Here is a 144,179-nt window from a genome sequence, read left to right as displayed (position 1 = left end):
TAGTTATTAATTAAATTTTTTTTTGGAAGTGATGCATTTTTAATGAACTACCAAGCAGTGAATTCACACAAATTGGTACTAAATATAAAAAAAAAAAACAAATATTTGTAATTGTTTTTCTTTAAAAAAAATGAAGGCAAATTTTTTTAATGATTGACTTAAGGCAAAACGTTTTAAATAATGATGAATTACTTTGATCAAGGCTATTTGATGCCATACCGCGACTATTTTAAATAAAAATGATGAAAATGTATTAAAAAATTTGGTACTGACAAAAAAAATGAAAAGATTTTAGTAACTGTTTTTAAAGGCAGGAAAGCAAGATAAACAGAAAGATTTTTTTAAGAGGCAAATTAAGATTAAAATATTCAAAAATTTTATACAATTTTTTATAAAAATTTTATAATGATTGCGATCAAATTTTAGTTCATAGCTAAGGGGTGCAAAAAGAAAAATACTAAAAATATTTGTAATAAATTTTTGTAAATGAAGAATTAATTGATGTTTTGAAGTTTTCATTTTCAGATTTTTTTTCCCCGATTTTTTTTTTTCTTGCCTCACTTAATTGTCCAATGTTATTTTAAAATCATCCCAATTAATGGATAATATAATTATGATTTGAGATAAAAAATAAATTGGGAACAAATTTTTATTTTTAATCGTTGCTTAACGGTAAATTTAATTTTTATTTTATTTTTTTTCAAATAGTTTCTTATTAAGAAGCACTTACTTTTCGTTTCAAAAGCATTTAATTTCGTAAAATTTTGGACATTTCATAAATTTCTTATTAGTTTTTGATTAAAATAATTATTTGTTGCCTAAATAGTTTCTTACAACATATTTGTCAATTGATCAATTTGATAGGATTTTGAATTCCGAAAAAAATCTTCAATTATACCATTGAAAACGTTGAAGTTTTCATAATACCAAAAATTGTTGTCATAAATACCATAGATTTTTTTTTGTATTACAGTGGTGACTCCTGTTCCAATATATATTAATAATCTTGTTATTTTTCAAGAAAAATTCTGTAAAAAATATTTTGAGGAAAATAAGTTGGTACAGATTGGATTTTGTTGATGAAAATTGATTGGTATACATTGGATTGATACCACAAATTTCAAACTGGTTGATTACTAAAATTTAGAATAATGACAGAATGTAGTACTTCTCAATAAAGAGTATTTATTGCAATGATTGAATCAAAGAGAACATATGCATTCTAAACAATTTAACCTGTTTGAACCAACAACTATACTTTTCAAAAAAAAATTTCACACACAAAATACAAATATTGATTGGATAATCTTCAATAAATCATAAGAAATAAAAATTTTTTACACATTAATTGTGTTGCTTTTAAGCGGGTCGCACTGTAAAACCGAACAAAATGAGATCACATATGCTGCTTTAAATGACTATTTCTCTTGCGTAATAAAAGCTTTTATAAATCTCATTTATTAGAATAAAATGTCTTAGTTTTAATTCTAAATTTATTTACGTCGAATTTTCTTATAAATTTAGATTTACGTCGTATTAAGCTCTTAAAACAATTGAAATTTAACAGACTTCCTTTTTAATTTTCAACTCAAAATTCGTCTTATATAACCTAAAATTAAATATAAATTTTAAATAGCCAACCAAAATTGTACACAATATAAAAATCAATTTTTGAATATTTAAATAAAAATTCTGTTTTAAATTTTAATTGTTTTTAATTCACTATTTTCTTAATTAATATGCAATCAACTTAACAATTACCATATACAAACCGGCCTATTTTAATAATTAATATTTTAAAGAGTAACTACTCAAATATACTTAAGAGACTAGCCAATTTCAAATTCAGTTTTAAAGAAAACGAATCTAATATGAGCATAAGCAAGTGTAAATAAGTAAATTAATAAAAAATAAAAAATTCAATTAATTATTTTAATTTATTTACTGCGAGATAACTCTGAATAAATTTTGTATTTTTTAACAGCCTGTGTGTGTGTGTGTGTGTGTTGAATAAAATCGTGTTAAAAATTTACAATGCGTCATTGAATTAAATAATACCTACATTTTTTATTTTTTTGCTTGCTTGCTTGCCTGCAAAATATGCTGACTGACTTAAAAATTTTTTTGATTAATAAGCGAAATTGTCGCGAAAACTTACATTGTTTCGCTTTTTTTCCATTAAGCATTTGTAAGTATGTATATGGTATTCTTTGCTTTTATACACATGCTTCGCAGGTAAATATTTTGTATTTTTAAGGTGATTAATTAGTATTCAAAACAAAAATTCAATTTTCATTCAAAATGAAAAAAAAAGAGAGAGAGAAAAAGCAAAAATAATTTTTATCGCATTTTTTTGTTTCACATTATTATTGTTGTTGTTTCTGTACAATAAAGTCTCCTTTTATGTAAAGCGAATATATGTACATATGTGTGTGTATCATCATGTAGATGTAGATATAATGTGTCAGTTAAATAAGGCAACTGAAAAAATTCCAATGAAATGATTCAATTCAAGAAAACAATCCTAAAATTGGAACTTAAAAGAATAATTTTTCAATATTTTTTAATATTGTTATGAGTTAAGTGGGAGATGATAATTACTAAAGGTGACAATTAAAAATGATCAAATCAAATCAAGTAAATATACAAACAAGCACTCATCACAATTCCATATTTAAAGCATCAGTCATAAAAATTCTTAAAAAAATAATAAAATGTTCTTAATTTTTTTTTGTACTTTGAATGTTTTGATTCTCTTTTCTTGTTTATAGGTGAGTGATAAAGTCACTTGTAAAATGAAACGCAAATTTTCGACACCTGAGAACAATATACTCAATTGTTTTCTCAATTTGAGCAGAAAATATTTATAATTAGAAGTTTTTAATAAATTCTTAAATAAATAATGTAAAATATTTTAAATATTTAATTGAATAAGTGTTTGCAAGTAAAATTTTCAATTTTTGATTTTAAATATTAAAGTACAATTTTATTTTTTATAGTTAAGTGTTCCTCATAAATAATAAGACAAATCAGTGTGAATCTTTGCATATATAAATAGTTTTACAAGAAATTATTGGAACTATGTAAGTACTTTAGAGCATAAATTCCTAAGAATTAATTTAAAAATAGTACACCTACATATATTCTATGATACAGTCAGTGTATTACAAATGTTAACATTCGGATTCCAATTTGGACAAATACAGTTAATTAATCGGAAATATTTCGTCTCAACTTTTTTTTTAAATACTTAAAAGAGCCCTAAGAAGTTGGTACTAATCGCACTTTAGTATGCTTCAGTAATAAGAGAAATCAAATTTTACGTTAAAAATCCTTTCAACTAACTTGTGAGCAGTAAGTTGTAAACATATGTATGTATGTGTATAGAATTAAATAGCCTGTAACAAGGTTAATGTCTTATTTGAAAAACTTTTTTCCTTTCGCCTGTCTCTCAAATTTATTCCAGTGAATGTAAATGGAAATGCCTCAGTTTTGAGACATTTGTCAGCAATTTTTACAAAGAAGTTCGAGCTGTTCGTTATTTTATTAAAGCGTATAGCATGAAATCCAATAAATTAAGAAAAATTTTACAATTTCTGACCAAATATACCAATAATTTTGTATATTTTATGTATTGTGCGAGTACTCTTTGTTAACAAAGAAATTATCTGTTGAAATAATCAAAACTATTTTGCAAACAGTTCAAAATTTTCTCTTATCAGCACCATTTTTACGCTGTACTTATTTAACGTTGCCGTCGTTGTAGATATCACGATTCTATGAAATGACGAAGTTTTTTTTTTTGCTTTTTAGTGTTTTTTTTTTGTCTACTTGTATTTTTTTTTCTCTTTTCTTGTTATTTTAGTTTTCTTTGACAGCAAGCTAGTACGTATTGTATTTCAAGCCTTAAAAATTTTTATTTTATCTTCTTTTTTTCTTACAATTCAACAGTTTTTTAATATATGTATATACTCACATAATTATGATGTATGTATATATAAGTATTATAATATAAGTATACACTTACATATATAATAAATATTGTCCATACCTTAGTTATTTTTAATTTTATTATTTTATGCTGTCAATAACTATTAGGAATCCAGCTTAAAATTTTGTTCACGTTTTAAAAAAAATTGACATTTTTATTTTTCTTTAAAATTTAAAAAAAATAAAAAGAAAACTATGAAAATGCGCGCAAAAATTTGAATTTGTTGATTTGCTGAATTCCTAATATTGTTAACAATAACAATAATGGTTGAATTGTGTACTTGGTTATAAAAGCCGAAACCAACTATGAAGGAAAACATTATAAGTATGTAATGGCTGCTATCTTTCATAACTTTGCATATAATGTTTGACGCTATTCGGTTTCTTAAAAAAGAAAATGTCTATTTATTTCAATATTTTGTTATTGAATAATTTTTAAGTCAAAATAGTGTTATACATATATCGTTTTACTTGGATCTGCTTTGATCATATTTAATATTAAATTATTGAAATAAATCTAAAATTACATATTGCCGATAAATTTAATATCAAAGACAATAAATTGTCTTCTTCATATTTAAGACTGAAGTAATGAATATTTTCGAAGAGACACAACCGAATGCTCTCTCAGACTAGTACGCACAAATTAGTAAGTAGGTGATTTGAAATTTAGTAAGTTCACTTCAATCCTCTAGGCCTACTTATTAGTTTTGTAATTTACAATCCAATGGAATATTTGAAGGAAAGGTTATGTAATTAGTAAATTTTAAGTAATTCTTGGTACACAATAGTACCAAAGTAGTAGTATAATTAGAAATGCGATTTACATATGAAAATATTGAAAATGAATATCAAAATATAATTGGTTGAACGGAACTATCAAAGAAAAACTAACATTTTTAGGATTCTAAAGCGACACAGTGTCACAGGAATGACGAAATTGATCAAAATTTTATTATTTATCTTTAAAATATTCGTTCTCTGTCGAAATACTTGTGCAAATAAAATTCAAACTTTTTGTTTTTGACTTTCATAAGCAGATGCATACGAACCGAAGTTTTGACACATTGACATTGATATAGCACATTTTTTCAATTTTTTTTTTCTTTTTCATTTTGAAAATGTGCTGAAAACACATTTTTTTCGTTAAAAACCTAGTAAATTCAATAAAAACCCAAGAAAAAATAAAAACCAATTTAAATGTAAGTAAATCGATATCTTCACATTAATTCAATGAAAAAAGATCTTTAAATTACAGATTGAATTTTAAAATGGAATAATGGACACAGCTACGTACATGTAACAGTAACTAAGAAGTGAAATTTTCTATTATAGTTACTAAACATAATATAAAAAAAAATATTAAGGTTTTCAACCTTAAATAAAAAAAATGAAACTCAATTCATACGAAAAGTAAAGTTGATGAGAAAAACTACCAAATAAAAAAAAAAATTAATAATAAACTTTTAAGAGTCCATCAAAAATTATTGAAATTCTCATTATAGTAAGCAAGTATTATAAACACAATAACTAATTTCACATTCAGAGGTTATAGTGTTTGTCTTCTCCTCCATTAATACATACTTCATAATTACATACGTGTACACACATTGTAATGTTGCTATAATTATTTCAATATTTTGCATACAAGTTTGTACAAAAAAACAAAATTCAAAATTCCCATGACCTTTTCAATGTTAAATATTTCAATCGTGAGCTATCATAATAATTTCCTTTATTATTTTAGCCATAATAAAAATGGCGTAGGTTTTACTTTGTAATTATGGCAACGCACCAAAATAATAAAATAATAAGTTTTACGTTACATTATATGAAAAATTTCGTATGGCAAACAGAACTGGCATAAAAAAAAATTTAAGTTTAATTCATTGAATTTTTGTGACTATTTTATTGATTATTTTATTGATATATGAAGTAATATAAACAATTACAAAATTTTTAAGGATTTACAATATGAATTCGATAAATTGCAGAAGAAGGATTAACAGAAAATGTTGATGAAGAAATATTTATAGATTTACAGGCTTTCTTTTCTTAAAATTTCTCTAATAATTGTTTTTACGCTAATTTACATTTCTGCGCTAATATTTAGTTTTAAGCTTGATCTATTAATCTATGTATTTAATATTTAGCTTAATATTAATCTATTGATAATAAACGAACTTTCTGAAATATCCTCCTTACCCATGGTTTACTTCAAATTAAGAATTTCTACTTAGTTAACTTAAGATTTTGATTTAAATCATACAAATATACCTTAATTATAATTTCTAAAATATTATGCTTGACCAACTTGCATGACCAACTGGCATGATCAACATGCATGTCAACATGTGTGACAAATATGCTTGATCCACGTGCATGACAAAAATGCATGACCAACATGTGTAACCAACATGCATGACCAGGGACTTCATTTTTCAAAAGAAGAGTTTAAGAGCTTTCCAAGACCACAATATGTACAATATGTCGCTTTCTTAGGACTTATTTTGGGTTCTGGACCCAAAATAAGCAGGATCGGTTTTCAGAGAGGATTTTTCCCTAAAATTTAGAGCAGAACGAGACCTTTTCGACAATACCCCACCTGACTATATTTAAGAATTTTCAATTATGGCCTTTTTATAGGACTTTTAGGTTTTAGAAAAATTTATACCATGCCGAAACTGTTTCACCAGCATGTATGATCATCATGCATGGCAACTTAAATGCCCAACATTTTTGACTAACATGAATGACCTGTGCACTTATCAAGGTAAGATTTTAATTATATATACGACAATTACATTAAACATTAAATAAAGTAACGTGCCTCAAAATTTTGCAATTTTAATTTCATTTCATTGTAAAAGTAGAATGGTAAGGAAAATGGCCAATCTTTAAATCAAATTATGAAATACATTCATTTATGTTACAGTTATTATTATCTTCAATTATTATCATCTTATTTAATTGTTATGCCATCGAAAAATTTGATTCGTTTTATTTAATGATTTAATTTTCATTAAATCATTAATAAATAGGTTTGTCTTTTGCACAAATTAAACTATGGTAAATGCCAAGAGCTATTTTCACCTTTTGTTTTGTAAATTTGCACTTGGAAAGCAAATCAAAAATATTGAATTTAAAATACAATTTCATATTACGTACCAGTAAATAAATATGTATGTAAACATAAAAAAAGTTTTTATAAATCACAATCAAATTAAAATTAAATTTCATATCATATTTGTACATACAAATGTGTCTTTATGTTTTATTTTGGAATATAAGTAACTGTATTATATTTCCCGCGGATAGTATTGCAATCATTCAACCAACCATCTGGTTTTAATTTGCGGATATTTTGGTTTCTCTATGTGGTTTTATATTAAATATCTGAATTTTTAATAAATGCACTCGAATTTGTAGCAAATACATGCACATATGTATATATACACTCGATAGTATTTGTATGTGAACTTTTAATTAAATACAATATGATTGTATAACATAAAATTTTAAACCGAAATAATTGGTGCAGCTACTAAAATAAATTGAAAATACAATATGAAAGAAAAAAATGCTTGAATGAAACCACAAAAATTTCATCTTCAGGTTCATTCAAGTGTGATAAGTAATATGCGAAATAAATCTGAATATATTTTGGTATGTTAATTGACACTGTTACTTGTTGACTATATATGTAAGTGCAATAAAAGATTAACTTGTAATTGGTAGAATAATCACAGATAATAATTATGATTGTACATAAATCTCTACTTAAAATTTAAACATTTGTATTTAAAAATTTTAGTTTAATTTAATTTATTTTCCTTAATAATAAAAATATCCTTGAACTTTTCGAGCATTATCTAAATTTTAATCACAATTAAAGCACAATTTTATTCATAAAGTACTCAATAATAACAATAAATACGCACAATATTTTCCAATTAATATCAAAATACATTATTTAAACACTAGATGTCGCTATTGTTATAGCTGTTAGTGTCATTCAAAAAAGAGAAATAGCCTATCGGAGCTCTTAACAAACTCTCAAAAATAGAAAATTCAGTACTTACACGTGACACTAATTTAAAAACAGAAAACAAAAGAAAGCCATTGAATAGAAATTCATTTGAATAGCAAATTTTTAATACGAGGAGAGAAAACTTATCAAGTTACGAGTTAAGCAAAAGAACAATAAAACCAACAACTAAACTCTTAATACACAAAAACAAATTCAAAAAGTAAAAACAAAAAGCAATTTATTGTCAACAAAAATTCTTGTGTTCTACGCAACAAAATCAAATTATCAAGGACTCCGTTTTTTAAAAGGAACGCAAAAATTTGAACATCAAAAATAAATGACAGAATAGGTAAATGTAAAAATATGTGATGATAAATTAGTTATATAGTTTCACAAACAAGCCTGAAGAAGAAAAGTTCAATGATTCAAAGGTAGCTATAAGGAAAATAAAAAAATTCAAATTAAATTAAAATTTGAACCGAACCACACCACACCTTAAAATTTTTTAATAATTTTTAAAATATTTTCAAACCGAAACGTTTATAAATTCATCGCACACAACCACATTTATTTGATTATAATAACTTAACATTAAATCTTATACAAAAAAAAAAATTAGATAGTCGGCAATATAGTCAGTCTATTTTGAAGGTAATGTAAAAATTTTCAGCATAAAAAACAATGAAGAGAACAAGGACCTAAACGACAAAGGATTAAAAATTGATTTTATTTTATAAACTAGAAGACGAACCTCTAAATTCATACTGGTAAATTCAAGTATGGGACGAAGTTTTTAGTTCTATTATACTCAATTAAAAAACTAGAATTTTTGACTGTGTTAATCAATTGAATCGTAATCAAAAAAGAAATGAAAATCTATTCAAAAATAAAATAATAATTTTGAAACGAATCAAACCCGTAATTTATAAAACAGCACATTTCCTCTTCCAACTGGAAATTTTATTTTTTTTTGTATGTATAACAAAAAAAAATTCTGCGCAGCCGTTTCTTCACACATTATTTCTTTTCTGCTGACGGCTGCTATTTCAATAAAAATATTAATATAAAATTTTTTTAAATTTTTGTTTCCATGTATCAGGTCAGATATACCCAAGAAGTTTATGTGAAATTGCTTAACAGCTTCACATAGGAAGGAAAGTGTCAAATTATAGTTTATGCGCCCCTAAAATTGTGTTCAACTAGGACACAGATTTTATAATCGAATTACCGTTGTTTAGTTGGAATATAATTATGTTGATTAACAAAGACTTAAAAATTTCTACTTGTTTAATATCAAATACATCTTCCTATTGCATACTCTTAGGAGAAAACAAGAATTAATGCAAGCATTCATATGGTTGCCGAATGAGAACGACTGTTTTTAACGCTCATAATCATAAATGTTAAAACTTTTAGAAGAGAGGAGGGAATTAAAAATTTTCTCCTCTCTCTTGAAATAGATTTCTCACAAAACTACAACTTCTCACCTTAAATGATATAAAAGACGCACTCAAAAATAGACGAACAAATGAAAACCACCATTTTTAAAATTTTGTTGGAACGTGCATTAAAAACAAACTTAAACATTAAAACAAATATTTTTGAAAATTAATCACATTATAAGCAAAATTAAAAGAAAAATATTTACAACCCAATGAAAACTAAAATAAATAACTGAATTTATAACATACCACAAAAAAAAACTAATGATCTACTTTTCTTTTAAAAGGCTTTTTCTTTTAATTTACCAACTATTCTTTAAAACTGAAAGCACGCAATAAAAATTGAATACATATGTAAGGCGGGTATATGCGAATAAAAACTATTCAAGAAAAGGTGATTTAAAAAAATGAACTAGAAAGTAAAGAAAAAAAAAGGCAAAAAAAGGGGTAAACAAAAATCCGAAATTTCTTTAAAGGTCATACGATCTCGCAAACATGCATGTATAACAGCATATAATATGTACGTATGGGTACGTGTACAAATTGTGTTAAATTATCTTATGTACTATGAAATTTATGCATGAAAATTCAACAAATTCAGACGACATGCGTCGAACAAATTGAAATGAAAGCCATCTGAAGTTTAAAAACAGAATCAAAACAGCGGATGACAACGGCAGACGATTGGCGTTGTTAACACCATAACAACAGCGCAACGACAAGATCAACTGTTCAGTATTTTGCATATAATGTCACAAGCAATTGGAAACAAATGATGTCAAAAAAAACTGCCAGCGGTAAAATGGGATTTTGGCTATTTTGCCGTTGTCGGTTAAATTCGCAACAGTAATTTCGCTTCATTCTGAGAAATCTACTTTCGCGTCATTCTGAGAGGTTGAAGAAAGGGAATGCTTTTCAATTTATTCGAACCAATCTACAAAAACCATTTATGGCAAACAAGAATTATAAAGCATTTATCCACGAGCAGCATTAAGCGAGACTTCAACATTTTTTATTACAATTAATTAGTTCAGACTATTTTAGACAAATGAATTTTGTTCTATTTTCATTACTTCTATATGAACTTAATTATTAAGTATAACAAATTATTCACAATAGAAATGAAAAGTTTCAATTGTAAATAATTAAAAAAAAAAGAAAAATTTAATTAGTTTTTCTTCACATTTGAATTTCATTTGAAAAAGTATGTTATACTTACATTATGTATGTACAATAAGAACACACATATGAAAACATAATTATACGTATAACAATTTATTTGGATTAAGAGTAATGAGATTAAAGCAGGCTTAAAGAGAAAAAATCGTGCAAAATGCGAACATTAAAGAGAAAGAACGTTCGTTTATATGAAAAGAAATTGGGTAACACTGAAAAAGAAACTGGAAAATTAGACAAAAAAAAATTTAAAACTTTCTTTTAAAATAACTGTAAACAGGCATTATGTTAGTAAGTAAATTTATCAGCAAAGGCAACTTACGAAATTGATTGAATCACAGTTGATTTTAATACCAAGAATAGGAAGCAATTATGGAAACAATTTTAGGATTTACCTGAAAAAGATAAAAACAAAAATAAATTTATTGGTTTTCAATTCGGTTTTTTAACAAAAAATTTAGAATTAAACAATAATTAAATTAATTGTAAGTTTTTAAAAATAAAGAGCACTTGAAATGTGACGTGATTTTCGTTTTGTGAAAAATGTTTAATAAAATTCAGAACTGGACACCTCATTAGTCTTATGATTTAAGAGAAAATATCAAGAATTTGAGTGGAAATCAAAAAGTAAGTATATTCGTATTTTACTAGCATTGCTGTGTTCAGCATATTAAATACAAAAACTGATTTCTATAAAATTTTACAGAGACGCCGTAAAATAGACGTGTATATACATAAACAAGTTTTAGAGTATTCATTCATATTATAAGCCGATTCATTCAAAAGTGCTTCAAAATTTAATAAAATTAATATTTGAATCCGTGTTTAAAACTTGCGTTACAAATATTTATATAACTATAAGTTTATATTCTATAACTTAAGAGTTCTTTAAAATAACAATTTAAGTAGCTTTGAAACACAATACAAATACGTTTCAAATAAATTATAAAACTGGACTTAAAATTCTTAGTATTAGATACAAACTACTTTACAGAAATCAAGATTACTTATATAAAAATTAACTTAATGCATATATTCGAATTACATTAGAGAGATTTTAATTAGATATCATGGATTCATCCATATTTCCTGTTTCCATACTAAAACTTATCTCCCTTTAATTTAATCTCTTTACTTATGTTTGTGTAAATTTAAAGTACATCTAGACTTCTAACTTAAATTTAAAAGTAGAGGTCAATTAACAATTTTTTTTCTTCTACTTCTATTACAAAATTAATAAAGATAGGAAACAATAATAAATAAAGAAGAAAATTCGAATAGAAAATCATTAAAAAATAACGATTAATATACTTGTTTTCCCTTTCTCATAATTTATATTTGAAATTCATGGAATTTCTGTTCATTTTTAATGTTATTCAAGTGTTTTATTTTTTGCTGTTTTCTTTTTTAATTTTACACATAATTAGGTAACTTGAGATTTTTCCAACGTGGTACACCTGAGTTTGAAAGTGATTTAGAGAAACGATTTTTTTTTTGTGTTTTGTTTTTCTTTTTACTTATCTATCTACTTACAAGCTCATTTTGAACTTTAAATGTTCCATTCTATGATTTTGTAATATTATTTTTTTTTAATAGAAATGTGACCCTTTTTTAAAACAGGAATGAGAACTATTTTAGACTCGTACACACTTACATACATGTAGAATAGTTGAAGAGGATGTACAGTCTACAAAAAACGTTTTGATATTATTTAATTTCCAAAAAGTAAAATTAAAGTCGAATGGGTAAAAAAAAAAATAACGATAATTTTTGTTATTTATAAGGTATACGGCTAACCTTCATAGTAATTTAAGACACGCAACAACAAAATATATTGTACATAGGTACTTCAGTTGAAAATTTGAAATTTTTTTCTAGTTACAAGTATTTGAATACTCACCTAATTATCTTATTATTCTTATTATTATATAGATGCTTTTATTACACGGAAATTACACAAAAAAAAATTTTAATAATCTTCGAATTTCAGTTAATTTCAGTTGAATTATTTGGATTTCAAAATAATTCGATACGATAATCAAAAATTTTAAAGTTGACGCCTAATTTTTGAAAACATTTTAATCATTAAAATTTTAAAAAGATTTATTCAACTCGTTATAATTGTAGATTTCAGATTACTGAAGAGAGATATGGGCAAAGGAACACCTTCCATACGACCAATGCAGCCAGTCATGACTTATTATAGTGGCCCCTTACTTATTACATACCAATTTTATATATTTATTATATAACAATTTTAGTATCCCGCTCCCAAATAAATATTCTCAGTGAAATGGACGCGAGCCTCCTAATACTGACAAACCACATCCAAGCCATTGGAGATTTCTAACGATTAGAGCAAGAGAGTTGCAAAAAATATGTATGGCCAACTTCTAAAAACATTTATAAAATTACACAACTTCCTTCGAAATTGAGATCTAAGAAAAAAAAAATATCTAACCAAATCTAAAAATGACGTTAAATTAAACTCTCAAACTAACTTCAGCGGAATTTTGGTTCCAATTTGGGTTTTCAAGGACTTTGAAAAGCTAATTAATTATACAATTATAGTTATAGGAACTACTTAGTGAATTGACGCTAATCTAACGAATTTGATATAATATTGTCTGAGAAATCTGGCCCCATCTCTTGTTTTAATTTTAATTTCTTCGGGTATGCAGAAGTCAGCAACATATTCTGATCACAATATTATACAATAAAAAACAATTGTAATTATTGAATTCTGTTAAATTTTTCTTACTTTAACCCTCAAATACTGTTCGTAATTATTATAGAATAACCCATTCTTTGTACAATTTAAAATAATTTAAAAAATTTTTATTGTTATTAGGCGCATATACGAGCAGAGTACATTAAGTGTAGAAGAAAACACGTTATCTAGCCCTTATAACTCGACTATCATAAGCTGTTCTATTGTCTTTTTTTCACATGTTATATTTTAGGTAAGATTCATACATACTCCATCGCACGGATATTTTAATGAACACACCATATCATAATATTAATTATAACTTCCATTCACCATATATGTACATTTATGTATGTACGTATATATATAAAAATATAACCGTCCTATCATTAAAATTATATTAATAATAAAAAAAATTCAAACATTAATGAAACACAAAAAAAAAGGAACAGAAAATGTAGAATGGGTAGATAAGTATGAGAGGATTGAGGATTGAGGAATATAAAATAAAATTTTCGATTTTCTGAATTTTTAATTTATTTTTTCTTCTCCCTTTACTACTTACACACTTAATACTAACAGAACAGAATTCTAATTGGAATGGTCAGTTTAATCATGCCACAACAACATTCTTTGTAAGAATTTCCAAAGTAACTATAACAAACATGAAAAAAGTATAACTTGGATGACGACGCCTTGTGTCATTTCCTATTAGAAATGCTACACCTTAAAATCCAAAAAAAATAACAAAATAAATAAATTAGAATGTTATAAATCATAAGAGATAATTAAGAATATTTTGAAAAATAAAGTAGAAGAAGAAAAACCTGATACAAGAAACATAAAAAAAATACAAAAAAATTATACGAGTAATAAAGAAAACAAAAGAAGGATTTGTGATTGTGACGCATTTTTTTTTCTTCCATTCCTGTTGAAGCGGTTCGAGTGTCACACACACGTTTCTTTTGTTATATTTTTAAAAATGAGAGCCTTCAAACTGTTACTTATTTTTTTGAGGGGGAACAATTAAAAATTTTTGTTGTATTTATATAGTGAAAAGTAAAAAAATTTTTTATAGGTTTTTGTCCGATAAAAATTTTCAACGGTTGAAAAGGCACCCTTGCGTTTTAAGTACGTATACTTGTACGAAAGACAGGAAGTTATCCTTTTCAAGATCGTAGGTTAGAAGATATTTGAAATTTTATTCAAATTTTTGAATTTTTCCAAATGTAATTTATTAGTTTTGTTTTTCATGTCTTCTCAAAATCGGATGATGGAAGAATGTTAAAATTATATTTGATTATTTCTTTAAAATCTTATGCTACTATCATTGTCCGTATCATTAAATTTGAATAGTCTGCCTGTAAATTTTTAGCACTTTTCCAAAAAATTTTTGAAAAAAAAGTGCTTATTAGTTTCACTCTGTCCGTCCGTCCGTCCGTCCGTCCGTCCGTCCGTCCGTCCGTCTGTCCGTGTGTCTGTTTACAAAACTTCTACACCCTTGAAGATAGAAAGCTGAAATTTTGTACGTACATAGATTTTTACTAGAAACTTATTTTCGTGGAACAAAATTTTTACCTATCTCCCCCCCTTTAGAAGTTATACCCCCCCAAAACCCTAAAAATGCCATTCTTTAATTATTTAGTGCAATGAAACCATAAGGATTTTTCAAATTTTGCAAACGCAGAAAGGCAGTGGCTTACTTCCCCTAGCGGGGTATACTAAAGGTTAACTTTAGAAAAACAAAATGGCCGCTCAAATTTACCGTTATCTAAAGTCCGTTTTTTCCAAATTTTTGATGTCGTTTATTTTCTAGACCCCAGCCTGTAGAAGCTTGAAATTTTATGGGCTTTTAGACATTAACAAATAGTTCATTTCGTTAGAAGAAAATTTTTTTCCATCTCCTTCCCCTCTCAAGTTATGGCCTCTTGAAATTTGTAAAATTTGAATTTTTGACACCTTATATTTCCGAAACCGCAAGCTTTTTCAAATTTCTATAAACATAAAAAGCTAACGGTAAATTCCATGAAATTAAAAAATATAATTATTTTTCTTAACTCACATAATTAAACCTTAAAATCGAGCATTATGTTAACCCCTTTTTATATTAATTTTTGCTTTATTTCAAACACTGCATATATGCGTCATCCTAAATATATGCAATTCTAGAAATAGTTTTGTATATGAATGAAAATAATTTTAATAGTTTGATAGGTATACATAGACTGTATTTAAAAGCAGAATTTTCACTTGCTGAAGGGAAAAGTGCTACAATACAAACCATTGGTTTGACCCAACTTTATTTATATACAAATTAATTTTATAGTTAGATTGAGTTTTAAGCTCCTACTGTTCTGAAATCTAAATTATTAATTAAATGTGTTTTTTTTTTGTTTAAAATTATTGTGGGTTTATTTTGTTAATTTGTGGAATGTTAAATTAGAAGAGAGTTCCAAGTTTAAATCGTAATACATTCGAAATATTTGAAGTTGTTTTGAAAAATTTTTAAATTTTTTGCTCGTATTTTCGATATATATAGAGTGATGCAGAAAGGTGTGACCTAACAGTATACACCATTGGAATTGGAGGTTAAAAAATTAATAAAGCTTTTTATTCCGGAGATTCCGAGGTACCGTAGTTTTATCGATTTTTCACAAAATTTCTAATTACCCAATTTGTTTTCGTTATAACTCACATTTCGAAAAGGATAAAAGCTTCAAACAAAAAATTTTTTAAAAGGTCTAATTTTTTGAAAATATTTGGCGAGAAGCATTTAGTAAAACTTAAATACAATTATGACATAGAATAAGTTACGGAACTTTTTAAATAATTGAATACTAATAAGTGTTTAATAGTTACACTAACATGTTTAATAACTAAAATAACATGCGTTTAAAATTCGCCAATTAACATGTGTCAATTGAGTTCGCATAATTATTTTCTACTAAACAAGACATGTAAAAATTTCCTGAAAACATACACGTATACGTGCTTAGTAACTATAGTATCGTTTCCATTCCTTACCACGAATTTCTTTAAAAAACAATTTAAAATGCGAAACAAGAGAAACAAATTTGTTATACTTACTTAATGTAAGAAATTAAGTACGCAAGTACAAGAAATTTTTTAATGCTTCAGCATTCTATCTCTTGTTCCCAAAGTATCAAACCAACCATAAAAATTTACAAAATATACTAAATAGGTACATGGGCTTCCTATCAAATTAAAATATCATAAAATCATAACTATTCCTTTTGCTTTTGCATATACATAGACTTACTACTGTGCAATTACACAATTTTTATTATATAAAAATTTAGTAAAAATATAACAATAAAATTATGAGTAAAAACACGTAGTGAATTTTCGTTTTCTAGTGATTTTCTAATTTTCTAGTGATCTTTTAATTATTTTTAAATATTTTCGCGAAAATACACAATTTAATATACACACAATGCTATACATACGTTTTATTGTGGTATGTATATAATAAAATCGGAAAACCCTCGTAAATTGTTTGCTCTATTAACGTTCACCTTGGACTCACATGGTTATTTTATAATTTTATATTATGAAAATATTCAACTTATTTAATTTATATACGTATAGTTATACTACGTATGTATTTACGTATACTTAAGTTAACATTGTGTAGATGGCCTTATATACAAGATACATACATTAAATATAACTAAAAAAACAGGTAAATTTTTGATTATATTATAAAAGTATATTGTGTCTATGGATATGTTCGAGTAAATAACGAATATATCATTCGAACAATAGTTTATACTAAAAACAAAACAAAAAAAAATACCATAAATAGCTTTAACTAAATTAGAGTAAAAGTGTATTCGAATGAATTTTATAATATCAGGTTGGGTGAATATTTTGAGCATGTGTGCTTTAAATATAGCAAATTTTCTCTACATTATTTTTAGTGTCACTAACCTATAAACTAAATGAGTTTTATATCTTATTCTTCGTTTCCCGTGCTCTTACTTTTTTATAATTATAATTTTACTTTTGAATTTTGTTACCAAACAGGTGTTGTATATGTGATTGTTTTTATTTACTGATCATTTTTCCCACAGAGAAAAAAATTTAATTGAACATACTGAATTCGACATAAGTGTGACATAGCGTGTATTTTAATAAATCGGATTTTGAGGGTCTATATAAAACGTAATATGCTATTATACTTATGTATTATTATTTTATAACAAAATTTTAATTTTATTACAGTTATCAAAATATGTTTATATATTAGTTAAAGTGAACATTATAAAAGTGTTAAGAATTTGCTATATTAAAATACATACACATATGTATAACACAAAGTATTTTCAAATAAGTAATAACATTTTTAGTTAGGGCTATAAATGCACCACCAACTAAAAGAACAAAGAGTGCATATGGGAAAATTATAAAAAAAATGATTGGGAATTAAATGAGAATTATTGGTGGGAAATTTTTAGTTCAAATACAAAAATCAAATATATACAGTCGGACCTCCACAATACAAACTTCTGAAAAATATAAAAAATACAAAAGGATCTTTCAATTCCCAAAATAGTATTTTTACAAATTTTGTAGCAAGAACAAAAATTTCGGCCTAAAAATAATTCGGAGTTACTTATTCCGTACTATAAAACCGATTTAAATACGAACACGTCATGTTCATGTTAAAAAGAATCTCGTCATACAGGAATTCTTGTCGCAGGAGTTTGACTGTATAACAGATAGGGTTGTCTTGAATGACTAATTTAATAGATAAGTAGTTGAATTTACCTTTATTTTACAAATAAATGATTCAGTTTTACATAAGTAGTACATGTTTTCATTGATAACGTTGCTATCATAGTTCGAAGTGAATAATAATTGGTGTGTGTGTTTTATTGTATGATACTTTTCTATTTACTAATATTGAACTATAAATAATTGACCCAATTATGATAAAATATGAATTTTTTACTCGGTTAATAGTAAAATACATACTCGGTTAATAGTAAAAAAATAATGATTCAAAATTTTTTCCCCTTGCATTTTACAATTCAATATACTTATAGATAAGTATAAAATGTTTGACTTATGATTAAATCAATAATTCATAGCAAAATAATGCCTCATACTTATATGTTCCTAGACATAATTTTTACCTTATTAAGATAATAAAAACTAAAAACAATAATAATGAAAAGAAAGAGGGTCTATAAAAAAAAGCTGCGCGAAATATTTATGTACATATTTAAAATTAATTTTTTGATGAATCATGCCTGGAGTATGCCGTTTCCCAAAACAGTTGTGTGTTATTTTGGTATTTTTATGTTTTTCAAATGTTTTCTTTTTTAATTCTTTGAATTATGATTTGAAACAGGATGTTGTGGTTTAAGCATAATATGTAATAAAAGATTTAATTACTCTACTATTGGGATCGTATTTGAATTTATATTACATTACAGAATAATCAAAATCTGTTCTCAACATTTAATACAAATTTGACCTGTCAAAATTTGGCAGATTTGCTTAATTGCCGCATTTAATTTCTACAGATTATTCTCAATTTTATTTAATTTCGCTCTTGCTGATTCTATTTCTATTAACCGCATTTCAACAATAAGATCGAGTAAGAGTATTGTGATCGTATCAAATTTTATTAATTGAGTTTTGAGTAAAAATTAAATTCTTAATGTTAGAGAAACGTAAACAATTGTTTTTAATAAGAGGCTGGTTTTTTTTGTAGTTATGAACTTTTAATTTCTAAATTTCGACAGTACACAATTCAAATAATATTTTTTGTACGCAAGTTTCTTTCCTACTTTATAAATTTTTAAGGCATATTTGGGAGAATCTTATATTTTCACTGTAATCCATTAAACGAACAACGTATAACGAATTTGGTTATGAAAATATTTTCATCAATTTTAGAATTACTCATTCAATTACTCTATTTAATTGATTATATGAACAGTAATTGCTGTAAACCCTATATTAACAAGACATACTCGTAGCACACAATTATCAAATATTTTTCTAAATTTTCTCCAAAATTTGCTTTTTTGGAAAAATTAAATTAATTAAATATATACGTACTTAAAATACTTATGACATTATAAAATATAAAAATAGAAAGCAATTTTAAACTTAGCAATAAACTATCAATAAAAAAAAAAAACTTGTATAAATTAATCAAAATTAATTGTATTTTCACGACTTTCAATTTAAAATGTTTCAGAATTGAATTAGTAATTTATAATTTGCCTCATTAAAAAAAACACATTCCAATTCGAAAACTTAAATATTTGAAAATAGTGTTATACAAAAACAACATAGATACTTGCATGAAATAAAGTTGGGTCAAACCAATGGTTTGTATTGTAGCACTTTTCCCTTCAACAAGTGAAAATTCTGCTTTTAAATACAGTCTATGTATACCTATCACACTATAAAAGTTATTTTCATTCATATACAAAACTATTACTAGGATTGCATATATTTAGGATGACGCATATATGCAGTCCTTGAAATAAAGCAAAAATTAACATAAAAAGGGGTTAACATAATGCTCGATTTTAAGGGTTAATTGTGTGAGTTAAGAAAAATAATTATATTTTTTAGTGTCATGGAATTTACCGTTAGCTTTTTGAGTTTATAAAAATTTGGAAAAGCTTGCGGTTTCGGAAATATAGGGTGTCAAAAATTCAAATTTTACGATTTTCAAGAGGTGATAACTTGAGAGGGGGTGGAGATGGAAAAAAAATTTCTTCTAACGAAATGAACTACTTGTTAATGTCTAAAAGCCCCTAAAATTTCAAAGTTCTAGAATATAGGATCTAGAAGAAAAACGACATCAAAAATTTGGAAAAAAAGGACTTTAGATAACGGTAAATTTCAACGGCCATTTTGTTTTTCTAAAGTTTAACTATAGTATACTGCGCTAGGGGAAGCAAGCCGCTGCCTTTCTGTGTTTGCGAAATTTCAAAAATGCTTATGGTTTCATTGCAACAAATATTTAAAAAAGGCCACTTTTAGGGTTTTGGGGGGGTATAACTTCTAGAGGGGGGGAGATAGGTAAAAATTTTGTTCTACGAAAATAAGTTTCTAGTAAAGATCTATGTATATATAAAATTTCAGCTTTCTATCTTCAAGGGTGTAGAAGTTTTGTAAACAGACACACGGACAGACGGACGGACGGACGGACGGACGGACGGACGGGCGGACGGACGGACGGACGGACGGACGGACGGACAGAGTGAAACTAATAAGCACTTTTTTCAAAAAATTTTTTGGAAATGTGCTAAAAATTCTAAAACTAAAAAGAGTTTAAAAGAATTTAATTGTGGAGGCGTTTTTTTTCTATTTTCATTCCTACTTCATTTAGTTATTGGTGTTCCAATTCTATACACTACTTATTATGCAACATAACTTAAACGGTTTGAACAAAAAACGAATTTAGAAAAAAATCATTAATTAATTCTAATCTTATATAATAATGGTGTGCATAACTAGCTACGTATATCACATAAGATTATATTTAAAATATAAAAGATATAAAAAATATTATTGAAGAAAAAACTATAAAAATATTAATAATATACTGAAAAAAGTCATACCACCTATATGCGTGTGTGTTTTTTTTGTAGCTAGCTCTGCATTTATTCATAGACATATTTGTTCTCACCATTTTCAGTTTTCTAGATTACCATGATAAGCAAGGCAAGTTTCAGTAATTTTTTTTATTTATTTACTTCCTAAAAGCGAAACTACAATTTTTACTTAAATTATTTAATGGCAACAAATAAAACTGAGAGTTTTCAAGTAGAATTTGAATCAACTCTTCCCTACACATAATAAGATAGTAACTTAAAATTTTTATAAAAATAACTTATAAGTCTTTCATAAAATTCAATATTTTAATTAATTATATTCGATAATTATCTTTAAAAAAAAAAAGAGCTGTATTAAAATCTCTAATTTACATCTTATAAAGTAAAAGCAAAAAATCAGTTGAGGTTAAAGTTACCACCAAAGGTAGAACGCATACTTGGTGTTCATTATAGCCTACGTTCATAATCAAGTATTTAAGTATATATGAATAAATTCAAGGTGAGTCAAAGAAAAAATATGATTTAATAGATTTATGATGAAGAAAAACAAATAAGTATAAGAAATCGGATCATATTCATAAATTTTTTTTTTATGTTTATTAATTGCAGTGTCATAACCGACAGCAACAACGTTGTAACCGGTATTTATTTAAATAAAAAAAAAATTATTTAAATAAAAAAATTAAAATTTCAATAAAAAATCAGAATGATCCCTCATGATTACAAAATATTTTTCTTTTTTTTTTTTTAATTGTGTACCTTAATTAATGCTTCGTTCTACCAAATTTGGATAACAATTGGTGTATGCTCATATAGCAACATTTATACAGCTACATACGCTTACATTTCAGGTGAGATCAGGTGAAGATCAGCTACATAAACATGTTTTATGCTTCTTATGAATTTTTTGATTGAAAACTTTATGTTTTTTTTTTGTTTTCATTAAGTGTTGTCAATTTTTCAATGGAATAACAATCGGTTTTTTTCAAAAAGAAAACAAACGCTAATTACAATGACAAAATATTTATATACAGGTTTAAGGTCATTGGTCTTAGGTAAGTATATACTTAATTATTAACTGAAATTAAAAAGTTCACCATTTCATATTGTTATTTTCGTTTTTGTTACAGTGTGTATTTCGTAGGATTTTTTCCTTTAATCTGTTTTTTAATAAAAAATTAATTTAAATTGAGTATTTAAAATGATTAATGAATGAAATTTAAAAATTCAAAACGAAATAATTAAATAGTTCTTAATAACTATTGTTCAAGACTTCTCTCAGAAATCGAGCTGGCATAGGATGGATTTTTAAACACGTTGCTGAACCAAAGTTCTAGGATTTTTCTCAATATACGGCATAATCAGATATGATAATTATAATGATCATTTGTATGCTATGGCAATTATTCTGGAAAATTGCATTTAGTTTCTATGTTAACTTTGTACCTATACATTCAGTTTTATAGTATCTTCACAGCTGTTTTTTTTTTAAAAACTTTGTTATCTCAATTATGAATAATTTAAATGACAGTTGCAAAAAAAAAACCTGGTAAAAAATTAAAAATTACTGAATATATTCATACGGAAAGCAAAAAAATTAGAGGCCGCCATGTCAATCACAGACACATCAAAATTATCATATACGAACCATATTAAATAAGATGATAAATTGATTATAAAGATATATTGGAAACTGTACTAAATTTATATCAGCGGAAGTAGGAAGCAAATATTTTAAATATGGTTTTTATTCAATATATAGGTTTAGTTCAAAATATTTATTAAATTTTTTGAAATTAATGCAATTTCAGATAGCCAAATGTATTTTAAGAAAGACACTAATTTTGAATGAATAATGACGAATAATCAACAAAATATTTTACTAATAAGAATATTTTTCTGCTTTAAACAATAATAAATAAAATTCATAATGCATAAGATACTTGTAGACTGCATTAATAATAATAAAGCTTAAAATATAAACAAACACATATATACACACACAGGCAATTAATATACGATCTATATTACATAAAAAATTTTCGATATAAATAAAATCGTTTAAAAGTGACACCACCCAGAAAAATATTAAATTTTTTCATTATTTTTTTATTTATTTATTTATTTATTTATTTTGCAAATAAGTAAGTATGTTATTGTGATTCCACACCCGTTGTATATTAGTCATAAGTGCTGAGCTTAAATTTTAAGAATTGTAAAAACAAAAACACATCATTTCCAATTCTTATAAAATCTTATGATCAGAGAAATCTAAAAATATACACGTTTTTAATATTAAGGAATTCTCTACAAAAATGGTTGTTAAAGTTGTTTATTTTTTTTTGCACGTTTTTTATTTACTTTATACTGCTTTTTTTATAGTTTTGTTGGATGACATTGAAAATCATTTAATAACTTGTGACTTGTGTTAAAAATAATCAAAAATTGTAGTTTAAAAGTGTATGGAAAAAAAAGTAAACTTCACTCACACACATACACAAGCACATTGATAAAAAAATTTAAAATTCTTGTACTTACATAATAAAATTAAATATTTCTATCGCAATTAAATTATACAGGGTAAATAATATTTTTTTATTTACTATAAGTTTTACAAAGTGTTCTAATCATAAAAGAAGTCGTGAAAAAAATGATAAAAAAAATAATAAGTTGCCAAACTTCTATACAAAAACTGATTTAGTCTGCGTGTTTTCTAATCAGACCGTGCCCAGTTATAACCCCTTTCACAATTACGATAACACCCCAAGGGAGGTATATCGGATCCGCCATATGATGCAGACCTACCTTAGGTCAAAATTGTGTGAACTCACTGTTGCATGTCGCTTCATTTTCTCAGCCGCTGTTGGTTTCTTCTATTGTCGCATTTCGTAGCAACAAGTTGCACATACTCAGAGCCATTACCAAGTCCTGCTTTTCAGTATTACTTATTTGTCTACAGATTCCATTGTATCTTAAAAAAAAAATCACACCCTTGAGTCCGGCGTTTTTAAATCTTATTTTTAAAACAACTAGACTGAATTTCAAATTATTGATTATATTTCATTTGAAATTATAAGTATAGGACATTATGAATTATAAGAAAAAAATGTGATAGGGTACGTTCAATACGATAAAAGTGGTCGAAAAATAAACCGGATTTAGTATTGTATTATGAATTTGCTTCCACTTCTAAGTGGAATGAGTTGACACCCTGTAAAACAATTTGTATTAATTTTTTAAAAAATTAAATTTATATATCCTATAATTGTAATAAGTAAGTTATTTAATAAACTAACTTGTAATAATTTCTAATTTATTATTATTTAGACTAAAGTACTTTATACTTTCATACTCGTACTAATGCAAAAACTATTATTTAAACGTAAATTTTGATAAGCACTTTAAAGTGCTAACTCATAATTTGATTACGACATTTAGCATGTAATTTAAATATAGAAATAATTTTCTTTAATAACAAAGTGAGTACTTATTTTAAAAATTAACAATAGCTTTATAAATGAAAAAAAAATTTTAAAAATAGTTTTAACCCTAATCAATTTAAGGCTATTAGAACCTGGTTTATAAGTAAATGCTTTGTATATGTACTCGTATGTAGTTGTAAAATGATAAAATAACAAAAAATTACAAAAGAAATATTTTAGTTTACGCAATTAGAATTATTTAAGCGATTAAGTATAACATTCAAGAATAACTTGTCAATCTTTATGTAGTGAACTTTAAAATTTTTAACCTATTATTTTTTAAGAAAATATGGAGGAAATTTTGTGAGCTCTCATATGAGCTGATCGGTATTTAAATGCCTTACAAATGTTGACTTTAAAAAAAAGCCAAGTATGTAATAAAAATTTCAAATTTCATTCTAAATAACAATCTTTAATAAAAAAATTCACAAAATCCTCTTGATGAACTTTTGATTTTTAGGTTAAATATTTTTTTTAGTAAACAAGTTTATTGTATTCATAATTAAGTTGCATCGAACCAATTATTTAGAAAGTAAAATTAAAGACAATTTTAATGAAAGTTTTAACTAACACAAGTACTCCTTATTTTCTTTACAGTTTTACCAACCAAGTATGAGAAATTGAGATTGAGCACAGTTAATCGCTTCACTTTTATTGTCTCCCTTATAAATATTTTTTCATTATTTTTTTTTTCTTTTAAAAACTTGAAATTAGTCGCAAAAAAAACAAATTACTTTTTTATATTAACTTTAAACAACTAGTAATTAATTTTGGAAAAATAACAAGAAAATAAATGAGAGAATTTAATTTTTAATTTGATTAAGTTAGACTCAAGAACAAGGTTGCCAAATAGAAAATGAAAAACTACCCGGAAAAAGATCGAAATTACCCGATTTCTGTATTACTATAACTTGGTCACTTAGTCCTTTTGAGCACGTTGAGTCGTTAATAAGCTGGTTGGACCAATCGTTTGAAATTTAAAACTTAAATCAAGTTCAAGTTTAAATAAACTTTAAATGTTAGTGGCTAGATTGATCAACATGTTTTCAACATTTTGAAGGTCCAAGATACTAAATAAGGGATCGGCAGCATAAGTCAATATTAAATTAAAATTACCTGAGATTTACTCTCAAAGTCTCAACCAAAAATATCCCAGTTTTGGGTAATTATTATAAATTACCCAGTTTGGAAACCCTGCTAGAGGATTATTCAGCAAGTTTTTTTTTTGTATTTTCTCTCAAATTCGTTATTTGTAGTATGGTGATCTCTTTATTGAGGTGACCTTTTGTTCATATTCATTGTATATTATTTATGTTCGTTTAAAATACAAATTTAAGCGTAACCAAGAATGTATTGTGCGAACGTGAACAACAAAATAGCTGACTTTTTTTTTGCTTTTTTAATAAAAGAACTTCCTATTACGGTATAAGTAGTGTTTGGTTGGCATGATGTCAAGATCATGTTTTTCTAGTTTTTTATTTAATTTTTTTTCTTCTCTTGTTTTTTGTTCATTCATTAATTTCTTTTCGCTTTATTTGTGATTTTAAACTTTTTCTAAGTTTATTCTTTTTCATAACCTTTGGCGACAGTTTTCTCTCATTTTAATGCTTCTTTTCTAGTATAATTTAAACAATGAGTAAATTTTAATTAAAATATTAGAAAAAAAGCTTACCATGAGCTTGACATTACACAAAAATTATTAAAAAACAAAAAACTTGTGTCATTGAACTTTTAAGTTCTTCGTTAGAGTCTTTCGTTTTTTTTTTTTGTTGTATTTACAAAATTTTCTTGCATTCCATTGTTAAAAAGTGGATTTTTCTTGTTATTGTTATTTTTTTTAAGTATTCTTAGTATTGTAAAATATTAAATTTTATTGTTCATGTTTTGGACAAAATAGTAATCTGAGTACTTCAAATTTTTAATTATTTGTTAGAAAAAGGATTTTGAATCTTCATTTCATATTCTCTTTTCAGTACAGTGAGCCAACTGAAAGCTCCTTGAACTGCACTTTGTGTCTACATTTAAAACCAAAATTATTTCCATTGATTCTCTCTTCAAATTTAAAATGAAAGAGAAATATGAAATAAAGAGTAAAATATTATTCCTTAAATTATAGAGTAAATTTGCTGAAACCACAACAATCGTTAAATAGGGAACTTCGTTATATGGCGTGTTCATTGTATGGAAGCTTCACTGTATATAAATAAAAATTAAGTTTAAGAGTGCAATACGCTCTTAAATCCAAGTGCAATACACTCTTAACATTAACAAACATTTTTCAAGTTTAAGTTTAGTACTTAGAAACTGAAGCGTGAAATTTGGTTTATAAATTCCTTTAAATACTTACTTAAAATAGTCTTAAGCATAAACTAATCTCAAATACGAAAACGTAACATTATAAATAACAAAAGTATTCTAGAATTCTAGAATTTCCGGATTGAAAAAAATACTATTAAAAATTATATTTTTGTCGGTAAAATAAAAGTCATTAAATTCAGTTTCGCAAAATGATCAATAAAAATTTCAACTTAAAAAATAAAACCAAATATAACCTAAATTTTAAAATCATAAAATACACGCAAAAATAATTTTAAATGAGTCATAAAAAGAAACTAAGGAAATATAAAAAAAAAACTATAAAATAATTTTGCAGTGAACAAGTCACTTGTATAAATATACCGTATACCGTATTGCATACCGTATACATATTCGTATATAAGTATGTAACATTTATTTACATGCAAGTAAACATACGCAGATATAAACTTATACCGGTTATAAACTTTAATATGAGTACAGAAAATTTGACTCTTTTTTGATATTGCTTAGTTCAAATTACAAACACCGAAAACGACACTTCATTTTTATTTTACATTTTTACTGCTTTGTTTTTAAAAGTCAGTTTTTAGAAATTTTGCAAAAAAAAAATTTAAAAAAAATGCTTATTAGTTTCAGTCTGTCCCTCCGTCGGTCCTTGTATCTGTTTATAAAACTTCAACACCGTGTGAGATAGAAAATCTAAAAATTTTACCAATCTCCCCCTCTCTAAAAGTTATAAGCCGTCATGTCCTAAAAATGCCAGTTTTTGTTATTTTGACTACTTATTGTAACGAAATCGCAAGCATTTTTCAAATTTCGCAAAAGCAGAAAGACAGTGGCATGCTTTCTATATCGCGGCACAGCACAATTGAATTTTAAATTTTTGATATCTTCTTCTTCTTCTAGACGGCAAGTTATAGGAATCTGAAATTTTAGTAGTTTTAAATAGTAATAAATACTTAATTCATTTCGTTATAAGAAAATACTTTTCCATCTTTGCTCTCTCCCATAAGTTATCGTCTCAAGAAAAAATTGCTACTTTACAAACCCTTGGTTTGATCTAACTTCATTAATAATCAATTCTATATGGGCTTTTCAAACCATATTGTTTTTATACATACATATACATATAAGTACATAATGTAGATATATTTTCAATTATTTTCTGATAAACCATACTTACAAATAATTATAGTTGTGTGTACATGTGAACATAATTGACATTAAATATGTTAAAAAAAAATTGTAATTGAAATAAATATTTTGCAAAATAATACTTAAGTACTTATTGAATACCACAAAGGTGTATGCAATAAAGTTGTAGTGGTAATTTTACACTATACCAACCAAAGTTATCGCTTTTAATTTGAGACATGCTGTGTTTTTTTATTTTTTTTTTGTAAATCAACAATACCCTATAATAACGAATTAAAAAAAATGTAGGTACAACCGGAAAACGCGAACTTTGTTTTTTTTATTGTTTAAATAATTTGTTATGTTTGTTTTATAGTAAAATTATTTTTCGATGAAAAATTTACAATGATTAATTTTATAATTACGTTATAAAAAGCTTCGAAAGCTACTTGATAAAAAAAAAAGTTGTTTAACTCAGGAATTTTTTTTTTTGGAATGTTATAGAATTTTAAATTTTAATTACTTACTTCTGTTGCATTAAAAATATTTTATTTGAAATTAATGGTTTAATTATTAATTATTTGAAACGGTTCATTTAGTAAGCATAGTAAATTATACATGTAGGCAAGTTACAAATAATCGCATAAGTTCCTATACGTGAATAAAATTAAAGGTAATTTTAAAAAATGTTCAAGTACGGTTACCTATACGCTCTTAACTATTTACAATGAAAACCTATTGAACTTATTCATTTAGTTCATTTAGTTTTATTTCATTCATATTATAAGTGTTTGAATTTTAAATTCAGATCATTACGCAAAAAAGGCAATACACTATTTTTACTTTGCAATTAGAAATATATTTGTATAAGTACTTGCTCGTAATTCATTTTATAATTTTTTATGTTTTAGAAGGGTGGCGCCTATTTTTGACAAAGGAAAAAGACAATTATAAAAACCTGAAGCGTAAGTAATGTCAATTTCAGGTAAAGATTACAGAATTCGACTTGCCCAATTTTGATACTTGGTTTAACGTAAACATGATTAGACCAGCTACTAAATCAAGCATTTCTTGTTTAATAATGGAAACACAATATGAAATGAGAAAAGTAAGAAATATTAAATGTAGGCACTTTAAGAATCACGAGTGCAATATAGGACCAGAAGTAGAACTAACACAAAAAAATATGATGAAAATAATACTTCAGAACAAGGATAAGTAGAATGTGTATTAAAACACATGCAAACTTAAAAAAATAGGCAAATAAAAAAAAATTACAGAAAACTATCGTGAAAAAATTAAAATATCACGATTTCACCCGAAGTAGTCCGACTGCAAAATTTGTTTCACGATGATGTAGTGAATGGTTCAAGGGAATCTATATACACTAAAAAAAAAGGAAAATCGCATTGAGGCTCCTTTAGAAATCTAGTCACCTCCTTATTGCACCTACTTAATGCAAAAAAACCAAATTAATGTTAGATCATATGATTCTTGTCTGGCATCAATTTGTTAATGTTGACTCATTTAAATACTTAATTCAATTAAATATAAATAAATGTAGTTCAGTAAATATTTACAAAAGGACACTCATTTTAAATCATATTATATACAAATTCAATTGATCCAAATAAATCAATTGAAAATTCACAAGTGATTCTTTATTCAAGTGCACGTAAACATAAACTTGTTAATAAAAAAACCAATCTAAAAATATACGTAAATTTTAATTTTAAATGAATAATCGGTAATAATAAAGTAATAAGTATGTAGGAATAATTGTAAATATGTTAGCGCACATATAACAACGTATAGTACATATTGTATATGTTAAATTATTTGAGAATTCATATCAAGACGTCTGGTTGAATCACACTTACAACATGGAAAATATTATTTTCTGTTTGTATTTCTAAATTTTGTGTAATTTTGTGTTTTGTTAAACGCATGTTTTTATCAAAATGAATAAAACAAATTGTAATTTACAAAGTACTTACTTACACTTGTAAGAATTTTGTTTTTGTTTCTGGTTGTTCCAACACAAACACCTGTTGTTCGTTCGTTCATTGTTAAAAAAAAGAAAATTTTTCTTTATTTAGTTTTATGACTTCTGTGTATAAATTTAGACGGTTCATCGAGTTTTTTTTTGTTTTTTTTACGTGGGTAAACTTTATAAAATGTAATAAATTTTATTCTCAATAAAAACAAAATATTATATATTATATAGGTATGCCTGCTCTCCAAATACGAATTCAAGCGTTATATATGGAGGGATTACACAAAATGTTGTATGAATGAAATTTGAGATTAGATGGAAGGAGTTTATGTTTGTTAACATAACGTGTCAAATTTTTTTTCTTTCTTAAGCATAATAATCATAATAACTGTAATTCTAAATTTGAATGGAAAATAAAAAAAATGGGTTTAATACTCAAGTACCTTTTTGGTACATATAATTATATAAATTTAGTACAATTTTATAAGTGATTTTGTTGAAGTTCTTAAAATGCTTTACAAATTTTGTTTGCTAATTACAAGTAGCTTTAATTAATTGAGGAATATAACGCTTACAATTATGCAATACAATGAGCACTGAATGAACATGTTGTATAGGATGTTATGAGCACTATACCAAACAAATTGAAATAAAGTGTTTTTAGATAATGAAGCTAAAAGTATGTTTGCTTATTAAGGTTTTCGCATGTCTAACAAGACAACGCAACAAAAAATTTGGATCGCGTTCTCTTAAAATATTCGTTCTGTGACAGGAAAGATGAATTGCATGCTGGACGATTTTTTTTTTTTTTTTGATATTCTTGAGGAACTGTCGGGTGATTGCTAGGCGATGTAGGCTGATTTTAATAAGCTCAAATTTAGTATGCAAACATTAATGTTACATTTACTACTGAACTACTGAACATTTAAAGTATTTAACAAATCAAATAAATCAAAATTTAAAAAAAAACGAATCGAAAATTAAAATAAAATTTAGATTAATTAAATAATTAAATTAAATCAGACAGAAAAAAACGGCCTCATTTACTAATTATATTGATTTGTAATATTTAAACTTAAAAAATTCTCCCACGTTCAAAATATTTTAATTAATTATTATTAAATACGAATATTCAGCGCTGAAAACATTAACGTTTTCGGGCTGCAAACGTAATTTTTTCAAAACATTCACAAAATTTCTCATAAAATTGCATTGTAAAAGCTAATAAAACGTGCCTTACATCATTGAACAACAGAGAGACTGATGTCTGAAGGATTTGAACCTTTTGTGTTCGCCGAGATCGTGAAGTCTGACATGGCTAGATAATTTCTTTTTAGGTCACATGAAATATTTTTTTCATATCCATTATCCGTCATCGAATGCTGATTATTATAATAATATTAAACGTGTATTCCGGAGGTTGAATTTCGAAAAGATATGATTCTGAATTAGACTTTTAAAATAGATTGTCTAAAACCTACTAGATCCCCTAATAATTTAATGAAATTATGTTTAAAAGTTAAGTGATTACATTATGAATTCAAATGAAAGTTGTTTGAAAATTTGGCGTTTAGTTATTTTACGTTTTGGCGCTAAGTATGCAAAAATATTTTACTAAAACCAAAGATTGCTTACTACTATTCAACAAACAGGCTCTTTGGTACCGAAAGAACTTGTGTTAATGTTTAGCTTTATTTTTTTTTCTTCAATTGCAGAGTTCACTATTATTTTGTTTTTCTCTCTTATTGTTTTTAACTGTGAGTTGTATAAAGCAATCAAGTTTATTTTGCGTTCATGTTATTCAACCTTGAAGTGAGTGTGTATGGAAGTATAAATATATATACTAAGTATTATGATTTTTTAAAATTTTTTTTTATTATTCCATTAATGGTTTTACTTTAATGTTGTTTTAAGCGATCATTTCATTAAATTACTTATACTAATAAATTCTATTTGAGAGAAAGAGATGATAATATAATATATGTAAGTATACACATGGGTATGCTTATCATATGCGTAAAACCATAATCAAGGCGATAATATATCAAACGTCAGTATAATCATAACAATACCATAATAATAAATAAATACACCCCCAATATTTATTATTACTTATTAATTTGATGAATTCATTAAGTTTACCCAATTTTTGTTTTTTATATTGTATAAAAATACTAAATAAAGACAAAATAAAGAAAGTTAATATTGTATAAATAAATCGAGCAGATGAGTCTCTTGGGTAATGATTGGTGAAATTAGTCATATCGCTACGTTATTATACAAAAGTATATATATACAAATGATCACACAATATCTGATTTACTGCTTTACTATTGCGCTTAAACATTTATATTTATTCTTATATTTAATTTAATTATACATTTCTTATATTAAATTTAGAATCTAAACCGTTTACTTAGTTTACAAATAAGTAATTAAATAATCTAAATTATTAGAGAAAAGATTTCCATATCTAAATCTTGCTAACTATACAATATATAAATAGGGTTTTGTTCCGTAGGATTTTGATATTTTAATACTTACAAACCAATACTTAATATAGTAAATTTTTAGTAAGTATAAACACATTATGTAATCAACTGCTTATGATCTAATGTTCATCTATAGTTTCAATTTATGGTTTTAAGTATGTATATTAAGTATGTAAATGCAAACATATTTTGCTTGAAAAAAGCTACTTATAAAATTTAAGAAAATATTAATTTCATCTATGTATTAAAACCACAAAATTAATTGAATGATTATAAGTAAACGCGAAATTATAAAATATGTTTTTATTTTTTAATTAAATTTTATAATTTGTAATCAAACCCCTTACTAAATTGTAATTTCGCCATTTACTTAAGTCCACACAAAAACAATCTCGATAAAACGAGATGTAGATGACACGAATAAATACAATTAATTAAGTAAGTCATCATATCTCCGAAAATATTTATGAAGTAGATGTTCTAATTTAATAAAAAACCAGCTTATGTACAAAATATATAAAATAAATTATCAAATTCCCAAACTATTCATTTCAAACAGCTGTCGGCTCAGTTTGTTTGAATTTTAAAGATTTTTAAAATATTACGCATTGAAATAAGTAAAATGCTTCTACGCATTGTCATAATTCAATAATATAGTTTTACAGTATCATTCATTACATACAAGTAATATTTATTCTTAAAATTTGCTTCCAACATCTAAATTACATTTGAGCACTTTAATACTTAATTAATAAATTATGTTGACAGTACGTACTGACTAACATTTCGCTCCTTTACTCAAATTTGATAACATTACAAGAAAATCAAAACAATTAACACTTAATTTCAAAACTTTGGTTAGAACTTTGAATCAAAAAAAATAAATAAAAATCGTGTTTAAAAATTGTCACGATTCTAAAATCAAAATAATATTTACTTAAAATCAGAACAATGGTTTGTTTTAATTCTAACAAATTTATGTGTGTTTTAAATTTAAAAACAAAAAAAAGTCAACTGAGTCTAAGTACATAATTATTTTATTTATTACAGATATTGTAAAATGATATCGCGGAATATACTCAATTACTTTGTGTTACCTTAACTACCAATATTTTAAACAGTATATAAATGTTAACTTACTTACATACTTAGGTAATGTAACATATAAGCATTTGTATGCAATTAACATGCCAATTGCGACCGACGTGAGGTTACATAGAAATAAAAATTATTATCAAAAGTTATTAGTCATGAATTTTTTGTTATTTACATACTGACTTTAATATGTACGTATATACATGTATATGTATATTAATTTTGTATGTAAACAAAGAATTTTTAAAATTTATATAAAATATTAGTTTTACTTATAAGAGCTAAGCGTGTTAAAATTTTCGTTAGTTGAAAAAGCATAAACACAACCTAAAATACCTATGTACACGTACATATATATACATAAATTATGGCTTAAATATTATAGGTACATACTTAAAATATATTAAGTATTTACACAATAGAATTATATTTATTATGTAGTACTTATGTTAAAATGTGTACCTTTATTCTAAGTATATTTAAGTAAATAACTTAAAATATTTGAGACGAAGATGTCAATTTTTTAATATTTTTAATAAACAATGACGTCACAATTTTCAACTTGTTCCATTTGAACTTGCCTTATAATACGTAAAGCAAATTATTTTATACTTAATTATTTACTATCCTAAAACTTAATTAAAAGTGAATGTTCTTGTAATAATTCAAATTTTCGTCACTAGTTTAATATTTGTGTGTTATTGAATAGCGTAACAATAAAATTAAGCAATTGATAGCAACTTGTAATCATATTATGCCTATCCACCTAAATAGAACCTTGAATTTAATATCAAATTATTAATTTCCGTAATTCAATTATTTTGAATTTTCATAAAATTTGTAATTAAAATTAAATTCAAAATTTCCTAATTAATTTGTTTATATAGATTCATTGAACAATAAATGTATCTATCACCAAATACTGATATTATACCAAGTACAATTACTTAACTCAAACAATTACAAAAGCATAAACAAAAGAAATTCTTCATTTATTCGTCATCGTCATTATTTTATAATGGTTATGTATAAAAATGATTTCTTTTTCATGTTTTTCTCCAATATATTTTTTTAATTTTCTTATTATAAGTATAGATTAACAAGTAATAGATGCTATATCTAGATGGAAGTTCCTTTGTTTTCAAAAAATTAAAATACGTAAACAACTGGCAATACAAGTAAGTTATTTTGCAAAATGGTATAAGCGACAAGTATAACGCACGCCAATAAAATTTCAACATGACTGTATAAAGGTAATATTTTTAAAGAAAATATAATGCTGGTACTAGGTATAAGTAAAATTGTTATAAATAATGTGCAAATTCTTATTTGAATAGTAAATACTTATATGGAGCCTGGAATTTATTTCGTTATTATTTAGTGAAAATTCTTCCAAAAATGGAGAAATCAACTGCATTTTGTGGCATGATGCATTTTTTTTTTTACTTTTTCATTTAATTCAAAAAAAGGAAAGAAAAAACGGTTGATAAAAATTATGTGATATGCTCATATTAAGTATATGAATGCACTACATGAGTATAACAATATATATAAGTGCATATATACATATACATAAATATATTTCATGGTTCTATGGTTAACTTTCACGCTTATTTTTTTTTTGATTTTATTATTAATGTTAAATATCACTTTTTCTCACTTAATTTAACTTTAATTTCAAATGACAAAGCGTTCATTGCATTTTTATTTTAAAAAATTTTTTTTTCAAAAGATATAGAAAAATTCAAGAAATAAATTGAAAATTAAATTGTAAAATAGACCATAAGTTACCCATTTTTAATGGTTACCTCGATGTATATATTATACATGTGTGTATATACATAAATAAATTTAAGTTTTCATGGAAAATCTATTGTTATATTAAATTTACCCATAAAACACTTTATACTTATTTTATATCATATTCAGATAATGAAAACTATATACTTATACCTACATACATACGTATATATGCTATATGTATAATTATATAATGGAAACTTTGATAAAAAACAATAAAATAAAGTTTAAATGTTATTGTTACTCACGATTATTTTGTCCCTCATGGTGGAATTAAAAATACAAAATTTACATTTTCTTAATTTAATTAATAAAAATTAAATATGTATTTATTGTATATTGAAAATTGAACTATTAAACAATTTAAAAAATAGAAAATATTCACAATTTTTAATCGAATACATAGTTACATATACATACATATACTCGTACTGATATACTTTAGATATTTTTATATGTTGGAGAAAACAAAGAAATTACACGAAGCAAGTAAATATACTTAGTGAATGCATTTGATCATTAATTTTTTGTGTCATGAAATTTGTATCATGCATATAAAGTACCTCAGTACAAATATTCACTCCATTTACTATATTATATAAGTACCTACTCATAAATAATAAAAATTGTAAAACAAAGTAATGTGAATTGTTCTCTTAACAAAAGCAACGCTTCTTTTATCTATTAGTTATTGGAATTTTGTATTTTTTTCTATAAAGGCATTATAGACACGAGTCTTCCAATATTTTTCAAATTGAATTATAGAATAATTCAAATTCATTAAATGATCAATTTCAATTCTAAAGAAGCCAAAATTTATTTTAAAGTTCAAGAGTAAGTCTAAAAATTAAAATAATTGAATTAGACCTTAAATATGAATAAATTAAAGCAAATCTTCTTCCAAACTGTTGTATAAAACTTTACACTTATGTAAAAGTAACATTTGGAAATAGAATTTCTTCTTTGTTTCTGAAAACAAGATAGCAAATCAAATTTAACCGCACAAATCTAAATATTAACAAAATTTACACCATGACACTAAAAAGTATGAAGCCATTCAAATTCAAGTTAAAATTTATAGGCAATAAAATAAAATAAGTAGCAACACTCAGTTACATTTATTTTATACCGATAGCATTGCATACAATGAAAGAGGAATTGTAATGGCACCAAATTTTATACTTATGTCGTGCTTTCAACAAAAATTGATTAAGCGCTCTTACGTATATAAGCAAAACCTAATTAAACAATATTTATTCAAATGCCGAGCTTGTTGTTTTCAACATTTTAGTAATGTCACGTCAAACAAACTTGATCTTTATTATAGGCTGATTTTACATTATGAAGACTTAAAATCTAAGCAAAACTTAACATGATATTTGTAAATTTAAATCTTTGATTAAAGAAATTGACTGCTTAATAAATTTTCCTTCAATAACAGTCTCCAGAATAAAACAGTTCTGCAAAAACAGTCTCCATCTTGTCCTTTCTAAGAATTAATTTTAAATATTTAAAGGTATTTCAACCAGAACGTTACTAGCATTCATAGAATTTAAAATATTTAAGTAGAAGTGTTTAAAAGGTCATTTACAATAATCTTATTCAACATTTTCATTAAGCCAATAAAATGAAGTTTACCAGAATTTGTGTTATTTAGAGCATGAGTGGGTACCTACGCAGTGCACTCAGTTAATGATAATATCAGATTCTTTTATTTATCATATTTATCCATATATGTTAATGCTTACACCTACTTATACAGTGTACAATTACTTTTTTGAATAGCAATGTAAACACTGAATTTAGAGTAAGTGGACATATACATTTCAATGCACATAAATATCAATTCTTTTTGAAAAACAAGTGTAAAGGTGAAATAAATTCAATTTAAATGTAAGTAACCCGCAAATGGGTAGGTATTCAAAAAATTATTAAAATACCAACATAATATTAGTAACGAAAACTCACCTTTCCTGCTGCCTTCTTATATCTTCTGGTAGCTTCATTTATAAGATCCTTTACTAATATATCACCATTTCCACATGGAACCACGATACGAATTGTACCAAAACAAACTGTTACTTTCATTTTTTTTTTTATTAAATAAGTGCAATTATATATATATACAATTTTTGAAGAACTATTTTGGTAATTTTTTTTTTTTGCAATTCATAAATTAATTTACATAAATTAAGTAAAAATACAAAAATTACAAAAAAAAATAAATATATGTATACTTTTTTTTCATTACACAATCATAATTTTAATAATAGCCTAAGAAATTTTATGGCATACTTAATTTAATATTTATTTATTTATTTAGATATTTTGTTAACACTTAATAAGTTCTCCGGATTTAACATGTAATAGCGATTTTAAATCAAAAACATGTAGGTTATGTATTTAATCTATTATATAAAAATATTTTACAATTATTGCACATATTTATATAAGAATTAATTGGTGATATATGTAAGTCAATTTTAATATTACACTTTTCAATAAATATTTCTTTCTTATTTTCTGCTTAAAAATTATATTCTTATAATACCTCACCTGTGGTTTTAATGCAATAACTATTTACATGTACCTATGTACTTTTACTATTTTACAATTAATTATCGCATGCCATTAAACACAAACACTACCAAATATATTATTCTTGTACACATTTACATAAACAATTTTTTTTTCTCAATACCCGAGCTATGTAAGTATTTTAAGCACTTATTTATAAGAATACAAAATAAAATAAAAAACAACCGACAAATAAATTTAGTGCACCAAAAAATTGTTAACATATTTTATTTTGGAGGGTCCTTTAAAATTATATTCCTTTATAAGTTTGTATGTAACACCATTTATATATTTACAGAAAATAAACCAGCTGCTCATATAAGCGTAGCGTATATTCTTATGTACCATAAGTAGAAAAATCGTTGAAATTTAAAAAATTAGACACCGATAATATGTATAATAAGTACATAAGGACAATTGGGTATTATAACAAAAAAAAATATTAAAGTAGATAGCGCAAGGATATTAAACAATGATGCAAATTCAGTTGTTTCTTACCGGGCACAAGTTTTATTAAATTCCATTTAACGTGCATGTTATAAAAATATTCGTAATATTCCACTATTATTTAATTTTTTTCTACTATTATTTATGTAGTTAAAATGTCAAAAGTTATTTTTTCTTTGTTTACATCAAAAAAACATTCGTATTATTGTTATGGCAACGTAGCAAATTCTATACTTTTTATATGGTGCCTGAAATACACAGGTAAAGGTAAATAAATATAGGTAAATAAAAAAACAAAATACACGTTTGCAATGCAAAAATTAGAAATAAAAACGTGAATTTTTTTTTTGTTTTAAAATAATTTTTAAATAATTTGTAATTTAATTTTTAAATTAATTAATTGAATAGAAAAATATTTTAATTATTACAATCATTTATACATCATCATTAAATTAAAGAAACAAAAACTGGTTACTGGTTTTATTGAACATTACCATACCTACATACTTATATAGCTATTCTAAAATTGAAATTGTTAAAAATGATTGATTTTTTTTTTATTCGATTTTTTCTTGTTCGTTGTTTTCGTTACATTTATAAAATAGAAAATTTTATTTTATTTAAAATTGAATATAAAATTATTAATTACAGTTTATATAAATCCAAATCAAGATTTATTTTTTTTTTTCAAATGTTTCGCGACGCGACTCACATTTCTTAAAATTTAACTTCAACCGATCACATCTTCTCTCAAACATAAACTAAATTTTTAAAAAATTATCATTCTCTCTCTTTAGCAAATTTTTTTAGCAGTTTTAATAATTGAAGAATTGCCATATATATTTATGAAAATATAAAAACTTTACTAGGAAGTTGCCACCGTATTTATAAAATAAATATCGAAAAATCAAGATCACATTTTTAATTATAAAATTATAGTTAAAGAAATTTTTATATATAAGTGTTTCATTATAAGAGTAACTATTAAACAACAAAACAAAAAAAACTTATTAGAAGTTTAATTTTTGTTTTGACGATTCGAGACAACGGTTTTTAAATGATATTGAAAAATGCAAATATTAGGTTGCTTCAAGAGCATATTAAATTTTAACTCTTATTAAAAAGAATAGATTATTTTTTTCCCACACTTACATATTATTTCATTTTTTGACAAGTTGTGTGAATTTCAAACTAATAATATCATTTTATGTGTAGGTATTTTCAAAAATTTTGGTAGGAAATCTCAACGTATTTTCAATGACTTGATGAAAGATTTCGATGACTTTGACAACATTTTCATTATCGCTTTTTCATTACAATATTGCTTGAATATATCAATATTAAAGTTTCGAATAGATGTGTTTTTTGATGCTATTCCAAAAACTTTACCTGACCTTTGTTTAAGCAAAAATATCTGTCAAAATAATGAATTTCAATTTTTTTTTACTATTTTTGTTTTTACGTAAGTTTTTGTACATAATTAAAGCTTTTATATGGAATTTTTTAGTTTGTAGTTTTGTGTATGTAAATGTAATATATTATAGGAATTCGATATGAGGAATTTTTGAAATTATTTCGGAATGCTCAAAACTAATTTAGATATTTTTAAATAGTTATAAAACAGAACGTGTTCTAAATAAACTTAAGAGTAATTTCTAATATTATGGGTCAAATTATCCCAATTTTTTGCGTAGTTCCAATGGCAATTATTAATGAAATTTTCATTGATTCAAACGTAATTAGTTTTTTGCCTAATAATCCAATATTTTTAGTAGCAAAATAACTCTTCAAAAATCTCCGAGGTTTTTTTTGTGTATTCTCCTTGTTCATATATCCTTTTTTTTTCGCTCTGCTTTTATTTAAACAATATCTTATAATCGAGTAGATAATTTTTAAATATAAATTTCAAAAAAGTACCCTAAAAGAGGCGAACTTTATGTCATGCGAAAAATATAACAATAATATTAAAAACATAAATATTTCATTTCAATCGAAATGCCTTAATTATTAAAAGGTTTTCTTTTTATTATATAAAAAATTATTTAAATGTAAGGAAAGTGTAGAAAATTAATCTTTTGTATAAACGTTAAAATTCGTTGTTCCCAATTTTATATTTTCATAATAAAAATAAGAGCACGCTATCGTAACACACATAAAAATAAAACTGAGCTGGCATCGCTTATATTTGTATGGCTTTTCTTTTTCTTTATTTTTTTAGGTTAAATCGCATTTTAAAGAAACGTCAAATGTGGCAAGGCAATGTTCAATTAATAATAAGCAAATTATTTGAATTTTGCAAATTGTAACTTAAATAATCAGAAATTCTGAAATGAAAAAAAGAAAATCAAATATTTCACTGGAGTGGATAGAAGAGGAGGTAGAGCCAGATGAAAATTTAAATAATAGTTGTAAGAAGAAAAAAAATTCATTGGATGGCAACAATAGTTTCAAAACAAATAATTTAAAAGAAGGCAAGGAGGCAATTCCGATAGATAAAATTTCAGCAAATAATTTAAATAATAGTACTAAGAAGAAAAGGCATTCATTGAATATCAGTAAGTGTTCTGATACAAACACTTTGAAGGATGATAACCAAAGAGAAATCCAAGAAAATAGTGGAACTCCGGTAAATAACTTAAATGGTAGTTATAAGAAAAAAAAGCATTCATTAAGTAACAGCAAATGTTCCGATGTGAATAATTTGAAAAGCGAAGATGTATGTGAAGTTAAAGAAAATGACAAAATAGGAACGAATAATTTGAATAACAGCTCTAAAAAGAAGAAACATTCTTTGAATAACAGTAAGAGCTTTGATAAAAATAATTTGAACGAGGAACAAAATGAAATCCAGGAAGAGAGCAACATAGTCAGAAATAATTTAAATAACAGTTCCAAAAAGAAAAAACATTCACTGAATAACAGCAAATTTTCCAGCAAAAATAATTTAGAAAATGAAGATCTAGATGAATTCGAGATGGATAATAACACCTCGGAAATTAATTTAAGCAAAAGTTCAAAGAAAAAGTTTTCTTTAAATAGCAGCAGTTATTCCGAAATAAATAATTCAAAAAATGAAGACCAAGATGAATTCCAGGGAGAAAACAATGTTTTTACAAATGGCTTAAAGAACAGTTCTAAGAAGAAAAAACCTTCATTGGAAAGCAGCAATTTTTCCGACATAAATAATTTGAAGAATAAAAATGATGATGAAATTGAGGAGGAAGGAAATAAAAAAGAAAACGAATATAATGACCAAAAGCATGAAACTGATTCTGATACTTCAAGTAAAATCTCTTCAAAAGAAAAAACCGTGGGTTTGAATGAAGATTTGGATGAAAATAAAAAACAAGTGAAGAAAAGAAAAAAAGGATTAATATATGTTTCAAATTTACCAAAACACATGAATGTGACGTTAATAAGAGAGTATCTTGGCCAATATGGTGATATAGGCAGAGTGTATTTGCAGCCCGATAAGACAGCCATGTGTATGATAAACTAGACTTTAATATATATATGTTTTTTACCTTTTATTAATTGTAGGTCGGTCCAAGAAGCGAAAAAATATGGCTAGACATTTTTCAGAAGGTTGGGTAGAGTTTTTAAAAAAAAGAGTAGCTAAAGAAGTTGCAGCAAAATTAAATAACACTCAAATTGGTACAAGAAAAAAATCTAAATTTTATGGTAAGATTTAAAGTTACATTTAATTTATTGAAAATTATTTGAACATATTTTTTGTTTTAAGATTCTTTATGGTGTATTAAATATTTACCTAGTTTCAAATGGGTTCATCTAAGCGAACGTTTAGCATATGAACAGGCTGTATATAAGAAACGATTAATGGCCGAAATTTCACAAGCTCGTAAAGAAGCTGATTTCTTCCAACAAAATCTAGATAAAAGCGAAATTGTGAAAAATATGGAGAAAAAACAAAAGAAAAAAAGTAAAACATAAATCAAATTATTGTTTCAAATAGCTAATTCATTTCCAAATAAAGTTACGTTTGTACATTGAATTTTTTAAAGAAAGAATAAATTTGAATTTGATAAAGTTTATTATGTAGATATTATGTAGTTTATTATCATCTTTTCATTTTATTAACCTTAAACTGTACGCAATCTATATTTGTCATATTTTAATCGCACATATTCTGTTAGTCAAATCATTTGACGTGATTGGTCGTATAATTTCCATAATTTCCTCACAAAATTTCAAAAATGTTATGGTTCTGTTAAGGTTATTAAAATGAAGCGATTTGATTTTTAGTCAAAGGTGAAAATTCAATATTGTTTGCTTCTTAGTATGACCAAAAAATATTCTACTTGTGGATTTTTTTAAGCCATTGATTTTAAATGGTCCTGAAATAAACACATAAATTAATTTTAAAAATGATAAATAATTTTAATGAAAAATTTATTTTTGAACTTTACTGTAGTGTGGTTAAAAAGTCAGTTGTAAATTTCTTTTGCTCTTTTAAAGAGAAATGTAATTCAATTGTTCATTTACGTTTGGTCGTTTGGATAACCGAAATTCTCTCTAAAGCATAACTGTAAAAGATTTCGAAAAAAGAAAAATGGAGTTTTGATCTGTTAGCATAAAGTTACTCCATGCAGCTAAAAATGAGTACCCTACAGCCTATCTCTCATATATAGTAAGATTTATTCCATATTGTGAACTCATTTCAGTACCAATGCCTGCAAGTAAGAAGGCATTTAAATTTAAAGAAACTTCTAGAAATATATTATACGCACAAAAAGAGAGGAAACTATAAAAACTTTAAATCAAATTGGTTTATTAAAAACGTAATGAAAGAAACGAACTTTGGAAAACATTAATTTTTTAAGCTGTCACATGGAAATAAAGGATAATTTAATTTCTTATTTTGAATATATTAAATTTGATGAAATAATTCACAAAAGAACAGAAAATTTTTTAAAACAATTTCCAAAAAAGAAATTTTCATTGTTAAAATTTGATATTGAAATTTTGTACGAGGATTTAGAACACTTTCCCGTTATTTTAAATTTTTCGATACAAGAACCATTAACATTTTTGAAATTTTGTGAGGAAATTATATTTTTTATAATTCAAAATACAATTAAATGTGTAAATATTGCTAAAAATCAAATATACTTGCAAATAAAATTTTTAAATCTACCCAGAGTTAAATATAATTTCTATAATAAATTTTTATCAAATGAATTCGGCTTGAGAGTTTTAAATGGTGTATTAATTGGTTATACTCTTCCAAAAGGACACAAGTAAGTTAGCTTTATTAATTATTTCAATTCAAATCATTTATTTTTTTTTTTATGTTTCATTGACATAAAGGATTCTTTCGGTTTGGAATTGTAACAAATGTGAAAATTGTACATTTATACATAGAGGACATGAAACAAATGGTAACTAAAATACTTACTCTTAATAGTTTAAACTAATTCTTAATATATTCAGCTCCATTATGTATATCGTGCAGTGCTATTATGTTAGAAGTTCCAAAATTTTGTGTTTCGGAAAATTCAATTGAAATAAAAATAGTACCAATGGAATATTTTGAAACAAATATACAAATTGAAAAGTTCTTCAAGAGTCATTTTGTTATCATTAAAGGTTTGGGAAATTAAGCTACAAAATACCTAGCTTCTAATATATTTTATTTAATAAAAAATTTTTTATTTTAGAATATCTGTTAAGTTTTGAACCTATTCTCGGTTTATCATATTTAATTACATTATTTTATAACAATTTTCAAAATAGATTTGAGGCATGGAACATTATTCCTCACTATTCAATTTAAAATCTATTGAAAATGTTTCAGAAAATATGCTAGATAGAATATTAGAAATTAATGTAAAATCCGAAACATTTTCTGAAACAAATGTATGTGAACAAAATAACCAAAATAATTTATCATTGGATTTTTTGAAAGATTTTTCATTGAGTTCCTCAAAATCAATATCCGGTACAGTTCCATTTAATAATAAGTTGCCCGTTTTTTCAAATACCATATCATTTGGGAGTACTTCAAGTTCACAACAACAACAAGATGCTGATAATGGAATTTCTCCTAATATACAAATATCACCATCTTATAACTGCTTACAAGAAAGTGAAAATAATTATGTTTTAAATAGTTCTGAAGAAGCATATAATGAACATTTTAGAAATATATTTGCAGAAAATGGTCAACAACTTAATTTGACATCAACACCAAATCTACATTCATCTAATAATTTAAATCAACTTTATGGAGTACATACTTGCTTACCATCGAATAATACCGGGATTCCTAATTCTATAGTAAATCTTTACAAATCAATTAAATATTTATATTCAGATTTTTCATTTGTTTACGCTTTATCTGCTCAAATGTGTCAAGATATTGTTCCAATGAACTCCTTTATTATTCTTAAAATTGCTCTCATTCTTAGTTTAGCTTCTACCAATGATATTATTGAAGATAGTTCAATGCCTATTCCAATAATTGCAATTGGAAAAGAAACTTCGATTATTAATGAAATTATGATAAAATTTAGAAATGTAAGCAAACGTTTTATTAATGGTTTTCAAGCCAATACTTCATTCGTGGGAATTGAATTTCTTAAAAATAATAATATGATAGAAGGTGGTTTAATGTTTTTAGCACGAGGTGGTGTATTATATTTTGGAAATTGGTCTGGTGTAAAAAGTTTTAATGAAGGGAAAGTATCTAAAATAATTGAATATGGTAAAACGAATTTAGAATTTTCGAATAAACAACACAGAATTCATTGCGCTGTATGGTCCTATTGGATTGGAGAACCAAAGAAATGCAAAGAAAATATGAAATTAATTAAATTTTTAGAGTAAGTCTATTGTCGTAATCATGTATTCTTAACAATTATCTAAAATGTAATTTCTTTTAGGATATTTGGAATACCAATAATTGTAGATGATAATGAATCATCGATTTTATGCAATTTTATACTTGAAAAAGCTCTTGGCAAAGTACAAAATAAATATGAGGATGAATTATCTTTATCCGAAAATGATATTAAATTATTTTTAACAATAGTATCTAGACGATCGGTTATAATGTCGAGTGAAGCTAGTAACTTACTACAAAAATATTTCGTTATTTGTAGAAAAGAAAGACCAGGTCTATTTTTTCAATAGACAAATTATTTACTAATATATATTTGATATACTAATATAATTTCCAATATTTAATTCTCAGGATATCTAACTCAACGAGCTTTTACAACTTTATATCAATTTTCAGAATCTTTTGCAAAATTAAGTTTACGATACGAAGTTTTGAAAATAGATGTAATCGGAGCAATATTTATTGCAGAAAATTCATTGAATAGAATTATTGGACCAGGATTTCGAAAATTTTTTCCACCTGAATTTCAACCAGCGAATAATATCATTGAAAATACAGAAATATATATTCGAAATTTTGAATTGTGGTTAGATAATTACATTCAACGTATTTTATGAAACAATTTCAAAGAAAATCTTTGTCTTAAAATTTATTATTAATTTTGTTACCGAAAAATACTTAAGTTTAAAATAATTTAAAATAAATAATGAATTTCAACTAATATTTGTTAAAAAAAAAAAATTAAATATAATCTAAAATTGATTTTATAATTAGAAAAGCGTCTTTTGAAGTTGATTCAATATTTGATCCGGGTAATAAATATCCATGAACTCCATTATCACTTAAATGAATTGTATAACTGAATGGTATTGAAGCTTCATGCATAGCAAAACTGTTAGAGGACCCTAGAAATTAATCATATAGTCGTATATGTATTCATATTGGTATTAATTATTTTAAATACCTGAAATTGAGCTCAATAAATCATTACTGGAATCTACTTTATAACGGTTTTCACTTCCAGATTTTCTTAATCCATCATTACCTACCATAGCCACGTCTAAAAGTTCATCAAGTTTTTGAGATTTTAAAGCTGTATTAAATTTATTTGGGTATGAAATTATTTGTCCATAAGCTTTAAACGAAATGAAAAGCTAAAAAATAAAATTAATACATTATTCGTGGTAAATTCTGTAATATAATTTACAAGTGAATCGTGAAGAAAAGTTCAATTATTTTCAAGTTACATATGTAATTAAATTGTGCATTAAAAGTTTGTACATATACATATGGATATTTTATTTAAATACTTTGATTTGTTTTCTATGATCCATAATAAATTTTGATAGTGCTCTCGTTTCTGGTTCCGAAAATGCAATAGGTCCATTGTAAAATTCATTACAAGGTGAGTTCGACGCTTCATTTTGACCCCAATCATAATCCCAATTTTGATCTAAATCAACTCCATAACAAATTTTATTTGATTTTGTATCGCGAAACCATTCCATCGCTGTACTTATAATACCATTAGGTTTTACAATTTGTTTCGATCTAGATTTACGCCACATTCTATCATATTTATGACTGTAGTCATAACCATCGGGATTTATTACTGGTGCAATATACCAAGTCATTTTTTTAATAATTTCATTTTGTTTTTCAGTTTCTAAAAATAATAATTAAATATTAAATAAAATATTTTAATTGATTGATCAATTAAATTTACCATTATTTTTCATAATTTTTACTAATTCATTAATAATCCATGTTGCAGTTGCTGGTGTAATCCATTCTCTTCCATATATTCCTGATTCTATAAAAATAGCAGAATTTCGATTCTTTTTCTTCTCTTTTAATTTCATTTTCTTCTTTAATTGGTTTTCTTTCAAAGAAATTTTAACAATAATTAACGGTCGTCCCTCGTATGATCGTCCAATATGAAATAGTTCAACAATTTCGTTATTTTGTACCTGTAGATTTTCGATAAATCTAACAATTTCATCATAATTATGATATTTTGTCCAAGAGAAACGATTAGAAAATGCATGTAATTTTTTTTTTGAGTTACTGGTACTAGTTAAATTTTGTTTTTCTTTTTCATAAGCAATAGCTTTCCCAAGATCATAAATTAAAACTTCATGAGAGATTTGTTCATAATTTAAAGTCCCTTGGAAATTTGTAAGTAAATGATGTGGTATTAGTACATCGGTTAAACCTCTGAAAATGTGTGCCAATTAAAACTATAAAAATATATTTAACTTTTGCATACCTTAGAGTAGGACCTTGTAACCATTGCATTTCAATACCATCATTTGATTTTTTAAAACGTTCAAGAGCTTTTAATTGAGATTCTTGATTTGGTTTTAAACGCCATATTTGATATTTATCATAATGTCGTTCTTTTAATTCTTCTTCATCATTAACTACAGGTACAGCTGATGTTGAACTAGTTGAATCAACAATATGTTGTGCTAAAATACCAATCCATTTTTGAGGATTTTTCATTGGATTTTCTATTGTCAGAATTGGTACTGATGTTGATGTTGTAGTAGTTATAGGTAAGCTTTGTACTTTTTCATTAGGTGAACTATCAAACCAATTTGTAAACCAATCTTATAGGAAGAAATTATGAAATAAATATATGATTTTAATAAATGGAGAACAACTTACTACTATATTCATAATCATCTGCATCAATATTAGTTGATTGTGTTGCTCTTATTTCATCGTAATCACCAAATAAATAATCAAGCCAACTGCCAGATCCAGTATTCGATTCATCATTTGAAACAAGAACTTTATCATTATTCCAGTAATTGAACCATGAACTGAACCAACTTGTACCTGAGCCATCATCATCATTTTTATTATAACTATTATAAAACGTATATGGTGGATGTTTCGGTTTCCTGTTATCATTTAATGTTTCACTGTCATAATTAACATTTTTTTCTTTAATTAAATTCTTGTAACCGGCAAAATTTGCAATTTTTTCAAAAAATTTTTTAAAAACAAAACGAAATGGATATGTGAAAGCATCAATTAATTCAACCATCCCGATTCCATCATCCAATTCCTCTCGATTCTCATTATCATCATCTGGATCGTCCAAGTCCGTTTTACTTTTATATTTTATTTTTTTTCTTTTTTTATGTTTTTCAATAGTTTTTCTTTTGCGATTAATTAAATTATTATTTTTATGATTTGAAAACGGTTCTTCCGTATTATCTTCATCACTGTTCATTTGATTGGAGATATTTTCATTTTGATCTATATAAGAATAATCACTGTCATTTCCTTTCTCATTACTGTTATTATATTCTTCATCCTCTTCATCGTTATCATCCTCCTCAAGACCGAGTAAACTATCGAAATCATAATAATCTTCATCATCATTGTCATCATCATTATTTTCTTTATTGTCAATGATCTTGTTAGAATCTGCACATGGTTTATTTTGAGTTGATGAGAGATGAGATGATAAAACTTTTAAATTTGAAGTGGATCTTATTTTTTGAGGATTTGTTAGAGTCTTTTCTGATTGTTTGATTGAATTGCTTTGTGTTGATGAAGTTCTGTTATATATTGTGGTGTCCGATAAATTAGTTTTTTTAAAATCTGATTTTAAAACCTCCCAGGAAAATTTGGTTTCATTAAAATTTTTTTCAGATAAATTATTTTTACCCAGGTTATTTGAAAAATTTAATTTTGGCAATGAGTTTATTGTTAAATTTCTGTCAATATTATTTTTTAAGGATCTCTTACTCAGTTTCCTCCTTCTATCATGAATATTTGAATTGACATGCATTTCATTAGATAGTCCAATAAAAATGTCGCTAGGAGTTCTTTCATTATTTTTTACTTCATTTAATTGTAGTGTTGATAAAGTAGATGGCGCATCGAATGGACTTAAGGATCCAAGTGTTGATAATGTGAAATTTTCATTATTTAAATGAAATTTTGGATATTTTGTTGTATTATTTTCATAATATGAGTTGCCGCCATTGTTATACCGTTGATAATTTGATAATAATGATGAATCATTGCGTTTTAGTACTAAAATTCCGGCTTTATTTAAATAATTGTCATCATATAATGAAGCTGAATATTCTAGTATTTCGGGTTCTTCAAAAAATATTTGACTATTGATATTAGTTGTAGTGTTAATATTTTTAATGGCATTCAAACTGGTATTCGTCTTTACAGAATTATAATCGAAATTTTTGTGCAATGATCCTCCGCCGGAATTTGTTTTAATCTTTTTAAAATTATTATTATGTCGTGAAAAAATTGTACTACTATATTTATTAATTGGTTTAGTAATTGTAAAAGTATGATTGTGCCTTTTATATTTATTTGGCTTTTTATTTGGTAAATTTATATATGAGGATAATGTTGTTGTTACTAAAGGAATCGGTCTAAAATTTTCTGATAAAATATCCAAATTATTTAAATGAAATTGATCATGATGAGAATGTTGGTAATCATTGTATGGTAATTTATTATATAATTTATTTGGTATATTATTAGAATTTATTATAGGTTGAACAATAATCTTATCCTTAATTAAATCAATATTATTTGGATTAAATATTGTTTCATCAGACTCCTCACTCGATGATTCTTCGTTATTACCGACAGTATTATAAACATCAGTAATAATATTACCTATAGTTTCGGCTGGATTTGGTAATGATGAACCATCTTCATCATCATCATCATCTTCTTCTTCAGAACTTTCTGGTAATGTATTAACAATTGGTGGTTTTATATTACTTATATTTAATACTTGAAATGTTGGTATTGTAAATTGTGTTGGTATTACATCCTGATGAGTTCCTTGATGAATTTTATTAAATTCTTCAAGTGTTAAAGCATTTGATATTTTTGTTCTATTTGGATTTACTTTAATATTATTATTATTTATACTATTATTTAAATTATTTTGAAAATAAAATGTTGACTTTGTTTTATTATTTGTATCTGTGGAAAGTTTTTGAGGCGGTGGTACAGCTGTTATTAAACGTTTACATTGATTTTTTAATTTTAATTTTAATTTTTTAATATCATTATCATATTGTTCTTTTGGTATATAAATTGGTACTTTTAAATTTTCATTAATATTATTAAAATTATTATTATGAATTGAATTAATTATTGAAAAATTATAACCAACTTCATTGATAGCATAAACAATACCAGTTGTTGGATTTGTAAAATAAATTGGAAATTTTGGTATTGCATGTGTTTCATTTATAAATGTACTTTGTATACTTACAACTGAATTTGAATTATTTTGTACTTCAATTCTATTTAATTCACTTAATTTTGGTAAATCAAATTTTGAATCAATTATTTTCGTATCATCAAAAATAAATTTATCATATGAATTTTTATTATTTATTTTATTATTTTTATCATTTTTTGTATTAATATTATTTTCACTATTTAAATTTATTTTATTATTATAATCTAAATTATATTTTGGTAAATATCTTGGAATATAATCAGAACGTCGTTCTGCGAAATTTTTTCTATTAGAAATTGATTTATACATTAGGTTTTTATCGAATTCAGATGATTCTGGTACGTACCGATATTCATAAGATGTAGTTATATAAAATTTAAAAATTGTTAAAATTATTAAAGATTTAATATTCATTTTGTACAACTTAAGATATTTAATCCAAATATTACTTGTATTTTCTTTAACCGTTTCTTGTGTATTAATCGACCAATTGACAATGATTGAATAATTTTCATTTCTGAATATTTAAAAGAAATTAAAATTTTTCTGTACAAAAAAAAAAGAGGAAAACTTATAAAATTAGAGTAGGTAGGTACATTTTACATATATAGAAAGAAAATGTTATGTTTTGGTTGGTGGATTTTGTCTTCTTAAGATTCTTTTACTACTTTGATCTTTAACTAAAAAATTATTTGCGTGATGATCTGATAACAAGTGAACCATTAAAATTTTAAAGAGACATTGTAATTTTCGTTTAAAATAATTCTTTTCCTCATGTGTAATGGTTTGATGATGAAAACATTTATTTGTTTATTAATATATTGGATCCAGTAAGAACAGTAAAAATAATATTTATGTAGATTAGTTTGAAAAATCTTTTTTTTAATAAAATTGCCATGAATGCCGCATATTTATTTGGAAATATATAAATTTCATTTAATATCCTTTTAGAATATTGTAAGGAATTTTTAAAATTAAAAATATTTGGTTATATTTCTTTTGGCCATAAAGGGTCATACGCGTAATGTGCTGTATGTTTCTCATATTTATTTGAGAAAACCATTTATAGACTTTGAAATTGTTATATTAATATAAACCTAAATTGAAAGATACAATATAATGCAAAATAGAGTAGAAAATTCAACGATATTTAAGCTTTACAATTGAGTTTATAAATGTATGTATTAACATTAATAATATCACAACGTACTAATTTATTAATTTATCGGACCGTGCAATCGACATTGAAACTATATTTATTCTTTTTTTTTTTATAAATTTACTAAGGGTTTTTTAATTAAAAAATATTTTAAAACTAGAAATAGATTTCTTTAAAAGTTATACACCAAATAGAGAACAGGAGAAATTTTTAATTACTTTTTTGGGGAAATATTAAAGTTAAATACTGAAAAGTTTACAAAAAGAAAGTAAAATTTTTTTCTGGAACTTAAAAATTTAACATATTTATGTATATTCATAATATAAAACACAATTATTATTGTATACAATAGGACCAGATTATAATTAAAAACATTTATTAAAAAATTTTCAATTTTTATGAGTGTTCTAAATGATCCCATTTGCAACATATTTTACAATAATTCAGACAATTTTTTATTTTTGCAATTAATTTTATTTTTAAATAACAAATTTAATCAATACTGCTATAATGAATTCAATCACATACAACTCTGATATATCATTAAAGATCTGATTATATAATTTAATATAAATTTATGTTTATTGTTATTTTTAATTGAAATATTTGTAAATTATTTATTTTATTCATTATTTTCAGCTGCCATTAATTGAAATTTTTCATAAAAAATCTCTTTAGCTTTTGTATTTGTCATTGATGTAACATATTTTTTAACGTCTTTTACTAGTTCATCTTCAATCGGTTCAACTTTTTGAAATACGTCTAACAGAATTGAATAAAAATTCATAAAAATTTCTCCATATATGGCAGCTGGTGATGAATCAATAATATTTAATATTTTGAAACCTAAATCTCTTACTTGAATATGCGAGTCATTTGTTAATTTTGGTAATAAAAATTTTTTAACAATATTAATATAATTTAAAATGCAAAAACGATAATGTGCAAATACACCATCTTCTCCCATTTCTGTAACAATACCATTTAATAATAAAATAACATCTGATATATGGTTGAGAAGTCGTTCATTTTTTGCTAACCATTCAGTTTCTTTTGTTGTACATCTTACATATGTCTAAAATATTAAAAAATAATGATAACTTACATAATATCTATTAAAATCAGAATAATATCTTACACTTATTAAAAATTTTTCAATTTCTGTACTGGTTTCAAATTTTTCAGGATGCAAAAATCTATCAAAATACTTGGGATTTTCACCGGCATTTAAAGTAAATTTTTGAAAATAATATTGTGTTAAAGGTCTGTATGATTTACGAATAGTTTTATTGATCCATTGTTTATCTAAAAAATATATTTCATATTTAGAGCTTTACTATTTTTTACGAAATTTTTATATGTACCTTTGTCGGTTGCGACTGGTAAAAACTTTTTAGAAACAATTGTAATGAATTCTATACATGTTCTAACAATTTCTTCTTTAATATCGGAATAACTTATCAAATCCCAACGGCATTTTTCCATTATTTGAGCAGCCATAATAAGAACTGGTGCAGTTACTTCTCCAAATATTAAAGTATTCTGACCTAATTCTTTAACATTTTTGCTAGCTATAATATTCAAAGCTTTTAAAATTGGTATTAAATCTATAAAATTTTCTGAGCTTAAAATATCTGTGCAGTTCTTATTTATAAATTCTTTAAAGAATTCCCATTTTCTTTCGAAGTATATTTGGAAGTAAGCTTCTGCTACTAAATTTGGATAAAATTTTTCATCAGACTTATTAGAATTGAACGAAGACTTGAATAAGCTTTCAAAATAAGTTTTTGAGTATTTCAAAGTTCTTTTAACTGTTAAGCAAAAGTTTCCTACTTGTTTATCAGAATTGCATGCTACCTCAAAAAATTTCCTCCAAACATACCTTGGATTTTCAAAACAAAATTGTAAGAATAATTGTGTGTCGAAACTCTCATTATACTTATTAAAAAATTCTGTACATCTTTCATCTAAGTTTTCCTGCTCAAAAAAACTATGATCAGAACCGAATTTCTCTTTTGCGTAGGAACATATTTGCAGTAATTGTTCTGCATTAAAGTTATCCAAAGATTTAACAAGAATTTTTAGTAAGTCTTGGTTAACATTATTTTCGCAAGTTTCAATTTCATTTTCGGGAGACAATTTTGTTTGCATTTCCAAATGTAAAAAATCAATCATTTGAATTATGTTCTCTACGTTTATAAGTTTTGAATTGGCACGAATAGTTTCTAGACATTCGTCGTTTCCAAACGATATCGAACGTGAAAGAAGCTCATCAAACCTAAAATGAAAATTATACGCTATTAAATACTCATACAATTTAAGTATTTTATTTTACCAAGCCTTTTTTTCATTGTATTCAAGAAGTTCATCGAGTTTACATAATATTTCTCCAATTGTAGACTCCTTTATAATTTCGTTGAGAGTTTTTGGTCTTATTGCGATGAACTGCAACTGTTCTTGTACATCATGACCAAAACTTTTATTACTTTGCATTCGTTCCAAAACACAATAAGCTTTTTCTCCTATTACAGATTGCAAAGTTATGCTCTCCGTCAAATCAATTTCAACCCAATACATAAAAACATCTATTGTTACTAACATAACATTGTATTGTAAAGTACTCAAAAGGGAGGTAATAATTTGTGATTGTATTTCAGCAACTGGTTTTGAATAGCTTACACATTTATTTTCAATTATTGGACAAGACTCCTTGCATATATCAAAAATTTCATATATATCTTCAGATTTTTCGAATTTGATTTCGAATCCATCAAATGCAAAAATTATAATATCTAGCAAATGCCTTAATGCGAAACCCGAATATTTGAAAAATTGTTTTTTTGTAAAATGAGTAAATTTTTCAGCATCAGGGGTATAAAATTGTCTCAATAAATCCATTGTAAAATCATAGAATTTATTAAAAATTATTTTTTTTTCTACAGAATCAATTTGACGATAATCAGATCGACATATATTACCATATATAGCTTTAACGAGATTCTCAACTTTTACGAGCACTTCGTAGGGTTCATTTATATACTTTAAAGAATGAATAGAATGCTCTAAAAATTGCAGAGCAAACCAAGAAGGCGAGTATTGTATAATTTCACAGAAATATTTGTCTAATTTTAAGCCCCATACAACATTCGATAATAGACATTTTGATAATTGCGGTGTTACTTCTAATAAATGTGCCAAGTTTATATCATCTTTTAAACTGTATTTGAAATTTGAATCGGTATTTAAAATAAGGAAGAAGCAAATTTTACGAAGGATTAAGTCACTTTCGGCTTTCGGCAAATGATGAACGTCAGTGTAAGACTTTTCGGCAAAATGTCGTTGAACACGTGTGACTATTTCGTCGATAATCTTTTCATTACCTGGAAAATTTGATTATATAAAAAGCAAATTCAATCATTTTACGCAATTTTATTTTTTAAGTGAATCTTACCTCCCCGAAATTGCACCTTTTCGAATTTTTTAACATGCTGGTCACAATATTCGAGGATACCTTTAATAACATCGAAATCCTCACAATAATCCATGATGTATTCTTTAGCAAATAATTTCAAAATTGCATTTATATCACGCATTTGTTTTAATTTTTTTTATTCAAAAATATATTTAAAAATTTATTTGTTTATGTTTTAGTTCTTAAACCTCGCAAAATGAAAGCGTTTAGAAAATAAAAATTAACAGCGCATTACACGGTCTTTATTTAATTACTTAAATGTGCAAAATATTGATAACTTGATTCAAGCCAATAAAATTTTGCTTTCTTAGCTTGAAATATTAATAATGACTTCATATGTAATAGCTTAGCCTCACTTTCGGCCTTTCAAGCTGACATAGTAAAAATGTAGCTTAGTTTCCAGATGATTTCAAATCAAGTTCTTAAGCTGCTATGTAACTTATCTAGTCAAAATCCAAGATGTCCAAGACTTTTAAGCTTCTATGAGTTGACTTATCCCTTAAGTTCTTACTCAAAATATTGTAAGAAGTAAATTGCAATGGTGTGTGGATATCTAAACTATGTTCCACTAATGCTTTTGGAATATTTATTCTACACCAAAATGGTCAGATTATTGTTTCACATTAATTTCACAACATATTATATTAGTACATACAAATTAAAATTTCATAGAATGCTTGTTATAAAGGCGTTGCATAAGATCAGGACAACCCTGAAATTCTCGCAGCTTAAAAACGCACCCAAATAGTCATGTCACATTAAATATTTGTCAAAAACCGTCATGATTACAGCATCATTACCAGGTTAAAAATATTCATGTAAAGTCAAAACTAGAATATAACACTTGGAAAACTCAGAAATAAATAAAAATACTATTACATATATTTATGAATTTATATATAAAATAATATGCCAAATTAATCAAAAGCCTTCAACATTATAAAATTAAAAAAATTTCCATCAACACGCGAACAGAGCTAAACTTATTTTGAATTATGAAAGATGAAAATCCTGTTGGCAAATATTTGGGCAGAAAAGTGTATGTAAAAATTTTGACATTTTTACAATTAGGAGCATGTCGAAAATAAAATTCAAAAAATAGTACCTAGTTGAGTGTACTCTGGTAATACTATAGGGAAGTCTTTGACATGGCGTCGGAGAACAAATTCAGGAATTAGAAATTCTTCTATAATTTAAATAGTTTTTCATCCATTTTTAATTAAGGAAATCTTGTTAAAATATTATAGAAATTTAATTGAATACACTAGAAATTGTTTTTTAAAAAAATTTTCAAATCATATGCAAGATTTAAATGGGAGATTTATGACCGAAAAATCATTCAACAGAAAAATTTCTTGGGAGACCTATAGGAAATATAATTTTTTTTTTTCAAGAGAAAATTTTCATAAAAAATTGTATATTTGAAGAAAATTTTAGATTTTAATTAAAAATTGACGGGAATTTTATAATAATCTTAAAATTTCTGTATAATAATAATTGCATTGATGGTAATGCATGCTAGAAAACCGCAACGTATGAGCGATGGGTAAAAATATTTTTTCGAGTTACATACTTCATAACTTTTTTTAATCAAAAAATTGTAATCGTATAAGATTAATTAATATTTTTTTTCTTTATTCCAGGTTTTTTGAAAAGCATCAGACCCATCCTTATCAGGTAATAATGATTTTAGAATGAATTCTGGGTCTAGAAATTATGTACTTATTAAAAAAATTTTTGATAGAAAATTTGTAAAATAGGTATGGGGTAAGGGGCATTTTCTTTTACTGCTTAAGCCTATGTGGGTTAGGTAAATTAATTTTAAGCAAGCATAATTGTATTTCAGTAAGAACTTTGTTGAATTTTTTTTCAAATTGAAGAAATTTATTTAAGATTTATTTTTCAAGTAACTCTACAGATCTTCAATTTTTTTTAAATTTCCTACATAAGTATGTATTTACTTTCTATATGTAAATGGCCTAAATTTTTTGGAAGTATCATAAAGTAAAACATTGGTAATGGTGTGAAAGATCATATTCATACACACTATCCTATTTCATTTGAGAAATGTCTTTTATTTGCAATAAATATAAAGTATTCAATACTGAATAATAAATAACATAAGATACGTATGAAAGTGTTAGTAAAACAAAACTTCCTATTTCAGAGTTCAAAATATTCAAAACGTGACTATGAACGTGAGACATCAAGATCATCTAACTATCGCGACAGAGGTGATTCTCCTTCATCTTCTGGTGGATTAGGAGGAAGTGGCAATGGTGGTAGTGCATCTATGAATAATGGTTCATATCGCTCACAATCTAGAGAATTAGACTCTCCACCACGACACGATTTTCGGGATAGAGAACGTGGTGACCGACCTAGTTATATACAAAAAATGCGTGACCGTGACAGAGACATTTACAAAAAGGATAAATATTCGGGTAAGTGCATTTTATTATGTGGTATTGAATCTTTTCAGTTTGGATATGTTCTACTCGATATAATTTAGTTATTAAGAACATCCTATTGTAATTAAGGACCGTATGTGTATATTTCTTCAAATAAAATTAATGTTTTTCAAACAATTTATTTCAGACATAAATATCTGTGTAACTAAATTTCATCTAAAATTTGAATCTAATTCTAGATAAAAGAGATCGACGGGGAAGTGACAGGGAGTCAGAACATCGAACGAATCATGATAGATTAGATAGACGGTCAAAATTATGTTTAATTGACAAACGTTCTGGTTCGGATGACCGAGATCGTGATCGAGATCGAGAGCGGGATAGAGATATAAGAGAAAGTAAAAGAGATAGAGGAGGGAATGAACGTGATCGAAATGATCGTGATCGAGGAGATCGTGATAGAGATCGGGATCGTGAAAGAAGCGATAGAGACCGGGAAAGAGATAGAGATCGAAATGATAGGGGTACTGACAGAATAACTAGAATCGGCGACTGGAGTGAACACGTTAGTTCTTCAGGTAAAGTATTCAAAGTATAATAACGTTAAGAATTACTTAAACCAAAAGTTTGTAGGTAAAATGTATTATTATAATTGCAAAACTGAAGTATCACAATGGGAAAAACCAAAGGAGTGGTTAGAAAAAGAAAGGTAAGTGAAAGTTTTTACAAATCAAAAAAATTAATTACATATTTATACAAATTTTAGGTCGTTGATAAAAGACCAGCACAGAGAGCGAGAATATAGAGAAAAGGAACGGGAAAGAGATAGAGAAGATCGTTTTTCAAGGTCATGTAAGTATGTTAATACTAGCTTAAGGGTTTTGAATCTTTTATGGCTTTGAGAACGCTTTGAATTTTTAATTTTCTGGAAGGGATGTATAACTTTAGAAATTAATTTTTCTACTTTAATTATTTCAATATGAAGATTTTCTATTTCAATAGAAGATTATGGAAGCCGGTTTGAAAAAGCTGATTTTCGGATTTTAATTGCAGCGAATCCATTCACAGAATTTATTGGGGTTTTCAATACTTTCCACATATATATTTTGAATTACACATTTGCTTTCTACAACTTCTTTTTGAATTGATTAACACAGTCATGTTCTTAAAATGACATTTAGATTTTATTTCGAAATTCTTGTTACACCTTTAATAATTTGTTTCCCGAATGAACTGAACATTTTTATACGTGGCAAATATTTTAGTTTGATTTTATATATGCAGCTACTAGGGCATGATGATCAATCATCGGCACGTTATTTTCGCATTGATGTGATGATGTTACATTAGTGAAAATTTTAGCTTATTACCAAAAAATTATCAAAATGAAACCTTATTAGAATTGAAAATTTATGTTTGTTAATATAAATATTTGAATTCTTACAACTACTTTTTATCTTCTACAAGTTTTTTAAGAAAATTATAGTTTTAAAAGAAAAGTTTTTACGTATAAAATTGTTCTCTATTGTATTACTAATTTCTCGTATGTTTCTGTTTCCTTTGTCAATATAGCTGCAGCCTATATAAAACATTCCAGTTCCCGAGATAATTCGAGACAAAGGTGGCAATATGAAAACGAAGTTTCCCATAGAAGACGTCACGAAGGTACTGTTACTTTCTTTAATAACTTAATTTTACGCAATGAATTCCAAAAATAACAACTCAATTGTTTTAGAAAATCCCGATATGGACATAAGTCCCGGAGATTCAACGCCAACTTCAGAAGCTAGTTACTCGTTAACGGGAACGCCAACAACTCATTTAAACGAAATAGCTGTAACAAATATCAGTTCAGCCAATTCTGTACAACAACCAGTTTTGTTAGCTAACGCTCTTCCAAGGGTAGCTTCACATCCTCCTGTAGCGTCAAATTCTCAAATGCATTTTGCTACAAGCCAGGCGGCTGTTGTAGTGGGTAGCAATACTAGTAGTAGTGGTAGTAGCAGCAACAGTTCCATTTGCGGTACGACGAATAGTAGCTCCCATCGTAGTAAATTAGATTCAGTTATGCAACAGTCTAACATTGTATCAATATCATCGCCCACCCATGTTGTTGCAAATGCGACTAGTAATCATTTAATTCATCATCAGCAGCATCAACAACAACAGCATCAACATCAGCAACAGCAGTTACAACAACAACAGCAACAGCAGCCTCCACAACATCAACATCATCACCATCATCATCATCAGCACCAGCAGCAGCAACAACAGCAACAACAACAACAGCAACAGTTGCAACTACAACAGCAGCAACAGTTATTGCAGCAGCAACAACAGCAAATACAACCGCAGCAGCAACAGCATTTGCACCATACACAAATACCGCAACAATCTTCATTAATTGTAGCGAATTCTGGCGAAGATCATCATTTAAATTCGAATGCACCTGGGCCGCCCCAAACAAAGTTGGTTACTCCCGCTACAGCAATCGTTAACAGTAATATTAAATCTTTGGAGCAAGTCGATTTAAATCCACAGAAAGTTTTATTGCGACAAGCCCAACCACCGCAATCGCACCATGGTGTTTTGAGCTCAATGCAAGTTCCTTGCCATGAAACCCAAGTTTTGAGTTCGCCGGATCCAAATAATGTGTCCAATAATGTGAATTTGAGGTTTGCAAAAGTTTGTTATTGTATTGAAACAAAATATTGTAATTTTAATTTATTTTGCAGGGAAAACTCTTTAAATTCACCTCTTTATAATTTAACACATGGTATGGCATCTGTTAATCATAATAAAAGTCAACTAAATGTTGTTATTAGTACATGTAATACACAAATGTTATCCGTTAGCACTGCCAGTACCCCTGGCCAATATACATGCAATTCAACGTATGGGGTTAAGACTGTTGACGCGGTCAATCCTAGTGCAAATGTCTCTGGGGCAGTAGTTGGTATGCCTGGTTCTTCATTAGGATCAATATCTAGTTTATCGAATGTTTCTATTGAAATAAATACAACTACAACAGCGGTAGCAGGTGGCGGCGGACCTCCGACACCTACACAAGAATTAGATATTAGTTCTAGTAGTACAGAGCAAAGAAAAAGTGAGAAAACTTTTATTTATTTATTACTTAAATTTTATTATTAAAATATCTAAATATTTAATCTTTAGTGGAACCGACTTCTGCGTCTTTAAGCAGCCTGCAAAGCTGTGTAACATCTTGTGTTTCATCAGCAGCAGGTCGTTCTCAAGGACCTGAAATATCACCAAAATTAGCAAAGTATTTTAGACCTGATCTTATTACACATGTAACAAATTGGCCAGCTGAAATTTTAGAAAAACAAGTAAACCATATAATACAACATTACTTTTATTTTAATTCATTGTTTTGATTACATTTATAGGCACAAGAATGTTCAAAAGAAACACATTTGTACGGGGATATACAGTGCACTAAAGTATCAGCTGAATTAAAATGTGCTAGAAGCTTAGTTAGAGTTACTGAAATCCAAGCAACACTTCAAGAACAAAAGTAAGCATATAAGTTTGTAGTACATACCTAGTATCACATTGCCTAATAATGCAAAACTTAAAAAAATTAGTTTTTCTTCAACGTTTACCCTCAGAAAATATGTCTGTTTATAAATTTTTTAACGTTTCATTTTTTTTTCTTGTACTTGTAGGATAAATTATGCTTTAAAAGTATATTTCTCAATATAGGTTTCCTGATTTGAGAGTATTTAATGCATAATGTTACCAATTTTAAAAATAATATTGACAATTCCAGCTAGAGGAGTAGCAAATGTTGAAGAAAATTTGCTTTTACTGTAATTCTGAACAGAATGATGTTAAAATTAAAGTCAACTAAGACTTCATTAAACTTATATGTTTTTGATATGTGGGAATATTTTCTTCAAGGTTTTTAATCTTAAACAAAATTAATAATAGATAATTTTTTCAAAATAACCTGATTTCGAAAAGCATAAGTGAATGTTGTAGTTCATATTTATTTAAATTAAATGTTTATAATATTATTGAAAAATAATTTATGATTTGCTTTTAAACTTATTCTAAAATATATCCGAAGAATAGTTTAAAATTAACAAGCAATAAATTGAAATCGATTCAAATTTTTGTTTCTTCTATATAACAAATTTTAATGAAAATTTTCAAATTATGCAATATATTTCGAATAATGTTAATATTTTCATATTTTAATTTTAATATAGTATTTATTTTATAAATATAAAATTAATATACAATAATTTTTCCATGCAATATTTGAATTAATAAAATTTAATTTTTAATTTTAGAATTATGTATCTACGTCAGCAACTACGAAGATTAGAGGAAATAAAATCACAAAATTCGTTTATGTCAGATGATCTTTAGCCAATATATTAAATTTTATGGAATTTAAATTAATATTAATTAAAATACAAAGCAAAATAATATAAATATATATAATAATAAAAAATAAATTATCAAAAATTAAAAAAAAAAAACATTAAAAAAATTAAGGAAGAAAAATATATTGAAATTTGAAAAATACACATAAACACACATACACACACAAAACACATAAATTAAATATAATAATTATTAAATTTAAAAGTAATGAAAAAAATTATTAAAGTAAAAAAAAATATGAAACAATATTATTAATTATTATTATTAATTAATTAATTAATTAATTATAAAAAAAAATAAATGCAAAAAAAAAACAAAAAATTAAAATAAAACAGAAGAAATTCAAGACAAAATATAAAAAAGTTTTGCAAAAGAAATTAAAGATTTCATTTTCAGTTGATTTTCTCTTCTTAAAAATCTTTCTTATTTTTGTTTTTTTTTTTTCGATAAATTTTGTAAAATAAATTGTTTAATTGAAAATATTGTTCTATACCGTTTTTTGTCAGACTGAAAATTTTTGGAGCTATTTTGTTTTATCACTTACATAGTTAGTTGCTAATTGCTTTCATTAAAAAAAAAAGTGCCGTTTTGTATTTCCGAAAAATAAAATTCTAATTTTGTGTTTTATTTTTTTTTTTAAAAAACAAAATTTGTGTAATTTGTTGATTATTAAATATCTGGCCCTACTTAATGAAAAAATTTTAGAAACCTTTGCTTATAATTTCATATGGTTTAAAATCTAAATCATTTATTAATAATAAAGAAAATAAATTTAGTACAAAAGTTATTTTTCTTCTAAATTTAAAATTCATCTTCAACACTGACATGATTAAATTTAAAATTAATAACAACGATTTCTGTTACAGATAAAAGGTATGGAGGATTTAATATTAAAAAACATTAGTATGTATTTTAATATTCTGTTTTGTAATTCTGTTCTGTTATTGTTCCATTTAAGAGTTTTTGTATTGCTTATGTTAACAATTTAAAAAAAAAAATATGATATTTCACATTTGGTCATATTTTATTTTAAAACATAGGGCAATTATCAAATTGTAATGTCAACTTATTTAGCAATACAAATTTAATTGTTAAATAAATAAAAATTTACGTTATATCTGCATTTTGATAGACTCTCATATTTTCTACTTTAAAGGTTTTCATTATAGCAATACTTTTAAAAAATTTCTTACTTAAGTTTTGGAAAACTTACACGGTTTTTGTAATGTAAACATTATAAAGAATTTAAAATATTTAAATTATTTTATAGAAAATATTTAAATTATTAATTTCAACTATTCTCAATTTTATGTATAGAGCTTATTACCACTGTAATAATTAATATTTTAATTAATAACAGTGTTACAATAAACTAATTTTAAATTTTTGCTAAAATTTATTAAAAATTAATATTTGTTCACAATGCAAATTTTTTGACTTCTTATCAAAATTAAAATTATTGTACATGTTTGTATGTAAGTGTAATTTTTAAATTAATATTTTGAAATGATTTTGAGTATGTATTTGAAAATTAATAAAATTAATAAATTAATAAAAGTTGAAATTAAAAAATTAATAATAAAATATCTTCAATAAATTAGTAGCTATAATGAAAACTATATGTATAAGATGAACGTATAAGAAATTAAGGCCTAAGCTAAAAAGATGTTCGTATTAGTTTTTTCTACTATTTTTTTTTTTTGGCGATCGAAACTCCCAACGTATTCCTCTTTAAAATATATATAAAAAGAAAAGGCTTCCTCCATCCTCCCATTTATTTTATTTATTTTTCTGTTAATAATTTTTTTTTGGTAATAAAACAAATCTGTAGGTACTGATTAGCTATTATATTTGCGAATATTAATAATATAAGTGAATAAATGAATTAAATACACATTATTACAATATACATACTAGATCTGTATAATTGAAATATTGTTTTTTAATTTTTTATATTGTATAATATTTTTTTTTTAAAAATATCTTTAATAAAAAAAAAATTTAAAAAACATGTATACACAACCGTATAATATTTAAAACATTCAAAATTTCGCCATTTTTGATACTAGAGAGACAAGTTCAAAAAAAGAAGAAAAAAAAAATACTTTTTAGGATAATAAAAAACTTGAAAAATATTTAAAAAATCGCAAAAAACAAAAAAAAGAAAACTTAAGAGATCCTTTTTTTTTATTTTTATTTTTGAAATGTAGGAAAAAAAAGAAAACTGATGGCTAGCTAAAATATTCAACAAAAAAAAATAAAATATGAAAATTCCTTTAAACTGAAAAAAAACATTAAATTAAAGAAAAAACAAAAATATTTAAAATTGCAATTGTAGGACATACTTATAAAGATGGTAAAAAACAAAAAAAAAAAAAAAATTAAATAAAAAAAAAAAAACAAATTTTTAAAAAAGTAAGCATAGAAAATTTAAAGTCTGTTATGTGTACCATAATGTATCACTTTTTTCGAAATAAAACCTAATCTATGAAAATGAAAATTAGAATACAGAATGTTTCATTTAAGTTCAATAACCGGTAATAATCGGCCGTATTCTGCATTTCTATACGAATGGAATCCTAAGTGAAATTGAATTCCATTCGATTTCAAAACCGGTGCTTTATATTCAACGTGATTTCGAAATATTTCCAAATCATCTTATTAAACTAAATTGTTAATATTTTTTTTAATTTTTTATTAAATTTTGTTTTTAGATTTTTTGATCAAATTTGGAATTCGAATTATAAAAGATGGATTCAATTGTTTTACTAATTAACGATGAGAATCAAATCAAAAAAATTAGGAGAAAGACATTTAAGCGAGAAAACAAATATATTTTATCTTCCTGAACCAGTTTTAATATTTAAATATCGGTTAATTTTTGAGAAAATATCTAATTATTAATTTTTATTTATCATTATTTTTATGAATTGTAGGACGCCAAATTTCCATTTCATTTCCTAAAAAGTAGAATACAGAATGCAGCTGAATACATTATTTTTTGTGTAATAACCGATTCGACATGCACAAACGGTATCAAAGGGAAGTATCGCTTCTTAGGGTGATTATAAGCAATTACAAAATGTAAAGAAAGTCTTTTCAAAATGAAAAAATTTTAAAAAATTTATTTTCAGTCTTTAATAAGTTGCATGGCATGCATTGATTTTGATTTTTTTTTTTGTAAATGTCAGTTTATTAATCCTTTATAGAACATAATTGCGTTAAAATAATTTCCTAATGGAGAAACTAAAAAAGAAAAGGGATTGGATAATTAAAATCTCTTTTAAATGTTCAGTTTTCAGTACAGGATTTTAAAATTCGAAATTGATTTTATTCTGAAAAACGTAAAAATTTTATAAATAACAAACACATTATGTGATGCATCTTGAAAAGTACAGGTGGTTTAATCTAAAAAAATACTTTGAAGAGACTCTGACAACACGCATTTGAACTGTGAACTACGGATTTTATAGTTTACGGATTTTGACTATAAGTGAAGTGAATCAAGTATTAAAAAATTTTCATTTTTAAAAAAATTATTTTTAATTCCCTTTTGTATTGCATACAAATAAATTTGAGTCAATTGAACAATTTCAATTAATTTTAGATAATTTAATTTCATATTTTCACAAGAATAATTGTGTATTTAATTTTTCTAATTCGAAATTTCACAGTACATAGTTTAATATAACAGTACAAGAATTTTCCAAATTTCGAATTTGAAAAATATGTATTTTAACGTTTAGTGTAAACGCACATTTAACTATTGTTATAATTATTAAATTGTTTTTATTATAATTATTAATATTGAAAGAATTGAATTTATTTTGTCAAACATTAAATATTTTTTATTAAAATTTATGTAAATTTAAAAAAGTATTGTACATGAAGCATTCTGAATATTTTCATTCTTTTTATGTTTCTTTAAAATGGTTTTCCTGCAATATCTATTTAAGCCATTCTTATACTTCACTTCGGCGAATAAATTGTAAAGATTTAAGAAAAACTTTGGTATATATAAGTACACTTATATATATAAATAAAATTAATAAATTAAAAAAAAAAATAAAAATTCAAAATTCAAATAAATAAAATTTAATTAAAAAATAAAAAAATAAATGTATTTGTATTGTAAAGTTATTGTAGTTTTAAAATGCGTTGAAAAATGTCTAAAAGAAGCCTCATGCACTCAAAAAATTTGTAAATTAATCGTTTAGTTATTAAAAATTTAATGTTATAAAATTGATAAAAAAAAATTGTAAATTTAATTTCAAAATTTCGTTTGGTTTTTTTTCGTATATAATTTTTGAACAAAATAATATTAAACAAAATTCAAGATGAAGGAAATGTTATTTGAATATATTTAAAAATCTATTAATTTTTAATAATTTAAATTAGAATTAAAATTTGAGAATAATTAATTAAATGAAAAGTAAAAAACCTATTCATTTTTCAGATATTTTAAAAATTTTTTGTAATCAATAAAAATAAATTTCTTTCGTTCATTATCTTCGTGACAATGATGACAGAAATCATAGTCGATGTGTTGACATTATGAAATTCTAATTTCTCGTTTAATATTTCATTTTATAGTAGTTTTTGATTTTTTGTCTACAGTAATTTTGGCAATTTGGCAATGTCCAACATATTAGCGTTTGCCTTTATGCAAGAGATGCTCAATTTTATTGCGCCTTTCTTTCTTCGAAGTCTGTCAAAATTTAAAAATAGCATTTTGCCTTTCAATTTACGGAAAAATTATGATAGTGGTATTTATTTAAATATTAAAATATTAAAAATAAAATGGCGAACAAATAACATAACCTTCAAAGTCTTTATTTAATTTTTAACAGTAATTCGATACAAATTTGATTATTTTACAATAAAATGAATTAAAAAAGAAAAAAAAAACAAAAAAAATAAACTAAATTAATATAATTAAAATGTGATTTAATTTATTTTTACAATTATAAAATTAAAATTTTAATTGAATTAATTTATAAATCATATTATAATTATATTAAAAAATTTAACTACATAATATATATTGTATTGTTATTTACAATATTTACACCAAGCTAAATAGCCTTAAAGTTTATTTAATTTTAAGCTTTTAAAACATATTAGGAGTTTAAAATACAAATTGCAGAAAAATAAAACAATTTTAAATAAAAAACAAAAAAAAAAAACAGAGAAATAACAGTAATTATAAAATGTAATAAAACAATAAAATTACAATAAATTAAAGGAAAACAAAGAAAAAAATAATGTTAGATGGTAGAAATTTAGTCAAAAATTTTTCTATTTTAATTCTAAAAATAACTCAAATATCTTCGTTGTATGTAATTACATAATAAAAAAAAAATCATACACAAAAATATTAATATACGGATAAAATGGAAAATAATATATTCATTTGCCAGATTTATTCTGGAATTCCCAAAGAAATTTGTCGAATTCGCCATATTGCTATACACACTGGACCACATTTGCTAGAATTATTGGCGAATTCGCCTTACATAATAAACCGCCTAAGAATGCAAACTACATTTTGATAAGTCAAAACAAATGTCAAATTTTATTTTTTTTTACTTTTTTAATTTTTTTTTTTCGTTGATATCTATACTTATTAAATAACTGTATATTATATAACTATTATTATATAAGTATAATAAATTTATACGTATATACTCGTATTATTATAAATATTATAATAGAATTCAATGTATACAGAATTATGTATATCTATATATATAAACAATTAATATAAAATTTAATATAAAAATATTAACGTTTAAAAATAGAAAGCATAAAACTCTAAAACTAGAAATTAAATAAGCAAAAAAAAAAAATTAAAATAAAATTTGAAAAAAAATTTTTATTTAAAAATTTAAATAAAGTCTAATTAGTTTTATGAATGGAAAAAAAATTAATTAAAAAAAAAGAAAAAAACAAAATCTATATAAACATAATTATATAAAAATGAGAAATCACACACTTCTTTTTCTATTTAATTAAATATTAAAAATAAGTAAAAAAAATTTTATTTGAAATAATTTTCGTCTTTGTTTTTAAATCCATTTAAAATAATTAATTTATATAGGCATAACAAAGTCGCCAAATTCTGTTTTTGTTTATATGGACTCTGCGCTAAACGTTCTAGTACATTGGAACTTAGATTTCTAAGAAGTAGCTTTAAATACAATATGACATTGTTATGAAAATTTGAGACTTGATGTATAATAAAAATAATTTCCAAATACATTTCATTACAGCGAGTAAATTCCCGAACGATCTATATAAGTTAGAATAATTCTAAAACTAAATTAACGAAAATCTCTAAATTGGCGAAATTCTTTTGAACGAATTCGCTTCGATTTGATATTATGTAAATGGTGAATGGAACTATTTGCCTTTTTTTTTATTTCACAATGGCAATATTGTACGAAAACTAAAGTAAACTGTCACTTTGGAATTCCTTGTACTACTAACAAATATGCGTTTGTGATGCGTCAGCATTGAATGCTGAATTCACAGGAATTGGTTATACATAATACATACACTAGAAATTATATAAAATCCTGTTAAATTCAATTAAAAAAAATTTGGAAAGTAAGTGTTTTCTTTTAGTTTATTTGAGACTATTCATACTGAATAGTTATGTGAGCTAGTTTGTTTTATATTTTTCTATTTTTTTTCCAATTTATTGAATTTATTGAAAAGGTAGATATGAAAAATTGCAATTTTTTTTCGCATATAATAATGAATTGCAATTTTGAAGCTGAATAATACTGTAGTACTGCAATTTCGAAAGTTGCTGGAACTTGGAATTTTTAATATAGATTAAATTTTAACTAGCAAATAAATATTTTATTTTTTAAAATTTAAATAATTAAGTTGCATTTGGTCAAACTGTTTTAATGGTTATTTGATTTTATGAATGTAGTAAATTTACTGTAAATATTTGAAAGTGGATATTCTATAATAATTTTTTTTCACCATTATTACAACGTTTTTTTCATGTTCAAGGTTTGCGTCTTTGCTTAAAATTGTTTTGGTATTGCAGAAGAATTTCAAATATAATTTGATGGTGAGTTGAAATTGTTCTCAAGTTTTTAGTATAGTGTACCCTAAATTAACTCATAAAGGTTCATCACAATATTTCTTGCCAATATTATACTTTCTATCTAATTGATTATTAACTGTTGAACAGTGTTCCCACTTGGTAAAAACAAAATGTATCCAATTTCGAGGAAAAAATGTATCCAAAATGTATCCAACCTCATAAAGCAGAATTTTTATACCAAGCCGTCCTATTGTTGGTTTTTTTATTTATAGTAAATTCTTTAAGAAATCACATACAACTTCTATTATATTTTAAATGTGTTAAAAGTTAAGGTCAGAAAAAACAAATGCATATATGCCTTCTGTAGTTGTTGCACTATGTGCTAAAGACAATTCACCATTAAAACGGAAAAATTTTAAAAAATATGTACAGCCAATGCATTTTCTATTACAACTAGCTTACTCCAAAATATTTCTGGTACGTTCTTGTCTAAATGTTCTAGATTTGAATACAGGAAGAGGCAGCACTCATTTAATAAAGCAGATTTCTTACTTTCTTCTAGTAAACTCGGAAATCTGCTTAGAAATGCCAGCAAATAACACTTTTGAAAGATAGAGCAATTACGCGTTTTAATATTAGCAGCATTTTAACAGTTTTGTAACATTTATTTAGTGTTTAGAGAATAAATGTATCCATATTTCAGCAAAATTTTGAAATGTAGCCAATTTCGGCATTTTATCAGATTTGAGTATCTTTGTATCCAAGCTAAATTTAAAGCAAAAAATGTATCCAAATGGATACAATTGTATCCAAGTGGGAACACTGCTGTTGAATACACGTTTAAATTAATATTTTGAAATAAAAGCCGAATTAGAAAATAGCAACAAAAATGTTTAATTTTATTTTATATTTAATATTTTTTACACACACATATATGCATACATACATATAAGTATATTGAGAATTTGAGATTGTAAAGTATAATAATTATGTTCCACGATATGTGGAATAACCAAATGGATTAAGTAATAATGGAATATGATAATGTTGTTTTGATCCACATTCAAAAACTATTTCAACAAATGGATATAAATATCTTGTATGATAACGTTTAAAATAATCACTTGTGTCAAAATTTAATTTATAATAACCAGGTTCAAATTCTTCGGCAATTATTAATTCTGGACATCTTCCATCATCATTTGTTGCAGATTGACTTATTTTTCTCCATTCATTTGTTGTCTCTTGTAATTTATAGAGTGTAACAGGAACATTATCAGCAGCTAAACCCCTTGAGGTATCTAAGATATGAGTTGAAATTGTTATTTTTGACATTCTTGCTGCAGTTTTTTGTAAATTTGGTCCCTGTATAATTATAAAAATTGTTATTAAAATAATGTATAAAAAATGCATTTTGTTATAATTTTAAATTTTATTAATTTTTTTGTAATTTCTTGTAAATGGTTTTTAGTAATTATGAAAATTAAATGAGTTTTATTATGATTTTTATACTAAAAATGGATAAGTACCTCTTGAACTCGTAATTTGTAACGAGCATGTGTAATGCAACTCATAATTATTAACAATGGCGCTTTATTACAAAACAAATTAAAAATACTAAAAATTTAAAGTGGTTTATCTTAAGTTTTTGATATTTAGATAAGAAAATCTTATTTATTTTATTTATTTTTCATATCACTTTTGGAATATAATTCTAAAATATTGTGACAAGAAGCTAATGAAAAATTCTTAATTATTACTTTTATACAAGATTCAAAATTAAAGTGAGAATAAAATAAATATTTGCATATTAAAGATAAGAGAATAAATAATAAGTGTTAGAATTGTTCATTTTTTAAAAGTATATAGAGGGTGTTTTTACCCTTGTATAAGAAAAAATTTTTTTGAGTAAATTTTGTAATTTTGGCAGATTATTTTGTCGAAATAGTAGGCCCAATGTTCTAAATACATTTATGTATTATGTATAACATTTATGTATAACAGTTTATAGTAGTTTCACAAAATTTAATTATATTTTAAAATTAATTTAGTTTTTTGGTAGCATCTTTGAAATACCCTGTATATATGATAATATTTGAATTTATTAAAATTTTGTTAATTTGTTCAACCATATATATGCGCACATTAGACGATTTAGTAGATAAGTAAAGTGAAATGTGCTGCTTTAGAGAACCCAAAATATGATTCAATTTGTTTTTCGTTATTGAAGGTAGAATAAACCAAAATAAATTTGTTGTTTCTAGTAATCTAATTACATAGGTGTATACGAACGTGATAAAAACCAATCTACTATATACGTAATTATGCTAAAAAGTTCCTAGCAAATTGTTATATTTTCTGACCAATGATTAATGCTCAAGATATAACTGAACTGGATGAACTAGATTAGTGAAATGGATGGTGATCTAATTTACTTCAAATAACTATGAACAGCAGCATGGTTTACAATTTATAAATTTAATACAAGTTTCTTGACTTACAAAATGCAGTAATACGGTATTAAAACACAATTCAGCTTACAAGTATGAATTGCTGAATTGTTTATACGGTTTTAATACACAATTCAGCTTATAAGTGTGAATTGCTGAATTGTGTATTAATACCGTATTACTGCATTTTGTAAGCCAAGGGATGCTAATTAAGAATATAAATACTTCATTTCTTCAGTATATAACACATAACACTAACAAATAAATATGCATATGTTTATACAATATAAAAATATATTTTCATATATGTATATGATAAATAAGAATATGAGTCCAAAAACCTGTTAACTTTGTTAAAATATTGAATTACATAATAAAGAAAGTTTATTAACAAAGTTTTTAAATAATTTTTTAAGGAAACCATTAAAATTATATTTTAATTATAAAATAAAAACGAGAAAATTTAAAGTTGATCGTGTTAACTCTGTGATATTTGTATATGAATATATTCTTTATAAGATAGCTTATATGACAGTTTTATATAAAACCTCTCATATGGTTCTTCTTAACATTAAAATAATTTTTTAGCATCTAGTAGACTTAGTCTTGTTACCAAATTCATTTAAACAAAATTTGAAAGCTGTTAGACACTTTGTAGCCTGTTCAAGGTAAAAGTAATATATTTTAAAAGTTGTATGGCAGTTTACTTAAATCAGTACTTCAATTAATTGCAAATAAAATATAGTTTGTTCCTATTTATAACAAATATATAAATAATTAGATTGCAAAACGGATAATTAACTTTATAAATGGATTGCTAAATTTATAATACTGCTTTAAATAATTGTTCGTATACGAGAGTTATGAAATTTTAGTTAAAATTTTTGGAGTTTTTTTTTAAATTGCTTTGAAAAAATAACCCTATTCTATAGTCTTGTTTGTTTTTTTGTAATGTGTTAGGGTTTATTATTATATATTTATGCTGATATTACCCGTACGGTGTTATAAATTTGCCTTACCGATTCTAACGTTAAGAGTCATAATAATCTGAGTTATAGACACAGGTGTATCTTTTTGATCAGTTTGAAATTATGAGTGAATTTAATAATGTCTGTCCATCACTTTCAAAAACTAATTGAGCTAAACTTACCAAATTTTTCACAAATGATTTATGATAGTAAATGCCGGGACCTTTATTGAAATTGGACCCTATTGGAGATATTTACCTATATTTGAGACAATCTTAAAGTTATAGTAACGAAATTTCGTACAAGCAAATATATTACTAGAGCTGGTAGGTATGATAAAAATCGTTGAAATTTCTTGACTTCTTGTAGTAGCTGCTATAAAGCTTTAATAGTTATTTGGCTATATCTTAGAAACTATTGAAATTATATTTGCATAAATTGATGTAGTAATCAGAAACTATTATTTTCGTGCGGATGTCTGAAGGGGGTATTATGAATTCGCCAATAGGATAATGATTTACTCCACTTTTTCTCGATTTATTTAGTACTTACTCATGTAGGTACATTATATGTATATGCGTAGGATACATAATTAAGTAACGGTAACATATTACGCTGAATAATTCACTTGCTCATGCATCTATATTTAATTGTTATTTCCCGTTTGTCACTTTGGGAGTAATAAAAAGCAGTTGACGCAATTTTCATAATACCAATATAAAAAAATCAGAATGACAAGATGAAGAAATTCGACAAAAAATTTCGCGAATAAAAAAAGTAGAAAATCCGTAAGCTGATCAGTAAAATATCCTTTGGTCAATGCTTATTTAAAAAAAAAAATCCTTTTATTTTTTTATTGTAAAATAGGTAGAGGATTAAAAGTATACAAAAAATGTGAACAATCACTTTTTATCAGTTTGTTTTATAACTGAGTACAAACTGTGAGTAGATTTTAGTTTCTTTTTTCTTTTTGTCATCAAAATTAATACTATTGAAAGTACTTAACTAGTATTGAACCTTATATTTTGGTTTTTAAATTGATATACGATAAAAAAGTCAGAGGAATTAAAACCAAACTGATTAAAATATTTTTGTTTCGGTGAAAATCAATTTAAGTAGAACGATTTTAGATTTTAAAAATTATGTTAAAGAGAAAAATGTTTGCAGTTTTGTTATTAACTTTATGCTTTGGTAATGAAAAAATTTTCCAGCTTTTTGGTAAATTTGAAAATATTTAAATAAAATAATTCCACAATGCACTAATTATTTAAATTTTCTATTTCAAAATTCAGGATTAAATTGAATTTAACAATTTATTACTGCAATATGGAACTAAAGTTATTAAGATGCAAAGTAATTCCATTGCATTCTAAGTTTAGACGATAGATTTTCAATTTGTTCGAGATTTTTAAGTTTTTTTTTTTAAATTTGGTAAAAAATCGAAATGTTTGTCCGTCCACCTGTCCACGTCCTTGTTTACAAAACTTCTACACAAATTAATCTTCACTGAAAACTTTTTTCTAAAAAGAAAGCTCTTATTTATCTGCCTCTAAAAGTTATAGCGTCTAAAAATCTGAGTATCGGATCACTAAGTGATATTGATAATAATTCTCGTAAAAAGTAATTTTAATTATCATATAAAAATGATTCGTATCTATAATAAAATTTTTGGAAATTACAAATAACACTACTACTTAGTCTTTCGATACTTAGAACAATTCCCAGTAATTCGATGCTTAGAATAAAATCCAGTGATTCGATATTTAGAGTAGAGCCCCTTTATTCTCCCTTTATACCCGTACAAATGTATGTTCGAAGGGTATACTAAATTTGCCTCACCGTTTGTAACGCTAAGAAATAATGCTCCGAGATATAGACTCAAGTGTATGTTTTTGATCAGCGTCGAATTCTCAGTTGATTTAGCTTTGTCTGCCCGTCTAACCGCCCCAACGATAAATTAAAAACTAATTGAGCTAAGTTCACCAAAATTTCACAAATGATTTATTGTAGTAAGTACCAGAACCCTATTTAAATTGGAGATGATCAGGGTACTGGTTCGGGTAGCTGCCATGCAACATCAAAATTATAGTTTCTGAGATATAATAGTTATATCTCAGAAACTTTAAAAGCTGTGGTATTAAAATTTTACACAAATGAATAAATTGGTAGGGCCAATGTGTTCCATAAAAGTCGTTGAAATTACTTGACACCTTCTGGTACCTGCCATACAACTTCAACAGTAGTTTGGCACACACAATTCTATTTTTTCTCGTTTTCCTATTATTTTACTCTTAAATTTTTAAATTCAATTAATCATTTTAAAAATTTTTCATGAATAAAGTGTGACTAGAATTACTAAGTTATTTAAATCGTCATAAGGTAGACTGAGCAAAATTCGCCTTAGCAGATTTTTGTATTTCAAAAATCTTTTTAAAAAATTTATGATTAAATAGAACTTAAAATATCCTTAAAAGGATTTAACAATTATTTTAAATATTTTGGTTTTTTTTTTTCTTTTTACATACATAAATATTAATTATTAAAGAAAATTTACATATATAAAATCCTTTAAATACTTATACGAGGTCACATAAAGCACATTGAATCGTAAATTTAGAACAAATGGTTTAGGCATAGCACTATATATACATATAATATGTATATGCGTGTAGATAAAATTTTTTCTTTGAAAAACTGTAGAAAAAAATTACGATCAAATATTTGAGAATAGTGGATAAGAATTTCTTCTTCCTTTTCAATATCCTTATTTGATTTTTATTATCATGTTCCTTTTGTATTCTTTATTTTTATTACAAAAAGAAAAAATTCCTATACCACAATTATATTAGGGCAGATTAACCTCTTCCGTCTGACAGATTTTTAAAAATTATGAAAAAAATTCATTCAATTCGCCACTTGAGTTGAACCAGTTTAAAGGGTGAAAGATTGACAGCTTATCGGATAAAACCATTGATTATTAAAAGATTGCTTAAAAGTTATATTTAGCAAAATGTTATGGCAATCGGGGTTGTACATGACCGGATCGGATTTTCAATTTGCTTAGTGAATATTCCTTTATTGTAAAATATTATTAACATTTTCAGCTCATAATTTATAGGCATTGTCACAAATAATAAAAAAGTTGCCAACTTCTGCTTATGAATAACAATTTACAGACGACTTACAAACAATATGTAAATTCGTGACTGTTTTTTTTTTTCCCATTCAATCTCGAGTATGCTTATGTATTTTTTTTTTTAAGATACAATATTTCGGATCCACAATAATAAAATATAGGACTTGGGGAACAACAAATAAAAGAAGAAAAAAAAAAGGATTTATGTGTGTCGTAAAGAATTAGATTTTTTATTGAATTTTAATATTATCGATTTCTTTCAAATTTATTATGATTTGAATTTTTGATATCACAAAATAAAAAAATTTCTATTTATTTTTCTTCCATACACAAACCACCATATGTGTATAAAATTCAGTAGAGTTATTAAAAAAAAATAATAATATAAAATTAATGCACACATTTTTTTTTTGTCTTATTTAAAATTCAATTTAATTCTTATGTAGGCCGAATTTTTTTTTACAATTAAATGCAAATTTTAAAACAAAAGAAAATAAAAAATTTTATTTAATTTAATTTATTTAAATTTTTTATTTTATTTTCGCGAATATTTCTTATATTTCTTTGGGAAATTTTTAAGTATAATTTGTTTCTTAAAATTTTTCAAAATTCAAATGAAAATTTTCTCATTAAATATTAAAATATTTTCTTTGAAATATTTTGGTTGAATTCAAATTTATGTTTTTGTAAAGCTGAAAAAATATTTACATAACGTAGATGTTTTGTAAATTTAAAAAAATTAATTTTTGAATCAAAATTATTCGCTTAATACAACATGCAAATCTGTATTAATATTTTTATTATTTGTGAAGATTTGGAAACTCATTTTGACTTCAATCAGACATAAATATCAAACTCTTGAGTACAACAACTCTTGGGATCCTACCTGAAAAGAGCAATAAAGCAAGCCAATGGCAGATGTGAAAACGGGGTGACGTGCCGGGCCACCAGGCAACTTTGGGTTAGGCTGAATCTGTGTCGCACGGCGGACCTGTTTTTCAATCAGAGAGTTCACGGATCTGGGAACTGCCTGATTGACGAACACGCCAGGAGGATGGGATGCCCCGCTAACGATCTCTGCAGTAGCCGGTGTGACGAAGAGAAGGAGGAGACAGTGGCTCATTTTCTGTGCTCATGCCCAGCTTTGTCATGGAAAAAGCGGAGTTTCTTTGGGTCGCATTCCTTTTTGCGAATTACGGACCTGCGAATGTAAATGCCAGAAACTTAAATCGATTTATAAACGACTCGGGCTGGTTCACGTGAGGGTGGGGACATGGAGATCCAATGGCAGCACAACGGTTTTATTAGAGTTTTAATTTTTAATTCAAATTTTTTATTAAATAATTTAAATAAGTTCTAATACAATTAAATTCAATTAATTATTCATTTGCAAATTTTAATTCACGTATACAAATTATTTTAAGCATTTACAATAAATTTTAGCAGCAACAAGAAGAAAAATATTTAATAAAGCAACTACCTGCTCCGTTGATCGAAGAGCATATAGAAAAATGTATGCTCTTACTCTAATTCTGTTGTCATCCGGCTCATTAATCATTAGTGTGTTGGTGTTATTGTTATTATTTTAAATTTTATACACAAGTGCTTCTCTATAGGAAGAAAATTTATTGCATATTTTTAGTTTTTTGAAAATTTTAATAAAATATTTTATTTAAATTTTCAATAATTTTCGTATTTCTACAATAATATTCGAAATATCGAAGATTTTCATTTAAGAAAAAATATAATTATAGTACATTAATTATTCTTTTAAATTGTACTTAGCAAACAACAACATCAAATTAAAAATTATTGCATACTGAAGACAATGTCAAAAAAAATTTTCGCCTTAAAAGCATTTTCACTTAACTGTATATCAATAATTATAAGAACAAATAAGATCCTGTTAAATGATGTATTTGCCCTCTTTTGTTCATTTTGCAGATTATACCTTCCATATGCATGTGTATGTAAAGGAAAAAGAATAATGAAATTCTCGTATATTCCAGCTTTACTTTCATTTTATGTGTTCAAACAATAGTATTACTGTTGTTACTATTAATAGTATTATGATAGTAGAATTTGCAATTTGGTAAAAGAATGTATGTGCATATTCCGATATTGCAAAAATTTTGCGATTCATTCAATTTTTATTCAATTTGATCACCTTTTATATATTTTTTTTTATAGATTATTATTAATCAAATATTATTGTATTCTTCCTCAATTTATTATCCTTAAGGATATTATTATATTTTTATATTATTTACATATTTATACTTACATATATTTATTGTTATTTTTCTGCATCATAAAATTTAATTTTTCTGTATTCTTGCAGGAAAAAAAAAATCGCTATACAAAAAAATTTTACATACAAATTTTGGAGCTTTAACAAAAAGGATATGCGGTAGGTGAACAAGTAAAATTTCTTTTCTCCTCATATTTTTTTATCATTTTGAAAAAGAGTCAATGCGTGATGAAAAAACTGTTTCCTCTATACATATATCCTTTTACTATATATAAAATTTTAAAGATAATAAAATGAAAACAGTAGTGGCCAGGTAAATGGGACAATGTACGTAAAAAAAAACAGTCGCAATAGTTTGAGACCGACATATACTGAATTGCAAGCTGTAACAAAATTAGAGAAATATGCAAACGTCGCCTTAAAAATATAACATTTATAATAATGAAAAATGAAAATCTTTTAAATTTTAAAGTCATGTGTCTTCGAAATCTAAAAAGATTATAACTAACGCGAATATTCAGAGAAAGCAATTGTCCTGACGTTTTAAAACATTTTCTTAAACGCCTATATCTAATAGAGGAACGGAGGTTTTTACTTAAAATTTGAGAATGAGAAAAAAAAACAGTTGATTTACTCGGAAAGTCTCTGTAACTCGGAAACTATTGAGCTGTAGGAATGATCTCCATACAAAAATTTTTCTGACTCATGAGAATTTTTACAACAGCATGTAGCAGCGCCTTTAGATAAATAAAATTAAAACATATTTTAAGACATATTTAATTGTTTTGAACAAAAGCCTTAATTACAATTTTTGTGCAATTTCTAAACAGAATACAAAAATATGTGTAGCACATAACGAGATTTCATATGATTTGGAAATAGCAAATGTCAGTAATGTACAGCATTGCAGACATTCAAATTGGACGATGTGCAAAAGTTTGTATATTTTTTTTGGATAATTTTTCAAAATTCTGAATTAGAAATTAATTAGATATTAATTTTTTTTATTTTAGGAACATTGTAAATTTGGGAAGATTTTTAGAAAAAATAAAAACTATAAGAATGAAACACGATATATTAACAAAAATTTTAACTTTAACAGGTCTTGTTGTATTGTACACTAAATGAAATATTCACAATTTTTAAAAAACAATATTAAAAATTAATTTTAATATTAAAAATAAATATTTCTTCTAAGGTTCGGCAATAAATGAAAATAGGTTTAAATATTTCGAAATGTTTGTCGGGAGAACGAACAGAAGATTGAAGAATTTCGCCAAGAAGAAATTTTTTGTATCTGTAGAGTTTTAACAAATATAAGACGGCATTTTCATTTCACAGAAATGAATAAAAGAAAACTATTTTAATTTTTAAAAATAAATTATAAAATCAGGTTTCCCGACCATGTATAGTGACTCTACTTAACATGATTTTTATAAAATTATTTCGGCTCGAATCTTGTACTGAATCTACAGTTTTACAGTTTTATTTTTTTTAAAATTAATGTGTCCTTTTTAGATGGCCACCAGTGTAAGTTAGATGAAAAAAATGCTTAAAACTTTATTTATGCATTGGAAATAAATTTTTTTTTGTATTTTTCGGCAAATTTCTTTTTGTATTTTTATTATATATATAAAACATGAGTGTCTATACATGTGTATGTATCTACACGTATATTTCAAGATTGTGTATGTATAGGTCCTGTCGTAAAAGTTTTCGCTAAAAATTTCCAATGAATTTTTAAAATTAAAGAATAAAATGATAAAATGAAAATTTTATATACATACTCACTTATTATTAAATATACACATTCAATTATACATATGTATACATATATACAAAAGTTTATTTAAAATTCATCAAATTTTATTTGATTTTCATTTTGATCTTATTGAAAATTTTGTTTAGAAAAAACAGTTTTTCTTTTTTTTTTTTGTTAATGAAAATCAAATTAAGATCACATTGAGGATTTTTATATTGTTAAAATGAAAATAAATTGATTGGAAAAAGGAAAAATAAAATTTTAAAAATTTTTTAAGAAAGTTAAACAAATTTTTGCCTTTTATTGGGAAATTATGAAAATTATTAATGAAATGTCCTCGAACAATATTTAAGGCCTAGTTTTGTGTAAAAAGAGTTTGCACTTGTCTTTTGTATTTAAAGTTTTTTATTTTGTCATGGGTGGTTCATTTTAAAAGTATTGACAAAGTTCATTTCTGTGGCAATTTACCAAAACCCGATAACCCATTTTTTTGGGCAATTTGAGCTAGTGATAAAAATAAAATCTTCATTTAAAAATACCCCATGAGTTAATTTAAAAAATATTAAAAGTTGTTAAATCCTTAACCAGATAAACCTAACCAATCCATTTTACAAAGTTGCCAAAACCTAAATTTTACCTTGTCGATATTTACAAATTTCGTGATATCGGGTTTTGGTAAATTTTCACAGATTTCCAATTTTAAAATTCTATTATTTCTAAACCAATGATAATGTCAGTAATTGGAATTGAAACTTTTGTTGCGTTTAAACGGAAACAGTTACTTTCAAAATAAACCATCCATATAATATGAAAAATTTTTAATAGTGCCCGAAACACTATAAAATCTAAATGGGACCACCAAATTGCACCGATAGTTCACCGATTAGACCGAAATACACTATGTATAGGAAAGAATATAAAATAAAATTGGTTTATAGGATGAACTTTTTCCTTAAGTAGGTGAGAATATAACTTTTACACAAAGGGGCAAAACGAAAGAGAAAAAGCTTCTTGCTTTTGCATTCAACGACAAATAAATTATACCTTTTATGTATATACGTTATTAATTTTTAGGGGTTAGTTGTCAAAAACAACCGTCAATCGACGAACAAGGAAATACAGCCCAAAATTTTAAAAATCCGAAAGCATGGTTAAGACCAAATAAATGTAATTTTAAATACAATAAGTTCCTAAGTACGTCTATTAATAATAAGCTATAACTAACATCCTTCTGAAATTTAGTGTAATTTTTACCACAAATTTTAGAATTGCAATTTGTTTAAATTGATTAATTGAAGTCAAAGAAAGTTGGGGATTAATGTACATTAAATTAAAATACATTAAATGTATGAACTCGTGTATGTATGTATATATAAACTAAGCCAGCTACATATGTATATTCTTATTATTATGTTAATTTTATTATACTCGTACTTGTTACATCCTTTTATTTATTTTCTTTCTTATATTCTTTCTTGTTCCTTTTGAATGTGATGCGAAATAATTTATTGTTAACGCTCCACACATTATACATACACATGTGTAACTTTATCAAAAAAACAAAATTATTAAAAAATATTCAACATTTTGGTTTTTCTTTTTATTTCCTCCCGCTGACTGTTTAGTGACTACTTTGCGCACAATAAGGGAGGTTATGTGATAGCACCAATTTTCGGATATCGAGTTTTCATAGTCGGGAATAGAAGGAAAGGGTAAATAAACTTTTAAAAAGGTACTTTTGGGGAGATATCGGTTTGTGTGTGCACGCATGTATCTCAAGTTCGTCTATGGAACAAATTTATCAACTTTTGGGACCAGAACTCAGAAACCGAATTAGGAGCCGATTTTAGATTATTTCCTAAGCAACGGTTTGATTGAATTTCTTAAAATTTGAAATTTATGTTTTGGTTGTTAGCGAAATCATCTGGTGAACTTTTCAGGGTATTCGGATGGCACAAAATCAAATTGTAATCAGAGCCAAATTTACACTTTTCTAAAAAAAAGTTTGCTAGCTTCCTTAAAATTGAAAGGAAGTGTTCAAAAGGCATTTCCAAAATCTTCTGTAACACTTTCATTAAACCAAAACACACATTGCAGTCGGTTATGTGCTGACTAAATCATATTTTTTATATTATTTTCCTTATGTAATAAACCTTTACGACATTTACTTTTATTATGAATTTTTAAGAAATTTCAAAAGAATTTGTAAATTTTCTACGTATATACAAATTTGCAGGAATTGATGTAAAAATTTAGTTTTACAATAAAAAGAAGATGAAGCACACATGATGTTTTTTTTTTACATTTAACCGATTAACATCATTTTATGTATGTTGAAGCTGACTTGATTGAATAGGGAAATCGAACAAATTTTCTGCTTTGCAAAAATAATAATTTGTAATTTGGCAATTCAAGTTTAGAGTTTGATTTATTATAATAAAAATGGAAGTTTGGTGGAGCTAACAGTATAGAGTAGAGAAAATTTCTTAAAACTTATTTTAAGAAGACGAAAAGGGGAACAGACAGACCAATGTATCAAAGGGCTGAGAGAATAAAATTTTGTATTATAATAAGCATTTAATAAAAATTCAATAGTGTTTATATGAAATTAATTTTCTTAATTAAATATATAATTTAAATTTTGTATAAGGTTAGTATGTCAACTATAACAAATATAACAAATGTATAAACGGCATATACACATACTTACATTATATCATATTACAAATTTCTAGAGAATTTATAGGTACAAAATGAATTTATGGTAAAAAATAGTTTATTTTTGTAAGAAAAATAATTAAAATAGTCAAATAATTATTATAAGCAAACATACACAGGGTGGTCCTATGTAAGCGTTAAAGCTCTTGGCAGGCGGTTTTTTTGATAACTGTAAAAAAGACGACTATATTAACGAAAAATTTGAATCTTGGACTTTTCTATAATATCTAGTCGTCTATTTTACAGGTATCGAATTACTACTGACATAAATTATCACTTTGCCTGAAAAATAGCATGTGTGCCATGAAAGTTATGTAGAGAAAATTTGTAGAGGATGAGAAGATGTAGTGCATTGAGAAAACAAAAATTGCGGACTTTTTTCAGATAATTTGCGTTTTTTTTTTAATTTTCTGTTTTTCAATTCAAGATTCTGTGTTGGAGCAACTCTTACTTGAAAACGGTACTTCTGATACCAATCATCGGCATATTGTAATGTAGGTCAAAATTTTACTTTAGCTTCAACAACTTCGAAACTATGAGGGATGTTCGTCTGACAGAATTTTTTCAATCTTTTTTTTCCTTTCTGAACCCCCCAGTACTACTCCCAGTTTATTTGTAATGAACATCCCGAGAGCTTTAGCACTTGGACCGGACGACTCTGTATATGTATTTTGTAGAATGATCGGGTGTTTTTTGCTTTTCTATATATTATATAATGCACAATATAAATAAAAATAATTTTATGTATACAATCATAATGTATATGTACGTATATATATATTTACATTATTTACGTTTTCGACGCCAGATGTTTTAAAATTGCAAAATAATTTTTATATAATTTTATAATATTAAAATTATAATTTAATTGCATACAAATGGGGATTTTTTCTCTGTCATATTATTAATGTTTTTGTTGTTATCGTCATTTTTCTTTTTCCCACCAAAAATTTTTTACGAATTATTCATCATAAATTTTTATTAAGCCAAGTAAAAATATTCTTGTTTAAATATTTGAACAAATGTTTTTAATATCATATTAATAATTAATAATAGAAATTTAGGGTTTTTCTGGGGGTGGGAGGGGGGGAGGGGGTGGAATTCAAAATACAATATTATATGTATACAAGTTAACAACGGATTAAATAACTGTTATATTACAAAAACATGCTTCAACCAAACATATTTTATCGTAAAAAATTTCAACGCTGAGTTTTAGGAATGAAGAATAATTTTAATTTACGAAAATCACCCAAAATGAAATTTTTTAATCAAGCAATTTTTATATTTTAAATTAGCTAGAATTTAGATTTAGATTTTAGTCTTAGAGTTTTAATTACAAATAATCAAATTGCATTTTAATTGGAAGTAATTTGTGTCTTAAAATAAAATTGAATTATAAATGCTCTTCGTTTGGTAAATTAAAAAATATATTATAATCACAGAGCTATACATATTTATATACGAAAATGGAAGAAAAATCCAGATTTTAGTTTACGATATTGACTTGATGACTGTTACCATTGCCAGCAATCGAAAGACAATTCTTGGGAATTGTTTTAATCAAATTGTTTCTTGTTAATGGTTTTGATATTTTATAAGTTAATTATATCATTAAGTTGCACAAAAATGTTTTAAATAATAAACCAAGGCCGCAAATCCCAATGAAATTTATTTTGATTGTAGCGGTTCAACATAATTTTGTATAATTTTGGTTAAACAATTGAGAATTTTACATTTTTAATTTTTCTTTAATGTAATCAACTATAATTAATTCCTTAAATTTTTCAGCGTAGTCTAAAGGCGTTATGCCATCTTCATCGTTAATTTCTAATTTCGCAGTCTTTTCTTCTACTAAATATTTTACAATATCAAGTTTTCCAGCTCTTATAGCATAATATAATGGAGTTCTTTGAAACCAATCTAAACCATCCACATCACTACTTTTATTTATTAAAATTTCAATAATATCTTTATTTCCGATTTCTGCTGCCAGATGTAAAGGCATACAACCTTTATAATAATCTACAAAATCTGGTAGTGAACATTTAAATAAATCTTTAGAATAATGTAATAATTGATAGTTGGGACGAGCTCCATTGTTAAGTAAAATTTCAATTGCTTCCATATTGCTATTATAAACTGCATAATGTAATAACGAACCAAAATTTTCATCATAGCTATTTAAAATACTTTCAATAAAATTAGAATCTATTCTGTTTAATATAGTTTTGATTTCGTCATAATTTCTATTTTTCATTTCATTAAAGATTTGAAGGAAATTATCGTTGAGTTTTTTCAATAATTCCAAAATTGTTGCAGAATGCTTCAAATAACGCGAAGAGTTTTCTAACACTTCGTTTATGTGTTTATAATTAAAATAATTGAAATATGACCAAGCCTGTATTAGATTTTCAATAGTTTTTTTATTATTAAACTGGGATAAAATATTTTGTAGTTCATCATCAATTTTAATGCTTTCTAAATTGAACATATTATATAATTCATCAATTTTGTATTTATTATTGGTAGTTTGAAACCCTGGAAATCTACGAAATATTTGATTAAATCTTAATAAATCTTGTTCAAGATATTCTAAAATTATTTCAATATTATTGAAATCTTTTATTGCAAATTTACCAACTAGATATTGTAAGATGATAGCATTATGATCAAATGAAGAAGGTAAAACTTGTGGCGCATATATTGAATTTATAAAAACTTTATTAATTGGAGTAAATTTATTAGAGCTTTGTAATGTAGTAAATTTATTAAAACTTTTTATAATTTTGTCCTTATGAAAATGAAAATTTTCCTTAAATGATCTAAATTCATCTTGCGCATCATTTACATATGAAAGGAATCTGTCAGTTTGTACATAGACCATCTTAAGAATTGGTGAATTTCTTATGTGATCTTTAGTACTTGGAAAATTATCTAAAACTCTTGGAAATAGGTAAAATAAAGTTTGTGTTTTGTGTTTTATTTCGAGTCCATCAGCCTTTTTTGTAATTTTCCAGTCTGTTACTTCTACGTTGCTATTGTGAATATGATATAAAATATGTTTTAAAATTAAATCAGCCGAATTACGATTAGTTTCATTTCCTTGATTTTGTAACCTAAAAACTCGATCAAAAAATTTCAATATATTGTTGACATTTTCCGCATATTTTATTGTTGTAATTTTGGAATATGTATTTAAACAATTAAATCCTATTCCAGATTTCAATAGTTTTTTGATTTTTTGAAATGACTCGGCTACACGTGAATTCACATAAAGATTAGAGATTTTATTATCTAAATTAGAATTTCTAAAAAAGTAACTGATATCATCGATGCTGGTTAGTTCTTCAAATAAAAAATTTATACCAACTGACAGATTTATTCCTTTTTTTATCATCACGTCGATTAAAACTTTGTCATAATTATTGTGAATGATTAAATTGAACAGATAATGAAATGACCATGAATTGTTTTTGAATTGTTTAACCCAATCAATGTTAAGATTTTTTATAAACGATTTAATTGTGTATACTGATGATTTCATAAGATCTTGTAGAGGTACAAAAATGTTGACAAAAGTGACCACATTGATTAGATTTACTTTCACAAAAGTTTTTTCGGCAATACATGAATGGTATCCACCTATAGTTTGGAGCAAATTAAGTTCGTTTGAATCTTTTGTACGTATATCGATGATAAATTTTTCGATAATTTTTTTTAAAATGCTGCTATTACTATTTTTTGCAGCTATCCACAAAACTGTTTTAGTCCATCCCTCATTTTTATGATAATCCTGAAGAAGTCTTTCGTCAAACATATCAATTAATGAATTTGCAATATTCTGGTAGTTCATTTCTGCAGCAATTTTTAAGATATTAATTTTTCTATTTTTAACAAAATTTCGAATTATCAAAAGAGATTGTAATTTGAGTTTCTCATACTTCTTGTACGAAAACACAATCTCAACTATATTCCAAAATAATTTTACTGAGCAATTGTCGGGCAATGATCCTTTGGATAGCGCAGAGAGGAAATAAAGAAAACGCTTTCTTTTAAAAACAATATTGTTAACGGCAATGTCATTCTGTGCTATTGATTGAAAAAATTCACAAATTTGTATTCTGTCCGGAACAAATAAACAGTTAATTAAAGCATTTTCAAAAAAAGCCTTAAAGTTGACATAATTTGTTGATTTAAAAAGATTCCAAAAGTGATCGGCAACGAAATATTCAATGAAAGTTTGATGAAGGAATTGAGGTGTCTCATTTACTACAGACACAATGATTCCTGTTTTCTCTTCCCCTTTTTTAATTTTATTTATCAAATTTTCAATTTTTTTTTTTCTAATTTTTGGAATTAGCGCGTTACATATCGCTTCATCTTTCCCAAATAGGGTATATACGGCAAGAATTCGATGATCTTTTAAAAAGTAATCTTCGTACATTGTTTCAACCAATTTTTCAATAGAATGATGATAATCGGCACAATTTGTTTTTTCTTTAAATTGAATATCGAAATATTTTTTTTTAATAAACTGCTGGTATAAATTGGCCAAATTAAATTTTTCATCTATTTCTTGTTCATCCACATTTAAACTTTCTGCATTGTCACAGACAGAGAATTTTTCAAAAGCTTTTTCAGAAGCAGTCGCTAACATGTTTAAATGCAATGGTGTACCCAGAAAATCCTTTTCATGCAACTCATTTTCTTTATGCTTGATGGATTTTGAAAACTTTAATAGCATGTTATCAATGAAGATGTCAATACGCTTATTTTGATTAAGCGTTATTTTTAAATTTGTTTTCCAAAACTTTTCTAAATACATTTTTTGATCTTCTTGACTAAATGGCTCTATGCGAAAAGCAAATGTATTTAATTTATTTTCCAATTCATTTAAAATGTTATAGTCTCGTGTTGTTATCCATAATTTTTTTAATTGAAGTTCTTTAAGAACTGTTAACATAGCTAAAATTTCGTTTTTATAATGCGGAACGATTTCATCGAAACCATCCAAAAGTAGGATTATCTGATGATTATCATAAAAATAATTGAATATCGCAATTTCTAAGGTAAATAATCCACAATCAGCATTAGTTTTATAATCCTTACCAGAAAAGTCGCAGTTTAATATGTTAGGAAATCGCTTTATTAATTTTTCCATCATCTCATTGGCTTTAAAGGTTTTGGAAACGCAAACTTCACACAAGAATTTTTCCACTTCACTTTTATTGATAGTAACTTTCTGTAAATCACTGTATTGTTTTACGTGATCCAAAAGATTAAGTCTGATAATATACAGTGAGGGGTTTAATGCTTTAGTCTCTTGCGCTAGTTTTGATAATATGGTTGATTTTCCCATACCAGGTTCTGCACAAATGATTCCAATTTTATCTTCAAAATCATTTAAACTTTTTGGCAAATATACCACTTTTTGTAAATTCAATACTTTTCGTAATTTACAAAGGTCGCCGTTAGATCTTTGCCAAATAAGTTTGTCATCGTCTCTTTTAAGCCAATGTATATTTCGAGTTTTATGAATTTTGGTTAAATTTTCATAAATATTTAGGTCAGATGATATAACAATTACATCTTGTTCTTCCTGTAAGTTTTCAAAATTACCTTGTACATTTTCACTATTACTATCCACGATAAAAAAGTTTGGGTCATTTTTAAAAGAAATTTCATCAAAAAGTTCCGCACGAGTCAATTTTCGATCAATATAATGATCTTCCACATAATTAAAATTTAAGATGTTTTTACCAAATTTCATTTTTTGTTTTTTAATAAGTTTTAACAACACTTCGCCGTTAATAAAATGTTTCAATTGCTCATTAACTATAAGCGAACCAAGCAAAACTTCACGTCCTTGGAAAATAATTTTTTCTGTATCTAAAATTCGGTTCTGAGATGCAAGTGTAAGGTTATTAAACCATATACTTTGATATTCTTTATCAAAATATTGATTTTCGCTACTATTTTCAAGCTCATTATCATTTTGAGTTATTAGAATAATTTTTTTATTTTTCACATGTCGCAACGTATTTTCTAATTTACTGTAAAAATATTTTAACTTGTTTTTAATTTCCGGCATTTCACTTTCAATTACAAGAAGATTAATTTTATTACAAATGAGTGATTGTTTTAAAAAATCCAAAAGACGATGTGCTGAAACTAATCCAATTTGAAGTGTGACTCTCTGAAGCTCTGGCATACCTTTCAAAATTTGATTAATTTTGATAGCAGTCAAGAGTGGCTGTTGATTTATAATATTTAAAATTTGATTATTTTCAACGTTTTTTTGAAGAAATTGTAACAATTGTTCATCTTTAGAATTTAAATTAAATGTTATATCAAAATTTTCCATATAGATTCCATAATCTAGAGTAACACCGGCTAATTTCAATTCACATAATTTCCGTGTAGCATTTTGAAATAATTTTCTACCGACTTCCCCTGACATATATTGGTCATGTCCTTGGTTTTTTAACCAATCTAACATATTATCAAAAAAATCCTTATATATGTAATCTGTTTCGAGAAAATTAAACTCCATGCCAATATCATTTGCAATAATTTCACCCAATTCCTTTTCATTAGGGTTATTAACGGCGAACACTAAACTCTTTAAAAATTCTTTGATGTCGTCTTCGTTGAAATTTTTTTGATTTTTTGAAAATTCTCCTGTTGCCTTGCGTTTTCTTTGTTTTGCTTCCCAATAAAACTCCAACTTTTCGTTTAATATTGGAATTATATTCTCGTTAAATTTATACTGTTTGGCTACTTTTGTTAGGTTCTCATTGTTAAAATCTAAAATAACATTCTTTTCTTTTACTTCTTCAACCATATCTTGCAATGTTTTAATGTTACCCTCCCATTCATAAGTGTCAAGTAGGTCTAGATTGATGTTTGTACAAATAGTTACATTCTTAATACTACCATTCTTGAAAATTGGTTCACTTTTGCAATCTTGAAAAGAAAAGAAATATTTTGGCAAACAATATTCACTCTCTTTTAATAAATCATCAAATTTAATTTTTCTAGATTCATTTTCTTTATGTTTTGCTTGCAAAAGCAAGTATTCCTTTTCGCCGTTTTCGGTTATTTCAAAAACCAAATCATCAAATTTTTTTGCTTCTTCTACTTCTGTTCCCAAACGAAAAGAAAATTGTTTATTTTGTGTTTCCATGTCCATACCGCGTTTTAAGAACAACATTAATAATTTCAGTTGATAAATTTGTCCTTGAAGAGCAGGTAATGATTTTTTACCTTTAATTTGTAATGTGGTTTCAGGCATAATTGATTACTGAAATAAAAAAACATAATTATTATAATAGAATAATAAAGAAGGTCTTCAGGGTATTTGTAATAAAATAAAACATTTTAAAAATATGAAATATTTTCTAGTACAAACCGCAGTTTCTTAGTAATGCACACAGTATTCAAAAATATTTATGAATAACAATTTTCTTCTTAATCATAGAATGCAATTTATTTCGAATATACCTAGCGCTTTTATCTTAGAGTTTTTCCCATTGACAATTATTAATTTTAGTCAAATTTCTACTGTTTTGTGTGCTGAGATTGTAAATTATGCATTGCCTTTCTTGTGTTTAAGTGGAATTAAAAAAAAATTGCAACACAAATTCCTATTTATTTAAAATTGTAGATTTATGCTTGGAAATTTCTTAAGTTTTCTGCTATTTCAACAAATATACTGAAACTTAATTTTTAAGTAAAACTTTGTTCATTGACTAGATCAGAATAAAGACTCCCTTAAAAATTTATAATTTTTTTCTTATTTACCAACACATTCTATATAGTTTGTGTGTTAATGCAACGTTATAACTTAAATAAATTCAATTATTTATCTTAACATAAAATTTTTGTTATAAAAAGTTTTATAAATTTTCATGGAGTTATTTTTATCTTATCGATTGATAGCGATTAAACACATTTCAAAACAAAATAGTTTATTTTGCTTTAATTGCATATTTGCGATTCGGCTATATGTCAAATACAGAGCAAATATCTACTTACGAGTATGTTTGATTTGTTTCGATATATGTATACAGGCACATTGAAAGAAATATTTCCGACTCCAAAAAGTCAAACTCGTATATAAGCAACTCACATAAAATTAAAACTGCTTTATTATAGTAAAATTTTTTTGTTTGCAATTTATGCCTTTAGAAACCCATCAGTTACAAGCAAAAACCTTATATGAACACAAATAAATTTGTTTCATTTACCATTTTCTTCTTTCTTAGTACCGAAAATTAAGAACAATCTATCGTCTGTAAAACAAGCTCTCAATGATAACTCTATGTTGTATGGTTTCGAAGTAGCATTTATTTATATGCAGAAAAAGTCTGATATCTTTTTTTTTCAACAGGCTGTAGCTCGAAAAAGAATATATCTGCCGCACTCCTCCTACAATTTTTTTGCTGGAAATTTATCAAAGAATTATTCCTGAAATAATTTGCTACCTTATGCGAAACCCCCTGTATAACATTATAGTTCTTGTTTGGCTTACTCACCAAATATTTTGCTTCGTTATTAGACTAAAATGATATTATTTTCTAAAAATTCAATAGTATTTTTTATAATTGAAAATAATTTGATTTTTCCGTGCTTTTGAACATATAATCTAATAATCATTAAAATCTAATAATAAAACTTCCTCGGTTTAAAATGTGCGTGAAACGCTTAAAATTTTTTGTAATACTGTGAGATTTTTTTCTGCTATAAAAACTATCAGTTATTGGAAAAAAAAATTTTTGTTATCGAATTTTATCAGTTTTTGACAATTTTTTTAGTGTTAGCACACATCAGTTTTTGACAATTTGAATAGTGTTAGCACACATACGTATTATATTACGTTAGCACACATCAGTTTTTGACAATTTGAATAGTGTTAGCACACATACGTATTATACGGGGCCCAAAACCGCACTGTCACCTCCTAGTGGTGGGCCCCGGTAATGGCGGAGGATAAAGGGGTGATTGAAACGATCAAAGTTACGTTCGTGTCGTGGTCATGTCTCGCGGCGAGCCTCTTACTTTGTGAGTTTCAGCCCTATATCTATACGTCAGCTGACGACAGGCGTCCCAAGTCAAGGTGAAACAGCATATGCCGATGACTGCGTGGCTAAGGGGGAGCTTAGTCGTTAGTATGCGGGCTCTGGATACCTGGCGCCCTCCAGTTTAAACAAGCCTTCCCATGGTATGCCGGGCTTTGCCATGGGTGACTTTACTTTCCCGCGCTATTCGTGGGACCAAAAATGGAGAACATAAACAATAACAACAAAAACAGCAACAACAAGAACAACAACTGTGACAAACACAACAACTGCAACAACAACAATAACAACAGTGACAATTACAACAACAACAACAATACTAAGGACAACATTAATACAAACCCAGTTAGTGCTCAAGGGTCTTCGGAACCAGAGCTTCTCCCGACTGACGCAGAGGAGGAACTCCTTCTCACGCCAGTAGAGGAAAAGGCGGCGCCTCCGATGGAGGCGGATAATCAGGATCCTCTTGGACCTATTATCCAACAAACTGAGGAGGACCTGTAAAGGTTGGACATCAGGGGAAGAAAACAATATTTCTCTGGTGCATCCAAGCGGCGTATCGCGGCTTATATCAGAGATGGCATGTCCCCAGAGGAAACTCGCAGATATGAGAAGAAAAGGCTAGAAAAGCTGAGGGCCCGCGGATCGCGTGTTGTGGCCGACCATCCCCAGAAGAGGGAAAGGTCGGAAAGCAACACCCCTGATGCAGGGCCCTCAAAAAAGAGGTCGATGAAGGGCAATGTTGAGGAAAAGGTCCCTGGGAACATACCTCAACAAAACCCGAAAATGACTTCTTATCGGGATGCAGTAGCACAGGTCAAGGTGGCCATCACTCATAGACTGCATCCAGAGGAAAGGCTATCCCATGTTCAGATGGGGAAAATCAAAGTAGCCATCATGGATGAAATGGATAGGGTTGTGGACTATCATCCACAATTCACTACAGCGTTGCAAAGAGACGGATGGATATCCGTAACATGCAACAATCCAAACACCAGGGAGTGCATAACCAGTGTCTGCAGGAAGATAAAGCCCTTGGCACGGTTGCGACGTCGTAGTACTGGATGGCGACGACATGCCCAAACAGCATGTCTGCGTCACCTACGTACCAAAGGAAGAGACAACCGTTGGTCTCTCCAGGGACAAATTTCTAAGTAGGATAAGGAAGCAAAATCCCGGCCTCAAGATAAGTTCCTGGAGGGTGCTGAGGATGGATAAGGAAAAGGACGGGGGCTGCTCCATCACCTTTTCCGTGGATGATTCCGGATTGAAAGATCTACGAAGCAGCAATATAAACAAAAGAGGTGAGTGCCTACTTGAATTTATATATAGCAATAAATTAATGGTTATGAATGAGGGCAATAGGCCGACATTCATAAATGCAATTAGGGAAGAGGTCCTTGACATCACCCTTTGCACTGAATTTATCGGCAGTAGGGTTGGTGGATGGCATGTCTCAAATGAGACATCCATGTCCGATCATAGGCAGATTAGATTTGATATTATGGTCTCCGGGGGCCTGGCAGAAGAAATATATCGGGTACCCCAATCCACAGATTGGAGTCAATTCGAAACGCTCCTCATGGATGGGATTGGATCCGTTCCTACTTCTGTCAGAACGGTGATAGATATCGAACTGGCCAGCAAGGCCCTGACGGCGGCATTACTAATGCCTACCACGGGAGCTGCCGCACTAAGCCGAGGCGGAGCAATAGGGAGTGCTCGTGGTGGACTGAAGAGCTTTCAAGGCTTAGACTAAAGACCAGAAAGCTATTCAATAAGGCCAAGGCGTCGGGTTCGTGGGAAAAGTATAAAGACTCACTCACAAAATACAAAACACAGGGTGCTTTCCAAGAAGTATGCTAGTAGGTTGGGCCTAATGGAACGGCCTGATGGCTCCATGACTGAGAACGGAAAGCAGACGTTGGAGCTTATGGCGTCAACGCCCTTTCCTTAATCGGAGATTCTTCGGAATCACTCAAATGCGGTCATTGAACCGAGGGCCTCCTGGCCCAGGAGGGATGACTGGCAACGATCCCGTCTACTCTTCACGATGGGCAGGATTAGATGGGCTGTTTTCTCTTTCAGGCCCTTCAAATCTCCAGGTGATGACGGGATATATCCTGCATTTTTGCAGGCTAAAGTGACGTATATTCCGAAGGTGGGTAAGCGATCAAGCAACCACCTAAGGTCTTTCCGTCCAATCAGCCTTACTTCTTTTCTATTGAAAGCAATGGGAAAAGTGATTGATAGATTTATACGGGACGATGCACTGGGAAGCAATCCCTTGCATGAATCTCAGTAAGCCTATCAGTCGAGAAGGTCTACTGTACTCGCTCTGCAGAGTCTGGTGGGAGTCCTTGAAAACTCACTGGAGATGCGGTGGCAGTTGGCTGCTTCCTTGATATAGAGGGAGCTTTTGACAACACTCCATATCATATCATCTGTGAGTCGTTGCACAAACTCTTCATCTCCGCTGCAAAAGGATGTCCGCAGGGCGGGGTTCTTTCGCCCCTCCTGTGGTCCATTGTAGTGGATGATCTAATCGCTGCTCTCAGGGGCTCCGGGGCGCGTGTCTGGGGATACGCCGACGATGTGGCCTTCGTCATGCGGGGAAAATTTTAGAGCACTATTTCTGATCTTCTACAGCAAAATATACGTGTTGTGGAAAGGTGGTGTAAAGGCGTTGAGTTAAATATAAATCCAAGCAAGAGCACTTTAGTCGCCTTCACCAGACGCAGAAGCAGGGATAGATTAACGAGCCCAATTCTGTTTGGTGAACGTATTAGTTACTCTATGGAGGTGAAGTATCTGGGGGTAACCCTGGATGATCGTCTCTCTTGGAATACCCATATAGATAGAGTTATCGGGAGAGCTACGGCGGCCTTGTGGACGTGTAGGAGCTTCATCGGGGAGACCTGAGGAATTGGTCCCAGAATAGCACTGTGGCTATATACGGCCCAGGCTAGTCCCATCGTCACCTATGCGTCGATTGTATGGTGCCGTAAGGCTCAGCAGGCGGGTGTGCGGGCAAAGCTGGAAAAGCTACGGAGGCTGACCTACCTGGGAGTGACCGGGGCAATGCGGATGGCTCCCACCACTGCATTGGAGGTGATGATCGGATTGCCGCCACTGCACCTCTATATATTGAAGGAAGCCCGGCTAGTGACTTACCGACTTCTCTCTGGCGAGGACGGGGCAGGGCTAAAGTTCGCCCACAGAACTCACAGAGACTTCATTGAGAGCGATCCGATTCTAAGAATAACCATGTCGGATACCTGTCTGCCGCGGTACAACTTCGACCACAGGTACAGGGTTCTGTTTCCCGATCGATGGACGTGGGATCGGGGTGGTCCGGTACTTAAGTCGGGTTCGAGCGTGTGGTATGCGGACGGGTCCAAAACGGAGTCGGGTGTGGGTTCGGCCGTATACGGTGTCCGCCCGGACACGCGTGTATATGCAACCCTTGACCCGTATTGCACAGTGTTCCAGGCCGAAATACATGCAATGGAGATCTATCTGAGAATCAATTTAGAAAGGGGGTATAGAAACCGCACCATCTATGTGTTCTCAGACAGCAGGGCTGCACTGCTGGCGCTTCGTTCAGCTCACGTTACACCCAAGCTAGTCTCGGGCTGCCTTGCTGCACTTATGGAATTGGCATCGGGGAACAGAGTGACGCTCATTTGGGTGCCGGGCCATAGTGACCATGCGGGCAACGAAGTTGCCGATGGGCTGGCGCGGAGGGGATCTGGGGCTGACTTTGTGCAGCCGCTGCCTTTCTGCGGTCTGCCTCCTTGCGCCGCGGGGGCCAGGCTTGCCTGCCTGCTCGCGGCGAAATGCAATGCGGCCGTCACTGGCGGGACACGAAAGGGTGCCGTCATGCGAAAGTGTTTCTTTCGGCGTGCTCCAGCGGATTCACCGCAGAGTTGCTGGGGATGAGCAGGAGCCGGGTTCGCACTATTGCGCATTTCTTCACGCGGCAATGCCCAGTGAAGTACCACCTGCATAGGCTGTGGAAGTCGGGCTCCCCCCTGTGCAGATTTTGTGGGGGTGGCGATGAGACCGCCGTACACATTTTCTGCGACTGTTCGGCACTGGCTGTTCGGCGCCGCAATTGTTTTGAACATGGGTCCCTTAGTGTTCGGGAACTGTTGTCCAACTCCCTTAGGGATATCTCCAGCTTTGTGGTTGGGACGGGGATATTATAGACTAGAGAGCTACAATAAGTCAAAAATGGTGGCTTGGGGGGTTACTCCTGTCCCACGCGGTTCCCTTAGAATCTACGAATCTACGTATTATATGGAGCCAGTTTTATGTATTCATAAAACTGGCATGTATTCCAAAAAATGATTTTATAAAAGAAAGTTAATTAAAAAGTATAATTTTTTAATGTGAGAGCAGAAAATAAGTTGTAATAACTGCGAATCACAGAATTAAGTTATTCACATTATTTGACTTTGAATACGGCAAATACTTGCATCACTAACTGTCAAAATCAATTTACAAAATAGTTACGCATAGATATAAAAGACGTGTAAATTTAAATCTAATTTGACCTTTAAATCACTACTTACACTATAACTAAAGATTCGAATAAAAAGGGAAATTAAAACTCTTCTAAAGTGACTGTTTTGAATTTATATAGGTAAATGTATAAAAATAATAAAAAATATACGTCTTAGGGACTGATGGGTCTTGCAGATATTGTGGAGAAAAGGGGGAAAGTCCAATGTGTCCTCTCAATGAGTATTGAACGTTGGTCTATAAGATCCAACGAACAACTTTGGTGGAATCTCGTTGGTGGGTGATCTTTTACATAATCCTCATACCATCCTGAATTCTACATTGAGCAATGTATAAAAAAATGTGTTGTATACAACTTATAACGAACCTGTTCTTTGTAATAAAGCTAGGTTTACAAAAATTTTTACGTGTTTATTGGCCTATAAAGCATGTTTTTAGTGCATTCACAAAAGCACGAAAAATTTTTATTGTAAGTCTATTTAGAACAGTTTTATTTGGAGCCGTCCGATTATCTGTTATACGTTATATTACAATTTAATGCCAATTGAATTAAGAATTTCAATAAATTTTACTAGCCAAAAAAAAAAAATATTTTTTAAAAATTTTTTTTTGTCACGACAAAAGAAAAAAATAATAAAATTTTTTTAATGTACACATAGATTAAGTTTTGAATGAGGAAAGCAAATTACAAAAACTTAAAACTGTTAAGTTAAAATGTTTATTGTTGTTTTAAAAAAAATGTTATTGTTGTATTAGTTTGGCAAAAACTGAAGTTCTTAGAGAATTTTTTAAATTTTTTTTTTTGATTTATTAAAACCGCACAAGCTATAAGCTATAAATTCAAACAAAATTAATTTTAAATGCTATTTGAAACAACAGAAAAAAAAATCAAAGTTTTTTTAAAAAAAAATATTTTTTAAGCATAACAAGTCGTCATTAAAGAAAATACCTGTGAATAAAAGTAAAAATAAAAACTTGGAATCGTTCTTTAATTTTTTAATAAAATATAAAAATAGAAAAGGTAATTAAACTTAATGCTTTATTATTTTCTTTTTTGTAAATTTAATGGCATTCTTTGAGCTAGACATAACACTTTTTTTTCAGTAAAAAATTAAAGAAAATGTTACAAATTATTGCAGAATGCTAACATTCAAAATTTAATTAATAAAAATCAATATGTAATTGTTACATAAGGAGGGAGGAACTCCAAAGTAGGGTGGCTATACGCAACCTAATTCATATTTTAAGGGTATTGGCAAGTTAAACTTTAAAATCCTTGAGATGGCAATGTTCATATTTTGAAATTTTGAACATAAAATGACCAAAATACGTAAAATAAATAAAAACAATTATTTTTTCCAATATTACTTAATATGCAATGAATCGAACGGAGTGTGCTGAAACTCCAGGGCACACTGAAAAAAATTAATATCTTTTCATAAAGAGAAAAAAGTAGCTTCTTTTGTTACGTCCAATTCAGAGTTTAATTGCATTTTTATATTTATTTTTGTCTAAACTACTTGGTAAATTTATCTTTAAACAGAAGATTTTCTATAGCTAGTATATAAAAAATTTTTTTAATTACGTATATTGTAATGTTATGCGGTTTACATGAAGTTGTTTTACTTTCGTTGTTAAAAGAACATAAAATTTGATAATATTTTTTTTTATGTATTTTTTCGCAAATATAATTTTAATTTATTATATATAGGTATAGAATATAATTTGTATTTTATATATGATATTTTATGATGATTATACTTGTATATACTCTTGATTTTTATACCCGTACGAACGTATATCTTCGAAAGGTATATACTAAATTTTCTTTACCGTTTGTAACGCTAAGAAATAATTGCCTGAGATACAGACTCAAGTATACGTTTTTGATCAGCGTCAAATTCTGAGTCGATTTAGCTTTGTCTGTCCGTCTATCCGTCCGTCCCAACGATAACTCAAAAACTAATTGAGCTGAGTTTACGAATTTTTCACAAATGGTTTATTAAAGTAAATCGCACAACCCTATTTAAATTGGATATGATCGAGATACTGGTTCGGGTAGTTGCCATACAACTTTATAATTGGTTATAATCTCAAAAACTTTTCAGTCTACAGTACTGAAATTTTGTAAAATAAATTTGGTAAAATGGCAGCTAAATATATTCATTAAAAGTTGTTGAGATCTCATGAGCACTCATATAGTAATACTGTAACTTAAAATCATAGTCTGTCCCATAGTCAGCTTTGGCATATTTGTATGGGTATCATCAGAGTTGACGTGATCAACTGTATTTTTTCTCGTTTATATTAAATAAGTTTAGGAAATATATGAAAAATTTAATAATTTAATTTATTCAATACAGTGTATAAGCTTAACTAAACTAATTTTATTAATTATAATTATTACACTCTAAAATTTAAATATTTGCTACCTATATTTCAATAATATTAAATTTTATTTTCACAATTTTATAGGAGGCAGTAAAGGCAGTAACAAAATGCCTTCTTCACGAACACTATAAATTTTTACTAATAGTTTATTTAGTATTTTAAATTACGTGCATTTTAATATTTTTAGTATCTTAATTCTAATTCAAAAAATAAATATTAAATGCAAAATTTTAAGAAATAAAATAATAATATAAAAAATTTTAAAGAAAAACTTTTTAATCCAAAATTAATGAATATTTTGATTTATGACACTATGAAAATGAAAATTCTTGGTTTAAAATCATTTAATTTTTAAAAATTCGTACCAATACTTGTAAATTTTATAATTATGTGATAAATAAAATTTTCCAAAATAAGTTTCGTAAACAGTCACGTATTGAATATGAAATTAAAAAAAAAAATTATTAATTTTTTTCCAAATTAAAACTTTTATTATATTTTCATTAAAATTGTTTTTCTTAAATAAATGAAAAATATCATTTTGAAAGTGAGATAACTGTTATACAAAAACTTTTCTTCTATTATATGCAATTTAAATTATATAGAAGTATATATGACATGTGTATGTGTGTATGTATATCTATATAAAGAATAATTTTCAAATTTAATTAAATATGAAAAAATTTGCAATTGAAAGTTACCTGGAGTCGAATTGGGTATATAAATTTAAAATATTTTGTTATATACAATGTTAAGTAATGAATTTATAAGTATGTACCTACATGTACTATTGTAAAAGTATATTTTGTACTTTCTTATAATTTATTCTTTATCTTTCAAGAAAATTTAAAATAAAATCGAAATTGTTAATAAGACAAAAAAACAAATAGAAAATTTTTGTTTAAGAGCATATTTTTATAAAACTGAACTTGTAAATGAGATTGAAATGATGTTGCAATAAACTTGGCTCCAATAAAATGCTTTCTATAACATAATAATTTTCTCAAAATTACAAAATGTTTTATTATTGCATATACAGCTATGGCCAAGACTCTTAAATACATTAAGATTGAGTTTCATGTTTAATTATGTAAGCCATTAATTATAATTAGAACACATAATTTATTTTTATCTATTATTAATTTCTTAGAAAATTGATTAATCTAATAATTTCAAACACATATTGAGTTCTGACAAAATTTCCCAAAGCTGCACAAGATGCAAATTTCGTAAAATCTACCCGGAATCTATTTAAAATATAAAATTAATTTTTTGGAATTTCAGTACAATTATTTATGAAAAAATTGAATTTCCGGTACTTTTATAGGGGCTAGACGGTACCTATAAAGTCATACTATAAAAACTATTTTTTAATACCTCAATTATTGAAAACAAATAAAATTTACTCTATACTTAACAACTAATAATCTCTATTCAATTATTCCTAGAAATCTAGTTTATAACATATAGCACATATATTAATTAAATTCCAATTTCCTGAAACCGCATATCCATTAACTTATCTTTTATAATATTAGAAAATTAAAAGAAAAAAAAAATTATGACACCATAAAATTTTGGAAAATATTTAAATTTTTCATATTTTAATGAAATTACTAAGAAACAATGAAATTTTAAAAATTAATTTTTTTTTTAATTACATCGCTTTTCATGTTCTTATTTTTAAAAGTGTGATTAAAAAATCAAGCAAGATTATGACACATAAATGTTATTAATAATTTTTGTAATACTAGTATATAGTATAGCTTTCAATTTCATTAAAGAAAAACTGTTATAACGAAATTCTAGAAAAAAAAATATTCTTAACAGTTAAAGTTCAGTTCTCGTTGCAATTAGATTTTAAATAAATTTTTTATCTTAAAAAATTTTTCTTAAATTATTCTATAATTTAGTGATTCATTATTTTGTTATACTTAACAATATAACAAATTATTTTTTAAGTAATTATTTATAATTTATTGGTATCATTACAACTATTTCAAGTTTCATTGAAGAAAAAAATATTGAAAATAGTTTATTTTGATTTTATTTGAAATTTTCTTTTCATAATTTAAAATACTTAATCATAAAATAATTAGTGTTTAATAAATTTGTTATACACTTAACATAAAATATAAGATTAGGGGGGTAAGTTTAATATTATATTTTTAAAAATATTGAATTTATTATTTTAAAATGGACTCGTTTTCGTTTCCAATATAAATTAGTTAATTTTTTAATATATAATAAATAAAATATGGTAAAGTGAAGAGTATAAAGTGGATTAAGTAGTTCATTATAACAAGGAGACGTCGTAGCTCATATGCGAACATAGCTTTTTCAAAAATTTTGAAACCTGCACTGATAAAGACCAAAAATTAAAATACTAATGATAATCAATAGTGTTCTGTATTATTATTAATAATTATAAAGTTTTTTTACTAATAATAATTTATTATTGAAGAAATAAAATTTAATATCGCCATATTGGAGCTAGCATTCAAAGATTTTATATATTATTTCCTTTTATATACATTAAGAATTTAATAGCAATATTAAATAAGTGTTGGCATACAAGTTTATAATATCACATGAATGTGGTGAGTTTAGTATACAATTACGACTGTTTTTATACATGTCAAATACGCTTATATATATTTATAATATAATTTATATGTGATAGGATCAAATTTTTGATGTCGAGTTTTGGATGGGAACGCGCTTCTCCATAGTAGGTAAGCGTAAATAAACTATTGTTAAAGAGATGTCGGTCTGTGTGTACACTCGTGTATCTCAAGTTCGGCTGAACCGTTTTCAATCAAATCTTATATATGTGAGTAAATTTTAACTATGGTACGAATTGATCAACTTTTGGGATATATCAGATCTCGGAAACCGATTTTACATTTTTAAGTATGTAAAGAGAAATTATCAAGACTACTATCATATATTAAGAGAAATTATCATTACTATGAGCGCGAAATTCCTTAATAGATTTGAAGAGATGTGTAGAAATTTATAATATTTAAAAATTATAATATCCATCTGCCATCAAAATGAGAACTATATATAATTATTATATATTCAATATTTGCGCTTAATTAATATTTCTACATACGCTCTCTATTATTAAATAAAGAAAAACTAGATTAAAATTATATTTCAAAAATATTTGAATAGTATGAACCTATGATTCAGAAACACAATTCTCGATTAATTTCATTTTTAAAACGAGAAAAAATAGAGTTGACCTTGTCGACTCTGTGATACAGCCACCCGAACCGGTAACCCGATCATGTCCAATTTAAATAGGGTTCTGGCACTTACTACAATAAATCGTTTGTGAAAATTTGGTGAATTTAGCTCAATTACAATAGTTTTTGAGTTATCGTTGGGACGGACGGACGGACGAACAGACAAAGCTAAATCAACTCAGAATTCGACGCTGGTCAAAAACATACACTTGAGTCTATATCTAAGACCGTTATTTCTTAGCTTTACAAACGGTAAGGCAAATTTAGTATAGCCTTCGAACATACGTTCGTACGGGTATAAAAATTATAATATCCATCTGCCATCAAAATGAGAACTGTATGTAATTATTATACAATCAATATTTGCAATTAAATAATATTTCTACATACGCTCTCTATTATTAAATAAAAAAAACTAGATTAAAATTATATTTCAAAAATATTTGAATAGCCTGAACCTATGATTCAGAAACACAATTTTGGATTAATTTCATTTTTAAAAATATTTTCCAAATTTCTAAAATTAAAAAAATTCCCCTTTAATAACAATTAATAATTCCCCATTAATAATGTACATATTTGTACATACTTTATATTTATTTATAATTAAAATATATTTTTTTGTAAATCATGTTGTACTTTGTGATACTTTGTTATTAATTTTAATAAAAATAAAAAAACAAAACTTGAAATATTTTGATTGTTATTTAAATTAAAAAACAAGCAAGTGTTTTATTTGTTTACAAAAACATAAAAAAAAAATGAGAATTATTTTAATCAAATAAATAAAATTTTTCTACGATAAAATTAGCGCAGTGTTTAAATTTAGAATAGGTCATAAACGCGTAATGTCATTGTTCTTTAAAGAATTTCATTCATAATTTTTTTTTCACACACAAAAATTAATTGATTTTATATAAGTGTGAATAAAATTTCAAAAATATTTAAATAAAATAAATTATTTTTGGTAAAAATATTTTTATATATTTTTCTATATTGATATTTTAATTTTAAATTTGTTAAAAATTATTTAATTTGGTTTTATATAACATACGTGAGTAAAATGCTCTTCCTTTGTTTTGGTATTTAAAATTCTAGGGATTTTCGGAAAATAATTATTATGAGAAATTATTACCTCTACTTAATTTGACCTTTATTTAATTTGACATTAGGGATCAAATTTTTGACCTCTCAAAATCTATTTATCCATCTATGGGCCTGTTTATTTAATTTTTAAGCGTATTTTTAAATAAGAAGATGAAATTTTATACGCAAATAGGTTTTAAGGAACGCGTTATTTCTCTACACGTAAGTATAGTAATAAAATTTTGAATTCTCTTTCTCTTCTAACTTACAGAACTCGAAAAAAATGGTCAAATTTTAACTAATAATTAATTGTTCAAAAACCAAAATTAATTATTTTATTCCCTAAAAGCATAAGGCTTTGGAATTACTTTTCATTATTATGGAATTACTCTCTTATTTTATCTCTATACTCTCTTAATTATATACTCTCTTTTTTTATCTGTATAAGCAGATTGCTCTCAAATTGATCTTTTAAATTAACTGTTATCTCGCTAAAAATCGAAAATTAGTTTTTCGCTAAAAATCAGAATAATTTTTATTCGATACGTGGTGGTGCGAATAAGTCTGGAATTTTGATATTTATTTATATTAGAGTTAAATTTTTTATTTGCTGAATCTTTTTATACATTCCAGGTTTCAAGTTGAAAATTTTGGCTTTACTACTTTCTTCACACTATATTCATAATAGTCCTCTCAACCAAAAGTATGCCTCAACTATATAAATAAGTAATAACAATGCAAACTTTGTTTGTATTGGTATAAATTTTCTGAAAATTTTTATATTAAAATTTCTCCTAAATTTATGCAAAAATATAAAATATTTCGATAGATCGCTTTCATTACTTGGACCTGATCATTTTCATTATATAAAAATAATAGGCTGTGTAAATACAATAATTAGACTTAAGTTGATGAAAATGCCTTTGTATGCACACAATTTGGCTAAATTTTTTTGAAAATTAAACAAAGTCTATATTCATTGAACAAATGAACTTATCTTTTAATAATTTTTATTAGCAAAAGGATAATATTCACATTGTTAAGAGGAAAAAATCCAATGCATTCAATTTTTGAACAAAAATTAAAAAAATATTTGTCATAATAAAAAGGCAGTTAATTATAATAATTCCCATTTGAAATATTAAATTAATGAAAAAAAGTTGGATATAGCACACTCCTCTTATGTTTTTATGTTTTGTAGTTTAGTTTTACGGTTTTTATGTTTTTTTTTGTACAACACTGAAAACAAAAAATTCATGTGATGTTGTTTTTAATTTAAAGCGCACCAACTGTGTCAAATATTTTTAATATCAAACTTTTGTGTAAAATACACAGGATATTACAAAAATATATTCATATTTAAATTTAAAATTAATACCAACATAAAATATGATATTTATTTCTGTGTATACCACATTTTTAAATTTTTAACTTGGCTATGTATAAATAATTTAATCTAACTTTTAGAATGAGTTTTTTGTGGGTTGTTTAAGATATTTTTGAGAATAATAAGTTGGTATCAAGGTGACGTCAAATTAAATGATAATAGCCCTGTGTAAATAAATCAATAATAGATAAAGTAGGGCATAGATGATAATATCATTTTTAACGACAACTCCCTTCAAAGTTATTATAGGAAAAAAAAACTGAACTCATAATTAATAAAATTTTATTAAATTTAAAATTTGAGCTCCGTTTTACGAAGGTGTCGTTGCAACATATTTCAAAAAAAAAAATAGGAGTTCAGAAAATAAACCTTTGCTAAGAACCACATTTACTCTTATGGAGGTTTATGACTTTAGAACGCTACTAGTTTTCTTACGATTTGAGATAAGTGTTCGAATAACAGTTTAACGATGTTGGGAATCTGAGAAGAATGCAATTTAGCTCCACATTATTATTAGAGTTAAGATTGTGGTCGGTTCAAACTCAATTCAGTTTTTTGTTTTTGAGGTGTGATCAAAGTGTAGAGCATTAACAGCTTCAACCAAAAAAAAAAAATAAATAAAAAATTAATAAAATGCTATGTGAAACAATGAATATAAATAGGTATATAAATTTGCATGCTGACACTCAAAATAATATGATTAAAAATTGTTGTTCAGGATGCATAATAAAAACAAGAATCGGTTAATCCCTAACATTATAAAGTGAAGGCTTTGTACATTTCGTAAACTAAGGATATTAAATGGAATTTTTTCATTAAAAAATTCTATTTTTTGTAATACGAGTATATTGAAATTGTTATATTACATACATGTATACATTTTAATCATAATTGTATAAATTTAAATAATTATATAACTACATTGCTATATTAAATGTCAAACCAAGATTAAATTAAATTAAAAATTACAGATTAAAGTTAAAATTTACAGAAGGTTACACTTATTTATTGTATTATTACAGTTATATTGATTGAACCTACCAGTAGAAAACCTACAGTTGCTTTACGTGATAAGAAAGTTAATGAATAATAAATTTAAGGAACATGTGCCGTACCTTAGTACTTTATAATTTTTTAATAACAGTCGTAATGTCTACAATATGTGCAAAGGTATATACAGATAATAAAAATTTAATTTCATAGTAGGCATTAAAAAGTAAAAAAAAACGCTTTTCATCTTACACTTTAATGTAGGTTTGAGAAATTTTTGTGCCCCGTGTAATAGCACTGACATAAAGAATTTATTTTTTTATTGATTGCACGTTTCACATTTAGTATTTTATTGACTGTAATAATTTAATTTTAAGTATTTTGTTAAATCATTATAACTCCAAAATGACGGAATAGTACAGATATTACGAATAGCGAGTATTTCTGTCCCCTGTTTTCTCTTTAATTTATTCACACCCTGTTTTAAAATTTATTTATTGCTTTTATCAAATTTTACTTCAATCTTGAGCAGTAGTACTGTTCACTGTCTGTTTTTGATACTGATATTTGATATATTTCAAAAATAATTATTAAAAATATTTGCATACTTTTTGGCGTTAAAATTAATTTTTAATATTTCACTAAAATATTTTCAATATTTTCATTGTAATTTGAAAATAATTAAAAATTATATAAATTTTATACATCATATGTCTTTAAATACTAGAAAAAATGTAAAGAACACTTATATACACGCTGTTATATGTGATATAACAATATTCATACAAAACTTATAATTTCCTCGTATAACTACATCCAAAATTATTAATCAATTTTTCATTTCATTTACATTTCATTTAGATTTCATTTATAAAATAATGCTGTCGCCATCGAGTATTACAAACGATAATATAAAAATAATAATAATAATAATAATTATTATATTATTGATTGTAGTACAATTTTAGAGTATACCAAAACAAATCGTAGTAGAACAAAAAACAAAATATATTTTCAGACGAAAATGTAATAAATTTTTTTATTTAAAACAATAATTTATAAAATTGTTATTTAATTTTTTTAATTACTTATTTTTAAAATAATTTTTGTTCTATCTAGACTAATTCAATATATATATATACATATATATGTAGTATTATAAAATCGTCTCATGTCATTTATAATATAAATTTTATTTATTTGTCGCCCTTTATTGTTTTTTTTTTGTGTTTTAGAGAAAACAATTGAAAAATCAAATAATATTTTTTATTCTATTGAAATCAATAATTTTTTTTTATGTATGTAGGTATATGTGAATGTATAACAGTTGAATTGGAATCATATTGAAATACACTAAGACTATAAGTAGGTAATTCGTTTGTGTTTTTTTTTTTGCACTCTGATAAAAATATTTCAATCTTCAAAGTTTTTTAAATATATTGAATATATAAGAGAGGCTATATATTATAAGGGTGATGAAAATTGTAGATAAATCGTAATGATATTCATTCAACACATATTATAATGCAGAGAAAAAGGACTACCATATTACTCACGTCATTATTGCATTCTTTAAGGGAATTATTGTAATGGTTATCAAATTTTATACGTCGAGTTTTCGATATGAAGTGCATTTACCCGTATATAAAAAAAAATTATTTTGGAAAGACATCTGTTCGTCTGCCTGTCTCTCTGTGCGTATCTGTATTAGCTTTATTGTAGTTTTCTGTATTAGTGAGAACCGCTCTTACGGAAATTTTTCTAATTGAATGCAAGCTATACTTTCACTAAACTATTAATATACAAAAAAAGATTTATTAGGATTTCTGAAAATATAGAGGAATCGATTATGTTGTGGTCTCATCAAAATTTTTTTTATATGCAATTGTTTAATGCTTGCAAAGGTTCTCTTTATCCACATATATCTTTAAAAAAGAATCAAACATTTTCTTATATTATGAGCAGCTAGGGTTATATAGTTGTTTTTTTTCTTGTTCTCTAAAATATATTTGTACAAGTATCAAAAGTATTACTTGAATATTCCATAAATTTTTTTTTTCTGATATTATGCGGTTTTTATACACACATATTGAAAGTGCAAATGATTATATTCATCTGTTTTTTATTTATGCACATTCGGCTATATATACATGCATACATACGTTATTATATTCTTTACGAATATAAAGATGGTGTGTGATGAAATAAAAATGGAGATATAAATTTTTTTTTTAATAAAGTAGAAAAAATTTACGTATAGAACTGTTGAATCAATTTATATAATATTACAAATAGGATTTATTTAATATTGCCCTCTTATATTTTAAATCTTATAAATATTGCATACGTAGCAGCTATTTGTATATATAGTTAAATTTCTTGAACACGTTATATAGTGTTCTTGAACATGTTATGTTCCATTTACATATCTACATATATTATTTTAATATATAGGTAGGAATTCAATACTGTTGAGCAGAGTACATGAACTTTATATGTATATATGTACTTTAATAAAATTTATGGTATTTTTTTTTTATATTTTGCTGCATTTTGTAATGTGTTTTAATTTTGATATACAATTATATAAAATCTACAAAATATATTACATTTATTTAATACTATAAGATAAATAGGTACGCTCTTATAATACAAGGATTCATACTAGTATATATAGTGTTATAGTGTAATAAGCAAGATAAGAAATGTAAATCTTATAATGTATATAATAAGAAAGAATCATGTTTATTATGTGAGAACATAATATAATTGCGAATATATGGATGGCAGTAAAAGTATAAAATAAATTTGTGGTACAGTTTGTATATTGAGTAGCTGCTTAATACGAAATATGCAATGCTATTTTTATATTATATGAGAGAATATGAGAAAAATTTTTGTAATATTCGTCTGATAGCTAAACTCTATATTTACCCATGAAATTTATTACCGTAAAAAGTAAATTTTGTAATATACTTAAACACTATTCTCTCTCTGTGTTTTTATTTTATGTATGCACATACTTTAATTCTATCTGTCTTCTCTAGCTCTATTCTGTATAGTTGAACAGAACATTGTATGTATATATACTATAGTTGCTAACAAAATATAATTTTTTACTTTTCATGTACCAAAAATATTTCTGACAATTGGAACATTAGTGATGATTTCAGTTTTGTTCTTCGATTTATTTGATTTATTCCTTAGTATTATTTTTACTTTCATTTTCTTTTTCATATAAGGTATGGGTTATAATATTATTTTCAAATAAGATAAAATGAAAAAGAAACTGGAATTGAAATTGGATAATCAAGGTACATACATTTATATAGATTTTTTTTGTTTTATTATATTGTTATCTGAAAATGACCTCTCGGTTTTTTGATAATCGGGAATTATTATATAAATCAGGTATAAACAATACAAATATAAAATTGAAGAATAAAGAAAAATTCTTGGAAGATTAAACCTTTTATATTTTGATATTCATTGTATTTATTTAAAATCTCATTTATGTATGTACTCGTATATGTATTAAACATTTTTTACATTATCTGTTATACGGCATTGAAGTATTGTAAGGTTGTCTTAAATAATATTGAGGAGAAAATTGTAAATAATAAAAAATAGAAGAGTTTTTTTTATCTTAATGGAAATTTCTTCATGCAACTGCAGAACAGATGGATGACGTAATCAAAGGAACGAGTTAAAGGCAGAAAAATTCATTAAAAAAATTTTTCTCCTCGAACTGGACTCGAACCAGTGACCTACCGCTTTCTAGGCGGACGCGCTACCAACTGAGCTACAGAGGCATGAAGAAATTGCCGACGAAATGTTCTCTACATTGCTTATACTGTTAACTCAGAAGAGTTTTTCCTTATTCAAATTCAGATTCAATAGTGTGGAGGTTTGCAAATATTTTTCAGAATATTAATGATTTAAGAGTTCGGTTGATTTTCCGCAATTAATTAAATTTTTGTTTTTATAAGTTTCTTGTAAGTTCAAATTTTTTTTACCATATATGCAAAGTAAGCATTTTGTAATGGGCGCCATTAAAAATTAAAAAAAAAACTAAATTTTAAAAAATAATAATTTTCTACCTATTTTTTCTTATTTCTACCTATTTTTCTCAACTTTGCAAAACAAGAAGCTAGAAGTTTAATTCGAGGCTATTCAGATTTGTGACGAATTTTGCATTTAGCATGATATAATTACAAGAAAGTTATTATTATGCGCAATGTGCAATTAAAACTGCATAGTAATCGCATAGTACGCCGAACAAAATCAGAATCGGGTCTGATAACGCATCAAAAATAATCAATGTAAATGATGATATCGTGCAGTACTGACAATTTTTTCTTAATTTCATAATATGGTAGATCGCGTCATGCCATTCATTCGATTGTGGCCACTTTTATGAATACAAGGCTTCACTTAAGAATTATGTAAGTAAGTGGAATAACTTCTTAGCATATTATTAATATTATCGTATCACTTTTATAGACATACATAATTTTTTATTTTTGGGTAAATGTCATATAAAATTCAGGATCTTATTAGATTTTCCTTTTATGTTTTTTTTTTTTTGGTTGCTTCTAGATAGGAATTAAATTTGTAATCCCAGGACCTGTTTTATTTTTCCTCTTGTTTCCATCTTTGATTTTTATATATCAAAAAATTTTGTTTTTTTATTATTTTTCTCTGTAAGTTAATAGATAAGACAAAAGTATTACAATTTTCGGTTGATACATGAATCTGTGGGTAGTAAACAAGAACAATAACCAAAAAACAAAAGCAATGGAAAAGAAAATAAAAAAATTTAAATTGCATGACAAGAACAAGTTTATTGGAAATACAAATAAATTTTCTTATATCTTTAAGGAAAATAAAAAGCTCATATACCAACATACATTTATTTTATAGATAATTTTCCCTTTGCCTCAAGAAATTTTAAGAAGAAGATTGCCTTTGAAGAAAAATAAGAAAAAAAAGATTTTATTGTGGTTAATGCTTGTAAAACGTTTATTTTTTTTTGTTGGTTTTTAAATCTTAATTAAAAACATGTAAAATACTTTTTTTTTTATAGATATTCAATTTTTGGCATCTTTAAGCCAAAATTGATTCAAATTATTGAATTTTTTATGTGGTGCACTTGTAAACTCTGTTATGCTCTATACCTTTTGTTTTAAATTTTCAATTTTAAAGTAAAATTTATTAAAAATCTGATACATCCCAAAAGTTCCGTGCCATAGCTAAAATCCGTGTCATAACTAAAATAAACCCACATATAAAATTTCTCAAAATCAGTTCAGCCGAACTTGAGATATACACGTGCACACACAGATCGACAGACCAATAAACCGATATCTTTCTAAAAGTAGTTTATTAACGCTTCCCTACTATGGAGAAGTGTGTTTCTGGCACCTGCGGTTGGATTGCAGTATGACAGTATTTAATAGCATCAAAACCACAAAAGCTTTGAGATATGCATGTTCTAAGCTGATTGGGCAGTTCATGTATTGTAATGATGTACGCCAGAATTTGATTTTACCATGTAGAAGACGGTAGTAAATAATACCCTTGAGGTCATCTGGTACTCTGTTAGAGATTTGTCTAAAAATACCCGCAGTTCTACTAGCTGTACGTAAAATATTTATATGTTAATTATTTATATATAAGTTACAATTCACTTATTCCTTGTACATATTAAAACCTTTCCAAGATTAATCCCGAAAATTAAATAAATTTACGCCACACACCTTTATCTATCTTATTATTGTTTCCATGTAGAGCAATAACATGAAGTGTTAGAGCATTTTAAATTTAAGTACATGAAAAACTATAAGCCGTATTATGTAATATCACACATAAGCACATTCAAGATTGTAAATTTCAATATAAATCACCTATACAGGTGTAATTTAAAAGCAATTTATTGAAAATCATAAAGTTTCATATAAATCGCTTTCAATTTATTTCGGTGATATTGGTTTGTCGCTAATAAAAAAAAAATATTAAAAAAACTTGTTAAAAAATGATTTATTTCTGTTTTGATTTAACCAGGTGAACATTTCAAATAAAATAGAAAAATTTTATTGATGACAATTTTGATGTATTGAATTTTTAGAAAAATTATTATTGAATAGTAGTAGGTATACAATATATGAGTATTGCATAATATTCTAGTAGTATGAATAGTAAGTTTCAGTCCCTAGAGGCGTACGCCTCTAGGTATTACACCAATACTCGTTGATATGCGAGCAATTATACCATAGGTGTAAGCAGCGTGGTATATTGCTTGTGTTTATATTATTAATTGAAAATAAATTTGAATTAATAAACATAAGAATTTAAGGGTAATTCGGCACTTTTTTTTAATTGGACACAGTGACTGGAGTGAGTGGTTGTTGGCCCGCTTGTTCATATCCTCGTGTTTCTTGTCATCGAAACCTTTATTTCTTTTATAAAGTTGTAAACACAATTTGGATTCAAAGAATCACTTCAAAATTTAATTGTTGGTTCAAAAAATAGAGATGCAACGTAAAAGTAGCACTTAAATTTGTTTTATTTTCTAATTTTGAATGGGCTGCCTTCCAAAACATATAGTATATACGACTTGCTGTTGTTACATTATGTACAAAATTTCAAATTTTAAATCGCAATTTTGCATTTTAATTATGTTTCACTGAGCGTTGTCATGTGTCAGATTTTTGCCTCCTGAATGTGTTTGTTACTGAATAGAAAGCCGAAATTTTTTGTACAAACAGGTTCTTGTGAGTTGTGATCTTTGCCATCTAAGTTGGCCGACAAAATTAAAATAAACATTTTTCTTTTGTTTCAAACTCGAAAGTTTGAATGGTAAGCATCTGCCCCTTAAATTTCAATGAATTTAAAATATTAAAGTCAAAGTAACTTTCAATTTAAATTTAATATTGAAGAAAAATACATAATCTTCTACCAATAAATTTTTATTCACCTATACGCTCTTAATTTTAAAGAGTAAAGTCAAATCCATTTAACAAGGATAACATTTATTTTTCCTTTAATATTTCGTGTGAAAAAACAAAATGTCTTTTCAACTTTATACATTTGTAATACGAGTACATAAAATTTTATCCATTTATATAGCCACTACATAATCTCATTCCCCCCTCTACTTTTTTCTTATTTCTTATACATTTCATGCCTTTTCTTTGGTCAGTTAAACTTCATTATTGTGTTATGATTAATAGCTAGAAGAAAAACAAAAAAATTAAAAGTTTTAATTGCTCAATCCTACTAATTGTGTAACTTTCTTCAATATTTATGTACATATTTCCGTACAAGGAATATCGTTTCTCACTTCACTATACATACTTTGTATACAAATCGTCGTGCAAAGAAAAAAAGAACGGGAAATGAAGATGCGGAAAAAGGAAAACGGGAAAAATTATAATGAAGAAATTAATAAAGAAAAACAAAAGGTGATTAAAGATTATGTCCATGGAGTGTCCATTTTATTTTTCATATTATGAAAATGCATTAAAGAAGAAAATCAGTTAACACAAAATAATTATAATAGGTATAGGATAATGTGTAAAGAAAAGGATGTTTAAGAATTTGAAAAAAAAAGGATATTTTCAAATAACAATAAAAGTAAATTGGAAAAGTTTACAAAAAAAAAATGATTTCAACTTTTTATCTTCACCTACTAGAGATTTCTTGCCCTTTCCGTTTTCAAATTAAAGAGTGTTTAAATTTTTCTTAATGATTTTTGATAACTTTCATTAACAACTTTAAAAAGGTTGTTTATTTTTTAAGTGCGTTCTATAAACATTAAGAAAAGTTGAGAAGGAAATAAAGGTATTAATTTTTTTCTTAATGCATTTTTTCATTTCTTTACGAGTGTTAACAAAATGGTACGGATCAGTTATTACGTTCTCATAATACGTATAGTTATGGTATTTGAATAGAATTGAAACAATTTAGGAATTTTATTGAAGGATTTTTTAAAAATGCCAGGGAAAAAATTGTTTTATTTCAGATAACAATTGGTCATAAGAAAACTACAGCACTACAGTTGGCTTTTTGCCTCCTGTTTTCTAGGCTGGAAATGAATGGAAAGACGAAAGCAAATATTTACATCAGTGTTTTGTCTAGTTCGATTTATTGTGGGAATAGGTTTTCAAGTATGTGGCTTAATGCCTAATAGTTGAGTGTAATGGTACTCCATGTAACAATCTAATCTAATCTCGTTTGAAGGCCAGCTCCTCTATCCATTTATGTATGGGTCAATCAGTCAATGTAAAGCTAATCACATTTTTGATTTTTTCTAAGCAAAAAAAAACCAGGTTTTCTTAAAATGAAATGCGTAATTTTAAAAAAACATTACTTTTATACAGAGCTCACTGTTATGTCGCAATATTTTGAGGAAATTTAGTCAAATATTAGTTTGTGTTCTCTTTACAATATTCGTGTTTTCATATTCTGCAATTACTCAGAACACCACTGAATAGGACCACTATCGTTCAATTTCAGAATTGGTCTGAATTCGCGCTTTATATTTTCTCCCCAATTAATTTAATTCACAATAGTTTTCTGCCACTACTACGTTTGAAAATTCCGTGGTTTCTCTACTTCATTTCAGTCCTCTGTTAGATAATCTATAAAACTGTTGTAATTGTTCTTATAACGAAAATCTTAATTTTTAATTAAATTCAATAAATTTACTAGAACCACCAAATTTAACTTTAATAAATTTTAAATTTTAACCTTGTTATTGTTATTTTCATATTTTTATTTAATTAAATATATTTTACATTATTTTCGTATATACATACAAACATTCTTATATTACAAAATATCCATTTAATTTAGTGTCATGTTTACTGTTATATTCCATATACAAAATGAGAATTGAAATATTTTCAATTAAGATTTAATATTTTATATATATACAAAAAGTACAATAAGTATCATTTTCATCATCATCATCATCTTACTTATATATATGTATTCCTGGAAGGCATATCAAATAAGATTCATGTTTAGCAAGAAAAAAAAAAACGAGAGAAACCAAAGAAAAAAAATTTTTTTTTTTAAAAAACATGAAATAAAAACAATCCCCAAAGCATATTAAAATCAATAAATAGTTGAACTGGTGGATGGAAGAACACAAAGGAAATGTTTATTTCATTGAAAATCTTAAAAATTTTAACCACACCGATATGTCATATCCTTGTTCCTATATACATTCTTATATTAATATTATAAATGTATTTTCTTTAATAGAGTCATCCTGAGTCCTGATGGAAAATACAATACAAAAAAAAAAACAGAAAAGAAAAATAAATGAAAGGCACATTAAAGTTTTTTACTTACCTTCTTCTGTATAGCCTGTTTGTTTCCTTTTTCTGTTTTCGTTTAAAATCCCACGGGGACAACGTAATTCAATGGAAAAGCAAAAAGAAAACCATTCCATCTTTATCCTCTCATTTTGATGGACGTACAATATTTTTGTGTGTATGTATGTGTATGTATATAAACAGAATTATGTAGAGTGAAGTGAGAACTAAGATTGAAACTAAAGGACTTGTGTTTTTTTTATCGCTTTAAGGGAATACGATGAAAAAGAAAAATATTTTCTATTGTTTGTCGCTTTTTCCGAGGCCACCGCCAGTTCAAAGAATGCAAACAATAAAATAGAAAGGAAAAAATAATTTAATAATTTTTTTTTTGTTTTGTTTTCGCCTTTTGTTTGCCTTAAAATTTTCAGTTTCCTTTTGTTTTTTTTCCTTATTTTTGTGTTTTGTTTTTCTGCCATGCACCTGGGAATTCACTTGGAATTTATAAAAAAAAAAAATTAGTTGAAATCAAAAGAATTTAAACAAAATGTATAAATAAAAAGTATAGAGAAAAACAAAAAAATAAAAAAATGTGGAAAAGGAAAAAATTTTCAAAATTGTTCATATGTTTTGTAAGTAAAACAAAAAAATAATAAAAATATAAAAAGTAAATTAAAAAATTGAAGCTGTTTTTATAGCAGCGAAACTGTTGATATAGTTACAAAACGCATAGAGGGAAAATAACCTTCTACGTATTATGGTTTCTTATTTTTATTACGAGTTTATTCCGCATAAAGAAGGGGTCATGAGAGATAATTAAAAATGTTGTATTTTAAAGTAGAAAAATTGCATTCTATTGGAAAATTGTAAGGGCAGGATCTTATTCTTGTGCAGTTTAGGTGTAATGGTGGTGTTTTATTTGAAAATTTTTCTAGGTAAATTATTTACAAAATAGCAATTTAATTGAATTTATTGTAGCAATTCAATTATTTTTAAGTTCTACTGTATATACTGGCAGTCAATAATTTCAAATGTTTGTGCAGCTGATAAATTGTTCTTAAAAATTTCATTTGAAGATTTATTATTTAATTTTTAAAGGCAACTATTGATGGAAATTATTGAATTGTATTTAACATGTTATTATTAAATAATAATGCCTCCAAATGACGACCAATAAATTAATTATGAAAGGGTTTTACGAGTTTTAATTTATAAGCAGTAAGGCTTTCATGCAACACTTGCAATAACGTTGTGTTTTGTCATACGAACTTTTATTTTACAAATTTGTTAAAATTTGGGATTTGTAAAAGTTATTCGCTAAATTAAGGCTTAATCTTAACTAAATCCCTTCCATTTCACTCAATCTTTTATGAAATATATTGAATCTTCTATAAGATACAAATATCTTGAATTTTTCAAATTTCTTCCAAGGGTGAAATAGTCTCCAATGCCCTTGTAGATTGTAGATTGCAGATTGTAAAGAAGTGGTAATAGTGCACCGCGACCAGAAAATATAGGTCTATTGTGCCCCCAACTAAGTGTGGGGTAAATCCCTTCAACACTCCCTCGAGAGCCAACCTCCTTATGAACTCGAGCAATTTTAAAGACCCGGCAGATCGCAGCAACACTGGAGTGAGTACATAATTTCTCAGTACCTCTCGTCTCATGCGAGCGAGAGCTCGGCATTCCCCCAGAAGGTGTACCGAGTACTCTTCGTTCTGCCCACAAATCTTTCAAGCACCATCCACCTGTTTTACCTTAATACATCCCTTATTTATTAAAAACCAGTTTCGAAATTAATTAAAATGTAAGAAATTTTTTCAAAGTCTGTTTATTTAATATACCCAAAATTTTTTAAATACACAGAAAAAAAAAAACTAAATTTTGAATTTCATGTTACACTGAGTTTTTGTTTTTTTTTTCAAATTTGTTATAGCGAATTTTCACCTTTATTTAAACTTAACAAAAATTGTAAAATTGCACAAAAAACGTGAAATGTAAAAATAAACAAGAATAATTACAGATGTTTTAATTTCAAATAGAAAAAAAAAAACAAAACTGGAAAAACTGAAAAAAAAAATTTGTAGTAGAAGGCAACTATTCCACTTTTTTTTCCAAAAAGTAGCAACAGTTTGAAAAACAAAAAAAAATCTTATAATGAGAAACGAACGCACCTTAGTTACCTCACATTGCTTCATATTAATTTTAAATTAAAGGTATATATGAGGTGTACTGGTGTACAAGACCAAGGTAATCTTTAAAATTTTTATTTTTTCACTTTTGCTCACAAATTTTAATTGCAAGCGCAGAGACTTTAATGAATGCAAAAAAAATTTTTTTTTTTTTGTTTAAAATCAGGATTTTTTCATTCACGAATCAGAATAGGAAAATTTTTATATACATTATACATAAGTAGTTATGTATGTATATGAGAAGAATATATGAAATTGAACACACACACAAGAAAAAACCAAAAAATGCACAGCAGATAAATTCAAAGGTTGATGATAAGAAGTGAAAAAATAAATGAACAAAGTTGAAAATTTTAACAAACAATTTTTTGTGCAGTCAGCCAGTCCAGCCTCTCCGCCCTCTTTGTAGAAAAGCAAAAAAAAATTTATTTATATTAAAATTATAGTTTTTGTTTATTGCTCACTTTTTAGTCTAAAACATTCTTTCATTCACAAGTTTAAAACATTTTAGAGCGGAGCAAAAAATTTAGAAAAATTCATAAGAGTTTTTAATTTTCATCGTATCGAAAGCGATATCCGCATAAGTAGCACATTTTTCAAAATTCACTTTTTGATTGAAACGGAATCTATGGAGAAGTAGAAAAATTTCTGCATTAAAAAATTACCTTAATCTCTATTATTAACTTCCTTAAAGGATGATGGAATACTGGATATCTCTATCTATTTTGGAAACATCGCACAATTAAATTCGTTTAAATTAAATTCACACGATTTGTGTTAAAGGAGTGGTATAAAGTGCCTCAAAACTTCGATAAATCACCTTAAAATTTTAATAAAATACCGTTTTATAATAAAATATCTCGATTTAATACGAGATATCTCGTATGATTACATTAATATTTTCTTGGTTTCCTTTATTGAATAACAGCATATTTGATAATAATTAAATCATTTTTAGCGTCTCCTCAACTTTTAAGAATTTGTGATTTATAGACTAATGCATGCGGAACGACAAATATAGGGAAAAAAATTTTCTTTGAAAAAAAAAAAAAAATAGGAAATTTGTAGAAAAATTCATTGTATAAAGAAGAAAAAATAGGCGGCCTATTAAATTTTTCTCTAGAATTTTAAACAATGCTAGTTGTGTATGTACAAAATACACAAATAAATAAGCTATAAGGAAAAACTTAACTAAAACGGCAACAGGGAATTTTCTATTTACTGTTATAAAAGTTACTATACAAAAAACAGCGTATGGCAACATAAAAAATTTTAAGTTTTTTTCCGGTAAAATGAAAAAAAAAAATATTTTAACAATTTTTTTTTAATAGTACAAACAACCATGCATGATTTTTAGTGTAAAAGTAAATTTTTTTCTCCAGGATATTCGCCTTGTTTTTTTTCTCATATCAAAATTCCTATATCTATAATATGGAATTATATGGCTCTTTGGTATTGCAAAGTTTTCCCATATTATCGTATTGCTACAAAGGGGATCATTTAATTTTTGAAATCATGAAATCGTGAGAAAATTATATAAAATAATCTTGATGATGGTTGTGTGTGTGATTTATTAAAGTTTTTTAAATTTTAATTCTTTTCGGGTCGATCTTTAACTAAGTAATTATAAAACGATTGTTAGAGAAAATTATAAAATGTGAAGAAATATAATAAAATTTTAGAAAATATATATGAAAAATTTTTAATATCGGACAAAAGATCTTGTTAACAATTCTAAGCACATCATCTATTTTATTTTAAAATATACAAGATTGCAATTTTGTGCATATGTATAAGGATATCCTTGGATATATACATATGTGCGGAGAATTTAATAATTGCAAAAAATAACAAAACTGTTTTGTACCTTTTTCGTATATATGTAGGTATTGAGGATGTTTTTTTTTTATTTTTAATATGTAGAAACATTTTATACAATTTTAAGTGGTTCACGGTGTATAACAGAACGTACCTACATGTTATCGTATGTATATATGTATATGTATATTAATGTGTAACTATTAACCTTTTATTGTATACAATGTCTGTATAAATAAAAATAAAATTTCATTTTTCTAGTTCTAAACATTGAATTTCTATATGAAAGAATATTATAGTGCACGTACACCTACTCCAATACACCTACTACTTGTAAAGTTGTGTGACGTCTACTGTATATTCAATTTTTCAATATTAAAATAATTTGAATATACATTTGCCCTATAAAGTTTCCCTTACTGGGAAAATTGAATTTGGTTATTACTATTTCCGTATTTCAAAATTCAGCAATTACTACAAGTTATAAGATGAAACTCGTATGCAAATACAATATTAATTCAATTGTAATGTTCTACTTTGTCATGATTTTAAAGAATTAACATTAAAGAATTAAAGCAATTATAACTAATTGGCTGAATTATATAGATCCAGTATACTGTGCAGCTTGAAAAAAAATTCTCAACTTAATTTCAACATAAGAACAATACCGAATCTTGTTGTTTTAGAAAAATTAAAATTTTAGGTTTTAATTTGCAGAATTACAATTTTATTGAGGTCATACAATTCAGCAATTTAAAATCATACGTTGATTTATAAACGCTAACTAAATACTTTATATTGTTTTAATTTTCAATTATTTTACAATTCAGCAATTACAAGTCATAAGCTGAATCCGATATAAGCACAGTATTTTTACAATTATCACATAAGGTTTTCTTGCTTACATAAAAAAGTGGCATTTTCCATGGTAAGTTTTCAGCTTATATCGTAAATCAAAGTAAAAGTGTACATTGTATTTCTTCCCTAATCCCTATTATACTTATACACATAGACGTATTTATATATTATATAATTTTGTATTTCCACATGGATCTAATAACAATAATTGTATTCGTTGATAAGGATCGTAAATTTTAGATTTAGATTGCTTTACAAAATATACAATTTTCGCATATGTACACATACATTATATTGGAGTACTTATAATCATTATTATTATGTACATATGTATATACACACATATATGTATAGTAAAGGCTTTTGTTGCTTAAATATCAGTGTGATATAGAAAATTACCTCTTCTAGTTGAGGTGAAAATGAAAATATTGCAAATAACATTTATATACCAAAACAAAGTATGCATGTACCTATATTGAAAAAATAAAAATAACAAAAATTAAAAATGAAAAATCCAAAAAATTTTTTTCAATTCTATGAAGCTATATGTATATACATAATTATGTATATGTATATGAACATGTAAAGAATGACAAGAAAGAAACAAAAATATAAAATAAAAATTAGAGTAAACAAAGCTTAAAACCAATTCAATTTTATTGATATTGGATGAGATTTGAAAAGAATCCACATAAATTTATTCATTTCATATATATGGCAAATACACCTTTTTATATCATCTACCTATATATACATTTTATGTACAAAATATAAACATATATAAGTACATATACTTGTAAACTTTCATATTCATTCAAAATTCCACAATCTTACATATAGTTAAGATTGTGTTACTTGGTAGCGTCATATATATTTGAACAAAATCACACGTATTTTATATTAGCGCTCCGAAAATATACAAGATGCGACGCCGTGTGTCACAATATTGTTATACATATTTATATATTTTTCTAAAGTACCATAATAAAAATAAAATTTTGTAATTCTTAAAAGCAGTTAAAGTTTTTATATTTTGGAAAATGGTAAAAAAAAAAAATATAAACAAAATATGTTTGTGCATATGTAGCAGGTAATAGAAACATTCTATTTTATATTCCACATATGTAAGAGCCTTAAACGAGATCAAATAAAATACAACACCTTTTCTCTTCGCTTTCTTTCCCTTTTTGTTTTTTTCATTTTCTATTCTTATTTTTGCTCAAAATGCCGGAATACTATTAGAAAAAAATTTAAATTAAAACATTTAAAATGAAAAATAAAAAAAAAAAAATGAAAAAAGTTAAAGGAATTGCATGCTAAAATTTAGGGCAAAGAACTTGAAAAAGGCAACACAAAATAAAAAAAAACGAAAAAAAAAAATCAGAGAAATTGTCATAAGGATGGTTTTTTTTTTCTATTTTGGGATTTACTGTTAGTTTTTTGTATTCAGTAAATGGCAATTGCATTCCACTTAGACCTAATATGATGGTTCATCAGAGCTTATTTCAGAGGTTTTTTTTTTACATTTCAACAATTTTTTTTCTTTTATATTAAAATTGATTGTTGTCATGTTGAAAAATATTTTACGTTGTAACTATAATATTTTTTTACTAAAGTAATCGAGGCGAAAAAATAATGTGTGTTAAGCACGTTATTTTTAGAAAAATAAAAGTAAAAATATTTTGTTTTGTAAAATTTGAAAACTAGGGTTTTTTCAAAATTTATATTCAGAGAATGTTTATTTTTAAATTATTAATATTGTACACCAAATTATTAGAGTCACAGCAATGACACTTAGGAGAGGAAGGCTTCCTATATTCTTGTACAATGTAGATTGAATTAGAATTAGACTGATTGGGAAAATTATGAAATCCCAATTTTAATGCCGATAATATTTAAAAAAATTTAAATTATTAAAAAATTGAGCCGTAAAATTCGGTAAATAGCTATCATCTGAAAATAACAAGAAATTTTCTGGTATAAAAACAAAGATAATTATATTAATTGGCCCTGGCATTTCTTTCGGTTTGCTTCAGAAAATTTAAATTAAAATGTGAACGTTTCTATTTTATGAGAATTACACAGAGCTTCTAAATTTTGTATGAGAACCGCACAGAGATCCTGCATTAATATATTTCTATTTTTTTATTAATCTACAAATAATGTAAAAAATTTCAATTCAAAAATTTATTTTTAATTCATATTTCGATTTTCATAAAATTTTCTTAAAAATTCAATTTTTTTTTTTGTTATTGCTTCTTGATAAATTTTTTATTCGCTTGTTAATATTGTACGTGCACCTGAGTATATGCAATAAAATATCATAAATTACAACAGCAATGGATGGGAGAGTAATAAATATTTTGTTCTCTTCTTTTGTTATTATTTTTTATTTTTTTAATTTTCTTTCTTTAATTCACTGCAGTGACTTCTGTTTTCGTTTTTCATATTTAAATATTTGAATGTAATCACACTTTTATTTCTTCAACAGAATTCAACAGAAGTCATTCTGACACGGAAGTATACGTAAAATAAAAAAACGTATGTAAATGAAAAAAAGAAATACTGAAAATTTTAAAATATTTTTTTTTTAACATTGGGAACAAAACAAAAAATCTGATGTGATCAGAATATTATCGAATAAATTGTGTGTTTTTCGAATGACGTATAAAAATTCTGACAAATTTACAGTGTTGTGGAGAATTAATGGAGCTAGTTGGTGAAAGTGATAGTGTTGGTGAACTGGTTTTATGGAAAACTAATTTTCTCTTAGTTTCTACTCAGGTGGCCTTGACTTAAAATGCAATTTTGTTAATTTTATTTTTATGAAAATTCGTTGATTATTGCGATGAAAATCAACAATTGAATGATATTTTGGAATATACTGTGTCCGATATTTTTCAAGTAAACAGACTGACATACTAAGGACCCACTGAAAATGGTATTTTAATGTTTCTTTAACACAAACAAGTGCAATTCTGTTAAAAACTTTCTTCTATTCTCTTAATATTTGATACGATCACAATACCTACCCTATTTTATTCAATATGATTATAAAAAAAGAGAAAATCATATATTTTTTCTCTCTTCAATATTGATAACCGTCATTACGAATTAATCAGAAATTTTATGTTTTTTAATAATAGATGTATAAATAAATAATATTATCAATTTAAAATATGGGAATGAAATGAAATGAGGGAAAAATTACAAAAAAGAAAAAAAAAAAAACATGTAGAAGGCAAAAAAATAACATGACAGAAAAAAAAATTTTTGACAATCATACTGAAAATGTTATTAAAACCATCTGTCGACAAATTTATGCGATGAATTGTTTTTGATATACTCGTAAATGGTTGACTGGTTAACTGGATATTTCGAAAAATGTGAAATTTGTATACAACAATAAAACAGGCGAAATAACAAAGAAAACAAAAACTCAAACGTATTATTATTAAATTAAATATAATGATTTCATCATGAATACATTAAATTCGGAATGAACGAAAAAATAAAAAAAAATATTCCAAATAATATTCATAAATCATTAAAAAATAAAATGATAATTAAGATTCAGTAAATACGCAATTTAAAATCAATAAAACAGGTTTTTTTTTTGATATACTTGTGCCATAATTTTATTTCAGTTTATTAATTTTCTCTGGAAAAACTTGAGAACGTTTGGAATTTTTTGATGAATCAAAATTAATAATTCTCCTAATGTCTTCTCTTAAACATATTGTGCATTGCTTTTCTTCTAAAATGAACAAAATTTTATATTTTATAGATTCATAATAAATTTTTGAGCGTAATCAGAAATTATAAAAATTAATCTCTTAAATATAATACAAAAGAATATTAAAATTGAAATTGTAAAATACTTGTGTTAATGACTTGCAATTATTTCTTCGTTTCTATTGAAAATTATACATTGATCTTATAAGGAATATAAAGGGGGGGGGGGGATTGTTAACTGATAATACTTTTACTTCGTGCTATCCGCCAATGATAATACAATTGATTGCAATTTGAATGATTTTTTTTTAATTTATCAATTAATTTTACAAATTTTGCTTTAAGACACAAAACAGTTTTCAAATTATGAAAAAATTTTAGTATCACCTTATAAATCTTATTTGAAATCAATTAAGAGAACGTTGCTATTTATGCTATCTGGAAAAGTTGAGATTAAACAGGTCATTTTCCATGTAAAATTTTGTCTATAATATTGATAATGAAGGAAGAATACTCAAAGATAATAAAAGAAATTATTACTTTCTTTCTTTGTCTATAACATTGATGATGAAGGAAGAATACTCAAAGATAATATAAGAAATTATTACTTACTTTCTCAACTGAATAATTTTACACAATTGATGGGAAATTTTTTATCGAGTTGAACTTTAACTCTAAAAATCAGTTTTGTAAATGATTTATTAGATTTCAAAATGTTTCAAATTTGATTGATATCGTTTTCGATTAGGTAGCAATTTGTATCAAATGTTTAATTCAAAATTTTTTTTGTATATCACTTTTAATCAAAAACATTATAATTTAATTGGTATAATAGAATTCTTTTTCCATTTTTGGGTGTCAATTAAACGGCATATTGGAACTTCCAACGCCTTTGTATTACTAAGAGTTTTAACTTGAATTTAAGCATTATAGTGTTAATTGCTTTAAGTGATAAATTGCCAATAGCGTTTGTGTGTAGCATTATAGTGTTAATTGTTTTAAGTGATAAGTTGCCTAATTACTTGAGACTATGAAATTTCTTAAAGATGTGACCGAATTCGAAGACGCTTAAATAATTTTTAAAATTATTGCTAAATGAATAATACCAAAATATTCTGAAAAATAAATTTTTTTTGCTTTTTCCTCTTAAACTCTTTAATGCTAACCTACCATACATAAATCTTTATTTTCTGGTGTTCTTCTTCAAATTCTTTACTGATTTTTCAAAAATTTCAATTTCATTTTATTGTTGCATTTTATTTTATTTCATTCCTTTTAAAATTTCTTTCATTCATTTATTCAAAAAATAAATAGAAAACAATTTTATTTAACAAATAAAAAAAAGAAACCCAATATTTTATTTTCCCACAAAAAATCAAATAATCTGTATACAAAAGGGAAAAAATAAAACTTGATAATACTCGTAATAATCATAACTGAGATATTAGTAACCAATCATTTAACCAGTTTTGATGTTAAGTCCAAATGTGCCAAAAAATAAAATTTATTATTATAGAAAATAGACAAGGAAAATAGAGAAAAAAATTCATGAAGGTTGTATGTTGTGTGTGCGTGGGTGTATGTATAAGTGATGGGAAGAAAAAATTCCAATAACGATAAATTGTGCAAAAATGAGGCGTACAAACAAACAAACAAACAACCAAGCAAAAAAAAAGAAAATAAAAATAGAGAGAGGATGAAAGAAAAACCACAAAATTCTTTTTATTTCTTCTCCTACGTGTATGCAATGAAAATATGAAAAAAAAACAACAATTTTGTTTTTAACTGTTTGTATTTTTTCTCCATTATTTTCTCTGTATTTTTTTATTACAAGTTTTCGTTTCAATGTCCTTACATTCTGAAAATCAAATGGTATTAAGAAGTTTCTGATACGTTTGTGATATTTTACATCATATATGCTACTATACATCTAGAAAATATTGTAGATTTAAAAGAAAGGTTATGTAGCTATTAAGCTGAAAGTAAGTTTCAGAGTAGTTTTGCATATTTTTGAAAACAATTGTTCAAAAATTAGCGTTTCATGTTGAAAATTGTGGTCTTGTATTTGCCCCATTATAATATATAAAAATTGCATATTTTTAGGGCGAATATTTATCAATAATTTTTCTAAGTTAGAAGTAAGGTAGAATTGGACTAGTTTCAATATTTTTGCATTAAAAATTCAATATTTTGAAAACAATATCCCATAGTTGCACGAATATTTTCCTCTAAATTTTTATTTCAATCGAATTTTTGCTATTTTATTTGTAATATTATTTTTATCCATAATTTTTTTTTTTGTGTTTTTGTAACATTTATATAATAAATGAGAAAAATTGAAATGATAAAAAATATACCAAAAATAAACAAAAAAAAAACAACCAACTTTAAAACGTTCCTGCAAAATAACCTTTTATAACTGGTATACTGAGTGGGTATTTCGTTGTATAACCCTTTTGAATTTTATTTAATTTTTATTATTTTCATTTATTTTTTTCTTATTTTTAGTTTAAATGTGATTTATGGTCCAGCGAAGAAAAACTTTCTTGAATTTCATTTATGTTTCTATAATGTGTTTACAAGCTTAAGTCTTTTGGGAGTAAAATACTATTAAAATTTATAGAAAGTTTTATGTAGTATATTTAATGTGAAATGAAATAAAATGGAAACTTTATTATTTTATAGTAAGTTGTTTTTTTTTTGCCCAATAGTCTGGAGTATTAATAAAAAACTAAAATAATTATATGTTTATATTAGAGTTCAATGGTCTCTTGTATTTATGTCATTACAGCGGAAATAATGATTTGTTTGGATTTAGGGTCTTGTGGGCTCCCTAACTAGGTATCTGGCGGTGCAATATTAAAATAAGTACTAAAATTTTCTGTACAATATCGCAAATTTCTTTAGAATACTAAATTTTTTTAGTTCATACTAAAAAATCTATAAAAAATTGTTTATTCAATGATTATTTAAAATTTTTTTTTTGTATTACAGATTGCTAAAATATTATCCTTAATTTCGTTTTACGAATCTGAAGTTTTATGAATTCGTATTGAATGGAAATTTAAAACTTAAATAATAAAAAGTTTATGGAAAATTTTTGAATAAAAAATTTTATTTTTGATTCACAGTGAAATGAACACACTAAATACAATATATGCCATTCAAAAAATTTTTGAATATTTCAATATTTTTTGTGTTTACACACTTTTACTGTGTCACTATATTAAGAAAATAAAAGAAAAAAACAAAAAGAATTGAATGTAAAATCTATTTCTATAAATTCTTTTTTGAGAGTAGATAGAAAACTTTCGCAAAAATATGTCCTTGGGGTGTTATTTTTAGAAAAAGCAAAAGGAACAAAAAAAAAATTGAAATAAAAAAATCATTAAATGAAAATGGAAATGGCGAAACGAAATTAAGTGAGAGAAAATTTATTTGACTGCCTACTATAGGATATATTTCTAAATATAGAATTGTTCAAGAGAATTTTAAAATTTTTAATGTTTTCAATGTAAAATTTCAATTGTAATTTTCATTTTCCTAAATATTATCAGGATTTTTCAAAAATTTTCCTTAGACAGCCTTCGAAGATTTTCTTTGATCTTGTTTGATCTTTGTCAAGGAAAAGTTGATGAAAGTTAGATATGTAAATGTGTCTGTGAATTTTTTTGGATATATTATTTTCAAGGCTGTTAAATTCTCACTGTTATAAAAGTAAAATAAATTATTGAATATTTTCATAATTTTTTTTAAATATTATTGAACAGGATTTTAGTTTGAAAATTGAAAAAGGAAAATATTGTCTATTTATTTTGTGATTATTGATTGTCATTTTGTATTTTTAGAATATTATTTTTTCTATTTTGGTTTTTCTCGGGTTTCCTTTATTTAAAAGTCGATTTAACAGTTATTCATATAGTATTGACATTATTTTGTTATATAAGTTATTTTATTGTAATTTACTCAAAGGAAATGCAATCACTTAACTGAAAATTTCTGAAAAATTGTATGTATGTATATGTTTTTTAAAATAAATTTTCAATGAAAAATTTTTAAGAGATTTTTACAAATGTAAACAATTTATTTAAGTATGAGCGAGTACATATTTGACATATTTTTTATAGCGAAAAAATATATGGTGCCTTTAAAATATTTTTCATAGACAAGTGCAGTAATTTCAATTGAAATCTTATTAAAGTAAAATTTAGGAATTTTTTTAAATTTAAAGAGATTAGATTTTAAATTCTGGATTAGAATTACATAAGTAGTTCGTTGTAAAATTTTAAGATATTAGTAAGAAACCGATTGTAAACAACTCGGATAATTGATAAGTTACTTAACAGGACAAGACCGATTTCGATCAATTAATATACTTATTTGTTTTATATACTTTCATTTCTTTAGGTATTCAAAATATTTTTGCATTAATGTCATTGCACACCAAAAAACTTATGAATTTTTGGCCTAAAGGGGAGTATAGCTCAACTGAAACATAAACAAAATAAAGAAAAATTCTCTTTTAAGAGAATCTGATCACAATATTATGGTCTCGTCACAATATTCCTTTGATTTTACTTATTAGATTTGTTTATAATTTTGAAATATTTGTAAATTTTCGTAAATTCAGATGAGAGGTGTAGTCTAGTATGACACACAAAGGAGTGCATATTATAGTCCGATATATTTATGCGAAATTCCGGTCCTTTGACAAAATCTCTTTTAATTGTACGTAAAATTTTCTGTCCAACTGCATATTAAAACAATATTTACCAATTTTATAAAGCCTTTTTCTAAATTCTGTTAAAATATCATTATAAAATTAATATTTGTAATTAATTCTAAAATTGAAATTTTCTCAAATAAAAATATATTAAAAAATCTCCCAAAACTCTTAATTCAACATACTTTTGTACTTAATAATTTTCACAATTATTTTAAATTACTAAACTTATTTTATATTATAAAAATTAATTTTCACAAAAAAAAAATATGAAAATTGTCACAATCAGTTCTCAGTCATCAAGTTACTAACCAATGGCTTTAGTCATACAATACCTACATACATATTTGTATATATACACAAAATTTATATGTAGGTATATTTTTCATAAATGTATTTATATATATTATGTAATAAAGGTAATATTTTTCCTTTTATACATTGTAATCATTTTCAAGGATCATCAAAACAAATATTTTCTGTCATTTTTTTTTTTGGTTTCTAAAATGATTCTTATCTTATATGGGTTATACATAATAACGCAACAAAGTAAAATAATGGTACATTATTGTGTATGTAGAACATTATTTTTAAAAATGTACAACGATTTGCTTTTTACTAGATTTTTATACTCATTTATCAAGTCAATCTTATAGACGTATGAGAAATAAGAGAACACAGAAACAAGGGGTTAACACCATCATGAAAACTTTAAAATTAGAATATTGTGTTTAAATAAAATCCTTAAGGTAAAATATGTGTTGTGGTTCTATAAAGAAGGGCTGTTATTAAGTGAATTTTGCTTGACAATTCAAATTATTTGGTTACATACTTAAAACTCTATGGTTATTAGAGTAGTAAAGGTTTATGTTATTTATAATTGTTTTTATTGTGATGTTCGAAATTTCATTTGCTTGATTAATTATTTTAAAGTTTCAATTAAGATATTTAATATAACAGCAAGAATCAAAATTTTTAATTTAATTAATAAAATCGCAATAATAGTGGCCTAACACCTTTCAGGTTTGTTTCATGTTAAAAATCAGTTTGATCAGTACATAATAAATCTTACACCTCAAGTGATAAGCCATGTAGCCTAATACGAATTTTAAGTCAAAAACAATTAACAATATTTTCAGTATTTAAAATTAAATTGTGAAAATTCTTACTAATAATTAATTGTGGTGATAATTTGTGAAAATTCACACAATATTGCTAAAATCCCTTATATTTATGTGAAAATAGAAAAATATTTATACTAAAAATTTATTATTACTTAATTATCACTTTGTCAAAGAATATTATTATTACTTAAAAACATTTTAAAGACTCAATATTGTATAAGATTCAGCCTACACACAAATACAAAAATTTTTAATGCTTCATCAGATTTCATTGCGTACCAGAATTTCAATGTGTTCTTCGAATTTACTAAAAAACCAAAGTTATATACATTTTTAATCTTTTCAATTGAAAAATGAATTGGAATCAAAAGTTTCTTTTTAAAAATAATCCCTATAAACCTACATACCTACGCATAGGTGCTTATATATTTGCTATGCTTATGTATTATGCTAAGTAATATGTGTTGAATAGTATATTTGAAGGTATTATAATATATGAAACATATTTACACAATTGTACACATTTTTTTACTTACTCACTTCACTTCTAAAAAAAAAAAAAAGTAAACTACTTGAATTGAAAATGATGTGGAGAATTTTTTTTTTCATTTATTTTTTTTAGCTTGTATTTTAAAAATTTTGACATTTATTAATGTTTAAATCTGATGTGCAATTGTTTTGTTATTTTACGCACAACATGCTACTTTTCTGTTCAAAAACTTATCTGTATATATATATATATGTATATAACATGTATGCATATATATCATATATGTATATATATATGCATACATATTATATACTTGGGTATCATCACATTGTATTTTGTTAAGTTGTTAAAAAAACATGAAAGTGTTTTTCATAGTATGTAAGTTTCATACAGTGGTGAATTGCAATTGGTTCGCGTCCTTAGATTGCTGGTCTGGTAAATGAAATTTTGTTAGTTTCAGAGTTTTTTAATTGCAGAAAATCTTCTAGATTCTGAAACTTCCATTTAATGAGTATTTCAACATGAAAATTGTTGAGAAATTAGTATTAAGTACTTAAAACATTTCAAGAAATATTCAAATTGCCCCAAATTGGGTTTAAATACATCAAGCTGGCGATTTTTGAGCAGCTCGGACTGATTCGAATTAGGGGTGAAAAAAAATGTTCGGCGGTACCATAACAGACCTAAGTGGCTTATGTGTATCCTTCGGGGGACAGCGGCAGCCTAACTTATAATCAAACCTATTGAGTTGCAGTTAGTTTCGTGTATAATGTAAATTTAAGTGAAATTATGTTTTGCTAATCCGACACCATAGAGTCAAATCTATATGTGTGCAAATGCAATGCATTGTATGAGTAAATTAATCAAAACACTAGAACAGAATTTAGAATTTCACTGTTAATTTCATTTTCAATTTAAATCTTTTGTACCTTTATGAAATTCCTAAGATATTGTAACGAAAATTGCCGATTTTTCTTCTTTTTCAAATTCACCACTGACTTTATATTAAACGTAACGATATTCTATATTATTGCAATATTGTGTATACTATACAATTTTTATTCTAAAAATATTTAGGTTAGAAGTTTAATATTTGAAAATTATCAAAAATATAATATTTTCGCGTGTCCTTCATGCTTAGAATTTTCAATTAAATACATCTATATATGTATGTATATCATTGCAGAAGTGAATATGTCACGTATCAAATTCTAAATATAATATACTCAAAATGAAATTCATGAATTGCTCACTGTTGGAAATTTATTTGGATGATATTTATAATGAAAATAAATTTTACATTTTTTTTGTAACACCATAATAATACAATATACACATATTATCATGCATATGTATGTACATAAGATATTGTATATTTATTTATGTTTAGTTTGGTGTTATTATTATAGATTATTTACATTATACATACAATGTAAATTCAGCTACAATTTTAATACAAAAAAAAAAGAAACAAAAAGAAAACAAAATTGTAATCTCTCTTTTAACATGGATTTTTAGTTTGATTGTATAGAATCATGGTATATAAGAATATATATATGGTAGATATACTGAAAATTTCAATGTAATATCGGTATGTTATACAAAACCACCTCATTATATATTATTATAAATATTATAAGAAAAGGTGACAAAATTGTAAAATTTTGTGATTTTAAATACCTTAGTAAAAAAAAAAACATGAAAAAATTTATATTTAAAATATTTATGAAAAAATTGCATAATTTTAGGCAAAATTTTTACATTATTAGCATTTTGCTTTATTTTACGGTTAAATAAATTTCAATTTTGAATATTATTCAAATTAAATGCAAAAAAAAATAACATCCTCATTATATTCCAAAATTAAAACATTTAAATTTTACGATTATTCAAATAAAATTTTCTGGTTTTTTGTTTATTTTTTGAAATATTTTGAATATTAAATGTTGAATACAAAATATTTTTACAAAAAAGTTTTCGACATATTTTTGAAATAACAAAGATTCTTATATTTTACTATATGATGAATTTTAAAAGCTGCTGTTCTTTAATGGCACTAAAATGTTCATTTTATTTCTACTCTTTCCTTCCGTGGCTGTCATATAAATTTTTCGTTTTTAAAAAATATTTTAAATTATAATTTACAGCTGATGGTAAATCATAAAATTGTGCTTTTGTTTTGTTGTTTTTTCTTTTTGCCTTTTGTCATTATTGTTAACATCATTATCATCTTTACAATCATAACACACACAAAAAAAGGAGTCTATAATGTAAGGAGAATGAATAAAAAAGAAAATCTAAAATAAAAATATAGGAACTGAAAATTAAGAATTTTTCTAACAGAAAAATGAGTAAAAAATAAACAGAGTACAAAAAAAAAATAATAAACAAACAATGAAAAAAAAACAATGAGGATAATGAATCATTCTGGAATTTAAATATTTCATTAAATAAAGGAAAAAGATAAGGAAAACCTTAATCTGGTTGTGATATCCTAGAGATGAATTTTTATGGTTTACTTTTTTTTTATAATATGCATGAAAAAGTATGTTATAATAATTTATACTCTTTTTTTTTTCTCTATTCTTACAAATGAAAAACGTGTTATTCCACTAGAATAAGGATATTTTGTATATATTTGATGATATTCTCTACGAGGAAAAGATAAAGAGAGAGAGAGAGGAATAAATTGAGAGTATAAAATAAAATATAAATGAGTGAATGAATGAAGAAACAATGAATGAATTGAATTGAATGAATGAGGGTATTTTTGAAACAACAACAAAAAATAAACAAGAAAAAAATGGGAGAAATTTATTCATGGAAGGAAAAGCTTTAAAATTTTTTACTTTATTTTTTTTTTTTATTTTAATCTAAACAACAATTTAAACCAACAAATAGAAAAAGTATAACTTTCATTTTGTTAACATCCTTATCATAAACCATATAAATCAAAATATCATAAAAAAAAGGGGGGAGGGGGAGGGGGCGGTGTGGTAAAAAAAATCCAAGCAGTTAAAGAAAAAGGAAATGAAATGCTAAGGAATCGGAAGATAAGGTGTTACCCATGTACTTATTATATGAGTATTAAATAAAAAAAAAATGGGTAGAATAAATGTACATGTATGTATGAATGTATATGAATAAGATTGATGATGAGATCTTAAATGTTTGTTTTTCGTTATTGTGTTTCTCATGGTAGGTAAATTTTTATTTGTTATCACAATTTTTGATTATAAGAATGCGTTTGTATAGTTATTGTGACTTTTTTTTTTTAAATCAGCACAATGTCATCAGCAATATTTGTTTCTAATTATGTATAGAATATTTTTAAATAAATATTATTGTATATAGGGAGGTAAGTGTACTGATAGTTGTGATGATATGAAATTTAAATAAAATTATAATTTATTCAATGTAAATTTAATAATAGTCATGAAATTCCAAAATTTTATTAATATTTTTTTAATTTCTACATATAAATAAAGTATGTTTTACTAGATTGCAAATGGATGATATACAAAATTCTTAGTAAGATGAAATGCTTAACATAAATGTTAAAATGTATCAACTTTGTTATATATTCCTGCGTACTATAAGTGAAAATTGTATATTATGCTCATGATTTTAAAAAATGTACAGTATGATTCTATAAAGGATATAAATTTTTCGGAAAATTGCTATACGCTTTCATGATCAAGATATGGAACAAAAGAATTAAATCTTGAAAATATAAATAAGATATTGAATATGATAGTAAATTGTTCGATGGTAAATCTGTGGTTAATATTGAATTACATGAGTTTGTATTGATATTTTCTGAAATTTTCTTAAAATTACAGTATCTTGGAAATTGTGGAGAAATTGTGTAAGAAATTGTAATTTGTGTACAATATAGCCCTTTTATGAACTGAACACTAAATTAGTAATGTCTCCAACTTTATTATTATTCAATATTCAAACTCAATTTATTTACTAATAAATTAATAACAATGTAAAGTAATTTTTCTCATTTTTCTTTAATAATTTTTTTTTTGTCTATCATTGCATTCTGAATTCTAACCAAATAAATTTTTTTTTCCATTTTTTTGTTTAAATTAATTGAAAAATCTTTTCTTTTATAATTAATTGCTCATATATGGTTTTGTCTTTTCAATTACAATGTGTGTGTATTTCTGTTATATTGTGCAATATATACTTACATTTTATTAATTCTTGATTATTATTAGAATCTGGTGATTTCAATTCGTATTATATACACAGCCATATATAAATTATATAGAAACCAGAATTATTGTCAGAAAAAAACCACTACAATTACAATTTATTTTAAATAGAAAACGTATATATATGTATATGTGTATATTATTGCAAATAGTTATATATTTTCATTTTCTTCACTCCTTTTTTAATTAAATTTTTCAATTTGAAAAATTTATTTATTAAGAATTATGTATTTTCATTTTATTTTTTTGTGTATTAATTCTAAGATTGTCTCTAGATATATGGGTGTATTGACATACATACGTATGTATGTACATGAAAATTTCTATATAATATTATGAAAAATATTTGTAATATGTCGATGCAACAAAGAAGCTGTAGAATATTTTGAAAAATCTAGAAAATATTTTTATGTTTCATAAAACTTATAGTTGTATTCTGGGATCTTTTTAAATCAGCAAAACTCTTTTAATAATTTACGTTAATATTTTAAATTATGCTCTGAAACAAACTGATAATCGAACTTCAAGCTTTGGATACAATATTTTAAAGTTTGGTTATATGAAAAGTATATCCAAATTTTCTGAAAAATTAAAAATTCACGAATTATCTTAAATATTTCACTGAATACCCATTTATTGTCCTATGTTAGGCCTTTAAATTTAAAATTGAAAATTGGTAAGGCTTGTGCCCAAAATTTTACTGAAATCACTAAAACCATTTTACTTTTTTGATAGAAAACTTTAACGACCCGAATAAATTCAATTCAATTTCAAAAAAAAATCCTGCAATTATAGCAATATTTGGAGATTAAACGGAGATGGAGATTTGGACAATAGAGCATGCTGGTTCTTACACATTTATAAAAATATTCAAAAAAATGTCACGAAAGTTCATTTAGCATACAGTAATCTTCAACAGCAACAATGTTAATTGCTATAGTCATAAACCCAAAAGTGAGTCTATAGAGCCAATGCTTTAAACAATATTTCAGATATCTGAGTGTTTCTTAATGGTATCGAGACTGTATTTATTTAGATAAATTCTATCAGGGAATTGTTGTATATAGAAAAAGAATAAAATAAACATTTGTAAGCTTAAAAATATAAATTCATTTTCTTTACATCCATTTTGTGGGTAATTACTATCGGATGCACATGACTGGATTTTGAAAATTTATTATTTAATTTTTTTTTATAAAAGAAAGATTTTAAATACTAAATGGAAGTAAATAAAAAAGAGAACGAGAGAGAGAGAGAGAGAGTTATAGAGCAAACGGAAAAGTAAGAAGCAAAAAGGATGCAAAAATATTATAAATACCAGTTTAATTGTTCTATATAAATTAATTCTAGAAAAGAAAAAATCGAATTGTAGCAAGAGCCAAACAATAATTTCAAGCAGGAAAGAAATTTTCTTTAAATTTATTTAAAAAAAAAATTTATTCTTATGATTGTAAACTAATGAGATTTTCTGGCCAATAAACTTTAAAGTATTCCAATCGTTGTATATTCCATTATGGGTGCACAAAAAGTTCCCTCAATAGTTCAATGATTTCTTCAATAATTTTAACGTGATTTTTAATGTTATGATTAATTATGTAGGTGCTCAGGCTTGAAAGTAGCCTTCAGTATCTAATTAGTAATAAGTGTACAATTAAATTCATGAAAAAGATCCGCTTACAATTAAAAATTCTTTAAGATCAAAACTATCATTATTTGCAAAATATTTGAACAATAAAATTAAATTTACCAATATTGTCTCGTATCCTTTTTGAATTTTGAAGGTTGTGTACCAAAAATTTTGTATTTTATAAAAAATTGGGTTTTTTAGTCTGATATTTCAAAATATTATTCTCTTAATTCTAATAAATACGTGTCTGCAGTATTGCTTCTTTTATATTATGTATATATATGAATCCTTATAACAATAATACATATATATATATATATATATATATACAATAATAATTGAGCACAGATGTTATACGAATATTTTAATTCAGTTCAGTTCAACAATATATTCGTTTTGCAAGGATTATAACTAAATTAAAATTTTAAATCCATACTAAAATAGCAAAAATGTACAGTAGGTGTTGCAGTTGAAATTTATGTATAAAATATAACCTACATGAACCCTATATGCATATATATAAATATACAAATATAGAAAATATTTTATATAGTTAATATATAAAATCAAATTAACTTATTTCGTATTATTTTCGTATTTATTTATGCATTGTATATTTATGTGTATATGCATAGCGTATATAAGAATAGAAAGGATATTATAAAATTTATTTTAACAAAATTCTATTTATTGTTCAAATTCGTATATATTATTGATATGTGTGTATGTGTGTGTGTTGAAACTAAATTAATTTTATAAATACGATTTTATAAAGGTCATCATTGAATAATTGTAATAGTTTATATATTGTGCTATTCCATATATATGTAATATATTGATGGACAATATCTATATTTAATAATTATTAGAAAAGGATAATGTATATATGTAGATTTTCACTTGCATAATTTTATATATTAGTGTATATGAAGAATTTTAAGAATTTGTATTTTTAATTATTTCGAATATTTTTGGGTAATTATTTTCTATATATAAAATGCATAATATTAATATTATTATTTTAATAACAATCTTTGATATGTACTTATATGTATATATATACATATTTGTAGCGAATAAATTAATAAATTTAATATAAAGATTATGATCCTCTTTTATGTTCATTAAATGCACATACTCGTAGGTATATTTATAAGAATTTTCGTAAAAAATTTAATGTGTTAGAAATTTATTAGAGTAGGAGGAGGTACTCTATTAGTTATTCAATTTTATTTTAAATAAACATAATTAATGGTTTTAAAAATATTTTCTCCTACATATGTATATATTTTGTATTTATGTTGAATTTTAAAATTTTCTTAGAGTTTATTTTTAAGATATACAAAAAAGTTGGAGTTAAAATACAAAAGTGAATAAATTAAATGTTATTAATAGTTGATGACAAAAAGGTTTTAGAACAATATAAAGAAATTTATATAGGATTTATTTTCCGGGTTCTAATTAATTATAATTTCAATTAACAAAAAAGAAAAGATCTTGAAGTCTAAAATCTTGTTTTTAATTATAGTTTAATTATTTCGGAGCAAAATTCTAAGGTATTCTAAGGTAGGAAGCTAATTTGGAATAAGTATTGACAACACTTTCTCTGTTGTTAAATTCTGAATGTTCAAATTCTGAGATATGAAAAATATGATTATAAAAGTATTTCAGTTTTTACCAATTACATGCCGTGTTGCATTTTTATACTATAGTGGTCTCAAAATTTCTAAAAGAGAAGCTTCTAAAGCTTCTTCTACTTATTTTGGGATTAAAATAATTTCAAGTAATTCTTTGGAGAGTCATCGAATTTTAAAAAAATTTGGCAGGAAAAAATTTTCGAAAGATAATAACAACAATTATCAATTTAAGTAAAATAGTTTGAAATACACATAATTTATTGTACAAGAGAGCCATACCATTGTATTATTTTACATTTAAATTTTGCATAATTCTGGGGGCAGTATCTTTAAACAAATTCTTTCAATGAAATAGGTGTTTTCCGATATAACAAAGGTTAGGAATAGACACTCAATATTTCAAATTACTCCAGATGTTTTCACTTAATTAAAATGAACCTTTACTGTAAAGGACTCAGGAATTTATTCTACGTATTAAACATCTTAAGCATTTCAAAAATCTTTTGAAAAAATCGTTCTTTAGCAACCTGCTTATACAATTCTTTTATTTTCCAAAGATATTAACAATATCTTGCATTATCTTCCAATATAATACTTAAAATCCGATTCAATTAATTTTAATGTTTACCAATGTATTGGAAAAAAAAATTGTCGCACATTATAAAAAAAAGAATTTCCTTATTTCAAATTATATGGTTGTCATTTGATTATACACGCAACAAAAAGCAGACAATTTTAATCGGCAACATTATTATTATTTTTTTTTTCGTCCTTTTTTCAAAAAAAAAATCTACAATAATGGTTGATTTCTTTTCATGCATATTACAAATTAAGCGGCGTACATAAATGTATTAAAAGCAAATAAAGAGTAATAAACAGAAAAAGAATAATTTTTTTTCCATATTAATTGAATATCCTTTTTCTGTTATTTCAATATGTCGACTTAAAAAATATTTTAAAGTTAACATTAAAATATGCATGTATCCCTATAACTTTCTTTGTATCCTATATACAATATCACATTATCATTATGCATTAATTATAATGAAATTTAAATTTAATACAGTTAATATTGCAGAAATTTTCAAAATAAAAAAAAAAACAACAACCAAAAATGCTCTTATACTTTTAAAATATCTTTCATATGTGCGTGTGTGTGTGATCGCAGCCCAGCTTTTTATATATACACGCAATATAATATAAAAAAAAATTTAAAATTCACACAAATTTTATGTATTTAAAAAAAATTTTAACAGAAATGTATGAAATGTCCATGTTTTATAAAGAAAATATGGTGCCATATATAAAATAATTAAAGGATTAAAATTCTTTTATGCTTAATTTTTACTATTTTATGTTTTCATTTTCATTAATTAATGTACATTATTGCATTTTTCTCTCTTTTTTCTGTTTTTGATTTTTTTTTATTTAATTTCATGCTATACAGGATAATTTTTTATAGTATCCATTTTGAAAATTTTTTTAATACTTTTATGTTTTTAACATTTTTGTGTTTTTAAATGATATGTCTATGGTAGATTTTAAATTTATTAATCCTATAGAAAAATGAGAGCGTTATAAAGTATAATTATATTTTTTGAAATTTTATTTTCAGAACAGGCACTGGTATAATAATTTGTGCTACAATATGGACGTAGTGTGTGCTATATATATGTGGAATAGTAAAATATTTAACATTTTAACATGAAAATTATTTGAGAACTTAAAAAAATTTAAAATATTTTTATTGCTCGTTGTATATTTTGTATAAATAGAATTTTGTCCCATGAGATAGTATAAATTGCAAAAATTTTTAAATACAATTATATGAAATTTTGATCCTTATATAAAGTTAATTAATGACTTGATATATTTATTTTTATTATTTCTAATAGATTTTTTTGAAATAGTGATTTACGTCTGGTTCAAAATTAGTTTCTATTATATACATTAGTATGTGAATGAAAGTTTTGGCTTAAAAACTCAAGATACGAACACGTGAGAAAATGAAGTTTATTTTGAAATGTTAATCACTTATAGCGAATGACAAAATATTTGAAAGCATTATTTTTGGACATAAACCATGATTGTGACCACTGTATCCAAAATAATCCTGTGCCACTATGTTCAAGGTTATTTACTAATATTTAAATTTTTTATTCTTCAAAAAATTTAACTGGAATTTATTTAAAAAATATTCGATTTGCTAATATTTTGTTTAATATACCGGCCAGTTAGCCATTAATCCACGATTTAATTTATGAAAACTTTGTGGGTCATTTCAAAATATACTAATATTAATCCTAAATTTAAGGTTTAATTTGAAAAAAGTTGATAAAAAACACTTCAAGAAGCAAATTGTTCGATTGTAATATAAAAATTTTTATCAGTAGATCGGGCTCAAATGGGTTAAATTCTTGCATTTAATACATTTATTTAAAAAAAAAATAAACTTAAAATTCTCAAATTTTCCAAAATATTTAATTTTGCGAAATGATAGTGTTCCCTAAATGCTTACATATTTACAATTTGATTTCTTTTTTAAATTTGATTGTGTAGACTAGTAGAAATAAAAAACTGTAATTTATTTTTCAATGACATTTTTAGATTACTATACAGGAGCAACAATTAAAGTAAATGAAAAATGACTCAACTGAATAATAATGGCATAATATTGTCCTTTTCCTTTTTTAAAAAAAATAAGTACAATGTGAATTATTTCCACTTAAATTTAAAGATTATATTTCCCTCTAAAATGATATTATTATTTCGTTTCCAGCAGGATAAGAACGCGAGAAATTTTTTTATTTCAAATTTACAATAATAATTTAGAAGAATAACTGTATATATTTCAATTATATTGAAAATTTATTCAAATTTCTTTAATTTTTTATACCAAAAGAAAAAAAAAATTATGCAAAATGATACATAACAGTTTATTATCCTTTTTCCTCCATTTCCATTCTACATATAAATAAAGTGTATTTATTCAAATTAATTTTTGTGTTTTATGAATGTTTTTTAAGTCCTATTCCATTTTAATCTTATTTTATTTATTCTCGTGTCTGTTTTCATTTTATGTACTTAATTTTTTTTTATTTTTCATATTTCTACTTAAATACATACATACATATTATGTACAGTCTTATAATTTCGAATTGTAAATATGTACTTAGTAGAATTACATTAATATTGTATATATGTATTTATCTTGTATCGTTGTAGTCGCAGAGCGAACGAACAAAAACCAAAAAATGTCATATAAATTAGTTAAACACAAAGCAATAATAATAAGAATGACAATAAAAAGCAAATACAATATGGTATATTCTTATTTTAATAATATCCTTTAATATTTTTGTTGCAATGAATGGATGTATGTGTATTTAGAGTGTGTATATAGAAATGAAAATTTTGTATTATAAGAATCGCATTAATATTAAAACACGCGATATACAAAAATTTTTTTTAAAGTTTATTCACATGTTAAAATACACTCGTACTTCTATTTTTATTATGGACATTTGAAATATATAGGACATTATTGTATAGGTGTAATTAAAATTGAGGAAATTAATTATAGATTTTCATGGAAACACGGTAATTAATACATGTAATTATTGTGTTCGGTAATAACAACAATAATGAATAATAATCTACACAATTAAAACAAATAAAAAAAATTAGAACAGCTATATAAATTCATAATAGAGAATTACTTTAACTAATTTTTAACAATAATCGATTAAAAATTGTAAATTTTCAAATTTATTTTAAACTATATAAGAGAAAATTAAGTTAATTGCTTATTAATTAAGTTAATTATTTTAGGGGAATTGAGAGAATGAAGTTTTTCTTCGATACAGAGAATGAGATATTTTACGAATTTCCCGTTTAGAGAGGAATAAGTGTCTTGTCTTTAACAATTGAAACATACTCTTAGTAAGAGCAAAAAATATGCTCTTTTCTTGAGAAAATTTCTCAATTTACGATCTATTGTTGTATAAACCATAGCCTATGCATATTATAATGAGTACATAAGTGTGAGTGAATAAAATATAAATGTCATTTATGATACAAAAAAATAAACAGTTTCATCTCATAAAATTTATTTTATAAATTTTTATTGTTGGTTTTTGTTTTTTTTTTGTAAATTATGAATTTGTTTTCCGAATGTTGTTGACATAGTCAAATTTTATTGTATTGTAATTTTGTTAATAAAGAAGTATAATTATATTTTGTATGTATACATGTTTATGCAAATGTAGGAAATTTAATGTTCCATCAGTTAAAAGATGGAAGATGAAATCTGGATTCATCAGTTTTTTTTCTGGTTATATTCAAATTTATTATATGCCTACTATTTTGTTTTAAATAATAAATTTTGTATTAAATAGTATTCTTCATTAGATTGCAGAAGAAATATAAGAATTTTATCCTTAAACTGAATTAGAATCAGCAGCCTTCCAAGTAAACGGTTTACTGACTGAACTACAGAGATATAAAGAAATCACCCCAAATCAGTTGCTTCTACTAATGAAGCATTCGAAATTCAAAATTTGCGAATTTGAAAATATTATAAGAAATTGTATTATAGGCTTAATATGGCATTTTGTTCTTCCATTCAATTGTTAAGAGTTAGTCCCTTAGAAAATATGCGACTTTCAAATTGACTATCCGTCATATTCGGTTTTTGGTCAAATTTTTCATTTCTGACCATATTTTTTCGATTCCCTCTGTATATCCTTTGCAATTTTTCTCTTCCAATTTTGTCTGAATCTACTCACTTTTCTCATATTCATAATATTTTTCATATTCAATCATAATTTTAACATTAAAATTTTATATTACGCGTTTTAAAATTTATTCAAAATAAAATAGGAAAAAAGTCATTCAAATTTACTTACTAACCAGACAAGTTTAGAAAAAAAATTCAGAGAAAAATGAGATGAAAAAAAAAAATATAAAAAAATTACAATAGGGCCATAAGGCATTCTTTTTTTTTTTATTTTTTTGCCTCCGAACTTTTATCATTTGGAATATTTTCATTCTTATAATCATTTTTATTTAATTTTTGGCATCAAATATCATACTAAAAGAAATTCCATTTTAAATAAATGTAGTACGTATATATAGATATATGTAGCTATTTGTAACATAGGATAAATAAATTTATATTAACATTAAATTCAAATTTAACAATCGTCAACATTCATAAGAAAGCAAATAAATTACTGTTATATTAGAAAATAATAAAGTTGGGTCAAACCAATGGTTTGTATTGTAGCACTTTTCCCTTCAACAAGTGAAAATACTGCTTTTAAAAACAGTCTATGTATATCCACCACACTATTAAAATTATTTTCATTTATAAACGAAACTATTTCTAGGATTGCATATATTTAGGATGAACCATTTATGCAGTCTTTGAAATAAAGCAAAATTTAATATAAAAAGGGGTTAACATAATGCTCGATTTTAAGGGTTAATTGTGTCAGTTAAGAAAAATAATTATATTTTTTAATGTCATGGAATTTACCGTTAACTTTTTGCGTTTATAGAAATTTGAAAAAACTTGCGGTTTCAGAAATATAAGGTGTCAAAAATGCAAATTTTACAAATTTCAAGAGGCCATAACTTGAGAGGGGGTGGAGATGGAAAAAAATTTTCTTCTAACGAAATGAATTACTTGTTAATGTCTAAAAGCCTCTAAAATTTCAAGCTTCTACAGGCTGGGGTCTAGAAGAAAAATGACATCAAAAATTTGGAAAAAAAGGACTTTAAATAACGGTAAATTTGAACGGCCATTTTGTTTTTCTAAAGTTTAACTATAGTATACTGCGGTAGGGCAAGCAAGCCACTGCCTTTCTGCGTTTGCAAAATTTCAAAAATGCTTATGGTTTCATTGCAACAAATAGTTAAAATAGGCCATTTTTAGTGCTTTGGGGGGGTATAACTTCTAGAGGGGGGGAGATAGGTAAAAATTTTGTTCTACGAAAATAAGTTTCTAGTAAAGATCTATGTACGTATTAAATTTCAGCTTTCTATCTTTAAGAATGTAGAAGTTTTGTAAACAGACACACGGACAGACGGACGGACGGACGGACGGACAGAGTGAAACTAATAAGCACTTTTTTTCAAAAAATTTTTGGAAAAGTGCTAAAAAAAAAAAAAATAAGAATCAAAAAAATTACATTTATGAAAATGAGTAGAAAAACATAGACTAAGGATATTTTTTTTCTTTATTTCATAGAAAATAAACTCTCATCTCAAGGATATTCCAAAAAAAAAAAAAAAATAATGAAAATTATGAAGATAACCAAAATAACGACGCATATATTAAATTCTGCTACTCATTTAAATTTTCAGAGGAAAATGTCAAAAAACAAGAATTTTTTTGTACTCGTTTTTAAAATTAGTAAAGAGAATATATTCCGTATAATGTGTGGGCATTGTATACTGCCAAATGATTTATACAATATTATTTAAGATGAAATTTTATTAATACAAAAATTTCCAGTTCATTTTAAGAAGCTATGTCGCTATAATATTCTAATTATAATCTTTAAATTTGAGACGAGTTGAAAATGAAAACAATAGGCGTCATTTCAATTTTTCTTTTTTATGTTTTCAAAAAGGATTAAATCAAATGTACCATCCGATAATAAAAGAATTGACGTACGAACTAAAAATATTTTATACTACGTAAAAATGTGAAATTATTTGAAAATCAGTGGGAAATTAAAATATTCACAATCATATTTTCTTTAGTTATTAATTTGAGTAATATGGCAATTGCTTTCATCATTGTTATTTAAGTTTTCTATTAAATTGAATAAGCAGCAGAAATTGTGCTTCAAAGGGAAAATTTTTCTATAAAATTTTGTTGCCGAGGCTTGTCTTTTCAATAAATTTTTTTACTCTTACTTCGCATTTTTCGTCCTTTCGTGTTGTAATAGCTTTTAGATTCGAATAGGTCACCAAATTTGAAAACGAATCTGCAGAAAAATTAATTGGAAAAATTAAAACATGTTAGGATCCAATATCAGTTGAGATTACTATGTCAAGAAATGGGAGTGTTACCTTATTTTTAAGTAAAAAACAATTTCAACATTAAAAAATTGGACATTGGACGGGAAGGAATTTTGTTACCAGTACTACAATCGTTTGTGATTTCCTAATTCTTTTAGGACCTTAAAAGAGAGCAGAAGCAGAATTGAAAATTTTGATTAAAATTAAACTTCCGAACTGAAAAATCACATCTTTTTAACTTGAGTGTTCTGCAGATCCCATAACTGAGTATTTTTTTTGTTGAAAATCTTAAAATATGGCCGGAGTATACACATATATTTTTACATGTGTCCAATAATATTATGTTAAACGCTTGGATTGATCGTTGAATTATGTAATACGTGCGTCTATTTTACTCCACACAGTAACTGTAAAAAATTACAATGCATGAAATCAACTGTAAAAAATTTACTTAATTTTTTAT

At 25.7% G+C, this 144,179-nt stretch overlaps 6 protein-coding genes across 6 annotated transcripts; 3 read left to right on the top strand and 3 right to left on the bottom strand.

Moving 5' to 3' along the window:
* The first annotated feature begins 40,531 nt into the window (after positions 1-40,531).
* LOC129605463 (uncharacterized) lies at positions 40,532-42,358 on the top strand. The gene is made up of 3 exons (XM_055515244.1): positions 40,532-41,782; positions 41,838-41,978; positions 42,040-42,358. Exons 1-3 carry the CDS (start codon positions 40,627-40,629, stop codon positions 42,246-42,248), a joined length of 1,506 nt encoding a protein of 501 aa, XP_055371219.1. The 5' UTR covers positions 40,532-40,626; the 3' UTR covers positions 42,249-42,358.
* Positions 42,359-44,060: 1,702 nt separating this feature from the next.
* Positions 44,061-45,776, top strand: LOC129605154 (uncharacterized). Its single transcript, XM_055514739.1, has 3 exons — positions 44,061-45,139; positions 45,200-45,432; positions 45,511-45,776. The coding sequence occupies exons 1-3, from the start codon at positions 44,061-44,063 to the stop codon at positions 45,774-45,776; spliced, it is 1,578 nt and encodes a 525-aa protein (XP_055370714.1).
* A 124-nt stretch (positions 45,777-45,900) lies between these two features.
* LOC129605151 (uncharacterized) lies at positions 45,901-55,225 on the bottom strand. The gene is made up of 20 exons (XM_055514730.1): positions 55,018-55,225; positions 53,902-54,946; positions 52,931-53,844; positions 52,705-52,871; positions 52,204-52,641; positions 52,095-52,117; positions 50,857-50,924; positions 50,332-50,439; positions 50,124-50,262; positions 49,709-50,051; positions 49,173-49,357; positions 48,925-49,067; positions 48,372-48,777; positions 48,178-48,281; positions 47,830-48,111; positions 47,429-47,771; positions 46,886-47,376; positions 46,470-46,825; positions 46,124-46,313; positions 45,901-46,064 (listed from the first exon to the last, which is right to left on the bottom strand). Exons 1-20 carry the CDS (start codon positions 55,157-55,159, stop codon positions 45,901-45,903), a joined length of 6,051 nt encoding a protein of 2,016 aa, XP_055370705.1. The 5' UTR covers positions 55,160-55,225.
* A 960-nt stretch (positions 55,226-56,185) lies between these two features.
* LOC129605199 (WW domain-containing adapter protein with coiled-coil homolog) lies at positions 56,186-62,157 on the top strand. Its single transcript, XM_055514804.1, has 12 exons — positions 56,186-56,584; positions 56,682-56,715; positions 57,206-57,482; positions 57,689-58,027; positions 58,083-58,158; positions 58,216-58,301; positions 59,022-59,114; positions 59,185-60,124; positions 60,185-60,558; positions 60,627-60,799; positions 60,860-60,987; positions 61,769-62,157. Exons 1-12 carry the CDS (start codon positions 56,544-56,546, stop codon positions 61,845-61,847), a joined length of 2,640 nt encoding a protein of 879 aa, XP_055370779.1. The 5' UTR covers positions 56,186-56,543; the 3' UTR covers positions 61,848-62,157.
* Positions 62,158-69,798: 7,641 nt separating this feature from the next.
* Positions 69,799-70,514, bottom strand: LOC129605595 (5-hydroxyisourate hydrolase). Its single transcript, XM_055515460.1, has 2 exons — positions 70,458-70,514; positions 69,799-70,293 (listed from the first exon to the last, which is right to left on the bottom strand). Exons 1-2 carry the CDS (start codon positions 70,500-70,502, stop codon positions 69,916-69,918), a joined length of 423 nt encoding a protein of 140 aa, XP_055371435.1. The 5' UTR covers positions 70,503-70,514; the 3' UTR covers positions 69,799-69,915.
* Positions 70,515-83,694: 13,180 nt separating this feature from the next.
* LOC129605150 (uncharacterized) lies at positions 83,695-90,892 on the bottom strand. The gene is made up of 3 exons (XM_055514729.1): positions 90,754-90,892; positions 84,854-89,519; positions 83,695-84,808 (listed from the first exon to the last, which is right to left on the bottom strand). Exons 2-3 carry the CDS (start codon positions 89,508-89,510, stop codon positions 83,946-83,948), a joined length of 5,520 nt encoding a protein of 1,839 aa, XP_055370704.1. The 5' UTR covers positions 89,511-89,519; positions 90,754-90,892; the 3' UTR covers positions 83,695-83,945.
* Between the last annotated feature and the right edge of the window lie 53,287 nt (positions 90,893-144,179).

This window comes from Condylostylus longicornis, unplaced genomic scaffold (genome assembly GCF_029603195.1).
Source record: "Condylostylus longicornis isolate FDR11 unplaced genomic scaffold, ASM2960319v2 ptg000013l, whole genome shotgun sequence".
Classification (NCBI taxonomy): domain Eukaryota; kingdom Metazoa; phylum Arthropoda; class Insecta; order Diptera; family Dolichopodidae; genus Condylostylus; species Condylostylus longicornis.
The sequence above is the reverse complement of the archived record's forward strand: the minus strand, read 5'-3'. Positions and strand labels throughout refer to the sequence as shown.

Excerpts from the sequence above, each read along its gene's own strand:
- LOC129605463 (XM_055515244.1), top strand. The coding sequence starts at position 40,627 with ATGAAAAAAAGAAAATCAAATATTTCACTGGAGTGGATAGAAGAGGAG. Across the intron at positions 41,783-41,837 it reads GCCCGATAAGACAGCCATGT|GTCGGTCCAAGAAGCGAAAA; the intron begins GTATGATAAACT and ends TATTAATTGTAG. Across the intron at positions 41,979-42,039 it reads AAAAAAATCTAAATTTTATG|ATTCTTTATGGTGTATTAAA; the intron begins GTAAGATTTAAA and ends TTTTGTTTTAAG.
- LOC129605154 (XM_055514739.1), top strand. The coding sequence starts at position 44,061 with ATGGAACATTATTCCTCACTATTCAATTTAAAATCTATTGAAAATGTT. Across the intron at positions 45,140-45,199 it reads AAATTAATTAAATTTTTAGA|GATATTTGGAATACCAATAA; the intron begins GTAAGTCTATTG and ends AATTTCTTTTAG. Across the intron at positions 45,433-45,510 it reads TTGTAGAAAAGAAAGACCAG|GATATCTAACTCAACGAGCT; the intron begins GTCTATTTTTTC and ends TTTAATTCTCAG.
- LOC129605151 (XM_055514730.1), bottom strand. The coding sequence starts at position 55,159 with ATGCGTGATATAAATGCAATTTTGAAATTATTTGCTAAAGAATACATC. Across the intron at positions 48,778-48,924 it reads TGATAGAAGGAGGAAACTGA|ATTTTAAAAAAACTAATTTA; the intron begins GTAAGAGATCCT and ends TTTTAAAATCAG. Across the intron at positions 46,826-46,885 it reads AAAAATTATGAAAAATAATG|AAACTGAAAAACAAAATGAA; the intron begins GTAAATTTAATT and ends TATTATTTTTAG.
- LOC129605199 (XM_055514804.1), top strand. The coding sequence starts at position 56,544 with ATGGTAATGCATGCTAGAAAACCGCAACGTATGAGCGATGG. Across the intron at positions 56,716-57,205 it reads ATCAGACCCATCCTTATCAG|AGTTCAAAATATTCAAAACG; the intron begins GTAATAATGATT and ends TTCCTATTTCAG. Across the intron at positions 60,988-61,768 it reads GCAACACTTCAAGAACAAAA|AATTATGTATCTACGTCAGC; the intron begins GTAAGCATATAA and ends TTTTAATTTTAG.
- LOC129605595 (XM_055515460.1), bottom strand. The coding sequence starts at position 70,502 with ATGAGTTGCATTACACATGCTCGTTACAAATTACGAGTTCAAGAG. Across the intron at positions 70,294-70,457 it reads ACAAATTACGAGTTCAAGAG|GGACCAAATTTACAAAAAAC; the intron begins GTACTTATCCAT and ends ATAATTATACAG.
- LOC129605150 (XM_055514729.1), bottom strand. The coding sequence starts at position 89,510 with ATGCCTGAAACCACATTACAAATTAAAGGTAAAAAATCATTACCTGCT. Across the intron at positions 84,809-84,853 it reads CATCTTACAATATCTAGTTG|AATATCTTGAACAAGATTTA; the intron begins GTAAATTTGCAA and ends AAATAATTTTAG.